At 36.8% G+C, this 144,179-nt stretch overlaps 1 protein-coding gene across 2 annotated transcripts; it reads right to left on the reverse strand.

Moving 5' to 3' along the window:
• Nucleotides 1-34,637: 34,637 nt before the first annotated feature.
• On the reverse strand, nt 34,638-100,436 carry CLVS2 (clavesin 2). Of its 2 annotated transcripts, none has more exons than XM_058566831.1 (6): nt 100,090-100,436; nt 98,705-99,551; nt 87,309-87,483; nt 49,888-49,998; nt 43,059-43,279; nt 34,638-35,952 (listed from the first exon to the last, which is right to left on the reverse strand). In XM_058566831.1, the coding sequence occupies exons 2-6, from the start codon at nt 99,091-99,093 to the stop codon at nt 35,865-35,867; spliced, it is 984 nt and encodes a 327-aa protein (XP_058422814.1). In that variant the 5' UTR covers nt 99,094-99,551; nt 100,090-100,436; the 3' UTR covers nt 34,638-35,864. The 2 variants fall into 2 exon arrangements, with proteins under 2 accessions (XP_058422814.1, XP_058422815.1); XM_058566832.1 differs by having other exon boundaries at nt 100,038-100,436.
• Between the last annotated feature and the right edge of the window lie 43,743 nt (nt 100,437-144,179).

Here is a 144,179-nt window from a genome sequence, read left to right on the forward strand (position 1 = left end):
CATCTCAGAAGTTAGTGCTGCTGGTTCATTAGAGCATGATGAAGCAATGAGATGGTCTGCATTGAGATTTGATTGGAAGTTGGAATCAAACATTCAAAATTATCAAAGGATGAACTCAACAATAATTTTAAGGAGAAATCATACAACAGGATATATGTGTAACAGGAAAAAATAAATTGAAATTCCAGGGAGTGAAAGTACAAGCCCTGGGAATCGTGGGCATGGCATGGGCAGAACCTTAGGTGGAAAAGCTGGTGGTACACAACATTATCTGAGTGCTTGGTACCTCAGAAACTTCCATGTACCCAAATTTGGCAGGCAAGCTACCTAAAGTTTGTTGCCTTCAAAGAGCCATGTGAAGTGGGTAAATAAGACTGCCAGTGTGAAGGAACCAATCAGAGAGAAGACAAATTGAGCCTTCCCCAAATGCTTGGAACAACAACTAAACACACGAAAATTTGTCAAGAACTTAGGCTCTGTCCCATATCCTCTCCTCTTTGGTTTGTTCCTCTTCAGCTAAGACACCAAGGTGTAAACCTACTCTTTTACCTTAGCCCAAAATAGAAGTATTCTTGCACAGCAGCTCCTGTCTTAACTGGAGAGAGCGATATGATCCTTTCCCCTCCTCTTTTTCACCTACATTCCCTCTCTAGGAGATTTCATCTAAGATCAATAACTTTAAAAATTCTATATCCCACCATTGCCAAATTTTTATTTTCATGCCTTGGTTTCTCCTGTGAGCTCACTTCTATCTATCTGCCTATTTCTGCTTAGATGTCTAACAGCCATTATAAACCCAACATGTCAAAAGAGAACTATTGATTCCACATCACTTCCAAAGTGATTTTCTTCCATTCTTTCCCATCTTGATTGATGGCGCTACCACCTGCTCAGTGGTATTTCTCCCCATCTCTACGGCTACTTGCTGTGTTATCTATGAGTATCTCTCACCTAGACCTCTTTAGCAGCCTCTAAGAGGTCTCTTTAATTCTATTCTAATGCCCTACAGTCCAATCTCCTTATATTATTAACATAATCTTAAAATCCTTCAATGGCATCCAGTTGCAACCAGCCTGAAATCTAAATCCTGACATTCCCTGATTTTATCATCTACTATTCTCTACCCCTCCCACTAATTCCTGTCCAGAAATACTGGACTTCTTTCTGATCTCTAAATAGGCCAGAATCTTGTCCTGCATCAAGACCTTGGCACCTGCTATTCCACATGCCTAGAATACCACCCCCCCACACTGGTCTCTTTCCCCAGATTTTCACGTTTCCCCTTCTATATTTATCTCAGTTGTCACCTTCTCAGATAGCCTTTCCCTAACCATCCTGACTGAAGTGGCTCTTCCTACCACCAAGTCACTTTCTTTGCCATTGTCTCCCTGTTTTATTTTCTCCACAGAACTTATCCCTCTCTGAAGTTACCCCACTGACTTGTTTACACGATTATAGACAGCCTTCTCATATTAAAAATGGGAGCTTCTTGAGCGCAGGGACTTTGTCTTTATTCCCTGAACCTAATACATTGCATAGCCCCACATAATTCTTTGTTGAATGGCACAGACAGAGCCTGGCCTCAAAATATCATTGATCAAAGCTTCAAGTGATTTGACACATGTATCCTGAGAAACACTTTGAGGAGCTTTGGTGCTTATGGGTTATGATGAGATGTTACTTAGTCCCCTGGATTATTTAATCAAATAATAACAGGTACCTCAAACTTCATAGACCTTCATAACAATGTTAAATGTCAATATGAATTAATAAGGAAAAGCAATTCAAATAATTCCCTGAAGAAGTTACTATCTCTTCGAGTTTCAAGAAAACTAGATCTTACTGTACGTCAAAGACAACAAAACTTAAAATTAGTATATTATATTTACTTATAAATTAGTTCACAATGAATGAATTAGTATTTACCCTATAATCTGGGATAAAGAGTAATAAAATTTTTCATATGAGAACATCTGATGAAGCTTAGTAAATATATATTCAAATGTTTATTTTCCTGAAGGGACATTATTAAGTTATACAGTCCCCAAAATGACTAAGCTTACATTTATTTCGTAAAATGTTGCTAATTGCTTTTGAATTGAAATTCAAGTTCCCAATACCCCTAAACTGCTTAATAGAAGAGAAAGAAATTCAACTTTTTAACACACATTATCTAGATAAACTCAAAGTAATGTATTAGAAAGAAAGATATATATTGATCTGAATTCTCATATAACTGAGAACCAGGAAGCAGTATTTGAACTCTCCTTACACTCTCCTTTTCCAACCAGTTATTTGGTATATGCTATATCCTGGACACGGCACTAGGTAATGGGAAGAATAAATAAAGCATGGTCTCGAGCTTACAGTGTGGTGGATTTATGGCCCAAAGTTTCCAGGCTCTGATTAGTTCATCATAGCTGGACTAATATTAGTTGATTCATATGACTTACTATCTCAGGGGAAGCTATCTATCCTTCTTGTTTCTAAATTTGGAGGAGAAAAATAGATTCTATTCTAAAAGGGATATATTAATTTTGGAATTATTGGGATGTGTATACCTATACTTGCATTTTATGTATGTGCACTTCGGTATGTTTGAATAGGAAACTGCCTAGGAAATCTGTTTTCTTTACACTCCACCCATATGTACTGGCTTAGAACCATCTAGCCTTGGCTATGGGGGAGTCCTTTATCTTACTTTTCTTTGCCTAAGAATCAAGTTCAATTAGTCTATTCATTTATTCCATTCCATCCTGTTTCATTAGATTTAACAGACATTTGGAGATCTTCTAAGCATATGACATCAAGAATAGAGGTAGGACACAGTGCCTACCTACCAAAAGCTTGCTGTTTCATGTGGGAAAGTTAGGGAACTGCAATGTAGTGGAAAAAGTGGTAATATCAAGATATACTTAGGATTGCATTGGGACATAAAAGGAGAGACCTAACCCAGACTCAAAATATACAGGGAAGGTTTCCTGGAGCAGATTATGTCTGAGCTTGATACAGGCTCAACACAAGGCTGACATAAGGGAAGCCATATTGTAGAAAAGAAACCTAATTGTAGCTTTGAATGACCTCTGACTAACTAACCCAGCTGGATATGCACCTTCCAGGAAATCTATGACCCCTGCTTGTGCATGTACCCCCCAGCTGTGACAAGATGATAACTCTGTTCCTTTGAGTTCCTTAGGAATGTGGTGACCTTCAGACAGAGAGTCCACCTGGTGTGGGAACTTCCAGTCTGTAACACCAGAGGGTCAACATTCCTAAGCCCCTCCCCTGTAACCCACTAGCTTAATATAAGTGCTTCAAGATTCTGTGCCCCCCTTGAGACGGTTCTTTCAGACGTTAGTCATCCATCTTCCCCCTTGCTAGCAAGCTGTAATAAAATGCCCTTTCTCTACCACCATCTTGCCTCTTGATGATTGGCTTTTGTCTTGCAGCGAGCAGATCGTGCCCTTTGTGCAGTAACAAGCTGATTCTTGAGGAATAAATAGGAATTATCCAGTTAAAAAAAGCATCAGAGGAAAGATGACTTCAAGTGGCAATCAGAATATGAAGAGGCATAGAAGGAAGAAAGTATAGTGAATTCCAGGTCCTGCAGTTCATTATGAAGTTCTGAAGTGAAGGGTCCACATATGGGAGTGCCAAAGGATGAGACTTGTCTGACAAGCAGCACCCAAATTATGAGAAGCATTGTGTGCTGTGAAAGAATCTTGATATTAGTATAATTAAGTTAAAAAAAGGACCAACTCTGACTGTTTGTGCCTAGATTTGCCAGCCCCAAGAGGCAAAAGACAGAACAATGACCTTTCAATGTTTACTTTAATTCCTGGTTATGTAAATTACTCTCCTGATTTTCCATTCTCCCATGTTTAGTTTTCTACTTTGAAAGTACTGCCAGATAAATGCTCTTCTGATTAAAAAAGACCCTTATGAAAAGCAGGTTTTCTCTAATTGGAAAAAGCAAAAGAATTTAATGAAAGGCAGAATAAACGGATTGAGATGGTTTATCTGCATCTGAACTCAGATCCTATTGGCTTCTGGTTTAAAAGCCTCTGCTTGCTTTCCACCTTCCACACCATGAAGGGCAACACCACTACTCCCCACCTCCTCACCCTGACCGATGACCTGCTCCACTTATCCCAAAACCTGATCACAGTTTGCCTTTCCAGTCTTTCCTCCACACTGTCCCCACAAGATCTCACCCCATAGCCATTCCTGGGGGGCCACTATTGCTAAAATATATCACACACAGGCCCTCTGTTCATGACTTTGACCACGCTTTTCCCTAGGCCTAGAATGTCTTTCTCCACCAGTCTACCTGGAAAACAATTTCCTCAGGTTTCAAGAACTAGCACAAACATTACCTCAGACCTGCAGCTTTCTATAATTCTGTTTTACTCCCAGATCTCTAATCTCATTCAGAAAAAACCACTTCTTCGTCAGTCCTCCCATTTTACTTTATAACTCTACCACTTTTCGTGCTGCATGACAATCTCTTGTGCTGTGTGTCTGTCTCTCTTAGTAGGTTGTAAGAGGATATCCTCGGGGATAAAAACTGCTTCTTATTCATATTCCTATCCTAGCAACTAGATGGGGCTCACCAAATGCTGGATGCCCAGTATGTTTTTGCTGAGTTGAATTGAAATGAAAGCTTGTCACAGAGGAAACAATGAGTTGGATTCTGCATGCCCGTTGGTTTTATTTATTTAGATAATCTACAGAGCAATCAATCACGCAACAATTTGTAAGAATCATAAAGGAAGCCAAAGGAGTTCAGACCTACAGCAATCTTGTTGTTTTACAGAAGCAAGAGCAAGAGTAGACGTGCAAGTTATCTAGATTGATTTGGTTGTACATATTTAGCATTGTGATTTCCCCATAATGTGGATAAAATACTTTTGTTAAAAGGGTACTTACAATTAAAGAAAAAACTTAAAAATAATAATGCAATTATTATTAAAAGCTATTTTTTCATTTATTAAATATTTATTGAGTACAGTCTTAAAATAGCTGTGGCACTGGTTTTGATCCCTTTGTTTTCTCATGAACCAAATCATTTCAATCATGGCAATAAATTATTTTAAGTCACTTGATAGATATCAACAAAGAATCAATTTTATTACAATGTCATATATAAAATTTTTTTAGAATATGATATAAAATCAAAATGGCTTTCAGTCAAAACTTAGAGTGACATCCTAGACTCCAGAAAAAATTAATACTTTCTTAGATTTGGAGGAGGAAACAAAAATTTCCTGTTTCAAGGTCAAGGATCATGAACTCTAAAGATTCAAATAGAAAAGGATAAATCAACATGTCCCTCTATGGCATTCCTGACAAATATCTCTTTGAACAACATAAATGAAAATTGTGCCATGATTAAATAATGCCCTGGGCAGATCTTAACAAATTTGTATCAAACTCTGGAGAGAAACTCTTTCAAAGCCTTTCAATATCTCTAGGGATGATAAAGATATATGTTGACTTCATACCTCAGACTGCTATGGAGAAACAATTATTTACCTAAGTCTAAATCTTAACTTTGGATTCAATTTTCTAGGTATTTTTCCTTGGATGTGATAGGGTTTGCGGCAGAGAGAAGACTTAGATTTTTAAAAAATATGTCTAAATTCCTTATTTTAATATGTAACAAATGCAACATAACTCAATAAAATATGAATTTTGAAAATGGAATATCCTCTTACTTTTCTTCTTTTCTCAGTCTAATAACACCGTTGTCTGATAGACCCAATATTTAATTACTGCCTCACTCATCATATAAAGGTAAATTTTTATAAATGGAAATAAGAATATTTTTAAGAGAGACCTCAGGGAAGTACGTGTTACCATCTCCTCAAAATATTGACCTCTCCAAAGAAGATATCAGGGAGCAATTACTTTTAGCTATTACTTGTTTAAGGCAATTCTAATTTGTTAGTTATAGTATTTCTTCACTTATAAGGACTAGTTTAGAAATCTGTTTAAATACTACTATGACATACATTTGAAATAATGACCCTAATTTTCAATAGAGGAAACTGCCTGTTGCATTTTATGGCATTCTAAGTTAGTGGGTGAAAATGAGAAGCCAGATCATTGTGACTGAAGTCACAAGACCACGTGGCCATGACAGAGTAGACTGCTGCCTGTCGCCCTTGGTATTTCAAGGTACTCACGTCAGAACCAACGCTCCTGATGGTGTGCTTCAGCACCACAAACTGGCCAATACACATTCTCATTGGTCAGGCAGCCTCTCTCCCTCTGCCTCACTAATTGTTAAATAATTTGAATATCCCCACCAAGTAACATCCTATTAAAATAGGACTTATATTTGTCCCATATTTATTAGAAACTATGCAAGGCTATATATGTATATTTATGCGTATCTATATGTCTATACACACACATAAATAGATATACTTCTTAGACCATTGCTGCAGCTTAATTTTTTTTTGTCCTTTTAAGGTAGGGAGCCTGAACCTGAAAAAAGACAGTAACTTTCTCCATGTCATTCTCTAAGTCAGTATTGCAGCTAGATTTTAAACTCAAACAAAATATATGTTCTAGGGATTAAATAAAAATATCTCTCCAATTTATATTCAGTATATAACAAAAAATCACGTTTTGCACTATACAAAATTAACAGGATATTTTGTCATAGTGCTAAGCCTGTGTTTGTTGAAACCTCCCTCACATGCTGCTGGAGATGCTAGGAGATAATCACCACAGCCAGAGGTGGGACCCCACAGGTTGCCTCAAGGAACATTTGGTCCCAGCCATTTGGAAGCCATGGAGAATTCTGACCAGTCCTTGGGGATGTCCACACAATGCAGAAATTTCACTGGACCCACTTAGACCTGCTGCCAACATATGACCCCAAGCCTTCCCCTAGTGAAGAATCACTGGACTCCAGCATCATTGACCCCTGCCACTGGCATTGACATCCCCACGGCAGCTGCCAACAGCCAGCCACTAGAGCCCTGGTCCTACACAGCAATTGCTAGGCCTGGCTTCCAGACTACAGCCAATTCCATCAGTTCATAAGACCACCTGCCTCTAGGACAGGATCAGGACCAAGCATATGATATCTCTCTTCCCTGTTTATCTTAGTCACTCCCCAGAGTCTAAGCCGCTCACATCATTCAATCATTTCTTCAACTCTTATCCTTGCAATGTTCTAAACATATTTTCTCCTGACCCAATTTCTCACTCTAACCTTCTCTCCCAAACCTTCCACAATGACCACTGATATTCCCCTAAATAATCCGTTATTCAAAAATTACCTTAACTGAAACCTAGCTGTTCCCAGAAAACATTATTTCTCTTTTATCCTACTCAGACAAGGTATTTTTTTGTTTGTTTTCCCTCTCACTCCTCTAGTGCGTAAGCATTGGACTAAGAAGTGGGATTAGTATCCTCCTGATTTCCAATAGCTCCATCCAAATCCCTCTTTTCTGGAAGTTTTAGCCTCATATCATCTAGCTGCACCACTTTCCCCTGATTCAACCTCCAAGTCCTCTTTGAAGACGTTAGCACCTGTGCACAATCTCCATCTTCGCTTTAGCTGGTGTAATCATCCCGGTGAATACAATAGCCACGTGGATGAACCATCCAACAATCTTGACTCTGTGTTCATTGAACTTCCTAGTGATCTCCTCCACTTCACCTGAGCCACCTGGTCCATCAGTCACAACTTGAATTCTGCCATCTCAAGAAACTCAGCCACTCCCAAAGTACCCATTTCTGATACCCCACTCTGACCACAATGTCCCATTCTTGCCAAGCACCTCCCTCTACCCCCTGAAGTGGTTATTCATATAACTCATTGAGATGACCCATTCACTAACCCTACCCTTTTTACTTTGCCTAACAGCCTTTCTGTCTTAACGTCTTTCCCTACACAGCCTCAGTTCCATAGATACTCATTTCTGTCACCGTTACAGATGCAACTAATTCCCCTGTCTTATCCTTTATCATCACACCCAAATGAGAAAATCATAGCTCTCGATGACTCTAACTACGCAACTTCTCTTAGAAGAGATTTCTACAAATTTTTTCTTTAATTCTTCACTTTCACCTTTCTCTTTAGTTTACTCCAGTCTAGCTTCTGGCCCTACCATTCTAAGAAATCACTCTTGTAAATGAAACCACTGCCACCGAAATGGCTAAAGCAAAGGAAAACTTGTCTGACTCTTCAGCCAGATTCAGCAAGCCGACCAACAAATCCCTGTTCTTGAAACACCCCGTTTTCTTTTCCTCTTTAAACGACATTCTCCTATTTTTCCTCTTACTTCTCAGGCAGCCCCTTCTAGTGACACTTACCAACCCCTTCTCCACCACTAGATATTTAAATATTGGAATTTTGTAGAACTCAGATCTAGGCCATCTACGTATTAATATTTATCCTTTTTTCTTAAGTTTTTATATCTCTTCCTATTCCTTTTAAATTATGAATATAAACCAGATTTATATTTCTATCTCAACCTCTCTTCTAAGCCTTTGACCTATAGCCAAATGCCTAAATGATAAACCATTTGGCTATTTCACAATTAAATTTTGTATTTAATTAACTTAATGATTCACCTTCAGTCTGCCTGACACTGTTGGGTAATGAAAAGCAATTAGCTCATGCGTAATCAATAGAATTTCATGTCACAAATTCTAAAAGTTAAAAACTTCCTGAACAAAAACTTCTTAATATTTGTTTTATTTCCCTGAACCACCATCGGGCCCCCTGCAGTGTTCTTCGATGTATATTATACTTTCTTCTTCTGAAAAATACGCTGCTTTTCATTATTTTCCAATGTAATTGAACTCCTTTCAAATGCACATTACCAGTTTCCCCTTTCAAATAGACATTGGAAGTTTGATTACTCGTGAGCATGAGGTTCTTTCCCCCCTGTGAATTATAAAGCAATTTGTGAAAGCCAGGGGGTGGCAGTGGTGGTGACCTTGGGTTATACTAACATGTAAAAGAGAACCTGTAAAGAAACTTGATAGGTTAATACCTGAAGTGTGGTGGTTTCCCCACATCTACCTGGTGGTTCTAGACCTAATTTCTTTCTACATGTAGATCCTGAGTAAATAACGCCAGCCAGATTTTCAAATTCTGAGTCTGGTCCTTTTTATTTCCTCTGAGGATTGGAAATGCATTGGTGACCATGTCAATGAGTCAGTGAGCGTTTCCTGCATCCCTATTATCAGTGGGAGCCCTGAATATGACACTGGAGCTGTGCCACTATATGAACTGTAAGAAAAGCAAAGCTAATGACCCACCTCAAACTATTCTGTGATAAACTGCTAGAGTTCCCTCTTGCTCACATTTCATTGAAAGAAAAAACTGTGCCTCTAGTACCAATCCATTCCCAGCATTATGGAGGCGTGGGCTAAGTGGCTTCTCTCTATAAACCTTTCAGTAACAAGGCCCCTCTAGCTGGGAACTGCATCCTGTCTGCCTTTCACTTTGGAAAACATGTTTATCAACTCAGAGATGAATCATTGCAGCATTTATGCTAAATCGACAATCCCGGGCTATGTAGTTATTTTCCACTGCCACAGCAGACTTTCTTTTCTATTTACATCTGAATCTCAGCCCACTCCTGCTGAATAGAAAGCCTGGCCTCCTTCCAGACTTCCCAAATCTGATTACGGAGTCCTCCAAGGATAGGTCTGATTGGTGTATACTACCTTAAGGGCTGACTTCAGCTCCACTAGAGGCCTGCTGCTCTACTCTAATTGTGTGTCATGGAGATGTCAGCCGCTCCGAGTCATCAGCAAACATGAGTCGGAGTACAAAGTGTCCTGAAATGATGCAGGGGGAAAAACAGAGTCAGTCTTTAGGTCTGTTCTCTTCCAACTGCTGACAATGCACAACAGATTTAGAATATCAAGCTTCACGTTCACTTTTATAATTCCTTAAAAGTAACGTCTGTCCTTCGAAAAGTGGTGTGTTGTGATGGTTAAAGACCTAGGTTTCTGAAGCAGACAAAACTGGACCCGGATCCTGACACCTACTAGCTATGTGTCCTTGGGCAGATTAATTGATGTCACTAAATCACAGTTTCCTCATTTGAGAATTTTGGCTAATCTTAGTATTTACCCCATAGGGTAGTTTTAAGGATTAAATGGAATACAGTATACAAAAAGCAGAACATAGAACCAGATGCAGGACGAAGCTCACAAACTGATAGATATTATTAGGGGTACTATACTCATTGTCTATTTCCATAATAATCCAATGTTCTTTTAGCTGTCACTACCTTTACTCATTTCTTTTTATTTACTCATTCCTTTGGCTTAACTCTCCTCAGCATGAGCATTGATATCTTGTCTTCCCTTTCAGCTCAAAACAATCCAGTCAACCAAAAGGAATAAACACAAAGCGTTACTCGTGTCTGAGAAGAGGTAGTAATGGATAACACTAATATTACTTTAAAAACTCAAACACTAACTTAATTGAAATTAATTGAACTCAAGGCCTACCTAAAACCTGGTTTGTTTTTGTTTGTCCTTTGCTATTGTTTATAATTTCTAAAAATATGAATGAGGGGGGCTGGCCCCGGGGCCTAGTGGTTAAGTTCAGCATACTCTGCTTTGGCAGCCTGGGTTCAGTTCCTAGGTGCAGACCTACACCACTCATCAGCAGCCATGCTATGGCAGCGACCCACATACAAAATAGAGGAAGATTGGCACAGATGTTAGTTCAGGGTGAATCTTCTTCACCAAAATAAAAAAAAAAGTTTAAAAATATGAATGGACTTAAAATTCGGTAGTTGGGCACTAAACCATAGAGTATGCCAGAATTCATTGGGTGTTGTATTACAAATAATACAAAAACAGAGTAAAACTCAAAGCAATGAAAGCCCCCATTCATACAACAGCTGAACCAAAATCTATTTCTACCTGCAGATAGGGTTCACACTTGGGTTTTCAACCATGTTGGCAATCACCTGATGTTTGAATAAGTCCATGGGCCACTTTGATGGCTCTGAGTAATTTCTATCTTAACTGATTCAATATTGCTAACTACTTTGCTGGAGTGGACTTTTGCTGTTCTTTGGCCCTTTCAGTTTCGTAGATTAACTAACTTTTCTACTTCAGGTCTTCCCTCTATTTCTGGGCTGCCAATCTCATATTGTCCCATGCTACAAAGCTGTATTAGTTTGCTAAGGCTGCCATAACAAAGTACCTTAAACAACAGATATTTATCTTCTCAGAGTTCTGGAGGCTGGAAGTCCAAGATCAAGGTGTTGGCAGGTTTGGTTTCTCCTAAGGCCTCTCTCCTTGGCTTGCAAACAGCCTCCCTCTCACTGTGTCCTCACATGGCCTTTTCTCTGGCACCCTTTCCTCTTCTTATGAGAACACCAGTCCTACTGAATCAGGGCCCCATGCTTACAACTTCATGTGTTAATATTAATTACCTTTTTAAAGATCCTATCTCCAAATACGGTTATATTGATCATTATGACTTCAACATATGAAATTTGGGGGAACACAATTCTGTCCATAACAACAGCTTTGCAGACTAATCATTTGATGAGGATTGACCTCCCTAACCCTGCTTAGTGGACACGGGAATAGCTGACACTATTAACACTCTACAGGCAGCTTCCAAGGAGCATGATGTTCCCTATGGGTGGGGCCTGGCACTAATGTAATCAAATCATATAGGGCCTGGAAAACACAGAGACGCATAGGCCCTTGGTGCAGGTTAATAAAACGGCACTTTTTTTTAACCAAAATTATTTAGTTATCAGACCAATATTTATTTAGTGAGTGGGAGGAAAAAACCTGTTTTTCCCTTTCTTATGGTGAAATATTTCAAACATTTAGGAAAATTTACAGAATAACCAAGTGAATACTCAGGTATTAATCCAATTTAATCAAAACAGGTTATTTTAAGATAATTCTTTTAAATAAAATATAGTTCTTTTAAAAATAAATATAATATTACAGATATATTTGAAGCCCCTGTGAATCCCTACTTGATCAAACTTTCTTCATTCCTTCCCCACAGGTAATCATTATTTTGAATTTGGTGTTTTTCACCCCCAGGTATGATGTTTTTATATTTTTGCTTCATACAAATAGACTATTGTTTCTCTTATTATTAAATTTCACATAAGTGGTGTCATAATATAGGTATCAATCCCAAATTTCCTTTTATACAAGTAGCTCTGGCTATTTTATTTTAATTGTATAGCATTCTAGGGTAGAATATATCACAATGGAACTATTCATGCTTCTCTTGATGGACATTTAGATTGTTTTCAATTTGTTGGTCATTACAAACAACACCGAAGGAGGATTTTTGTACCTAATCTCCTTGTGTTCATGCTCAAAAGTTTCTGTAGAAACTGGAAGGGAGGAAAAAATTTTCCTTGACACTCTTAGTGTCCCTGGCTAGATCTGAAAGTTAAACTGACAAAGACAGATTAATAAGAGAAAAGCACACCGATTTTTTTTTTAATTTTTTGTTTATTGCAGTAACATTGGTTTATAACATTGTAAAAATTTCAGGTGTACATCATTGTACTTCTATTTCTGCATAGATTACATCATGTTCACCACCAAAATACTAATTACAACCCATCACCACACACATGTACCGAATTATCCCTTTCACTCTCCTCCCTCCCCCCTTCCCCTCTGGTAACCACCAATCCAATCTCTGTCCCTATGTGTTTGTTTATTGTTGTTATTATCTACTACTTAATGAAGGAAATCATGCAGTATTTGACCTTCTCCCTCTGACTTATTTCACTTTGCATTATACCCTCAATGTCCATCCATGATGTCACAAATGGCTGGATTTCATCGTTTCTTATGGCTGAGTAGTATTCCATTGTGTATATATACCACATCTTCTTTATCCATTCGTCCCTTGATGGGCACTTAGGTTGCTTCCAAGTCTTGGCTATTGTGAATAACGCTGCAATGAACACATGGGTGCATGTACCTTTACAAATTGGTGTTTTCAAGTTCTTTGGATAAATACCCAGCAGTGGGATGGCTGGATCATATGGTAGTTCTATCCTTAATTTTTTGAGGAATCTCCATACTGTTTTCCATAGTGGCTGCACCACTTTGCACTCCCACCCGCAGTGTATCAGAGTTCCCTTCTCTCCACATCCTCTCCAACACATGTTGTTTCCTGTCTTGTTAGTTATAGCCATTCTGATGGGCGTCAGGTGATATCTCATTGTAGTTTTGATTTGCATTTCCCTGATAGTTAATGATTTTAAACATCTTTTCATGTGTCTGTTGGCCATCTGTATATCTTCTTTGGAGAAATGTCTGTTCAGGTCCTTTGCCCATTTTTTAATTGGGTTGGTAGTTTTTTTGTTGGTAAGATGCATGAGTTCTTTATATATTTTGGAGATTAAGCCCTTATCAGAAGTATGGTTTGCAAATATCTTCTCCCAATTGTTAGGTTGTCTTTTCGTTTTGTTGATGGTTTCCTTTGCTGTGCAGATGCTTTTTAGTTTGATGTAGTCCCATTTGTTTATTTTTTCTATTGTTTCTCTTGCCCGGTCAGACGTGGTGTTTGAGAAGATGTTGCTAAGACTGATGTCGAAGAGCGTACTGCCTATGTTTTCTTCTAGAAGTTTCACAGTTTCAGGTCTTACATTCAAGTCTTTAATCCATTTGGAGTTAATTTTTGTGTATGGTGTAAGGTAAGGGTCTACTTTCATTTTTTTGCATATGGCTATCCAGTTTTCCTAACACCATTTGTTGAAGAGACTTTCTTTTCCCCGTTGTATGTTCTTGGCTCCTTTGTCAAAGATTAGTTGTCCATAGATGTGTGGGTTTATTTCTGGGCTTTCGATTCTATTCCATTGATCTGTGTGTCTGTTTTTGTGCCAGTACCATGCTGTTTTGGTTACTACAGCTTTGTAGTATATTTTGAAATCAGGGAGTGTGATACCTCCAGCTTTGTTCTTTTTTCTCAGGATTCCTTTAGCTATTCGGGGTCTTTTGTTGTTCCATATAAATTTTAGGATTCTTTGTTCTATTTCTGTGAAAAATGTTGTTGATCTGAAAGTTAAACTGACAAAGACAGATTAATAAGAGAAAAGCACACCGATTTATTTAATATAAGTTGTACACGACACAGGAGCCTACAAAGTGAAGACCTGAAGAAATGGTTAAACCTGAGTATTTTTATGCTAGGTTTAATAAAGATTGGACAGTTGTGGAGAAATATGGCAGGTCAAGGAGTATGAGATAAGTGTAGTAAACTGGGGGAAACTTAGCAAGGCCTGTTAGGATTCTTGTCGGTGTCCCTTTGTCTTAGAGATAAAGATACTCCCTGTCTCTGGGTATGGGGACAGCACCTCTCACATGAAAGTTGTCTGACCTGTTTCAGAGGTAAAAGGTGAAGGGAAGGTCAGAGGGACCTTCTTGCTTCCGCTGTTTTCTCAAACTCCTTCAACTTAAAACAGTCAATATGCCAAGGGGCCATATTTTGGAGTAGCCTGTCCTGAACCTCATCAAGAATATGCCCCTAAAAGTGAACAGATTTCACATCTCCAACCTTAGGAGATATTGCCAAATTGCCCTCCAAAATGGTACCACTTCTTATACTCTCCTCAGCAACCCCATCAAAACTTGATATTATAAAATATTTGCAGTTTTATCAATCTTTGGGTGTGAGATGTTAGCATAATGTTATTTTAACTCACATTTCCTGCTCTCCAGTAAGCATATTTTATGTGTTTATTTGCAATTCAGATTTCTTCTTTTTCTCTTAAATTCTTTTCTCATTTTTTCTATGGCATTATCTGTCTTTTCTTATTGATTTTCAGGAGTTATTTATATACTCTAGATTCAAATACTTTGTTGAATATATTCATTGAAAGTAGATTTCGCTTGTCTCTAGCTCATCATAAATAAATGGTTTTTGGTTTATGGTTAAATAAGTTTATCTTTTTGCTGTACAGAGATTTTTCATTTTAATCTAATCAAATGTATCTCTCTCTTTTCCTTTACAATTTTTGGGGGAGAAGGCTAAGAAATCCTTCCCTATCCTGGCATCAAGATATTCATCTATATTTTCTTTTGAAATTTTAAAGTTTTATTTTCACATTCAAATTCTTAACCAATTGAATGCAAAAGAAAGGTGTGTGAATCTACTAAGAATACTGAATAAATACATTGGTAGGCATGCTTACTAACTTTATAATCCCTATCTGATAGTTCTAATATCTGAAATTTTAGGGGAATTGATATCCTTTCTACTGTTTGTTATATCTGATGATTCTTGCTCACAGTAAATATGTTCCTCATGGATTTTAAATTTTTTATTATGGACTTATCTTCAAGATTCTTTTGTATGTGGAAATCCTGGGAAATGTGGGTCTGGCACATCTCTCCAGAATGGTTGAGTTTCTGCTTCTGCCAGGCACTCCAAGGACACCGCTATCTAAGACTACTTTTTAAATGTTATCTTTGATTATGGTTTTCTGAGCCGTTCATGTAGTGTAAACTGGAACCTCAGATCCACATGGTTATGAATTCCCAGGGGAGACACACTTTTTTCCACCAGGGCCCAGACTAATACCTATAAGATTCCTTCTGAGAGTGGGTTTTCCTGATGGAGTAGCTACACTACTCTTTTAATGATAATATAGGCCCCCTTGGGGGGCCTAGCTTAGTGCAGGATCTTATTTCCAATGCGCTAACCCGTTCCTGGACCCAAATCCTCATTAAACTTTTAAAACCCAAGCAAAATAGAATAGCAACTTCCTCCACACTTCCCACCCCTCCCATTACACAAACCCACCACCCAGTATAATTCAAGTGCTTTAACACTTGTACGTTTTTCAGTATTTCTCTTATTTTCTTGCTTGCTCAGCTATGCATTTAAAAGGATTAAAAAATCCCTTGAAGGTGTCCTGTAGGAGACAGAAATTCTTTGCTGTCTGCATCCCTTGGAGTAAGAAGGTAGTGGCATGGGTGGGGTGTGTGTTCTTTCTCCAGATCTATTATACTGTTCATTAAACTCGTCTGTAGCAAAGATGGTGGCGGTTCTTTTGTTACTGAAGTGACCCTTCACCGTGGTGATTTGAAAAGGAGATGCACTTGAACGTTTCTGTAAATCTTGAGATAAACTGTTTGGAGATTTAACCACCTCTCTGATGGGGGACCAACTCTATGGAAATTGTAAATAAGTTTTATTTATAAACCTGGCACTGTGTTCAATAAACATTTCTGCAGCCTTTCAAAAAAAATGATCAAAAAATATTGTGATCATTCTAGTTATTTTGTTGCTTATAAGTGTCACTATAAGTGATGACCTGCTTTTCTATTTATAAATATTGTACATCAAAGAGATTTGCTTACTGATTCACTTTAATTGGGCAAAGCAAGATTTATATTCTAGAAAAAAAATGAATAAATAACTCTCTGTTTTATAGTTTCTATTTTCTTTCCAGCATTTTAATGAATTTTTTTCGATTCAGAAATCACTTGGGAGGCATAGCAAAGGGTTTAAAAATCACATTAACTTCCCACAAACAGCACTGCATCATGAATTATTTATTTTCAGAATTTCAACTGACTGTGACTGGCTGCCAAATTTCTGCTGTCATGCGAACGGCAAAAAAAAAAAAAATAAAATACTCAACTGAGATATTGTGCTAACGAGAAATTTTCTCCATCTCCCCCACTTGGGAGTAGGAGCAGGGACAATTTAAATTTTCCCAATTTATGTCAATAATATGTTGGTGTCCCAAATAGAACAACTCGCTAGGCATTTTCCCAGCTGATCTACTCCTAATATCGCTTATCTAGCTATAGACAGAATCAAATGATTCAGTGTATGTAATTTCTCACTTCTCATTCCAGAGAGACCATCAAGGAAAAAATTTTTAAATCAAGCAATATTTATTTTACATATCTTATCTGTTTTTGCTTCTTGTTCTTTTCAAAACTTCTGTTCCCATTTGTTCTTGGGAAACCAGTAGATGCCATATGGTTGATATAATCAGCAGAGTAAAGGTTTTCAATTGTTAGTGTCCCCAGAAATCTATTCTTATCTTTTTTTTTAACCATGTCATCTCAAGGAATGAGTAATGTAGGATCAGACAAATTGAGCCAATACAAGAGATTTTCTAAAATTAAAGGATATAAAGATAAGAGTAAGCATTTAAGTGCTTCTCATGTTATGTTTTTCTTTTCATTTAACAAACCTGTCCTGTGAAAGAAGAGAGCAAGGGACCCTTCCAGTGTCCCCATTCTTCACTCAATGGAGATCATATGTATCTTAAGCAAACTCACTTGTTCATGAATAGTAAGTCATCAGAGAATAGGTTTCTCACATTTTTCTTCTTTCATAAAAAGATTTGCTTAAAAATAAATCTTTACAAAGCTATAATATATGTAACACATGCTACATTTTTCTCAGTTAACAGGAATATTAGAAGCCATTTCTTGATAATCATTTCCAAGTAACTTGAGATAATATACATACTTCCAATATGAATCTCCTTTTTGAGAATGTCCATCCTTATTTTAAACTCATATTTTTCACTTAGCTTTGTCTTTGACAGAGAAATAGCGACACTCACCCACCAGAACTTTCACATCATCAGTCACTACACTGCACAAAAATATGTCAACATATGTAGATAGTATTGTTTTATGACATCTTCTCTGTGTCTTAGATCTTCCTATTATTGACATATTTTGCAAATGTCAATGGTGAAAACCACATTATACTAAATAAACAAAACAGAGAGAAATGTTTTTATTACTATAAAATGACAAAATCAATTTCAATAGCAGTTAAAAAATTAATCTAATTGTTTGGAGTATACAGTACATGTTATATATGACATGCCTGATATGCTGCACATTATAATACGTATTATGTTACAAAACTTCTATGAATTAATACTCTTTAAAAAGCAGAATATCCTGATTAAATTAATTTCTGGTAATGTCAAGATACTTTTAAGTAGCAGAAAGTTGTAGTAGAAATAACTGGAGCATTAGATAACCATGTTTTAAAATTCTGCTTTTTCCACTATATTACTCAACTCATCTTCACAAAATCTTTACTTTCATCACAGTGAAGTATGAATTAAAAATATCTTCTTTTCCTTCAAAAAGTATTTGGCACATAATATGTTCTCTTTTCCCATGTTTATTAAGAACATTTGAAAAGTAGAATAAGCTGTGTATTAAATAATAAGCTAAAGTAATATAATTCAACATCTTTAGTGACTTTAGTGATTGATCAATAATCATTTCATTGTCTGTACTGCTGACAATATTGATAGCGAATAGAATGACCAATATTATTTCAACATTCATCAGTATTTTGAGAATTTTCTTTGTCATAATTTTCAACGTTGCTTAATAACACTCATCTCAAAATAAAAGGCCTTGATCTCCTCTGGCTTCTAGTTCGGTTTTATGCCACTGTTGCTATTTTCCGACTCCTCATTTCCCCTTGGTAAGCTGCATTCTCCATTGATGGGATATGAGTTACTTAGTGGTAAAAGCACATAAGGATGGATGGTCTATAAGGCAGAGACGTTGGTCAATAGCACTGTAGCAGTTTCCCCTCTCTTCAAATGGGGTTCCCAGGTCCGAGAAAGAACTATTACACATATAAATATAAAAGATGAAGAAATTTGGAGCAAAAGAGGCACCAAGCTATGACTTCCTGTTATAGATGTTCTCCTTTACACTAAGATCACTTTTAATATAAAAGGGTCAATCCATCAAGAAGACATACCAATTATAAACTTTCATGTACGTAATAATAGAGCCCCAAAGTGCATCAAGTAAAAACTGACAGAATTGAAGGAAGAAGCAAATAAAGCAACAATAACAGTTGGAGTCTTCATATCTCATCTTCAATAATGGATAGAACTAGACAGAAGATCAACAAGGAAATAGATTACATGACCATTATAAACCCACTATACTTATTTGATATCTTCAGAACACTTTATATTTTATGGCTTCATAATTTTTCACCTAAATGTAAAGATGCAAAGTTTCCATTCTATAATAATTAACACTAATAGTTAACATTTGCTATTTACCAAGCATTATCCTAAGTGCTTTGCATGTTTCTTATCCTTTAATAATCACAACAATCGTAGTAAGTAAAAGAAGATTAAAAAAAAAATCCTGGTGTCTCATAGCTGGTGAATGACAAACAAGGATGTTATGATCTGAATTGTGTCCTCCCCAAAATCCATATATTGAAGCCCTAATCCTCAGTACGTAAGAATGTGACTACATGTGGAGACAGGGCATTTAAAGAAGTAATTAAGGTAAAATGAGGCTGTTAGGGTGGGTTCAAATCCAGTCTGATTGCTACCCTTATTGGAAGAGGAAATTTGGACATGGAGAAATACCAGAGGTGTGGGTGCGCAGAGGAAAGACTACGTGAGGACACAGTGAGAAGTGACCATCTGCAGGTCAAGGAGGGACACCTCAGGAGAAACCAAACAAGCAGACACCTTGATCTTGGACTTGTAGCCTCCAGAATGGTGAGAAAATAAATTTCTGTTGTTTAAGCCACCCAGTCTGTGGTATTTTGGTAAGGCAGCTTTAGCAAACTTATGTAAAGGACTTAAATGGAAGAGTCTGACCTGAGAGTCACAATGCTAACTACTATTCTAGGGTTTCGTGGCTCACATGGCTGTTTGCATTTGTCTCTGATTTTTTAATCTGTATCAGTTGTTCTAATCTATATTATTAATAGCCATCGTGAGCCTTTTTATCCAGGCAATTGCAGAGAGCTATTTAGGAATCTAAAAGTCACTTTAGGTTCTGAGTAACTTGTGATAGGTTTTATATTGGTTCACAAATAATGAATCCTCTGAGAGACCACCCCTGATTCTAGACCACCCATTCTAAGAGGTACAAATGATTTTGCTAAGAAACTATTTTAGAGACAGCCTGAAGGTTCTAAACACCAGAAAAATAAGAAATAGAAAGAATCCCACTTTACTGTTTTGATTACCATAACATTGCCTCCTATAATCTCAAAATGATTTCATCTTTGCCAGGTGATTATTTAAAGAGAAAAAAATGCATGGGAAGTGACAGACTCCTTGTTGACCAGTTTCCATGTATCCCTGACCTCAAAAAATCCTGTCTAACATTATAAAAGAGTGCACAGGCCGCAAGTGAAGTCTCAGAGCTTTTTGCTTAGACATATAAATTATTCGTAAGAGAAAAATAAATGACTAAGCAATTGTGATTCCAAGAAAATTTACCGTCAATTCCAACCAATATGAAATAATTAATGTGCATCTGCAATATCTAGAACATTTATTCTTAAATCAGTGAGTATTTAGCTTCCTACACCCCTAATATTTCTTTTCTTTCTTTCATGGGACACTATTGGAACAAATCGCATTGAGGCACATGCCAAAAGTGTTAGGGATAAAAAACACATCACAAAGAGAGTAACAAAGTTCTTAGAATATACATGTTTTAAAAACTAAATTAGGCTTATTACTTGAATGTTTTTATTCTGTTGGAGTTCAAAGTTCTTATAATGACAATCAATTTCAAAGACTTCTTGTACTATTGATATGTAAATACTGTGAAAATTCCTCCCTCTACAAAACAAATGCTATATTAAAAAAAAAATGAACTACTTAAATAATGCTAAACCGGCAAGAAAATAAGGGAAATCCTGGGAAGATAAATACAAGACAGGTGTGAGAATCCAAGGAAGAATATCAAAGATTGACAACAGCCATTGACTTGATCTTTTGCTAATCTTGTTTCCTCTAAAGTTTTGGTTTGAATAGTTACTGAAGGTACAGGAGATAAAGCAGGGACCCTGTACAAGCCTGGAGCATGGTACAGGGAACACAGAGCAATGAATGAAGTCAGGAATAGCTGAGGCTAAGGTCAGACGCTCGATGGTGGGAGGGAAATATTTGATCTCTACCATTCACTACATACAAACATCAGTTCCACAGAGGTCAAGGATTAAATGTGAGAGGTAAAAATGTAAAATATTTTGGGAAAAGAAGAGGAAAAAAATCACTTCCTAAAGGAAATAGCCATAGCTTTCAAAAATTTTAATATTAGAAAATAGGAAAGACTTAAAATTAATAGCTCAGAACCCAAACTAGGAATTTATATTAAAAAAAGAAGATCCACAAAATTTGACACAAAGAAAGGGGTAAATAGAAAAGAATATAGTGAAATTAGTGAAATAGGAAGCAAAGGTACAATACAGTTTCAACTAAGCTATATAAAGAGGGCCTATGGCAATACTGATAAAAAAGACATATATTAATAATATGAGAAGTGGAAAGGGGAGATGAATACAAATGCAGCAGATGTATTTTAAAAAGTAGAGATTATTACAAAATTTATGAAAGTACATTGAAAATGATCAAATTCCTAGAAAAAGAGATGCAATAACTGAAACTGACTCCACTACAAACTGAAAATTACAATAGTCCTAAAACCATTGAGGACGTGAGATTAAGAGTATAAATATTTCCATAAGGAAGATACCAGTCGCAGATAACTTTAACCGAGTTCTGCCAAACATCCAAAGAAGAAATAATCAAATCTTACATGAACTCTTTCCAAAGCTATATTTTTTTAGAGATATATACGTAAGTGGTAAAACTATAGAGAAAATAAAATTAATAATCAACATAATTTGGAATAGTCACCTTTAAGCAGGAATCAGAGGGCATCATGTAGAGACATGAAGGAGGATTTAAAACCATTGGTAATGGTCTATATCTTAGGGTGAGTGGTGGATATATGGGTACTCCTGTTATCCTATATACATACAACAATTTTTTTAACTATTAGCAACGTCAAAATGGTCTAAGACAATAAAAATTCTTAAGCTTCTTTTATTTGATCTTTCAATAAATAATACATTCACAAATTTCAACAATAAAAAAAATGTAGAAAGGTGAAAAGTGAAAAATTTCTTCCCACCCTTGTCTCCATCCACCCAATTTCCAACTCCCCCAACAAACAACCAATGTTATTAATCCCTTTATATTCATCTGCATTTCCATAATATACAAGCAAAAATGAATGTTTATTTTTATTCCCCTCCCCACTTTTTTTATATTAAACATAACATATTCTGTACAATATTCTGTACCTTTTTTTCTGAACAATATATCTTAGAGATCTTTCTATTTCAATACATAAAGTGTTTCCTAATTTTTTTAGATTTGTATAGTATTCTGGTTTATTTCAGCAGACTATATCAGATCTGTATAATATCTTTTCCATGAATATTTCGTATATTTTTAACATTTTTTTCTAATTTTTTGTTCTCGCAAACAATTATCCTTTGAATATCCTTGGAAATACATTTGAATATATCCTATGAAATATTTCTCATGTGTGCAGGGATGTTTGAAGGATAAATTCCCAAAAGTGGAGTGGCTGGGTCAAAGTACACTTCCTTTTGCAGTTTTGATAGATATTGCCAAATTATCATCCATCCTAAAAGCAACGTAAAGGAGAGCTTATTTCTCTGCAGCCTCCTTCAGAAGGAGTGTGCTATCAAACCACTGCATAGTTTGAAGTTCTATTTCTCTCATTTTGAGTATGGTATAGTATCTTTTCATATTTTTAGAGACACTATATTTTCTTTTCTGTGAACCATATGTTCATATCAGCTGCCCATTTTTCTATTGGGTTTTTCCTTTTCTTATCAATTTCTAGAAATATTTTAGAGAACTTGACTCTATGTCTCTGATATGAGTTGAAAAATTTTCTCAGTTTGTCATTTGACTTTGCTTAAGATTTTTTTCCCATACAGAAATTTTTGAATTTTATTTAGTCATATGTATCCTTTTTTTTTGCTTTTTTTACATTTTGGAATTGAAACATAGGTATAAAAGCCTTTACTCCAAGATTATAAAGACATTCTTTCATGCTTTCTACTGATACTTCTATGGTTTTCTTGTTTTTATTTGAAAAATTTTAATACATTTGAAATTTATCATAATAAATGGTATGATGTATGGAGCTATGCTGTTTTTAATCATAATTTCTTTTTCCAAAAAGAAATCATATTTAAAGTAGATCACTCTCAACTTAGAATACAATAGTATCATAAACACCATGATTTCTTTAAATGCATTATTTTTAGAGAATATGACTCTGTGTAACATTTATAGTCTCAGTATGGGTCTAATACAGTGTTTTCACACATTATTTTAAAAGCCATCAAAAGGCAGTTAAAACGCCAGGTAAAAGCATAGTGGCCAAGTAACTCCAAAGCCACTCTTTTTGAAACTCAACAACAGCAATGCTGAGATAATCTCAGGTAAAATCTGATGCATAGCCTTTATACTCCCTTTTAGTGAACTGAATCAAATATTTTTGTATGCTTAGATTAACCAATTTAAGACCCACACTTCTCTCCAATTTTTTTTTTAAGGTTTGCGAAAAGTCAATCTGTTAAAGATCTCAGTCCATAAAATTCCTAAAGCAAATCCTATGAGAAGTTAATATAGTAGGAGAAATGCCGGAATCCACCTGTGGGAAGCTTGCCTTGGAACAGTGCCACAGCTCTCCTGCAGACTGCAGAGTTGTTTGGCAGCCATCATGAGAGCAAAAGTCTCCAGCATCCTGGCCTTCTACTCACCTTAAATCATTGACAAGTGCAGAGAAGATAATCAAGAGCTAAGATGAGTAGCTGTGCTGCTCCTCATCCCATTTTCTTCTTGAAATCAAGGCACACATGCTTCTGAACACAAGATAGTTGACTTCATCGAGTGACTATTGTTTTATGCAGACACAGGCGTGATAAAGTTTCATCTTCCCCAGGACTGGGCTCATCCCACCTCTATTGATTACTAAGATCCTGAAAGGCTGGGAATAGTGGATATGTGCAATCTGTTTCTAATTTGAATATCCCTGAGTGTTGTCCTCTTTGCATTAGCAGATGCTTACCTAATGTAATACTGGCGGAGAATTCCAAGCACAGTAAATGGTACGGAGAAATGAAATGGGGTCATATGCAGGCAGAACAGACTTTAATACAAAATGGGTTAGGAGAGCAAAGAAGTTATTAAAAACTACAACAATATCACCAAGCTGGTTGAGCCTTGGTTCCAGTATTAATTACTTGTGTGACTTCCTGCAAGACAGACCTTACAGGTCTCCATTTATATACTAATAAAATAAGCAATTTGGATTTCTTAATCTCTAAAGAATCTTCCAGCAGTGGCTTCTATTATTCTAAAGGAAAGCAAGAAGACAGGTAGTTTTTGGCTGGGGTAAGAGGGCCATGCTTGAGGGATAATGAGAAAACTTATTTTGCTTTATCTGCTCATCAGTCTCCACTAATCAAATATATTAAATAATTGCCAAATATCCTCATAATTATTCCAAGCTAATAATATGTATGCTTAAATATTTCTAGTTTTTTCAAGTCTTGAATTATATGTATAGTTTGTTTTACTATTCTTGAGAAAATTTTGTTAAAACATTTTTATAATTAATGACATTAAATGACAAAAGAACAACTCTGGCAAAATAAGAGTTAAAAATCTTTGCTCTGGAAAAATGCTTTAATATACCTTTTAGTAAGTGAGTCGTGTAAAAATCACTATTTTTTTTTCTAGAGACTGGATAAAATCTTCAGTATATAATCAATGGGGGAAATAAATTTATAAAGACTTCATAAATACATCAGTTCACGAAAATAGGCAATCTGACGGGTGTCTATACCTTCCTGCTTCCAAAACAGGATGCTTTACTATGACCCTAATAGATTATCTGTTTTTTCCTTCATAAATGTAATGAATCAATTGTTGATGGTCTGAAATATTCCTTTTTGAAAGTCAATTTGTGAAAGAAGGCTCAATTTTTCTCTTCGTTAATTAACGTGGCATCCAGCCCGCCCTAACGCAGACACTCTCCATTAGTGATTTTCTATATAAATAGAAATAGAGAAGCTCCGTGTTTCCTTAAGATGGATGTCATTTGCTGCTTTTTTCTTCATTTCATAGGAGAAACTTTTATTTACTCATGGCTCCTCCCAGATGAGTTACAATCAATATTCATGGTGTCCTCTACTCTGCCCATACTTGGAGACTTTCCCAAGATGAGTTTCTCAAGGTATTTTATAATATGACCACTTAATAAAAAGCAAAACTTCTATTAAATTTCACATACCAGCAGGAAATAACCCTTTTAATACTAACTAAATTAGCACTTCTGGGACCACAATGATCAGAGCTTCCTTTAACTGTTTAACCGTGGTACATAGAATGTACCCAAACCTACCCAGGAAAACTGTGGGTTTGTGAATCTGCTTGTCGATAACGGAAAATGATAGATTAAATGGAAAGATTAAATTGTGCAATCTATGAGAATTTATCTTTGTTTCTTCTTTATCTTTTCTGACAAAGATCAATGTATATTTTTCAGTATAATTAATTAAAGCAGTAAGGAATTTACCTTAAAGGAGACAAAATTAGGCAGGAGCCGGCACTTCTGGATGACCTTGAAAGGTAGACTGTGAGATGCATTTCCCTTGAGCATCCACAGCCCTGGCAACCACTGCCAGCACTGAGCAGAAGGGAAGGAACCAAAGAAACTTAATAACTATCCCCAAAACAGCATGGAAATGAGGAGATTATATTCCATTTTTCCATCAAAAGGAAGGGACCAGATTATCAAAATCATATTGTTGATACAATTATTGTCTCATTTCATAGATGAGAAAACAGTGTGCCAGGGGTCACACAAATTAAACTAGTAAGTCTTCATCACACTTAAAACACCACCTGACAGTATATAACTTTGCTGATCTGCTTTTTGTGTGTCCTCTCCACTACGATGTGACTTTCAGAAGGGCAAGGTCTTTGTTTTGTTTACTGCTCTATCCATGGAACCTAGAACAGTGCCCGGGGCAGAGAGTAAGTGCTCAATAAATATTTGCTAATGTTAAAAATGAAATTAACTGAAATCCATCCTCCAATCTACTCCACTGCTTCAAGGGAAGACTTTATAGCTGACTCTGGCTTGTATCTTCATTTTATCATTCTAGAGGTCAAGAAGTGACATTCTAGTGATTTTGAGTTTTTACTAATTTTATCAAATATGTTTGATTGAATCAACAATAAATTCAAAATAATAGTACAATATGCCCACACGTTTAAAGTCCATTTAAAAGCATTTTATACTTCCAAATACTAACACCAATTTCATATGTCTCCATATTTTAATGACAAATTTATTCATAGCTATTTGATATGATGTGTTTTCTAAATTTACAGGAATTTAGTTTATGATAAAAAGATTGAAAGGGCATATATGCACATCCACATTTCTGATTTGGAAAATTTCATTTAGTGACATTCCATTTCGCAGAACTCCATTCATCCTCAGAAATCAACAAAGACATGAAATAATATAGACATGAAATAAAAAATTAATATTATGGTTTTAAGAATGTAATAAAGAGTGACATGTAAAATTTCTAAATCCATTGAAAAGAGGAGAGAATTAATAAAATTTACCAAGGAACATATTCCTAGGATTCATTCATAAAAATAATGCATTAAAAGAAACAAAATTCAGTAGAAAATACGAACTACAGTATCTTCCATGTACTGTGTATACTTGAGCTTGAACCCTTTATTTTGCAAATGATGCTAAATACATTCATGAAGATGGCAAAAACGGATGTCACAGAGGCAAATGGCTTCTACTGCACAGACTGTCAAGGATCAAATAGTAATAAACACAAGAAAATTCTGCCTTTAAGAATCATTTAGTCTCTTCTCCATAGAAGGTTTTCCAAATTATCCATTAACCCCGAATGCCGTATATTTATGTAATTGACAAGAAACATGATCTATATTGATTTCCAATATGCTACATCACATATTGGGAATCACAGTAGCCAGTACCCTAGTACCCATCACAAAGCCACTAAAAGACTGGCGTCTTCTGAAAACATTCTCAAACATCTATCCTTATTCTTCAGGTTATAGTTCCCTCTTCAATACCACCTACCAATCCTTTATTTTCAGTGTCTTCTTAGTAGAAGCCCTGGCAGAAAATGATAAAACTGGGTGCTTGAATTACAACGTAGTTGTAATTTCTCTACAAAGTAGAGAAAGGCACAACAGTGTAGTGGAGGAAAGGGAATAACATAAGTTTGGTAAAAATGAAAAGATAAACTTCGAGGGATAAAAATCAGAAACCCACCATACCAAGAACCAATATCTGAGATGTCTGGTTACAAAAATGACAGAGAAGTCAGTCCAAATAGTAGGAAATAAATGTATAGGGATAGTTAAAGACAATGAATGTGATTATAAGATTCAGAAATGATAGCTGCGAATAAAATGCAGAGAAGAGGGAGCAAGTTGGAAAGCCAGTTAGAATGTACGAGCATGAGTAATTCCTGTCATGTTACATCATTTTCAATTTTCAAAGTAAAAAATATGTAAAGATATCAAATATAAAACTCAATTGATATAAGATTTCTGTTAAGAGTGTTCACAGACCAAATGGTTATAATATATAGGTTTCTAGATCATGGGAAGATCTTAAAAACACCAAAAACTTCCTCATCATCTTATAATTGTTTCAGAGAAAGAGTGATCATAATTTCTTTCCCTCCTCCTCTTCTTTTCCTTCTCCTTTCCAGTAAAAGTAACTCTAGGGGCATTTCTCTTAATCTGGCTTCCAATATTGGAGGAATAATGGACTTTTAAATTTCTGCAATTTGTAAAAATTGGAATGAACTAGGATAAACAATGAAGAACAATTCACTACGGTTTTGAGATGAAAATGACTTTGCATCTGAGGTATCTTGTAGTTTCTCCAAGAGTAAGTGTCAGCCATGCATATCATATAGGGTCCAGTGATCTTAGAGAAACTTCCAAAGATAAAGCTCAAACACTGACATAAAACTCAGGCCCTGGGGTAGAGACTAGATTTGAGGGAAAGGGAGATATAATTCTTGTTTCATGATTCCATCATCATCAGAGAGGGGAAAATTCTCCCTTTGAAGATAAATAACAAAAAGATGTTTCTTATTAGGAAAAAAAAACTCTCCTTAAATGCATACTCCTGGCTACTACATAACTTGCTGAAACAAACTAAGATCATGCAATCTTTTTGGATTCGCTACTAAATTGCAGGCACTACTCAAGACACCCATAATGCAATAGTAAACAAGACAGACAAAAATCCCTGCCTGAGTGGAGTTCATCTTCTATTAGGGGAAAATGTAAAATAAAATAAATAAGCTATATGGCATATTAAAAGGTGATAAAAGCTATGGAGAAGAAATAGAGCAGAAAAGGAAAATATGAAAAACCATAGGGCCATGTAATTTTTTTTTTTTTTTTTTTTTTTTTTTTTGTGAGGAGATCAGCCCTGAGCTAACATCCGCCAATCCTCCTCTTTTCTTGCTGAGGAAGACGGCCCTGGGCTAACATCGGTGCCTATCTTCCTCCACTTTATATGGGACGCCGCCACAGCATGGCTTACCAAGCAGTGCGTCTGTGCGCGCCCGGGATCCGGGCCAGCGAACCCCGGGCCGCCGCAGCGGAGCGCGCGCACTTAACCGCTTGCGCCACCGGGCCGGCCCCAGGGCCATGTAATTTTAAATAGGGAAATCTAGAGAGTTCTCTCTAAGAAGGTGACATTTGAGCAAAGATCTGAATGAGATGAGGAAATAAACCATGTGGATATCAGGGAAAGAGGCAGAAGGAACAGAAGGGCAAAAGTTCTGAGGTGGAGGGATGCTTGGCAAGTTCCTGCGACAGCAAGGATGACAGTTTGGCAAGAGAATAGAGTCCAGGAAACATTCTTAAGTGATGATCTAAGAAAAGTCAAGGTCAGGCGTCAGAGGTGAAAGGGTATATTGTGTAGGACTTTAGAAGCAAGAAATTAAAGTATTTAACAATTACTTTTGCATTGTACAGGCAAAAATGCCAACCCAATCAGAAAATATGCTATTCTGCCATACTGGGACTAACTAACTCAGTAATCCTCCTCATACTCACTTATAAGGACTTTGGTTTTTACTTTTGAAGAGGGTTTTGAGAAGAGTGAAATAATCTGAGCTCACTCTTGCTAATGTGTTGTAAATTGACTCTAGAGGCCAAAGGCAGAAGAAAGGAGACTAATTTTTAGATTATTAAAATATTCCAGGTCAAAAATGTTGAAGTCTTGGACCAAGGTAGTGATGGTTCAAGACGTGATCAGAGTGTGCACACGTGTATGTTGAAGGAGAGCCAACAGTATGAGCTAGGTGATTGGACGCGATTTTGAGAGAAAGATTGGAGAGAAAGAGAAGTTGGCTCCAGAGTTTAAGCCCTAGGAACTGGAAGGTTAGTGGGATGAGAAAGCTAAGGGGGAAGCAGGTTCAGGGAGAAGGAAGAGAAGTTTGGTTTTGTAAATGTTAAATGGGAGATGTCTACGAGGCATCCAAGTAAAATGTTTAGATACATGAATTCAAAGGAAAGGGTATTACCAGTCTCCTCCACGAATCCCAGATACAAAGAACATTTAATAACTTTCTACCACTAAAATTTCATCATTATATATTTTTAAACTTTTAGGTAGGAATTTATAAATCAGCATGCAATATTTCAATACTATGCAACAAAGTGAATTGTGTTTACATGAATATAATGTAGCATTTTTTCCTTAAAAGGCAACAAAGTATTTACGGTGTCTGATACTTTTATGATTCCAGTTACAAAAAAAGGGAAAAAGATAGCATATTTATTTTTATTTTTAGAGAGAAGTGATACTCAGAGATAAGGATTTTAGTGATGTTGTTTTTGCCGTGTGAAGACAGATTACCCATCAGAGCCCTGACCATCACGACCCACGGCCTCTTTTCATTGGCCAAGTATTTAACCATTGGCATTTTGAAATAGTTTTCTGTATTTATAATTAATAATACACTTTAATGCACTTTTTAGTGACAAGAAGTGGAGACCATCTCTCTTGTTTTTCATGCATTCTCTGGTTCCCCTGGCTTTATTCCCACTCAGGATGCTTCTGCCATTGCTGCTAGAAATTTGGGCTACCCTGACATGGCTTTAGGAAGGGGCGCCAACAACGATTCTTAATAACCTTACAAGCTGTGTACAGGAAAATCACCTGCATTTGAGCCAAAGAAGGTCATAAAGTCTATTGTAGAAGATTCTAGGTAAATGTCTCTTTTCCCTCATCAGATGAGTTTTCATTCACAGGTGGGATAAATGATGGAAACTCACAGAAGATATAATGTGTATTTATTGAATAAGCATTTTTTTTCAAGTCGGGCCAAATATTTTTATCTTACTTAACATTTTGAACTGAGGTTACTTTTAATAGGATTGTATTTAAATCAATGCTTTTTTATAATTAATATTTCTGAATTGAGTCTCTTGTGCAATCCAATAACTTTATATAAAAACGTGAAAATGTTAGTTATTTTATTTACCAATCATTCCTGTTGGTGTATGCAATTTAAAAGTTAATTTACTTCTTCATTACAACTGTCATTTGAAAGCTTGTCTAAGTGTAGAACACTGAAAATGTCATCTTGATGAAATGAATTATGTATTTTACGTTTAAGCCTCAAACAATCAAATATCAGAAAATTTCAGATATCCTAACTTAAATAGCTCACTACGATTTCTCTCAAAATAAAATTATTGTTGTCCATTTTTAGATGCCATTTTAGAAATCTCCATTTCACAGATGCAACAGATCCAACACTACCAAACTCAACATTCACCATACGCAAAATAAATGCTTTTTTAAAGCAGAAATGTATATTTATTCAAAAATTATCTTATACCATTTAACTCCCTAAAAAGATCAAAGGTATTTGAGCCAAACAGTAGTGTACTTAGTATTCTCATCAAGGACTTGTATAATTACTTCTTAGATATCTTGGTTTTTCTGGACAATTTCGAAAACAAAAACTACTTAGTTTTCAAAGTTTTATTTATCTTCTAAACAAATATGAAAACTTAAAAACTAGATTCGAAACAAGACAATGCTTTGAACCTCTTTTAAATATAAACCAATTATGGCCCATGACAATTTTTCAAAATAGCTGAGGACTGGTTCACTCTTAAAACTTTTGTTAAAATTTGTTTCATGTTTCATTTAGGTCCCTCTCATTCACCACAAAAAATAATTTAGACAGAATAAATGCATTGATATCATTAAGGACAAAAATATTTGCATTGAAATTTAAAACTAAGTCAAATACTGATCAGATACCTTCTGAATTGTAATAATGTCCAATATTTACTATAAAAGTGCATTTATTGTATTTGTCCTATACTTATTTAGTTCCTAAATATATATTTTTTCAATTTCCACAGTATCATTTGCACTCTTCTTGCTTTGAAAAATAGTACAATTTGGGTGTTTCAATCTACAGAATTGCTATTTTATATTTTTTCTTACAGTTCAGGGGAATAAATTCCCACACTCAGCACAGAATAGACTTCATAACATTATCTTCACATGTGGGATTAACCTATGGATGTTTACAAAATAAAAACCTGAATTCATGAAAAAAATTATATTCCGTAAGCCATTAAGATCGTGACATAATAATGTTTCAAAGCCAAGGCCCCTTTTGTATTTTTACTTATTTGCCCCCTTTCAAATAGTAAGTAGTGCTAAATAGTTCCAATAGCGTATTGGAAAGCAGTTTTTTCAACTAAAACAAACCAAAAAACAAATCTTTTTCACTGCTGAAGATAATTACCCACTCTGGATATTTAGCCAATCTTCTACTTTTGTTCCAATATATTTTATATAATCTGCTGATTCTTACATGATCTAATGGCTTCATACATTTAAAACGCACCACTATTTTTTAGGCTATATATCTATATAGCACACATAAAGTGGAATATATCCCTATTAGCTTCTTGATGTAGAAAATGTAAATACCACATCTGAAAGTTCAAATACCATGCCAGAACTCTGTTCATTTTATTTTGTGTGTTGAAAAGCATTCTGAAATGCCCTCACGGCTGATGGCAACTTTTCAAGCAATCATTAGCAAATACACACAAAATAAGAAGCAAAGGAGATGTTATTAACTAACCAGCCCAGTCTGACATTTAGATAAAACAAGAGGAGTGCACAGCCTCTCAGCAGGTTTTCTTGCTATAATTTCTCTAAAGGACCATAGATATCTCTATAAACCTTTAGGTTGTTTATAGAAGGAAAGGAAGTGTGTTCCTGAAGACACACTGCCATGGCTCTAAGTGTTTCTTTATGTGAAGAGTGACAAATATGCTTCCCAATGTCTAAAACAACTCTCTATTTTCTTGATGCATTGGAGGGACCTCTGTTCCCTCAAGAATATTACAGAAATTTCTGATGTTTAATTTAACAATGTGTCCTAGTCAACAATATTAAAGAAAACCTAGCTGTTTGGCTTTCCTGCTTATGAATGTATGAATTTTCAGTACTGTGAAGTAAACAAGCATTTCATATGCAAAGACTTAAGGAATGTCTCTGCCTACACTTATGCAAACTATTATAGAAATAAAATAAATCATGCATGCCCACTTCAAAAACTTGCTTGCAAAACTCTATTTAATACCTGTATGTTGTTTTAGCATAGCGCCAGGGTTGTCAATAACACGTGTTCAAGTTACTGTGCTGAACTTACACCATAAAGACTTAATACTGTATGGGGAATGCTCAAAGCAAGGCCTCAAATATCCTTCTTCAAATGATATCCACATTTTACCCTTAAAACATAGATGCACATATTCACTTTTTGGAAGAGAGTACAAATAGAATCCATTTTCTAATATCACTGCTATTCCATTTTAAAAGAGGCACTTCTTCATATTTCTTAGAGTAAATTTTCATGATAATCTCTTCCTTTTTAAATATCACTCAAAAATGTGTGCAAATATCACTGACAACATAAGAGAAGTTATTTATTTTTAAACCGGCTTTGGAAGCAGCTGCCCCTGAAACAATGGAGGAAAGAAAAGATATAAGAAACAGAAGGTAGGGCAGGTAAGGTGAAAGAAGTAAATGGACTACTGGCCTATTCCGAGGCAAATGTGATCATTCTTTGATGTCTACACATTTTCAGTAACAAACCAACTGAAAAACCAAAGCATAGCTCTCAAATTAGAGGCAAATTCATTAGGGTGAACGTCTAGTTTGTGTGGGAGTGGGAAGATGCTATTGCAATTAAATTGAAAGAATGTAGGGGTGCTTTACTAAGTTATGTCACAACAGACATAGTACATGACACAGAAAATCACATGAGAGAAAAAACTCCCAGTTAGTTAGTTAGTTAGTTAGTTAGTTAGTTAGTTAGTTAGCTGGTGCCGGGGGGGAAATTCATCAAGTTGACCAAATATCCCTTGACTAAGCAGCTTCAAAAACATTACTGGAAAGTGAGTTTACTCGCAGACTGAACTAGATATAGCAATTTCAAAAGGCATCATTGTTGTAATTTGTTCATTCATTTAAAAATATTTTACACAATCCAGCCAACTCTCAGTTGCTCATTTGGAGAAGAGCAGACGAGCGGCAATGCCGACGCAAAGTTCCAAAGTGTTTGGTAGGGAGATAGTGTGAATGATTCTTATAATTAGATAGATATACACATAAAATATGCCTCTCTAGTTATTTTTATATATGACACTAGACTTATGATAGGGGAAAGAAGCTGGCGATGCTGGTTGATATCTCAATCTGGTAGAATTCTGAAAATTGGCAATAAATGATGCATATCAAGAGAAACTTAAGGGAATGGAAAGTTGACTGGCCTTCTGTACTTAGCTTGTTTCTATTTTATTCCAATGCATCATATCGCCTAACACTGGCTTATACAGTATATAAAGCCTAAGGCTATAAAATGTAGGTCAGGTAGGCAAAAATGTAAGAACACCAATGGTTAGGGTTCCTATACAGTTAACTTTTTTTTTTACAGTCGCATTTTTTTTCTACTTTTTTACAGTTGCTTTTTATCCCCAGTGAATTCCAATCTCGATCATTTTTATGGGTAGAGCAGAGTACCTGACAGTATTACTCTTCTGCACTTGATTGGAGTTGGTATTTTTAAGGTATCTTTCATTCATGTTATTTATGTATATTTATGTATTTTCACAAATACTAGCCAGTGCATTGGTGATACTGCAGATTGGTATACTGATCTAGATTTTAAGATTTTTGACTGTAAAATTATAACTGGAATTTTTGAAGCCTTTGGCTAAAAATTATGTAAAGGCTGCTACATGCCTTTATTTCTGTTGGTTTCCAAGAGTTCCTTGAGATATTTTTCTTTCAAAAGAATAGTTTAATGGTAAATTCTCAACCTCAAAAATTACTACTCCGAAAAGGTGGTAAAAATCTTGCTTTCTCATTGGAATTTAAAGTGGGATTTTCTAAGTGTGCTATAATTGCAGAATTTTTATGAAATAAAAACTTTAAATAACATAAGGATTTCAAATCTAGATTTAAACTGTAACATGTTATCTCAGATGTCCTCAGATGCTTTCATTATGTCTCCTGGATGCAATATGTTCTTTTAATCTTTGCCGAAAAGAAAATGTGTATTTATAGGATCATTAGGATAATTAACTTGAATTCAAGAAAAATTATATTACTCTTAGTCACCTGTTACTGCCTATGCTATGTTGAGACCTGTTGTTTTTTGAAGGAAAAATATATTTTACTAAAATGGCACAGATTCAAGATTGGACTACAAATTAAATTCTCTTAAATAGGTTCACTGAAAGTCTGTTTCACTATACCTCATTTTCATTAACTTTAGTGGAAGTGGTTTTCCAGAGTTAGCATCTCATGTAATAACCTATAACATCTCTAAGACCATTGAATATGTATGATTTATGTTATAACCCTGTGACATCAAGGATTTATTAGAGCTCAGTAAAAATATATATGTGCGTGTGTGAATATATATATTTTTTCAACCAGTGCACAAGAATTAGAAATTAGCCCCTTATCCATACGTGGCAACTTTTATGTTCAAAATTAGCTGTCAAAACACCATTCACGCATGAGTTCTCTTTCTCTTGGTCAAAGAGTTTTGCGGGGAGAATGTTCTTTAAGTACATTGGACAGGGATACAATGGGATCTTCAACAAAGGACACATTGTGAAGACAGCAGTTTAAAAAAAAAATCCACTCTCTTTCAGAATTCCACATCTTAATTTAAGGAACATATCTTTTCACAAGACTCCAGGAATTAAACAACAGAGAAGAGTTCAAGTGTTCAGTTTACCAGCTCATCTGCCATTTCTTGTCTCCAAAATGCAAGGCCAGTGATAGTCACTAGGACACATTTTCTGTGAAATGAAAATCACTAGACAGGAAATACATTTATCTTAATAATTTCCTAGAATCATCTAGTTCCCTGTGCCCACTAAAAATACGTTTGAATATGACACAATTTCAGAGAAAAACAATGAAACAATCACTGTGATAGCTGAAATATGGCTTCATAGGAAACAGGGCTACATTTAATTAGCTTTGATTGTTTACGTGTCTTTTCTGTTTTTTGTTATAGATCATATCACTGGCATGGGCTCAAGAGCCAATCTTTTCCAATTTAAGTTACTACCAAAATTTACAAACTTGACATGAAGATTACATTGTATTTACAAAGAACTTGGCACTTACAGAATAAATTATTGACTTTTTTTTTTTTAATCCAGACCAGGGCACCCATGGTTCAGGCAAATGGGAAAGCCTGGTGCCTTATTATATATTATGCTACGTTAACATGAATAAATAAGTTTCCAGCTGGTAATTCCTCCACAGTGCTGTCCCTGTTGCTGGAAACAAGTACCTTCCATTTCTAATCCATGGGGAGTGTAGAGAAGTTATCAGTCCAGAGAGAGCAAAGGTTGCATGTTTTCTTCCTCATTTTTATCCATGCGTTTCAGTACTGTAGGATCCACTACTGATTGGGATCTGGAAATGATAAAGCCAATGTCAGTGAGTTATTACCAAATAATCACTCTTTTCTCCATTATTACTTCTCTCATGAATGCGGATTATCTTCCCCTACATCAAGGAATTTATGAACTGAGAAGCCTGCACATTTAGAGAGGGACACATTCAATGGTGGTGTTTTGCATCCGAGTGAGGAAATAATCCCCTCTGGCCTCTAAAGAGAATAATGAACAGCAAAATGTTCTAAATACACAATAATAGGCTTAAGTTCTCTTCACAACTGAGCAAGAGTCTTTTCTTCGAGAGTGAGAATTTCTAGCACAGGACAGACGTATTCCAACTGAACATCTCCAAATGGGAAATTATTACAGTGAAATTATTATTATAAGAAATGAAATGGAAATGATAGGAGCCTTGATTCCTGTCTTAAAGAGCTCTATGAAACAAATTCAACATGAACGTGCATTTTTTAACCATTTTTTAATTTTTAATGACATTAGGAAAAAAAAATCAGAATTTGAATGTGTTTTGTTAAATTTCCCACTAGAACATCTGAGTAAAATCAGTCTTACTCTTGAAAATTTTGTGAAATGTTTTAAGACTTGAAAAAAGTAAAAAGTCCTCTTGTTTAGGCAGCAGCAATTTATGATTAGGAAAGCAAATAATTTGAAAACCCCTTCAACACGCTTTGGATAGCAGGTGGGAATTATAACTCAATGGATCATTAGGAAACAACATTTAACTGGGAAAGAGGAAAGTCAATGAAACATGCAACTGTTGTGGCAGGAAGCTGCCATCTTAATGGCTATGGCATTAAAGGAGCAGCTGCCCTTTTAGAATTCTCCTCAGTAATGAATTTTCCCCTGCTGCTGCATTCCAGCCAATTGGCTATTGCTGTGGCAATATGCCTCTTAGCAGACTTCATTAACTTTCAAAAAGAAACACTATAAGCTGAAATACAACTGCACCAGCTAATGAAAAAGAACAGCAATGGAACTAATTATCAAAGCAAAAATAATTACAGGACTCACTGATAAACTGACTCCTTCTTTTAAGTCAACTTAAATTTGTTTCTAAAGAGGAAATGAAAAGGAAGATGAGAACATTAACACAGGGAGGTTTTATTTCTAAGTCATTTTCACTATTTGATCTCAATAATAGGTATTAGATGCCTATATCAGAAAGGAGACTGAGTAAAATTGAACGTGTGTGTGTGTGTATGCATGAGAGAGAGAGAGAGAGAGAAGGAGCAATGATAATTTATCTTAGGAAAAAAGCACATGAATAAAATACTTTTTAACACAGTGGACAATTGCACAAAACACTTAGTAATTAGACCTTTAACACTGTTTTTTTTTAAACTCAAATAAAAATGTTGGTTTCCCAAGATGAATCAATGTTAAAACATACAGAGGTTCATTTATGTATTTATTTATTTATTGTGAGGAAGATTTATTGTGAGGAAGACCCTGAGCTAACATCCATGCTAATCCTCCTCTTTTTGCTGAGGAAGACTGGCTCTGAGCTAACATCTATTGCCAATCCTCCTCCTTCTTTTCCCCCACAGCCCCAGTAGATAGTTGTTTGTCATAGTTGCACATCCTTCTAGTTGCTGTATGTGGGACGCAGCCTCAGCATGGCCGGAGAAGCGGTGCGTCGGTGCGCGCCCGGGGTCCGAACCCGGGCCACCAGTAGCGGAGCGCGCGCACTTAACCGCTAAGCCACGGGGCCGGCCCCCAGAGGTTCATTTAATGCGCTGCACTAAGGCATTAATTTGACAACTGGTACCCTCTAGACTATAAGTTCCATGAGCAAGGACTTCGTCAGTTTCTCTCCTTACTGTGAATGCAACCTGCACCACAGAGTCTGTTACAGAGAAGGATCTCGATGTCTTAACTTCTATCCAATATATAGTTTCCATACTGAAAGAAGTTCAGTATTAAGCATTCAAAATGAAGAGTAATAATCCCATGAAGAAAGAAACTCTTAACAGAAAATGTATTTTAAAATTCTCATGAAGTTAAATCTATTATATAAATGTTGAGGTATATCCTAATAATATTCAATAAGTACACAGCATAGCTCTTCAGACAGCACAAAGTACACAAAGTATAAGCATTTGCCATAATGTTCTATTAAAACACACAGCATACACACCACACACACACACACACACACAATCTTTTAAATCCTTATGTTCCTTGATTTAAAAAAAAGTTATTAGCGGGTACGGGGATTTTAATGAAACAGTTTAAGTAACAGTGCACTATTCAACCTGGTTTTAAGTTCCTAGTTTGCTTTTATCATGCACTACAGACTTCACAATTGATGGATGATGAATGCCGGCTCCATAAGGAGAACAATTCCTCAATAAAACAAGTCAGGCAGAAATAATTTCTGATTAAGATTTTTTTTTGGTATTTAATTGCCCCAAGTGTACTGTTATTTTAGTCCAGATTTTTTTCTCTCTTATATAAAACAACAGGGTTATTTATGCAGAATCGTAACTGTTAATGAATTGATGTTTCAACTGCAATAGAGGGAGATGTCTGTCATTAACTCATCATACATCTCAGCAGTCTGCACACAGCCTACACTGTCTTCGCAATAAATAACTTTTTTTTTCATAAAACCCAGTAATTTAAATTTAATTTTCCACGTATCATTTATTCATTTATTATGCACTTACAATATGGTGCTATATCTTCGTGTTTAAGAGGCTAGATTTTGGACAGAAGTGGATTCCAATTCCAGTTCTGCTATTTACCAGCTCTGTGACCACGGGGAGGCTATTAAACTTCCTAAGATTTTGATCCCTTATCTGTAAAATGGGGAAAATAACATCTATATAATACAGATGTATTGAGGATCAAATGCAATAATATAGGCATAAACTCCTGTTGTTGTTGTTGCTGTTTTTTTGTGAGGGAGATCAGCCCTGAGCTAACATCCGTGCTAATCCTCCTCTTTTTGCTGAGGAAGACCGGCTCTGAGCTAACATCTACTGCCAATCCTCCTCCTTTTTTTTTCCTCCCCCATAGCTCCAGTAGATAGTTGTATGTCATAGTTGCACATCCTTCTAGTTTCTGTATGGGATGCGGCCTCAGCATGGCCAGAGAAGCGGTGCGTCAGTGTGCGCCCAGGATCCGAACCCGGGCCGCCAGTAGCGGAGCGCACGCACTTAACCGCTAAGCCACCAGGCCGGCCCTAAACCCCTGTTGATAGCAAATGGTAGCGGTTAAGGAAATGACTTATGGAATACTATTGCCTGTGTTCCAATATTAGCATTGCTACTTTGTAGCTATGTGACATGTGGAAGTTACTTACCTTCTCTGTATCTGGGTCTCTTCGTCAATAAGATGGGGATGGTACTACCTTATTAGTTGTTTAGAGAAGCAAAGGAGTCAATATTTACAAAGCATTAGATAGGGTTTGGCATGTAGTAATAATAGATGTCGAATATTATTCCATAAAATTGAAGCTAATATTACTATAACAATATTAGTATTGCTGTTCGTGCAACAGTCGTGTGCCAGGCGCTATCCTAGGTACTAGAGATACAAGGTAAAAGATACTCGCTCAGTTTAAGGCATCCACAATCTAGTGAACTTTGTATCTTTTCACATGACTATGCTATCCCTCCACAAATCTACACAAGGGAGACAAAGTCTTTTTCCTACACATCTAGCTAAATTCACTAAAGGAAGAATTATCTACAATGCTTTGGTGAAGGAAGGATTTTTTTTTCCTCTCAATCTAAGGATAATATAAAACCATAAAAAGAAAACACAAGAGAGGAGAGCAGGGTGGAACCTAGGAACAATTTTCTCCCATCCTTGATGGGGAATTGCCATTCCTTGACATACAGAAGATGAAAATCAAGTGAAACAACTTTCTTGATCTCATTTTTGGGAAGTTTTCAAATAGAACCATAAAAGTTTCAGATGATACATAACCTACACCAAACAAAGAATGTCTGAAATTCTAATCAGCCCACGGCAGAAGCAAGAAACTCAGGGCTGGAGAGTTAGATGCGCTGTGAGCCAAGTCTGCAGGGGACAAAATGGCCTAATTAATTGAATAAGAAACTCAGCATCCAAAAAGACTTCAAAAGGTGGATAGACTGAGCCAAATCTAACAAGATGGTTTAATCAATTAAAATAATGTGCTTGGAGGAAAAAGCTAAATACAGAAATAGAGAATTATGAAGATACAGATCTATAATTAAAGAGACTTACTAGTTTTAGGGAGCTCAGTATGAGTCAGCAATGTGCTTTGGCTGCCTGAGGGAGAGAAACTGACAACAATGGCAGCAATCAAAGGAATCCAATGAGGTCTACACTGCAAAGCCAGAATTCTGGAACCTAAATGCAAGTAGTGATAGCATCAGATGTCAACTATTCATTTTTGAACACTGTTCTTAAAAGAGGCCACTGACAGATAGCAGAGCACCACTTCATTCATTTAACTGGTACCTAGTGAGCACCCTCTGAATGCCAGGCCTTACTCCAGGCACTGGAGATTCAGAGGAGAACAGGATAGACAAAGCCACTAAAGTCTCCATGAAGCTTACATCTGGAGGGGCAGAGATATAAAATTAAATAAAATTGGTCATTTGACACACTGATAAGTGCTATGAAGAAAACAAAGGATTTGATAGGGAGTGAGTGGAATGAAGAGGGAGGAGAGCTGAATAAGACACGCTGATTCATAATGACCAAAAGACCCTCTTGAGGACGTGACATTTGATTGGAGCCAGCCATTGGAGGATGCAGGAAGACAGCATTCCAGGCAGAGAGGAAACAAATGTAAAGATCCTTAGATAGAACAAGGTGGAGAGGCTGAAGGAGAATAAAGAAGGATGTTGTGTCTGAAAGTTAGGGAAGGAGAGAAAAGGTAAATAAACTCAGAAGAGAGAAGTGGGCAGGATCAGACCGCATAGCACCTTCCAAGCCCTGATACAGAATTGATTGTATCCATTGTATAATCAGCTGTCATTAAAAAATTTAAAGCAGATCAGTGAAATGTCTGATTTACATTTTAGAATGGTCTTTTGGATTCCCATGTGGAGTGGGCCAAAGGATGGAGGCAAAGACAGCAGGCAGGAAATCTGGAGCGGAATGCAGGTGAGCAGAGTGCAGGTGATGGGAGTAGAGCTAAGGTTGTAGAGGATATGCAGAGAAATGTGCTCAGAGGAGGGGACCACATTAGTGAACATGTCACAGAGGGAGGGGCTGAAGGAAATGAGCATTGTTAACTGACAAAGGAAAAGACTAGGGGACACCTATGACAGGTGTCTCCGAATCCTTATAGAGCTCAGTTCCAGAGTGATGGCGTTCTGTGTCATGGCGTCAAGGAAGGGTAGACAAGGTTTATGTCAAAAACATGAAAGACTCTACACTTCATGGATTGGAACCTTGTTCCATCACATAGAGAATATGTGACTTTAGGGATACAATATGTTTTTAACAGGTTGCCTTGAGGATGAAATTAACTAATGTCACCAAAAAAAGGGACCTAGTAAGTGCCTAACAGAAGATAAGTACAAAGTAAATGGTAGATTGTAACAACTATTATTATTAGGATTATTATTTTTATTAGAAGAAAGTTATTTTTAGGCAGCTGGCTTTGAACTGCCTAAGACATTAGGTAGAAAATATTTTTGGGAATTTGATGAAATATATGCCTTCTCTCCAGAAAAACGCACAAAATACATATACATATCCACACCATTGACTGTAATTTTTAGCACTCAACAGACCCCTTTTAGATTCCATCCATGAAACCCTTTGGTTAGGAGAGCACAGAACTCAAATTAAAAAGCCCTGTTTTAAAAGAAGGGAGTTGAGAAGCCCAAACTTGGTTTAAACTTAAGCTTGTTGATTAGTGGAGAAATTAAAGCTGGGGATATCTCTGGCCTTTCAATTCTCTCCAAGGCATTGTGGAGAAGCCCGGGGAGGGGAAGACATCATACACACCAACTACAAAAATAGCAACAGCAGCAGCAGCGAAAAAAGAGAGCAGCCTCAAAGAACAAGGGTGTTACTACATAAGCCAGAGCTATGACGAAAAGACCACGAGCCTATCATCAGAGAAGGATGTGTGACAGTGTTTGGGATGACATGTGAGATGCCCTTGGAACCTCCCTGGGTTAGGTGAGGAGAGACTTGCAGGGGCTGTGGTTCCTATATTTCTGTGATGGAAATGAATCAAGAAATAATCTTTGTTGCCATTATCTAAATGAACCCTGGGCTGGTGCAGCCTGGGGAAGCCTGAGAATTAGATGTCTTCTGGTTTGCTACACAATGCAAATTCAGAGGCAGTTATGCATTTGCCCACATCTGCCAACTCCTCCACCCTCCATCACCAATAGACTGGGGCTGGACATACGTTTTATCCACATCGGATAGTGGATGTGCCTATGACAGTGCCTATGGGAAAGTGCCTATGACAGAGCATGTTTTCCATAAATATTGAAAGATTGATTGAAATTGATTGAAAGAAAACAGGCATAAAAATATCATGAGAGTCAAAGTAGGGAGTCAGACTCTGACTCAACAATGAACTTTATAAAGATTAAAGCTGTAGGGAAATAGAATGTTTTGCCCCAGGAATGGCTAGACCTTTAAACAGAAACTTGGCAGAGATACTGAAAAGAGAAAATAAGCTTTGAATGTAGTTTTTGAAGTGTGTGTGTGTGTGTGTGTGTGAGAGAGAGATGGAGTGTTTGCTATGGATCCCTTTCTTCAAATGAAATCTTACACAATAGTCTAATAAATTGCTTAGATAGGAGAGTCATTCTTATCATAGGGGAGATGATTAGTGTTGCCACCCCACCTGCTTGGCCTGAAGCATTCTACCAGAACTCCTAAGGTACACTTTGAAAAACCACTGGATTTGGTGACTTCCAAGGACTTCAATAGATTGTGAATGTGGGACATTGAGTTGAGGTTACCTCCAATGACTTTATCTTTGACTCAAAATTTCTATACATCCAATCATGGGGGCATGAAAGCCTTGAAAATCCCACCAAATGTCTACTTCAGAAAAATATAAAACCTAGAGTTATATTTGGGGTGTCCCCACTCTGGCTCCAGCCCACTTCCCAGCTACCTCCAGCATACCTCTTCATGGACTTGGGGGAGAGTTCCTTTTCTACTTCCTTCACAGGCATGCTGTAGGAGTCCACATTGTATTCACTGTCATCATCATACTCATGGTCCAGCAGTGTTCTCGCCCATGTCCCCATGTCATAAGGGGGCAGCATTCCTCCAAACTCAGAGGGCAGGATCTCGGGATGAATTAGTTGGTGTAGACTGTTCAGGTTGTTACCATGCAGAAATATCTACAAATGCAAGAAGAGGGGTAGGGGGAAACACACAGAGGAGAATAAATATCATCCAAGTGCTGGGAGGAGGGAGTAAGGATAGGAAGAGCAAAAACAAGAGTTTTCTATGTCTGTTAAAATATTTAAGCCCCTCATCTGCTCTACGAAACAGGCAAGGCTGGTACTGTTATCCTAATATTTCATACAAAAATCCTGAGGCTCAGAGATTTTAAGTAGTTTCTAGAAGGTCAGATAGTTATTGGGTTAAAGAGTTGGAACCAGAAATTTGGTTTCCTACTCCATAGTCGGAGACATGAGCAGAATCCGACTGCATGTTGATCTGTACATCATCCTTGTATTAGTTGTGCAAAGGATGTCTTTGCACAACTAATGCATAATGAATGAATGAATGATGATTTGCATAATGAATGCTGTTAAAACAGACCCTTCTCGGGGCCGCCCCGGTGGTGCAAGCGGTTAAGTGCATGCGCTCCGCTGCAGCGGCCTGGGGTTCGCCGGTTCGGATGCGGGGTGCGCACCGACGCACCGTTTGGCAAGCCATGCTGTGGCGGCGTCCCATATAAAGTGGAGGAAGATGGGCACGGATGTTAGCCCAGGGCCAGTCTTCCTCAGCAAAAAAAGAGGAGGATTGGCAGATGTTAGCACAGGGCTATCTTCCTCACACACACACACACAAAAAAAACAAAATAAAAACAGACCCTTCTCATAAGGGACTCATCAACTCTAGCCCATCAAATAATCCAAGTTATTAAGCCCAAGAGCTGTCACCAGTATGGCCTTCTCTTCATCATCAATAAAATTAAGAATACTGTAACCACTAAATTACTGCTTTATAATGCAAAGTGTGTGAGGTAAATAAAAGTAGATTAGCAACATTATAATGTCAAGTTGAGTGAAGGGTCACGTCCCAAAGGACTTATGTTCTATAATGTTGCCAACATCTCTACTACAAAATTCCATGCTTATTGTTCAAATAAAGAATGGAATAATGGATTGAAAATGTAAAGCTGTATGTATTTATTAATTATTGGTATTGTTATCTACATAGAGCTTTTTTAAAAAAACTGGAGAATTATTCAAGCTACATACTCAGGATTTGTTTCTCCATCTATTGCTACCTCGTTCCTCTTCTTTCATTTCAATCTCAAAACTGCAGATCAGTCTTCTCTGATAAAGCATTGTTGTCATCTCATATAAATTTATATATTATTTATTTAAGGATTACAGTATATAAGTGACTTAAAAATAATTTAATACTTCAGGTTCAAGATGAAAACACACTCATCTTTGTTTTCTGTACTTTTAGAATCCACTGAAGTAAATATACACGAAAACAAAGAAAGACTAGTCTATAACATCAAATAAAATGAGAGGGTGGCAGTCACTAATCAATAAGTAATTTCAATGAATTATGGAAGAGTAAAGTAGATGAGAACAGGCCACTGGCCAAAATTGGCAGAGCAAACATTATGCCTAAAGTACATAATGTGGGGCCTACAGAGATGGAAGATGTGCCACCTGCCCCAAAGTACATCAGGTTAATTGCAAACTTTACACTTTCCCACTCCTATTTGCAGAGTGCAACAGCCCAGGAAAACACACACACACACACACACACACACACACACATACCTTCCTAGGTTCTTAAAAGAAATGAATTCTCCTGGGAAAGTTAAGTTCTAGTATCTGAAACCCTTATTCTATCAGGTATATAGCCTTTATTTTATTAGCTGTTACTTCATGTAAGAAATCTTCTCTTTCAAGTCATGCAAGACTTATGGTAATAAATCCTTACAGAAGTAAATGTAATCCTAGCACACTACTTTCTCTCTCTTCGCTAACACTCTGTTCCCTCCTCCCTCAACATCACTTTCAGTTTTGGGCTTGCTTCCCTTCACTGAAAAGTTAGGGCAACCAGATGAGACCCACCCACCAGCATCTGTGTCCATATGCTTTGCCTTCGCTCCTAGTACAATGGATGATAAACTCTACAAAGGCCAACCTCTCCACCTGTGCACTAGAATTCATGTTGTCTCCTCTACTCAACTATATTTCCAAAGCAATTCTCTCTTGTCTCTCTCACATCATCAAATTTCCTCTCTCTGCTGGATCTTTTCCACCAGAGAACCAACATGCCAACTCTACTCTTTCCCTCCCCCCCATACAGACATATAAAACCTTTCTGGGCCCTACTGCCACCTCCAGTTATTATTCTATTTCTCTCCTTCCCTTTATTGCAAAACTCACCAAAATAATTGTCTATACTCATCGTCCAAATACTCTTGCCCCATTTTTCCCGAATCCAATCCAAACAGGCTTTGCCTCCCACCATAGCATGAAAATAGCTCTTGTCAATATCCCTCTCATTGCTAAACTCATTGTCCAATTCTCAGTCCTCTTTTCTCTTGAACTCGCATCAGCATTGGATAGAGTAGATGACTCTCCGTGTTGAAACATTTTCTCCTAGGATCTCTTGGTTTTCTCCTACCTTCATAGATGCTTTTTTCAGTCTCCTATGCTGATTATTCCTCATTACCTCAGTATCTTAATATCAGAGAGCTCCAGGATTTAGTTCTCGGATTTATTCTCTTCTCTAACTATACTCACTCTTTGGTGATCTCATTGACTGAAGGAGACTTAGTGCCTTTAAATATTGTCCATACACTGGAAATTTATATCTTGAATCCAGGCCTTTCCTTTGAACTCCATATTGGCTTTTCTACTCTCTACATCACATCTCCACTTACATGGTCAATAGGCACCTCAAACTTAACATGTACAAAATTGAAATCACAATTTTCTCTCCCAAATCAGCTCCTCCCTATTTTAAACATCAGTTAATAGTATGACTATGCTGCTAGTTTCTTGGACCAAAACCTTCGACTCATCCTTAATTCTTCTCCTAATCTAAATTATCATGACATCCTTTTGGTGCTATCTTCAAAATGTATCCTGAATCCAAATATCTGAGCAGCTCCACCCCTACAACTCTAACTCAGGCTACCGTCATCGTTCCAACTGTATGACTGCATTAGCCTTTGAACTGCTCTCCCTACTTCCACTCCTGCCACCTACACTCTATTCTCAACACAGCAGCCAGAATGACCCTGTCCAAAAATCAGTCAGATTATGTTACTCTGCTCACAATTTCCCATCGGTTTCTCCCTTCTCTTAGAGTAAATCCTATCAGGCCCTCCATGAACGCCTTCTTTGAACACATCTCCCACTACTCACTCCCTGCTGAAACATGCCATTCACACATTTGTCTCAGGACGCTTGCAATGGATGTATCTTCTGCCTGGAGATTTCTGTCTCCCCCCATGATTTGTTCTCCTACATCCTGCAAGTCTTAGCTTGCGAGTCTCCATTCATGAAGGCCTTTCCTGGTGAGCATTTGTAACATTGCAACCCTGCCCAACCTGGAAAACCCTGTCTGCTTTCCCTACATCATGTTTCTTTACAGCATCTTTTACCTTCTAACATATATATTTTACTTAGTTACATTATGCATACACTGCTTTGATGATTCATAAAATATAAAATAATCATTTCTCCAAATCCAAGATTTGTTGAAAAATATATATTACATGAGATTCTTTTTTAAAACTCTTAAATGTGCTTGCACCTCTAGACTGGGCAATAAGGATGCATTACAATTGCCCAACTAGTAAATTTTTGATGTTAGATTTTTCTTTACCTCTGTGTAGTAACATCATTTATTGACGTTTTACTATATTCTTCTTACATACTTTTTCTTCCTCCATTTCATGCAACAAGTCTTGTCCTTGTGGGCTCCTCTGCCTCAGAGGACCTTAAATTCTAAGAATTAGCCTGAATAATCCTTTCATTTTTTATTTTATTTTCCTAAATTGTGCCATTAAAGAGATTACGGTAGGTGGCCTTAGCGGAAAGGGGGAGGGTGGAATATTTTTGAGAATTAGCAAGGAGTAGAAGTGAGAATCCACCATATTGAGGAAGAAGTAGAAATTTGTGCCAACTAGCAGAGAAGCCTGCTTCCTGTCAGGTCTTGGGGAAAGGCAAGACCACATCCGTAGACCAGCTGTGGAGTGTACTGGGATAGCGGGTTGAAGCCTAGCCATTGGGTTCTAGCGTCAGCAAAGATGTTCTTTTTTGCAGATGACTTGGGAGCAGAAGGAGACCTTAATTCAAGGAACTAATGCTAGCTTGGACAATGAGGATGTCAGAAGTGGCCACGACAGATGGGAAGTTCAGCTCTACAGGAAAGATTCCAGATACTGATGAGATTTTGAGAAGGGACCTGTATAACACCTAAGGCTGATGTTCCCATCAGCCCAGCATGTTGGATACTCAAAGTCAGACTTAATTTAAGAAAATGAAGAACTAAAAACGTTTCTTGTTTGTGAAAGAAGATTCACAACTACTCCTTAGGTTTGCTTTTACTCATTTTCAGAACATAGATCTAAAGCATCTGTAGTATACGGTAATTGAGTAATATTATGACGCTGAATCACTTGAAATACCAGTAAGGGGATATAATAGTTTTGCATTGTGCATTGATTATATAAGTAGAAATTAAAGATTTTTTAACCTATAATTATTTTCTCATCTGAAAATTTCCAAGTCATAGTTTTAATTAAAATGGTAAAGTTCAGATACCTCACTTTCTGCAGGAAAATGTTGGCCATGCCTTCTTCTAGGCATTTGTCAAAATTGTTAAATTCCATCAAATAACCCCCAAATCTGGAGCTTTCCTTGTTTTTTAGACTTGATTCTCTTCAATACTTTTCAACAAAGCAGAATCATGTTAAAATCATGTCAGAACAAGTCACCTCTGAACTCAGTCTTGCAAACGCTTCTCATTTCACTCTGACTGAAACCCTAGATCCTTGCAATGGTGTACCAGCCCGTATGTGATCTGGTCCATATTCCCACCTATCCAGTCCCCTACGACTCTACCCAATAGCTCATTCTGCTCCTACTTTTCTAGCTTCCTTGCTGTTTGTCAAATGCACCAGGTGTGTTTCTACCTCAGAACCTTTGCCTGTGCTGTTCCCTGTGCCTGGAACAGTCTTCCACGTAAATCCACAAATTCAGCTCTACCATCTCCTAGTTGTGATTTAGAGAAAATTGCTTAACCTTCTGTACCTTATTTTCCCATCTATAAAAGGAGAAAAATAACAATGCTTACCTTAAAGCCTTGTTGTAAGGATTAAATGAGTTAACATATGTGTAGTACTTAGAATAGCACGTAGAAGAGAGTGAATACTACAAAAGCATTCACTATATAATTTGTGCTAAAAGCCCCAGCAGGTGTCTGGATCACCTGATCATCCCTTCACAAAACAAGGTTTGAAACTGTTATTTGTGAGGCACGTCAATACATTTTTCTGAATTTTAAAATGCAAGTTAATTTGATTCTTGGTGGTAGAAACAATTCCTAATATAAATTATAATTATTTAAGGAATGCTTCCTCTAAAACTACTGGAACATTTTCTGCAAATTCATAAACAGAAAACTCTCTGTTCATTAATGTTTGATACAAATACATACTTAACGATTATTTCACTTTTAACCCACAATGAGTTTTCTATGGCACTGAAATACCTAAGGTGCCTTCTCATTCATTGAGAAACATGGAAAATTATCTTCCATATAGATTTAGAAGTAAGTATATTTTACTGTGGAACTAATCGTTTGAAAATTGGCCACAGCGTGGGTTGGTAAAAATAGCTCTAAACGTGGAGCTATTTGGATACAAATATTAGCTCTGCAGCTTCGCAGCTGTGGCAATGAGTAACAAGTTACTTATCCATCTTAAGACTTTCCTCCGCTCTGAAATAGGAGATAATGCTTAGTTTCTTTACTAAGCTTACTTTGCAGAGCTGGTTTGCAGGAGATCATGAAATAATGTGCATTAAAATGCATTTTAATCTATATGATTAACAACAATGATAAATGTATTCAGCATTTACCATGTGTCATGCACTATGCCAAATGCTTTATACAAATTATCACCTTATTCTCAGAAAGATGATTATTTTGTTGTATGTACTTTGAATATTCTCATTGTTAGATGAAACTGAATCTTAGAATTCAAGTAATTTGTAATTTAAAGAAATATTAAAATTTCTACACACTAGCTTTGGTTTTGAAATGTGTGATCGATCATGACAATCACTACAAAATTATATTTGATGTCACAAAATTCACTATATTCAATGCAATACATATTGTAATATAACTAACACCCATTTATCAACAAATAAAATTATAACTTTTGTCCAGAACTTGCTTGAAATTAAGTGTACCTATAACAATATAATAACGTGGCATAAGTTTTTTTTTTTACTTTTAAACTGGGGCTTTAATATATAATGAATATGCTAAAATCTTCTCCCCATTTGTGGGAAAGTAGAAGAGCTAGCTTTTAAATATGTCTTTCAAAGATAAACTGTTCAGAATTAATCACAAGGTCTTTACGAATTTTAAAATGTCTTGTATGTTGAATATTTAAATACAGTATAGAAGCACATTTTACCATGGCCAATATTATACGCACAGCATGCATCATAATACATTGAATGGCAGGAGAAAGGATAAAAACAAAGCAACAAACAAATACCCTTTTCCGAGTCTTCTCCTTTAGGAAAGGCCGGATCACAGTATACAGGGCGTGGATGTACCATGGTTGATTGACAAAATGAATTCCTCCAAATCGTGCTGGGAAACTATCCTAGAGTAACATTGAGGGAAAAAAGAAACAAAACAAGCTTTAATATAATGAGAAGGTTTAAGGAAGGTCATATGGTATACAAATTTGTTATTCCACACACTTAAATGAGATTACGTATATAGTTAAGGAGAAGAAAAGAGGAAGAAACTTACCACATTAAACATCGTAACTTTCACACAGAAACTGAAGCAATACATAATAAAGCAAATCCTTCTCAAGAATAGGTTGTCGATAAGAATTTCAGCATTTTTAGGACTGCCATATTTTAAGCCTGCAAACTGCTAACAGTCATTACAGGCCAGGAAACAGAAATAAAAGACATTAGAGTTTTGTCAAATAATGAATCTATGTTAGATAAGCATTTTATTTAAATTATTTATATTTATATTAAAATGTATTTAAATTAAAATGTTTTATTGAATTTCAGTGTTGTCATCTACAATGTGAGCACTGTCAGATATCAAAACTTGCTTTACTCTCTTTATCTTATTATTTTATCAACTTTATTATAAACATTCTTCTTTCCTTAGTTCAACCATAAACAAAAAGGAAATATGCTTAAGCAAAATAAAAACCTAGAGTTGTAGCGTAAGAAATTTGGAGATGCATTTTGCTAGGTTAAATAAAAGTCAAAATCATCTGAGCTTGCCCCACAGGAGGAAAAAGGGGCTATTACAAAGCCAGCCTCCTTGTCAGCAAGAACGCACCAGGGTAGGGTTTGACTCTGGAGTGATGTAGAGAGCTGTTTCCTTGCTATCCACGACTAAGCAGGAGCATCCCAAGTCCACTCCATAATGTAAATGGGATCGTTAACCCAAATGAATTGTAACGTTTGACAGCGCACATGAGTATGCTATGGATTCCACATAAATGACCTGATTCTTGCTACTAGTTCAAAATTACACACTGAACTGACTACAGAAGTCTTCTTTCAAAAAACTATACTACTAGGAGCGTCTCTCAAGTGGCATCATAATAATTGACATTCTTTTGGAGTCCACTTAGAGTATGAATAGGAATGAAAGAAAAGTAAAGGAATCAAAATAATTGTAGATGTATTTTTTTTAATTTAAATTTTCTCTTGAACAAGATTCTCTGGTCAAAAACATGCATAGCGTAACCCCATTAAAATATTTTGGCTTTTGGGGAAGCACTTAAGAGCTTTAGTAATTAATTAGTGGTTTTGTATATTGATTTTCAGAGCTGATGAGCATTTCTTTGAAAAGTAATTTCTGTCTCTGAGAATAACACACCATAAAAAAGCAACAGTACTTAAAAATATAAATAAATTAGACTAGCTAAAAGTAAAAACGTCTCGGGGCCGGCCCAGTGGCCTAGTGGTTAAGTTCACACACTTCACTTTGGCGGCCCAGGGTTCACAGGTTTGGATCCCAGGCGTGGACCTACGCACTGCTTATCAAGCCATGCTGTAGCAGCGTCCCACATACAAAACAGAGGAAGATGGGCATGGATGTTAGCCCAGGTCCAATCTTCCTCTGCAAAAAGAGGAGGACTGGCAACAGATGTTAGCTCAGGGCTAATCTGCCTTACAAAAAAAGTCTCTTTTTATGTCAGTGTCTTACTTCTTTTATAAATATGTAATTTCCATTCTTCAAGAGGTTATTATAATAGAAATGAATCAGATAGAAATGCAAACAGTGTTTTTGTTACAACATTTTTCTACATAAAAAGAAGATAAATAATGTATATACAATAATGAGAGTGCCAAAATAATCACCCATGTGCCCTCCACTCGGCTTAAGAAATAGAACATGTGTGGTAACCTTGAAGTTCACTGTATTCATATTCTTTCATTCTCCCTCACATTTTTAAATTTCACAATATAATTCCCTTGCTTATATTTTATTTGATAAATATTATAAATATATACTTATTATATTTTATTTATTTTATATTTTATATAGTTTATTTATATATTTTACATTTTTGCTATGTATATATGTATCCCTAAAATACACTGAGTTTTTTAAGTACTTAAACTTTATAAAAATATCATTGTAGCGAGTGTACTGTTCTGTTGTTACATAACATTGTTTTTGAGGTTCACTGTATTTGAGGTTTATACTTGCTGTGTGTAGCTGTAGTTCACCATCACTGCTGTATAGTATACCACTGTATAGTACTCCACAATTAATTTATTTTCTCCTGCCCATGCACGTTGTTTTCCAGATTGTTATTTGTTTTGCCATTACCAGCATTGCTGCTCTGCAGACTTGATTCTTAGGCACATCTCTTGTACATGTTCAAGTGCACGTGGAGGGTATTTATCTGAAAGTGCTAACGTTGAGTCATAGAGTGCACACATTTCAACTTCACAAAATTGGTAACAGCAATTGTACCAATTTACACCCCTTCTTCCCCCAGTAATGAAGAAAAGTTCCTGCTGTTCCACATATCACAGTTGTATTTGTCAATCTTTCTAATTTTTTCCAATCTAGTGGGGGGGATAAAATAGATTTTCATGTGATTTTAATTTGCTAATTGCTTGGTGTTTGTTCATTTTGTTTAATTCCATCATTAATAACATTGTTTAATAACATAAGCATTTTATACACAGGTATTTTGTTTCTGAGTCCTTGAGAGCCTGAATTTGTTTGCTGTCTCTGCTGATCTTGTTCATGGTATCTTGTTTATGGTGAGCTCATATTTGGCTAATGTTAGTCATTGGGAATCTCAAAGGAGCCGGCTTGAGGATGTCCTTCTCCAGATGAGATCCACATCACCTCCTAGTAGGTGCTTTCAACCTGGTTTGGCTTTAATTTAATTTGCTGTCTTGAGGTTTCTCTGACTGTACAGCATATATTCATATCTCAGACCCATATGAGACAATTATGGCCTCAGATTATCAGGGAAGACTATTATCATCATCGTCATCAATACTAATATTATTATTACCATTATTATTTTTCCACCTGGATATGGGAGAGGCAGAGAATTTTCCTTAGAGGTTTCCTGGCCAGCAGGGATTTTCCTAGCACAACCGTTTCTAAGGCTGTAGCCCCTGCAGGAACGCAGGGTCTCATATCCCGTCTCCCCCTCGTCCTGAATGTGCGCAAGCCTGTTCTGCTCCTGCCCGCCCCACGCCCCAGGCAATCATTACTCTCTAAAGCTCTAGGCTCCTGCAATCAACACTTGCCTCCAGAACCACCCAGGCTTCACTCATTCTCCTGCTTTCTTTCCAGTAGACTTTATGTGCGTGGCTCTGGGGGGATGTGTCTCATGGTTCCCCAGAGTTCCGCAAAGCATCTGGAAATATTTTTGCGGTAATATATCCAACACCTTGATGTTTCATGGCAGGAAGATCTCTAAGAATTTTTAACCTACTGTAAGACCTGAAGCAACACTACCTAGTATGTTTTTAAAATATACTCCCTAGTAAGCATTTGATCTCTAGAACAAAACTGAATGAACATCAACTATCACGTTATTAAGCCAAACATCTTGGCTCAGTGATTTTTAAACTTTGAGAATCATATGCAGACCATGTTTCTTCTATCCTGAAAAATGAATATGAACACACATATGCATAGTTTACACACGGTGGCATGGGATGTCTTGGACACATCTTTAGTTACAGATCTTGATCAGTTATCAAATCACAGTTGAGACAGGGTGAAAGAGAAGGGAAAGCACTGACTTTGCAATCCAGTAGATCTAGGTTAAAATTCTGACTTAATGCCACCTCTGTCCTCTCAGGCATCAAAGTCCAAAACAAGGACATAATCCTTGATTTCTTCCTTTTCCTCACTGTGATACCCCTCATTTGCTTTCTCTCTTTCTTCTCCTTGTGGTACCACCATTATGTGTATGTTACACCTTCTGTAGTTGTCCCACAGTCCTTGGAGACTCTGCTCTGTTTTGTTTCGTTTTTTCAGTCTCCGTTGTCTCTGCTTTTCAGTTTGGGAGATTTCTATTGATATACACTCAAGCTCAGAGATTCTTTCCTCAGCCATGTCCCGTCTACTAATCAGTCCCCAAAGGCACTCCTCATTTCTGTTAAAGTGTTTTTGATCTCTAGTACTTCTTTTTGGTCCTTTCATAGGATTTTCATCTTTGCTTACATTGCCCATGAGTTCTTCCATGCTGTCTACTTTATCCATTAGAGCCTTTAACATACTAATCATAATTGTTTAAAGTTCCCGGTCTGATAATTCCAACATCTCTACCATGTCCGTTTCTGATGCTTGCTCTGTCTTTTCAAATTGTGTTTTTTTGCCTTTTTTTAGTATGTCTTAATTTTTTTTTCTTACTAGCCGGACATGATGTACTGTTGTAAACAGACCTTAAGTGATTTAGTGGTGAGGTGTGGGGGAGGGGAAGCGTCCCATGGTCCTATGATTCCGTCTCAGTCTTTAGTGAGCCTGTACCTCTGAACTGTGAACTCACAGTGTTTCTCAGGTTTTTTCTCTCCCCTTCTGTGAGACAGGAAGCCTGGAGTTGGGTATTTCCTTCTCCCACATGGGAGGCGAGAGTTGGGTATTTCCCCACCTCCAGATCAGTTAGGCTCTAATAATACCCCAGCAGGTTAGGCTCTGGTTAACTAGTTTCTCCTGAGGGCAGGCCTTGTTAAGAACAGAGTGCTCTGACATATTTCAAAATGGTTCCTTTTCTCCTCCCCCTGACAGAAACACAAGGGTGTTTTTCTCCAATATTTACTGTAAGAACCTGGTTGGGCTCCTGGAGGTAAATCTCACTGGTTCCTGGGGTGATCTCCCCTCATAAATCTCTGCTCCAATAAGCTGAGACTCCCTATCTTTGCCTACCTCTCCATTCCTGGTGGTAGTGGCTTTCTCTGTGTCCTCACCTCTCTTATGGATCTAAGAAGAGTTGTTTTTTCAGTCTGTTCAGTTTTTTACTTGTTAGGACAGAGGGGCAACTCCCAAGCTTCTTACACGTGGAACTAGAAACTGAAAGTCTAATCCCCTTATTTCTCATCATGCCCCAAGTGCTGCAATATTTATGCCCCCACTTCTGTGTAGCTTCATATTTTCACATTCACCCTCCCCACAATGCCAATGTGATCACAGTAAAATCCAAAACCCACTCCCTCCACTCCCTTGCTTAGCACCATGTCATGTCTATTCATGTTCATGTGCTATTCTATAAGCTTGTTGACTTTGTTCTTTCCCAAGCTTGGCACAGCCTCCACAGCCCCCACCACCACCCACCCCCCGCCTTTTGTGTGATCTGCTCTTACTAATCCCTTAAGGCCCAGCTCAGGCAACATCATCTCCAGGAAGGTGTTTTTGATCCCTTCTCTCACTACTCACCCCACTGCTCTCTCATAAAAGCCTATTTTCTCTGCCATCAGCAGCACGGTGTCTAAGTCCATCACTGCACTTGCCATTTGACCCCAAAATTGTCTCTTTGTCTGCCTCCACTACTAAACTGTGAGCTCTTTGAGCGCAGAGGTTGTGTTCTGCACAGTCTATTGGTGCTGAGTCTGGCATCCATTTCCACCCACTTCACGCCCCACACGATAGGGCAGGAGATAGAAGACTAGAACATATGAGTCTTACAGCTGGGATTCTAAATAGGAGAGTTCTGTCAATGAAATGCACTTGAGCAAGATTTAAAGAACTAAAGGGAGGCAGCAGTCACCTTCCTGCTGCAATGACAGCTGCTAAGCAAGCTCTAGAAGGGCGATTGTCTGCATCAGTGTCTAGACCCCACCTTCCACTTTCTAGGTGCCACTTTGGAGGGTGAGAGGCTGCTGGGAGAGCAGCAGTGAGAGAGTGGAGACAGCAGATTCTTGACCTCTGGATCACATGTGCACCATTGTGACTTCAAAACCAAGAGAGCAGTCGCAGTCCTCCCCGAACTTTCATTCACCCCACTCTTCCAGTGAAGTTTTAAGCACTCACTGCCTATGTTAAATCTATTTTTCCTTAAAAAAACCAGAGGGATTTCTGTTTTGTGTACTGAACTCTGAGCCAGACTGTGCCTGATTCATCTTTATATCCCTAGCATTTCAAAAACGTGTGTGTATGTGTGTGTGTCCCAGAGCAGAACTAGATAAATGAATGGAATAGATTCTGATATTTACACTTTAAGTAAACTATTTATCTTCTCTGAGCCACAATTTCCTTATCTGCAAAATGAGAGCCACATTTAATAGGATCACTAATGGCTAACCATAGCTGTTGCTCATTGAGCACACCTTTTAGGTACTGGGCTACCATATTAACTATCAACCCACTTTACACACAAGGAAATGACCATGGAGGTAATTTTATAAAGTGGTTTAATGGGTTATTTAGTTTGGCCCTAAATAACACTACATTGTACAAAATAATAATCAACAACATACAGTATGCTGATCATTGACCCTGCTGGCCACACTGCTCTTTACCGCAGACAGTGAAATGAGGGCCTTGCAATTAGTGAGAGTGCAGCCAAGACGAGTTGAAGAGTTAATAGAACTTCTGCCTTCCAAAAGCTTTTGCCAATTCACCTGCTTCTATTCAGCTTTCCTTGAGTGGAACACTTTGTGCTTGATGCACAGATTGTCTTGCCTGAACGCTTCAGTTAATGGAATCTTGGCCCACCAAGAGTCTGGTGGAATTCAGCATCCCTCCAACCCTCTGTTGACCATACATTCAAATAAATATCCTTTTTTGGGAGAAGATGGATTTGGAAGTACCTCCAGCATGCAAATGTGAGTTTCCTCAGAGTTGACTGCTATTGCAAACAACTGCAAAATGAGGTCAGTCAAAGCAAAGCCCCAGCCTTCTCCTCACTGGCGTATGAACACTAAAAACACTATAGACATGGGCACTATCGGCACTATACAGAGGGGTAAAGCCATTTATATGTATCATATATACATAACTGAAGTATTCATATATTTCTAGCAAAAATATGTTTGCCTCAAATGTCTAGCTATTCAAGAAGAAAAACTAGAGAATCTGAACTATTAACATATTATTCAAATTCTTTGATTGATTTTGACAAAACATAAAAATTGTGTGTTAAAATAATACTGCTACATTGTCTAATTTGAGAACAACATAAGTCAATATAATTTCTGGTGCAATCAGGGTACAGTTTTCAGTCAAATGTGAGGAAAATAAACTTTTCTATGAGAATTAAATCCACAACTTTATTCTTTTTTTCACAAGACTGTCTAGGGTTTCTAAACCTATCAACTGTGTTAAGAAGTGTTCTCAGTGTGAATATAGGCAAAAACTGTATGTGCAACTCATCCATTCAGAATTAAATCTATTAGGCTTTTAAAATGTTCTTCTTTTCTCCCTTTCTTGCACTTTTTTGGAGCACCTAGTTTCAACAACTACATGCACTATGGCGAAGTGCATATAGTAATAAATTGTAGCACTCAGCACCTTTACCTTAACTCTATCTGTAAAGTTATACTAGGATCAAAAATATTGCATTATTCTTTTATGATGCTTTTAGTATAAATATAAAATATGCCTATTGTAGAAATTTGGAACCAAAATAAAGTATAATAAAAAAAAAGTCACTCGTAACCTTACCAACCAGAGATAAAAGCAATGCTCTGAGCATTTTGGGGTATGCTTCCAATTTTTTCCAGTTAAGTTTTATATAGATGATGTGAACCTCTATGTAACAGTTCGGACTTATGATAATAGTTTTTTATAACGGCATATAGGATGTATAACATATATAATATCACTCTCTCTAAAAGTGTGCCTAGGTATAGAGAGCAGAAGGTGATCATTGTAGAAGTTGGTACTATTGGTTCCTTAGATGGCATCAATATTAATTTCCTTCAGATATGTTTAAACTTATTAAGATGGGTCTGCTTTGACATGCTAACCACACTATGTTTTCCTAAACATGTCTTTTGGGGGTATCCTTTCTAGATGATATAATAGAATTTGTATACCTAATATCTATCTTTTAGAATGTTGTATTAGCTATTTGTATATACATCCTACTCATCTTCTAGAAGGTTACGATTCCTGAAGGCAGTCATGTTTATCCTAGTTCCAAAACCCTGCTCCCATTCCCTACCACTAGCATCCTGTGCAGTGTCTGGAACTGAAAAGAATGGAACTATAGTTGTCATCCCACATATTTAGTTGCATCAATAGCGGACAGACAGATCCAGCCAAGTCATTCAATAACTTTCACAAGGGAAACAAACATTTTTATGAACACATTCTAACTAGTGTCTTCTGCCAAATTGAGAGAAGACAGCCAGGAAACTAGTTAATTACCAGCTAATTGAGATGTCTTTGTCTGTGCCTGTCTCATAACTGGTAATAAGCCATACGTAAATGAACGCACATAACAGATTGAAAACAAAGGAGCTTGACCTTGGTACAGAGATAAGAGTTCAAATCAGGATTGTACACATGCAGGAGGATATTTCACCTCCATCCTTTTAGCTTCTAACTGCCCAGAAAACCTCATGCCATCCAGGTAGGCATACAATAAAGGAACTTGGTTAGATGCAAAGAATTGGGTAGAACCAAAATTTCACCAAAAAAAAAGGTAACTACCTGATCTGTAGGGAAACAACAATGATTAACATTTTCTACAACCAGTTTATTTAACACTTAGGAATTTGTCATCATAGAAAAGAGAAAAAAAAATTAGTCAAATGGTTAAAAAAATGAATAGTCAATTCCTGTTATAGGAAGCAAGTCAGCCTTCAAAGATATATCACATTTTATTTCAAAATAAGCACTTAGCAAAGCTTTCTATTTGATGAGCAATCTCTGAAAAAAATTACAGATTTAAATTTTCATGATTCCTCAGAAAACAGCGTCTTAATTTTAATAAGTGTTTTAAGAAACATGGATTAACCATGATAGATCGTTTGAAAGAGTGATTAATAGAATACATTAATTTCCCATTAATATGCAGCATTGTAGATAAAATTCTTTTTAGATTTAAAATTTTTGAGATATAAATATATTTTGAAATGATTTTCCCTCCCAAATGTTAAAATCTTAAACCCAACTATGCACTAAAATATAGATAACTTTTTGGGTTAAATTTTGAAATTTGAAAATTGATGTTCTTAGATTTGAATTTGCATACTTTACAGTATCCGTTTGTTTTAAGACCTTTGGCGGGCCAGCCCCGTGGCTTAGCGGTTAAGTGCGCGCGCTCCGCTACTGGCGGCCTGGGGTTCGGATCCTGGGCGCGCACCAACTCACCGCTTCTCCGGCCATGCTGAGGCTGCATCCCACATACAGCAACTAGAAGGATGTGCAGCTATGACATACAACTATCTACTGGGGCTTTGGGGAAAAAAAAGGAGGAGGACTTGCAATAGATGTTAGCTCAGAGCCAGTTTTCCTCAGCAAAAAGAGGAGAATTAGCATGGATGTTAGCTCAGGGCTGATCTTCCTTACAAAAAAATAAAAATAAAAATAAAAATAAGACCTTTGGCAAAATGTCAGCTATTGTTTAAATCGTCAATCATGAATACAAATGTGTCAACATGAATTTCTCTTAAGGGTGGTCAACAGAATATGATCTACCCAAAGGCAAATACGTATCGTTTCTGACATTTCTATTAAAAAATGTATGCACCAATATTTGGCTAAAGAAGATTTCATGACACTATGGCTCCTAATGAATCTCTCTTTGCCTTGTCACTCTCCTTTTAAGAAATTCAGTTCCCTTTATAGTGATGTGCTAACTTTGCTCTTTTTCAGTTTTTTCTCTAAGGTTGTCCTCTGGTTTTATTTTTTTAAGTTAATTAGAAATGATGCCCAAGTGCAATGATGTTGCCTGATATTCTTTCTCCCTTATAGGGTACTTAAAAGAAAGCTTAGAGGGGCTCACTGGAGGTCTCTATCTTCTCAACACAAATAAATAATCATGTCCTTTAAATTGTGAGTAGACATGAGGTGTAGGGAGAGGAGGTCTCACACGAACATTTTGAAGGCAGGGGGATTTGACCCCACTGCTTTCGTGATTCAACAGTCAGTATTTATTGTTTGGTCTGAGAGAGTCTTTCAACTTCCACTCAAGAGGACTAGGAGGAATCTTCTCGGGTCACTCAGCACACAGTGGTGGTCAGGGTTGTTCCAGTTTATGAAGCTATAGGCCCAGAGAAAGGCAAGGAGTTACCCTTTCCTCATCCAAGACGGCACATGATTATCATCTGCTCACTTGAAAAAGAGAGTTTTGTGATGTTCTTACCATTGTTGTAATTTTAATGTAGACCATCATTTGCAAATTTTTTATTTTGTTTTTAAAATCTTAAATAATAGTATAGTTGGCTTATTTAAATCTACAAAGAATAACCGAATTTCCTCTTTCACCAGTAAATTATCACTTGTAAATAACTGTTATATACTAACTCCGCAGAAAAAACACAATATTATTCCTTTTTTTTTTCCTGCTATGTTTTGAACACATGTATTGAAGTAATCCATACCACTTTTGTCTTCTAGGTTCCAGTGATAAATCCACTCACCTGTTAGATAGATGAATGTGTCTCTGTCAACAAAAGCATCTCTGTCCCTCCCTCCCAGCCACATACACAGAATTACTAAATGGACCAGAGGGACTATTATGGAAAGAAAGCCTGAGTATGTTATGACTATATGATGAGAGCCTCTGAAATTTGTGGGTGAGAACTGGCTAATCTATCTCAAAATCTCAGGTATACTTTAATTCCAGACAAATCATTATTTTGTTATTTTGTTATCCACAACTGACCACATAGTGCTGACTAACTATGCTTCAAATACAACCCTCCTCACCCTGTGAGGGATCGTGGAACACAAAGTTGGTGTCATAGGATGGATAAATCCCTATACTTGGATAAAACTCTCAAATTACATTGGTGACTCCGTGGCATCAACTTTGCATATGGAGGGGAATGTCTGAGTCTTGAGAACAAGAAAATAGAGACAACTTAAAGTGGGATATTATATAAAATACTCCTCTTTGAAAGAGCTCTACCTAGCTGAAAATATTTCCTAAACTAAAACCAACACTGAAAACTAATTTGTAACATGTTTTAGTCATCATATGACTGAACGGGCAAGAAAATCTCTTTTTCGTGAGCCAAATAAGTATGGTATTCTCCCCAGCTACTTTTTCTGTCATAGAAGGTTGATAACAGATTGAACCAAATCACAGCCACAGAGCCTTAACATGAAGACACAAGGCTTATTTAAGTTAGTCGTGCTGGCATGTGCCTGGTACACACGGGGTGGGTGGGGAGGGCGAGACAGCCTGGGGAAGATGACACAAAGCCGTTTTCACACCTCTTCACAACCCATGAAGCACCAATTTCAATCAAGTATAACAGCAAGAGAGAACAAAAGTAAAAACTACCACCTTATAAAAATGTTACATCCTCATGTTCCTCAGTCAGGCCCTTTTATAAAAACTGAATGCATAGCAAGGGTAACAAATAACTGTGCCATTTCTAATCAAAATAGAATATGCACTAATTTTCTATGGCCTGTATCTTGAGGCTTGTAACTCCAATCTATATGTCAGCTCCAGCAGGAAGACCTTACTATTACCCTGCCAGCACAGCAAGAACGGATCAGGTCTCCAACTTGACTTTTAAACTGCTTTAGCAACCCACATTCAGAAGCGCTGATGTTCTCATATTCAGAATTGCCAACGGGGAGTTAAGCAGCAGAACTTCAGCTGGAGGAACTGAGAAGAGCACATTATAAAAAGAATTATGCAGAAGTCCTTAAGTGGATATTTCAGGACACTCCTCTCTACATCAGGCGTGTGAAACTAGTCAAGATTCTTTTTAATGATGACATTCAATGCAGCAAGTGTTTGACAAGACAGAACCCATCATATTCTGTTGAGAGAATATAAATTGGTAAAACATTCCTGAAAGAAACCTCAAAACATATTCTTTACGTCCCGTAATACTGGTTCTAGAAGTCAATTATAAGGAAATTAGTATTAATTGGGGCAAAATTTTATGTATAAGAATGGTTTGCACATATTTTGTAGCAAGGAAAACATTGGAACCAATTTAAATTTACTTCAACAAGAGAGTGAATAAATGAATATTGTATTTGTAAAATATAATACTACAGAGTCGTTAAAATGGCATTTTTAAAGAATTCTTAATGACAGAAAATGATCAAAATATAATATTAGGTTAATAAATCAGGAAAAAATTTTTATTTATTTTAAAAAGGAATATGAAAGAAAGGCTTGGAAAAATTCACCAAAATATTAGCCTGGTTAACTCTGTGTAATAGAATAATAGATGAGCTTGATTTTATTCTTTATATATTTTATATTTTTTATTAATGTTCTGAAATGACCATGTCCCACACATACACACGTGCATACACACACATACATGTTAATAACTATTACTTAAAAAAATCATTACAAAGACAACAATATGGCCCTCTAAGCATCAATTAAATTGAACAAGTATTTACTGAAAACTACTCAAGCCTGGGAAATGTAAGAGGAATATGAATTAAGCAGAGTCCTTATCTTGAAGGAATTTATATACAGGTAATGACAATAAGTAACATAAAACAAGAAAAGATAATTTCCACAAGGTGTTATGAGGTTCAAAGGAGAGAAAGAATGACAGATGGAGGAGAAAAGTTGGAATGATGAGGAAAGAATTTGGAGTAGATCTTGGGGCGTCAACGAGAATCTCATCATTGTGGATGAGACAATGGAGCGAGTAGAAGAGGGTGTCCCAGGGAGAAGGAGCAGTAGGACCTGAGATGGGAAGACCAGGCCACTTTCAAGAAACAGTTGCCAGGACAGTTTGTCTGGAGTTGAAGGTAACTGTAAGGAAGTATGGCAGCGCGGCTGAGAAGATGGTTTTGGAGTCTGCCTGGACCATCCAAGCTGTCTCGCAGAAGAGTTTGGGTGTATCTCAGCACTGGGCATTCTTGAGAAGAGAGTGGCATTTTGCAGTTGTGCTGTATGAACATTAGCAGGGGTACGTAGTCTGTTATGAAATTTGACATTTTAATATTTATGTTTTTGTGCTACCACTTTAACGTAGAGACATCCTATTTCAGGTTAAAAATTAAAAAAAGAAAAAACACACAATTAGAGTTTTAGTTTAGTCATTTTTTTTTAAGTGATCGAGTAATGTGTGACACAGACATTCCTCCACCAGGTCCTCCCATCAGGACCACTGACCAGTGGGCAGCAGTGATGAGGCGGTGAGGGTTAGGGATGGGACAGGGCTGGAATAAGACTTGGGGACTAATGGAGAGAAGGGTAGAGTAAGCGTCATGCATGTCTCTGGTGCACATGTCTTGGAATAAAAAACAGTGATTTTATGTTTTGGCCTGCCCAGTTCATTTGATGAAGGCTTTCAAAACATCCTACTTGACTCGATTTCAAGTAGGGAGAAAGCGAAGGTGGAGACATGAGGTCAGAGCTATTAGCACTCTGCGGGTAACTAGAGCCTGAATTTGAGTCATATCAAACTGTTAACTATAAAAGGAAAACAAGGTACACATGCTAGCAATATGAGGAAGATAGAGGCTATACAACTTAACAGCTACTGTAAACGACTGGATGCAGAAGGGCCATAGGGGAGAATGGCTGAAAGCAGTTTGCTACATTTTAATCTTGGTTAATTGAGAGACCATTGATTGTACTAGAAACTGAAATAGGAAAAAGATCATGTGTGAGGTGAAGTGTGATACGTTGAATTTCAAGTGTCAGTAGTCCATGTGGAGATGTCCCCAAGTTTGGATATCTCAGACTAGAGCAGATATGGAGAAAAACAGAAACAGAGCAAAAAATTAAGATTCATAAATATGTTGAAAGGCATTTAAAAATGCTACAGTAATCTGTATATTTTAAAATAATAATAATATGTACTTTTCTCCCTAATTTAATTTCTTGATCAGTATCACGAGCTGGCTTGAGTAAGAAGTTGGAAAGAAGAGGTCACTGAAACCAGAGTGATGTTTTCCAATCATTTGCCAGAACACTTTTAGCTCTACCAGCTCCTTCCAAGACCGTGTGGTGTCCATATGGATTGTGAGGCAGTGGATTATAAAGATAGCTTGAGAGGGTCTAAAGATGTTCAGGCACGTGTCCTCCAAAGAAGCACACATGAACAACAGCACGCCTGAGGCTTAGGGTGTAGGCAGCCCCCTCCACCTGACACTCCTTATGAGGAATTCCCATTTAACCTCTGAATGTCTCCTGCAAGGCTGGGGGTAAGGGAGATGATGCTTCAGTTTAGCTAACCTGGGAATATTTACTTTCTTTTACCTCTTAGTTCTACAACAGGAAGAAAGCAAGGATTCATCTTGGGATCATCACCCCCTCTCCAAAATCCAAAAACACTTAAATGAATATAGCTCTAAATACAAAAAAGAACTTCTAATTCGATGCTTCAAAGATTTTACTGTGCTCTGCGTGTGGTTATTACAAAATCTCACAGATACTTATCAATTTTGGTTAATTTGAGAAGATTCTAATTAAACCATCAGGAAATTCATGTAGCCTGTGTAGGATTCTTCTTCCTTTTACTTGACCTCCTATGAATTTATTGGTAAGTAATAATCATCCAAAGATATTCCCTAGAAGTTTCTCTTCACATTGCTGCAGAGTCCTCCTAACAAATAAAACTTCTTAGGAAGTAATATTCAACAAATGCACTTCACTGGAGTGGAGATATCAATGATTAGTACTTACTCTCTCCCCATAGCATTACTATTCACTCCAGGTCTTCATTCACTCTTGAATCTTGCAAAGGAATTGAAGAGTTTATATTAGTTTTTGGTCTGCCAATTTGCGTGAATGAGATATGCAAGCATCTCTATGTGTCCAAGCAGTCACATCAGGGCAACCACACACATCCGCAGTCTTTCTTTCCATAATCTCAGTCATGGCATACAAATAATAACAATAAAAAAATTCCAACCCAGCCACATAAAATTGCATAAGATCCTCATGGAAGCACAGATTTTCTGAATAAAGAAATATTTCCAACTAATGCTTTGTGTATAGATGTATGCTTGTGTGGTTAAAAGATCTCCCTAGCTTCAACCTCTTCCTTGCAATTCATGAGTGGAAGTTAGAGGAGACTACATTCCTCGCCTTTCACTTGCCCTTTAAACCTAAGTGAACACAACAGTTCTGAACTAGTGACAAAGCTGGTAGATATGTTTTACATAACATGTGAATCTGACTGGGGCAATACATGTCATTTTAAACAATGAAGTATGTGACATATTTAGGCTATTATTTTGATCTATATAATTTTTTAAAACTCACTCTCTACTCTTTAGAATAGATTGTGGCTCAACTGTGAGTTACAATTTAGGTGGATTCTAGAGATTTTGGAGACAAAATGCAGAGAGCTACCCCTCTTCTCCGACATCTGTATCTTCAACGCTGTCCCCACCTCATCCGTGTAGTTTGTCATTAGATCAGCACTTGATGATATTCCTTTTTTTCAACCATCCACCTCCCATTCCTTCAAAATGGGTCTTATCTGTGTTCATGTTCATGAATGTATACATGTGTGTTTCCAATGGAAAGTTCCATTTGAAGGTTTATGTATTAACTCTGAAAAAATAATCCCCTCATTTAGGTAAAGTCATCAAAAAATTCCTTTACAGGTAAATATTAACAAAGAATTGGATTTTACTTTGAAGAGTTTTGCTTTTATCTCTCTAATATTCTGTCATATAAACACGTTCAAAACAAAACAGCAAAAAATATCCTATTTCTTTTAATAATGCAAAATAAAAATGTTTTTCTGAATATTATCTATGATGTCCTTCAAAAGAAATAATAAAAGTGTTTTTTCTCATTCAATAAGTGTTTATTGTTTTTACTATATATTGGCATGATGCTGGTGGTGGGATCCAGATTCTGATATTTTCACCATTCAGAAAGTATTCGTCTCTATCTATTGACTCACTGATTTTTAAATTTTGAAATAACTATAGACTCACAGGAAGCTGCAAAGTTGAACAGGGAGATCCCACACACCCCTCCCCCAGCCTCCTCCAACAGGATACTTTACTAGAATAAACCATCAAAACCAGGAAGATGATATTGATACAATCCACAGAGCCTATTCAGATGACACCAGTTTTACAAGTACTCATTTGTGACTGTGTATGTAAGTATGTAGCGTGCATGCAATTTTATCACCTGTGTAGCTTTGTGTAACCATCACCACATTCAAGATATGGAGATGTTCTGTCACCACAGGACTCCCTCATGCTACCCCTTCAGAGTCACACCCAACCCATCTGACCCCAATCCCTAACCTCTAGTAACTATTAATGTGTTCACAACTCTACAATTTTGTTATTTTGAGAATTTTATATAAGTAGAATCATACAGTATATAACCTTTTCAGACTGTCTTTTCTCATTTAGCATAATGCCCTTGATATACATCAAAATTGTTGAATCAATAGCTGTTTTTCCCCCCTTTTTATTGCTAAGTAGTATGCTATGGTATGAACGCACCCCAGTTTTAACCATTCACTCATTTTAGGACATTTGGGTTGTTTCCAGTTTTTGGCTATTATGCTAAGAATACTTGAACATAGGTTTTTGTGTGAAGTTTTAAGTTTTCCTTTCTCTGTGATAAATGTTCCAGCAGGCAATTGCTGGATCATATGGTTGCATGCTTAGTTTTATATAAAACTGTCAACTGTTTTCCAGAGTGGCTGTACCATTTTACATTCCCATCAGCAACGCAAGAGAGATCCAGTTTCTCTGCATCTTTGCCATCATGTAGTATTTTCACTATTTTTTTGTTTTTTCCATTCTGATAGGTATATAGTGATATCTCATTGTGGTTTTAATTTTATTTCCCTAATGGCAAAGATGTTGAACATCTTTTCATGTGTTTGTGTATTTTGTTCATTTTATTATTGGATAATTTTTTTTACTGTTGAGTTTTTAAGAGTTTTTATGTTTCCTAGATAACAGTTCCTCCTCAGATATGTGGTTTGCAAGTATTTTCTCCTATTTTGTAGCTTCTCTTTACATCCTTCAGAGTGTTTCACAGAGCGAAAGTTTCTTAATTTTGATGAGGTTCAATTTATTTATTCACTTTTTTCTTTTATAGATTGTGCTTTTGGCATCAAGTCTAAGAAATCTTTGCCTAGCCCTAGATCTTAAAGATTTTCTTCTATTTTTTTCTATAAGTTTTATAGTTTTGTGTTTTACATTTATTTTCATAATCCACTTTGAGTTCATTTTTAAGTAAGGTTTGAGGTTTAAGTCAGGGTTCACTTTTTTGCCTATAGATGTCCAACTACTTTCAGCATCATTTGTTGAAAAAGCTATACTTCCTCCACTGAATGGATTTTGCCCTTTTGTCAAAAATCAGTTGGGCATATTTGTATAAGTCTATTTCTGGGTCCTCTATTCTGTTCCATTGATCTGTCTACTCTTTTATCAGTATAACATTCTAATATTTATCTCTCTAATATTATTGCTGCTATATAGATTTGACAAAAAAAGAAAAAAGTCTACTTCTTTTAAGGGTGTAAATTAAAAATTTTCTGAATATAACCTTATGTTGTTCTCCCAAAGATAAATAAAAGTTGATTTTTAAGGTAACAGTTCCTTCCCCAGAAGAAGCTGAAAAATTAGCTTGTCATTTAAAATCTTTCAATTTCATGAGGCAAATAATATTAGTTTGAAATATTTCCTTTAAAACAAAAAAAAGATTAATATGCCAACATGAAAAAGATAAACCACAATCCTGAGTCAAAGATACATATCCAAAGATTGAGAAAAATTAGCAGTAAAAATATAAGGAATAATTTTTTAAACTCTGACATATATAAAGAAACAACAGACAACAAAAAACGTTGTGTTTATGATTTACAGAATGCCCGTAGCCTTGTGGACAAGACTGCCGTTGCATGATCTTAATTTTATAACTGAGAAAACTGAGGCACAGAAAGTTTAGAGAGAAGCATGGACTTAACCATAGTTTCAAATCTACTTCTTGGTCCACTCTGCTATAATTTTTTTATTCATTAGTGAGAAAGAGATAAAAATGTGAATATTAAACTAGAGCTAAATATCCTACTAAGAAAATACTGCACACACTCCTATCGCAGTGACACTGCTTCAACCACTCTACCACCAACATTCACCTTTCTCATTTTCTTAGTTTAAGCAAATAAGAAAATCACATTTTACTGATGACATATTCATTTAAGAACCATTTGTTAAGCCTCAGTTTTTGCCATTCCCTTACTGATGGTGAGTAAGATGCCACTGCTGCCATCCGTGGATTTTGCCATTTAGTTAAAATAAAATTTTTATACTCTTTTTATATGAGTGAGCATTTTGGTGGCTTACAGTGATACATAAAATTGTTTAAAAGTAGATGAGTATTTTCTGATTTAAAATGACAGACTGAGCACATGTATTTGTCTCCCTTACTCCTGAGACTTCATTAAAAGTGATAGGAAAGGAATATTTTCTTAAAATGAAACCATAAATAATGAGAGAAATGGAGAGAAAAAAAAACTATCATCACATAAATTATTTCAAAGCACTTTTAGAATAGGAGAAGTAGATAAAAGTCTAATGGATAAAAGAGAGGCAATATAGGTATGAAAACCAGAAGGGAAATGTAGGGATATTAAATAAGAAATGGCAGATTTAAACCAGGAGTTCAGTGAAAAACAATCCAGGATGGTAGCCATATAGCACAATTAGAAGGCAATTAGACAAATTAGAAGAGAAAGTGACTGGGCTAAAAGAAGAATGATTTTGGAAAGAATAGACAGAATTTCATGAGAAAACATTATGAAAAAATAACCATAAGATATTGACAGTAACTGGTGGGAAAAGGTCTTTTAATTATAAGCTCTTATATTTTATTTTTTATGACGAGGCAAATATATTACTTGATATAATATTTTTTAAATGGAGTTAAGTATAAAAGAAGGAAAAATAAGACCAAGAGGCTCAATAATGAGATTAATGTAATTAAAAATGTACTATTAGCAGACTGCAAATATATCCCTGGGTATTTTAGCAGCAGAATTTGAAGCTGTATTTCCTGACAATCTTCTCAAAATAGTGACTGAAAAGTTCATCAGATTCTTTAGCAGGTTTGTGAGCTGGAGTAAGAACCGGGATTTGCTTGTGAAAATAGAGGAGGCCTGATAGAGATACCTAACACAGCAGAAATTCATCCTTCCTCTGCTCTGTGGTGAATTGAATGATAACCTTTCAGGCAGGATTAAGAGTCTCCTTAGAAAATTATTTCAACCCTGTCCTAACGCATAGCAAATAAAGTAGCATTTAAGGCCCTAGGATTTACCTCATGTAGTTTGGCGGAGCAAGTTTTAGTTTCAGATATTAATATGAAGAACAAAGTACGTGCTGTCATTTGAATCTGCACAGCTTGGTTCCACTCCAAGATTACCTGGACAGCAAGTCCAGTATGGAGCTATGGAAAGAGACAAAGAGAAGCAGATCTGGAGAAAACGTTACTGAAGATAGGACTGACCTTTATGCCTAGCCAGCAGGAAGGGAGCAATTCTCCAAGCATTCATATCTGAGTCTGAACAACATATAGTTTTAGGTGGCATAAAGCTTGACTTCAAAATGACTCATTCCTGCTTCTCACTGGTATAGCATTGAGAACATTAAAACAGCATATGAGATAAGGTTCTTGGATAACTGGAACTCCACTGAAGACTGAACATTACAAAATGAATTCAAGAATCCAGTCTCTTATCTGTCTCTTATAATAGCTCCATGGGACCAAGATGAGATCAAAGATCAGGCACAGATAGAATTGAACAAGAAAAGAACTAAATTTACACACTTTTATTAACAGCCTATGTAAAAGCTTATTTCAAAGCACTAAGAAAAAATGATATAAAAGGAGACATTGGGATATTAAAAGGCAATATTGTGATAGTGATAAACTGTAACTTCCTGCCTTTTTTGACAGTTGGTATTTGTAGAGCTGTGACAGAGCTCTGACTCTGCTCTTTCCGTGTGGCTTGCTAAACATCCAGTGTGCAGAGGTTATGTGCATTCACTAAGTGAGGGTTATGCATGTTCAGGTCAAACAGCATTCTCCACGTAAGATGATTCATGAGAACTCTTCTCACAGTGCTTTTGACAAAAACTGCCTCATCAATCTGTGTTTTAATACACAGGTTCCTTGCTACCTGTGAATTCCATCATCACGCAGATTTGTTAGAAATATGGTTGATGACACGTTTAAAGTGAACCAACAGCATGTTGCAACTGTTACAACGTTTCCCTCTGTAAAATCCATTCTTTATCACGGGACCACTAGATTCATCTATTAAAATACACTTATCCTATCCAGTCAAAAACTTTACTGATCACCTATAGAAAACATTCAAACTTTAGAATGGCATTCATGACCTTCTACCGTTAGGTATCAATTAACTTTTGCAACCTTATTTCCTACTTTACTTCTTCATGAATGCTAAGACACAATTAAATTAACCTACTTGTTAATATCCAAATGCATCATGTACATATTCATCTCTGTTTTTCCCCCAGCTGTTCCTCAGCTTATAATGCTTTTAGCAATACATTTCCTTCTTTCAAAATCCTTCTAAGACCATCTATGAATATCTTTTTTTTTAATCTTTTCCTTAAGTAAAATATAATTGCCCTTTCCTTTCTTCCCTTTTGGTGTGTCATTTGCATTTTCCCAGAGCATTTGAAATTTTAAGTTATCATCACCTTTGGCTATTTAATAATATATTTTTCTAACAGTGGGAAATATTTGCTACACAGGCCACAACACTTGTGGAGAAATTATTTTTCTACTAGGAGATAAACTGGCAAAATGTTCTGAATTTAGAAGAAGGCAATCAAAATGACATACTATTTGGAAACTATGTCATGAGAGAAAGGGATGGAGGAATAGGCAATATGTGTTTGGAGAAGAAAATTATAAAATGAAAAAATATCAGATAAAGCTTCAAATGTTCAAAGGAACAGCCATTGCATGTTTTTGAAATATTGCTACGTACAAAACAGTATATTAGGCAGAGTGGCATTAATCCTATGTTCAACAGTTAGTATAAGGACAAATGCGTGCAAGATTCAGAGACAGATTTTAGCTGAGTTTAAGAAAAAGCTTTGTTGCCAAACTGGTAGAGATGAAAAGGGCTGCCTTGTGAAGCCGCAAGCTAGCAGGATCAGAATGTGCATAAACTAAAGCTGTATAATCATCTCTTAAGATTAGCATAGAAGTAATTCTTACATAGGGTGGCCTGTGTGACTTCTAAGTTTCCTTCAAATTCTAAGCTTCTTAGATTCTAAACATGTTTTCGCTAAGCTTTTTATTACAGCATCTGACATAGTACATGCTCCTGTGTTGAGTATCTGCTAAAAATGACTTAGATCTGCATAGCATGGCCAACAGCCCAAGACAGAACCACATAAAATGCCAAGAACAGCATCCCTGTTTGATGAGAAAGATCACATTCAGATGCTCTCTGATATTTTAGTACTCAATTTTCCATCCACTTGCACTTAGTTATTAGTTTAGAAAGTCTACAGGAAAAAGAAGCATTCAATTGTGAATCTGTAACCCCTAAAAACATAACGTATACAAACATTTTTTCATAATTTACCAACATTTGATCAGATTTTAGAAGAAAATTAATTTTATTAAAAAGTCGTATAAAACTATGTACTTCTCTACAAATGCACAGTACACTAATATAATAAATACCATTTATCACTAGATCTTGAACAAATGCAAATATAAATCTTTTCAAGAAAATCTTTTCCACAAGAGATTTTACCCTGCATAACACCTTATTTACTTTTTTTCGAGAAGGTCTTTAAATGGCATTCTAATTTAGGTCCCAAACTGTTGCCTTGCCAAAACCTCTGGTTTGTTTCATTTAACATAATCCTGATGAGCTCCAGGCCTCCACGGCATGACAGAATGCTTACTTCTTGTCTATGCAAAGGCAACGATGTGAGCAAAGACACGGGGTCAGGGAGAGTGTCTGGTGATAAGATTATGTTTTAGAAAGACAACTGTGGACTGGACAGGGCCAGGTTGGAGGCGGGGCCACTGATTTGTCTTTTGAGACAACCAAGGTGAGAGGTAACAAGGATTTAAATGGGGACAGAAAAAAATGTGGATAGGAAAGGACATAGACAAAAGGTACCCTCCCCTTCTTTTCATTATTACTTGGCCCACGCTAATGTGGACTGCCAGCATCTCTGGGCTGGATTGCTATAAAAGTCCCCTAACTTCCCACTTTTCCAATTTCTTTCTGTAAAATGATCCCACGCAACACCTTTGTATCATGAAATCATGAACAAATGAATTATGTCACATTAAATTTTCTACTGGTTATTTTTCGTGATTTGTTCTCTTACTCAAAATACTCACCAATCCTCCAGTCTTCATAAAATATAATTTAAATTTAGAGTACATCCCATTTTGACTTCAACCTATCAGATTTCTCCAGTTTATTTTTCTTGCCTACTTGATACCAACCCTTCACATCAGACTGCCTAGACTGATTATATATCCAAAACGCAACATATAAATTTTCACCTCCATACTTTATCTCTGCTGTTTCCCTCCCTATGTCTCTCTACCTACCAAAGTATGTCATCCTTGAAGATCTAGCTCAATTTTCAACTCTTCCATAAAACTTTTCTAGCATTTTAGACCATACACCATAACCCCCTCCTCTGAACTATTAAACAATTTCTGTCTGTAAAATTTATTTTGCCATTTATCTAATTGATTTTAATAATATAAGGATATAACTTACAGGCAGAAATAATAGATATTGTTTAAAAGCATGATTGTCTTTATAAGGTAAAATTTATGTCCATTTTTTTTGTCTTTTACTTAATTCATCCATGCCTATCTTATTCAGATTTGCATAAAAATATTTTTTGAATAGGGCTTACCAATGGTTCTTTGACTGAATTCAACTTCCTTCCTCCTACCAAAAACTGGTTAGTACATGCCAGGCATATCAGCATAATATTTTGGATTATATACCAACCTAGTAGCTTCATAAAACATGCTTTTTTAAGCATATCTGATCTTTTACTCCAAAGCATATTTACATTTCCACTGACCCTGCTTCCCCGGGTCTTGCTGTAAATTTCCTTTGTAGTCTCCAAATGTGACCAGTCACAGCTATATGTGTTAGCACTGCATAATTTTCTTAAGATGAGCAGCTGCAGCTGCCTGATTCTATTGATTTACTCATCAAATTATGTTAATATAATTTTAAAATAGAAGCTAACCTTTTTAACATGGCACATTGTATATTCCTTTGTTAAATGATTTTCTTTATTTTCTACTATATATCATGACTGTTCGAAATAAAGTTTTTAGGATAAAAACACTATGTTCCTAATGGTAAAATGTGTAAAAGGCAAAAAGTAGAAAAAAGAAAATTTCACTATAGTCCTACTGCTCTCATATAATCATTGCTTACATTCCAATGCATATTCTTCTCCTCTTTTTTTAACATATTAACATAAATTTGATCATATTTTATATTCATTTCTATCACACATATTTCACTTAACATCATACATAACCATTGCCCATATTATTACAAACTCTTTGCAAACATTACTCCTAACAATTGAAAGATCTTCCATCATAGAAACAACTTGGTGGTGCAGGATCCTTTTTCATGGAGAACTCTATTCTCCTTCAGTTCATGGATTCTGAGTCTGAGAACTGGCTCAGATGAAGAAACTAGGCATGATATTCTAAATTTTTATTGGAATAGCTGCCTGCATTCCTTTTCATTTCTTTTGGTTGAATATTTTAAGCAATACTTATTGTCTTCCCATTTATCTTTCCCATAGGAACACATTTTTTAATAACCAAATCCATAGCTTCCTGAGGGCCAGGCCCTTATGGTTGCCACTCCAACCTTGTCATTCATTATAATAATTGCACCCAACATACTTCTGATATTTAAATGCCACTACTTTGCTAGTATTATTTCTGAATTCTATCATGCCCATTACTTAGTAAGTCCTTTCACTGGCTTTCTCTAATATATCAGCTCTCTTCCCCATAGTCCTTTCAATTACTACTTCCCCTGAATCTCTCAAATACCTGAAATATTAAACCCTCTGGTGTTAGCTTTCCCAAAAGTATCCCATCCTATTTCACCACAGGTGAAAGTCTTAAGAATTGTAGTTCTACAATATGTCTTTAGTCCCCCCAGAACCAGTGACATGATCCACCTTGCCAGCCACCTGGTGAGTTGCTTAGCTGAAGTGAATGTTGTTCTTGCCACTGAGGAGCTCATCATCTAGTTGAGAACAGTGAGGAGGGATATGTATACTAATCGTGTCAATACAAGTCTCTTAATGTGGTTTCAACAGAAAATATTTGTGATATTCCCAAGAGTTAAAATCCCAAGAGTCTTACATCCTAGGAATAAATCAATGAGTCCCAGTTGTTATAAAGCACCAATACTTGTTATAATCATATTTAATTATTATCTTACAACCTGGAAGAACAAAGGCCGGGACTATAAACTTCTAAGAAAAAATTACCTACAGCTTTTAAAAAGGTGCACCATTTGCAGAAAAGGAAGAGGATGATTTCTTCCTACATAACTTCAGCTGGTGAGTTTTGTACGACCTGCCAAGTTAGACTGATTAATTACATTATATAACAATAAAATTTCAGTCTGAAAGAGTAATCTTCATGTTACATAAATTGACTTAGATTCTCTTCTTGATTACCAGGCAAGGAAAAGTGCATGGGCAGGATTGACTTTAACCAAATGTCTTCTCTGACAAGGTATCATGCCAATCTCTTTTATACATGTTATCTCGTTCAATCCTCCAAACAACACCAGGTGGAAGGCATTAATCCCATTTTTTTTATGTGCAATAACAGAAACCAGGATCAGTTACGTAGTCCATCTAAAATTGAAATCTGGATGTGGCAGAGACCAGATTTAAGCCCAGAAATGCTTGATTCTAAAGTTTGACCTATTCTAGCAGTTGTTAAGAGGAGAGACAATTTTGCTTTTAACTATATCTCATATAATTCTTCTCCAAACAAATCTTTATGAAGAAAGCAGATAATCAAACCATGATTTCCCAGCAGTTTTCTGGAATGAAGTAAACAATCTCTTTCTTCCTTACATGGTCCCATGACGAAACACAAATCAGTGTCCCTTCTCTCACCCTATATCCAACTTAAGCATGTTCTGTGTTTGTAAAATTATGTTACAAATACATTATGGGAAGCCTCCAAGAGTAAAGGAAAGAGGACGTATAATTTTAATTCCAATGTCCATACATGAGCTTCCAGTAAACAATTCCCAAAACAGAAGCTAAATAATGGAGGAAAAGAAGTCTTAAAAGGAGAACTTTAGGCCATGTAAAAAATGTAGCATTGACTCAAACATATAAACTATGAGACTCAGGGGTAATGTAAGAAACCTCTACTTCTGCAGGGATGGTAACCTATTCTAAGAGGTAGAAGGGCTCACTTTAGAGGCCGTGATGACTAGAGAAAACCAGAACTGCAAGGTAGAAAAGACAAACCATAGAAGGGATGCTCTGGGAGCTCTCCATGGTGCTGCTCATTTCAGCCTAGACCTCCTTTGATGGTTTCTATCAAGCCACTGTAGTGTTTCTTCGAGTTAAGGCTTTCTCAAGGTCTAAATACTTATGAAACTAGGAAAACAGCCTTGTATGATTTACAGCAGAGCGCTTTTACTCTCATTTCACTGACTAAACTACGTCTCTAAGTTTAGTATATAGCAGTAACCCACTATGAGGCTGATCATCTACCCCATGTTGAAACAGCAAGCCTCAGTTACCACTAAATGTAGTTTGTTTACTAGCTCAGTAGCAACACACAATTGTCCTACGTGGGGTAGAATGTGCTTTCCTTAGCCATCTTATGACAATAATTGGCTGACCAGAGGCATGTCTCTGAAATCTTCTTTTGAAATCAGGTGGTAAAGTTGCCTATGTGCCTGAATCACTACCCAGTTGCAAATAAAGCTGGTTTAATAAGCTTTAGAGTCTTAGCTCAGGTCTGTCTATATGATTTGCCAAGAATTATGAGTATACACCTTGGAATTTTGATTTTTTGAAAATAAATGTATTTCATATTTCACATCAGAAAAAAATATCTCTGGGAATATAGGTTAAAGAATATAATAATGACAAAAAAACTATTACCACATAGGAGAATAATAATTTCTCTCCTAGGCCTTTACGTTAAGGTAAAAATGATGGCTCATGACCTTAATTTCTATCATCCTGTGATCATAAACTAGATAATGATTGCCTTTAAGGTGTTAAAGAACTTCTAAGTCAATAAGGCAGCCAGAATAAGCATAATTTCCTCACTTCCCTCCACAAATTTAATGACAATAAGCAGTACAAACTATAATAAATTTACAACAGCATTGAAAACTAAATGAGGTAGAGTAACAGTATTAAGTCAGATATTCGATAAAACTTTGGAAGACAAAAAATACATGTGGCCCTGACTTCCACTTCCAGGAAGATGGAATAGTCATACTTTTCCTATTCTTCCCATTAAGAATAACTAAAAAACCTGGGCATTATGTCAAAAACAAACATAAGAAGACTCTGAAAGTTGAAGAGAAGGCAGACCAGCTAGGGACCTTGTGACACAAAGAATGACATGGTAGTGAGTTCCCTAGGTTTGATTTTGCCTCATATATCCCAGATTTAGAGCTCAAGAAACTGGCAATTGGGAATTCCAATGGGCACAGACCAAAGAGCCATAACAAAAGCTTGCTCTCACTCTCACTAGAGAAAGGACCAGAAAAGGTGCATTCTACTAACATACAAAACTTTTAGATAATAATTACTCCACTATAGCCAAAAACTATAGGAAAACAAAGAAAAACATGCGACTTCATTCCCACCCACACCAACAAAGGATGAGAGGGGAGCCTAGAGGTGTACTTTTTCCAGGCTGTAATGAGGCACCCCCTCTCCCCCACCAGTATGGTATCAGAGAAGGATGAATGGGCAGCCAGGACCATCATCCCTGTTATATCAATGTTAATATCCTGGTTGTGAGATTGTACAATAGTTTTACAAGATGTTACCATGGAGGGAAACATATGTGAGATCTCTCTGTATTATTTCCTACAACTGCACATGAATCTACAATGATCTCCAAACAAAAATGTAAAGTAAATATCTATTCCCAGATGCATGATTGTAAATGTCAAAGATGTAGAAAGATCCTAAAATCTTTTACAGAGAAAGTGCAGGTACCTACAAAGAAACAAGAATTTTTCTGAAGCAAGGCTTCTTTATCAAAAACAATGGTTGCTTGGGCCAGCCTCAGTGGCCTAGTGGTTAAGTTCAGCGTGCTCTACTTTGGCAGCCCAGGTTGGGTTCCTGGGCACAAACCTTCACCACTCGTCTGTCAGTGGTTATGCTGTGGCGGAGGCTCACATACAGAAAGAGCAAAAAGAGGAAGATTGGCAGCAGATGTTAGCTCAGGGCTAATCTTCCTCAGGAAAAAAAACAAACAAACGAAAGAATGGATGCCTAACAACTGTGAAATAATTATTGCAAAGTACACAGAGAAAATTACTCTGAACTCATATCTCTATATCTAGCAAAACTATCAACCAAATATGAAAACTGAATAAACTCATTTTAGAGAACACAAATACTCAGCAATTTTACCTCCTTTGTACTCTCTCAGGTGAAAAAAAAATTAAGATTGAGTCTATCAGAACAAAACAAAAAAGAAAAGAGGAAAGAATTCAAAGACTTGAGAAAATGAATCCCAAGAAACAGCTAATATAATACAAGGGTAAAATTTTTAAATTTCTAGGATAGTAGTTCTAATACAGACTTAATAAACAGGAGGTAAAAACAATAACATGAAGTAAAGAGAGGAGTTCCCAGAATATCTTCAAGAGCAAAGTGAATTCCTTATACTACACAATATGACCGAAAAACAGGCACTGATGATGTAACTTTTATTTATTAATTCCTGTACTGACTAAAATTATATTGACTTTTGCATGTTTTCACTCTATGACTAAACAACAAGTAAAACTCCAACTGATTTTAAAGCACTTGATAAATATCAACAATATGGAGATGTCTGTAGACTCTACATCCTAAAGCTTGACAGTGATTCTATTCTCTAAGTCCATGCAACAAGACTTCATAGTGAAATCCTTTCAGTATTTTAGCAGCTAATATTTTTTTCTGGGAGTTTCTCAAGTTAGGCTATCTCATACAAAAAATGTCTTATTGTCATTTTATGAAAATTAAATCCCAAATTCAGAAGATTTCTAACTTCAAGACAAAGCAACTACAACATCACTATAGTTGTCCTGGACACAGTCTTAAGACCAGAGAAAAATGATTTATCTTTTTCTCCTTTTAAATTCAGGATGTTTGGAAATGCTCATCTTGGGAGAGTCAGAGTAATTTGTGGGAGCTGAATTGATTGAATCACAGCTGTGTTATCTTTGTTACAGGGACAGAGCTATAGTGACCCAGGTACACAGAAATTGCCAGCCCCCCTACCTAGGCAAAACCAGTCAGATACAGAGATTGCAGTCAGTATATAGAATGAATTGTAGGAAAGATGTATTTATTCCTTTGTGCCTGACTGTAGCAATTAAACTTCCTTGAAACACTGTCTAATTATCACCTCTTCCTTTCAGAGACATCAGCAAAGCACCCTATAAAGAGGTGATTGAAGAATCATCGAAGATATTTTAGGGAATCAGTTTTGTAAAAGAGAGTACAAAATATCCACCATTTCTCTTCTTCCTAGGTTCACGGACTACATTTCTTTGTCTCCTTTGTAGTTATGAGTGTCCACTTGACTGAGTTCTGGACAATAGAATACAAAAGGAAGCAATGTGCACTGCTTTCAGGTCTGGCTCAAAACAGTATGGCATATATGATCCTCCATGCTTTTTTACTGTATAGAGAAATGGAAAGGAATTGAGCAAAATAACCTTGGAAACCACATGGAGAAAACAGCAGGGCAACAAGGTGGAAGGAACGCGGGTCACTGACTCAATAGGAGAAGCACCATCTTCTGATCAAAAGCATCCTATTAGATTTCATGGCGAGATGGTTGAGCCAAGGTACACATTTTGGTTTGTTTGTTACAGCAGCTATCATTACCTGTGTAACCACCTCACACTCACCCACGTCTTAAAATTCCAACTGATTAGAGCCTTTCAAAATGCAATTGACTTTAAGCCATAGAAACACACTGTTATTAATTATGCACCAAATAGTAGCCCAGGATAAATCCAAGGAGGCATTCCCTTTATGAATTTGTTGTGACTTCCCCAACTGCAGATGTGAAGAAAACTAAGCCCATTAAAACAGATGCTCAGAATAGTTACAATGAAAGATAAAGAGCATTTTAATATCCAGATCAATTTTAAGAGAATATAACAAGCATGTTACCCATGGATGAGACAGAAGAATCACTCATTTCCAAGATTCTGACAATATGGTACCAGAATTTTAAATTTTAGGAAAACAAAAAAATGATACTTTAATTTGAGATTTCAAAAGATTTGGATTTAGATGTCCATGAGGTTACATTTATGAAGGTGAAATGACTATACATTTGAAAGATAAGCATGTCAATTTTATCAACATCTATAGGAAAATCTGATGGCATCAGGGTCCTAAATTAATTTTTTTCCAGCTTTATTAAGATATGGTTGACAAGTAAAAATTGTATATATTTAACGTGCACAGTATAATGTTTTGGTATACATGTACATTGTAAATGACTACAACTATCAAGCTAATTAACATATCTATCACCTCACACTGTTACCTGTGTGTGTGTGAGTGTGTGTGTGTGTGTGTTATAAGAACACTTGAAATCTACTCTCTTAGAAAATTTCAAATATACAATATGTTATTAACTATAGTCACCATGCTGTACATTAGGTCTCTACAACTTATTCATCTTATAACTGAAAATGTATATATACCCTTTGACCAGTACCTTCCCACTTCCCTCACCTCCTAGCCCCTGGTAAGCACCATTCTACTCCCTGTCACTATGAGTTCAGCTTTTTTAGATTCCATATATAAGTGAGATCATGCTGTATTTGTCTTTTTGTGCTTGGCTTACTTCTCTTAGCCTAATGTTTTCCAGGTTTCACCCATATTGCAGTAATTGGTAGAATTTCCTTCTTTTTTAAGGTTGAATAGTATTCCACTGTATCAAAACTAATTTTTAAAAAGGATAAACAGATGTTCACATTTTGCAGTTTTGATCTAAAAAGAGTGAAAAAATGAAGTTCCGCTGGGAGAGAAGGATATATCAAGATGCATTTACAAGGGCCAGTCCTGGGTCATAGCAGTTAAGTGCGCAAGCTCTGCTGCTGGCGGCCCAGGTTCAGATCCTGAGCACGGACCGACGCACCGCTTGTCAGGCCATGCTGTGGCAGCGTCCCACATAAAGTAGAGGAAGATCGGCCGGATGTTAGCTCAGGTCCAGTCTTCCTCAACAAAAAACGAGGAGGATTGGCACGGAAGTTAGCTCAGGGCTGATCTTCCTCACAAAAAAAAAAAAAAAAAAAGATGCATTTACATTGCAACCAAAAAGAATAGAGAGAACTTGCACGTGCTCATCTTTTTTGTTCTCTAGTCAAGGACATGTCTAAAATAGCCAATAAAGTGACATGTAGAATAGCTCATATGGTTTATTCAGTTTTTCATTATAGATAATTTTCTATTCATTTATCATTATCTCAATGACTCAGACCAAAAGATTATTTTCTTCTTTCCCTTTTGTTGCTTCAATTATTTGGCTATTTGAAGCAAAATGATAACTAGCCTCTTTTTCAGTGCTTGAAAGTCTAGAAGTATTAAATTTTATAAATCATTACTGATATGCTCTAATTCAGTAAGTATGTGTAAAGTAACTCTAGGGCACTCATCTCTTCATTTTTTGTCAAAGTTGACACCTACTCCCTACAATTAAATATTTTAAACAGATTTAGCTGCTAATCAAAGGAAATAAACAGCAATTTCAATGCAAGAAAAAAATAGTGATATATATACATATATCTGTATATATGTACATATATGTGTTGTGCATGTGTATATATATATACACACATACATATATATGTATATATGTGTGTACATACATACACACACACACACACGCAGAATTAACCCAGCCCACTGTCAAAAGGTTATATAATCCTTAACCTGCTTGCTGAACTGAATATTATATATAGCCTATTGTCAGCTTTTAAAAGACTTCCAACGTTCTACTTCTGGAGACTAAACCTCTCAGGCAAACCACCACATTCTCTCACCATGAAATAAAGCAACTTTAGGGTTTTCACTCCTTTTGTTTTGGGTTAAGTAACAACTAAAAGAAAGCACACTTAGCTCCGACAGCTATGCATGTGATGAACAAAATGTCACTTTTTTTACACACTGCCCTTGTCACTGTTTCTCAATATGGTTCTCCCTGTGCATACAAAATGTGGAAATAAGCGCTCCCACCTCCAAGCTGTCTGAATGAATACAGTTTATGAGTCTGCTTTTTCATTTTCAAAAAGACAGGCATTGTTTCAGCCCCCTCCCGTCAATGCACCATGATGCTGCCTTAAGTTCTCAAGGTAGCTTGTATGCAAGAGGTTTCTGCTATTGTTTGAAGCATTATAAGCCTGAAAACTATTGGCAGGTTAAGAACCATCACAAAGAATACCGTGGCAAAGCAAAGTCCTTTTGTCTTATTACAAATCCCTAATTTACTCAACATCCCATTCAGATCCTTTTTAACCATCATACACACACACACACACGTGCAAGTTCAAAGCCACCAGAAATCGCGGTAGGATTTGGAGGACTGAGTAAGCTAATGTTAGAATGAAGTTACTGGAGCTCCTCACTCACTAGCCTTGGACAGTGATGTTCCAACTCATTAGCATGTCCTCTGGTTTTGGCAAGAATCCCTAGGTAGGACCAGGCTTCCAAACCGTCAGAGCCAGCATTTGTAGTGACAGCACTTTCTGCCCTCCACATGAATGACCTGAGCCCTCAGAGCAAGCAGATCTGTGGCTGCTTGTAACACTGGACCCTTGAGCCAAAAGAAAGGGCCAGCATTGAGTACTGTGAATGGATGACATATTCTTCACAAGTCCTATTTTTTAAGGGCTCTTACAATATCTCGCACTGATTTAGGCACTTTGCGATGTCCCTACGTCTGAGTCTTAACGTAGCAATTCAAAGAGCTATTCACTTCCTTGTTACAGCCAAACCCCTTGCCAACAAGCCACATCTTGACTACATTATGTACTTTTCAGCAGATGGAGTTTGGGGATTCCTGTGAAATTGTGAAAGCAAAAGCACAGAGGCACAGCAGGACAGTGCTAAAGGGGACCAACAGATAAATACATTCAAAGTGCAATGAACAACACAGGTAGGGTTAGGATCAGTTGAAAAAAATTCACAAATTGATTCTGGATTCATAACAGAGTTTGAGTTTTTCATTCCTAAAGAGTTTTAAGAATGGTAATATTTTATAAGAAAAAAATAAAAATAGAGCAACAGCAACCAAAAAAAAAAAAACATGTTAAAAGCACAAAACTTCCTTGTAAATTCAAACATTCTAAGCTGTTCCAGGTATTTCCAAACATTTCATGCTTTAATTGGCTTCCCAGGCAGATATCTTAGAGTCTGCAAGTCACATCCACTTAATCTTGTATTGATCTTCTAAGATGTTTCCTGTTACCATGACTACCCTAATCGATTAACTTCTTGTAAGTAGCAAGACAATTTTCTCTTTCTCTTTTCTTTCCAATGAAGTCTGAATACTATGTTTCCACAAAAATATCTGATATTGGCTCTTATCTATCAAGGAACTACACTGTGTTGGTAAAAATATTTGATGCCTTTCTTTAAAAAAAAATGTTTGGGTATTGAACATGATGTAGTCCAGACAAAAATCAAAATATAATGATGTACACCTGAAATTTACATAATGTTATAAACCCATGTTACCTAGAAAATAAAGAAAAATATGCTTGAAGATTCTGCACAGGGAAAGTATATAGAATTGCCTTGGACCAATATCATGAGTGGCTTACCAATTTGTGGTTGTGTGGATAAAAGTTCTCTTTGGCTATCAGAAAAGTGTCTTTCCCTTGGCCTCCATCACAGGGAACTGGGAGGCTGGCAGACATTCAAGGATGTTACCCACTGGGAAGAAGAAAATGGTTCTGCCACTTGGTGTCAAAAAAAGTGCAAGGCCACAGGTCAGCCATTTGTGATTTCTTTAGTTAGAATTGTACTGTCTATCCCAATAAACAAATTTCACCTGTATTAAAATGTGAAGATTGTGGGGTAGGAGAAGGAAGTTACCCTAATCTGAGCCTACCCACTTTTTCTTAGGCACAGCCTTGAGACAATAGAAACAACAAGATTCAAGAAAGACATTGGTCTTTGGAATCAGACAACCTAGAGTCAAGCCTTGATGTCAGTTGAGAAAATTTGGATAAGTGTCTTAAACTCCCTGAAGTTTCATTTCTGTCCTACTAAATGGGATCAATAGAATTACCTCCAGGGTAGTTTGGGGATTCTCTAGATATGACTCCTCCCTTCTTTGATCTAAGTCCATTCTTCTACCCAGGAGATCTTTCCAAACCAGAGGAGTGACCAGGTCACTTTCTTGTCCCAAACCTCCCCATGTCTGCAGAACACAGGCCAAACCACACAGCATGCCATCCTTCATCCCATAAAGCCAGGTCTCAGCCTGCCTTTCCTGGCTCATCTCTGGTCATTCATCTCAATTCACTTGTCACTCTAGCCATATCATAACAGATTTATCACCTACTTTCCACACCATATAGTAATTTGTTTGCTCAAAGCACCTCCCCAAAGTTTCCCCGCCCAAAATGCTCTTTCTGTTCTTGTCATTTAGCAAACTCTTGCTCATCCCTCAAGGTCAAAAATGTCTTCACAATCACCACCTTTTCAATTGTGCCTGGAGCTTCTCCCAAAAAAACAAAGAGCAATTTCCACCAGGTGAAACAACCTCATTTTTTGTTTGGCTTCCAACATGAAAAAAGATTTTATTTGGCATCTAACATGAATATATCTAGATGCTATTTAACGACTAAGCAAAGTGATGTAAAAAAAACGCAATCTGTGTATCTACAATCTTAGCACTAAAAGCAAAATATAATATTATTCAGATTCCCAAAGTCAATCAATAGTCTGGGTAGTCACTGAATTGTGAGAAAACCAGTACACGTGCAGGAAAAATATGGCACTTGAAAAATGAGCTTATCCACATCAATTACTTTGATTATTGATATCACCTGCTAGGTGCAAGATGTATCATTTCTAACATAATCTTTTAAAATTAGTATGAATGAATAGACTGAGATTCAAACAAGTAAAGTAATTTGCCCAAGTATTTGATATGTAGCAGGGTTGTCATCCAAATCCAGGTCTGTCTCCCTCTAAAACCCATTCTATTTCCACTCTTCCACCATTGTCTCTCTCTCGACCTTGTACTGTGATCATGAGTGCATCTTATAGCAATGATCTATGTGTCTTTATCCAAGGAATCAGGTGCTATCTCTAGCCAGGTCACTCAAAATACTCTCTTGCTTGAGGAAAAAGGAGTTTGGTGTGTACAGTTAGACAGGTTATACAGTCACCTCAAGAGGAAGAGAGATGGGGCCTCCTCAAAACACAGTTACATCCCATTAACAATATACATCATTAAAGTATATTTCTTCTCTGGCACTAGACCCATTGGTAGCCTTTCTTATTTTTGATCCAACTCCCTAGAAATTTTTTTATGTTGCCCAAATAAAAGTAACATATTATAGCAGAATTGGCATGATATAAATTATCACTGAGTTATTAAAAATATTCTCACCTCTTAATTTCCCTGACTTGGTTAATTGGAGGGGGTTTATTATTGTGGTGGTGCTGGTGGTCTTGGTGATGGTGGTGGTTGTGTTTAGTGACCTAGAATTGTGTACATATCTTTACATCAAACATCTTATGGTCTTATGTTAACCTCAAAAAAAGTTTATTCATGCTCTTCATGAAACACATATTAATGCACAATAATATTTCTCACATAGTAAATGCAAAGTAAAACAGAGACTTGATTAGAGAAGTCAGAAAATGTTACTTCAATATAAGACTAAATATGAAATCATGCATATCACAATGGAAGATTTTTAGCACATCTTATATTCCTTTTCAGAATTAACATTGTTTTTAGATATAGACATAGACAGACACAGACACAGACACAGATAAAGAGCATTTAAAAAATCAATTTGAACTGAAGAAAAAAATTGAGTTTCAAGGTTAGTAACATGTCAATTTTTTTCTCAGGAAGAGTTCCCTTCTGTTAAGTGGCTTCCCAATTGGCAACCAGAAGGAGTTGACCCTGCTTACTCAGTCTGGGTCCTGGGAGAAAGGAAAGGGGACTGAGACATTTATGGGGACTACAGATAAGAAGTTCCCTCATGCAGCCAGCACAGGAGCCTGCAGGGCGGGGGATCATTTCCCTCTCTGACACAAGCACAGAGGTTTAATCTGACTGTTGCTCCTGTTGTGCTGACACTTAGCACTTAAAGAAGTTCTGAGAGTGGCCATGGCTAATAGGGAAGCTCCCAAATGTGTCCAAGTTGTCATTTTTTTTCCTGCAATGACTTATCACATTACTACTCAATGTCTCCATAAAATGTGTAAGATGGCAAATAGCAAGATACTGAGTTAATCCTTGAGGTAGTTTTTTTTTAATTTCTTAAGAATAATATGAGTTCTCCAGTCCTTCATGCAGCTAAAGTCCTAGCCTACCCCTACTGCAAAGAGAAAACACAGTTAAATAGAGATACTAAGTATAAAAGGCTAAGGTGCTATTCTGTGTTAACTAACATGGTTGGTGGTAACCAATTTTCTTTACAAAGTGAAGAACACTTTATACACTGCTGGCAATAGGGCAGAAGTAGGACTGATTCTACATGATATACACATTTCCAAAATGTGTTATCTTGTGCCCTCTCCCAACCCTTATTAACCATCTCTATGGAGTTAAAAAAGGTGTTGTTCAAGATAAGACAGGAGCAAGGCTGACTCACCAAGAACAAGTCAGGAAAGCTGCATCAGGAAAAACCTGTGCAGGGAAAAAGGATCAGCGTGTCTTATTCATTCCAGAGGCAAAACCCAAAGTGTGAATTCAATTTGGTTAAGATGTCCTGCTGTCTGGAGAAGTGGCCCATTTTTAGGGGGTCATCAGCCATCAATTTAGGTGCCTCTAGACAAGTCAGAAATTCCTATGGAGTAGAGATCTGGATAATTTGGCTATTCAACTTAAAAAAAAAGTCTAACAGCCCGGCCTAAGGAATGACAAAGATAGAATTAGTTATTTTTTAAAAAGTGATATTTTCAGTGGTAAAAGTTATAAAAATTAACCACTGACATGCAGAGTTCTAAAACGCATGTTGAATATACAGAGAATAAACATTGAATAACATCATTCAAGAGTTAATTCGCAAATGTTTTTAAAATTTTTAAATTTATTACATAAACATTGTATACAAAGAAGCATGAAGCAAAGTAGAGAGAGAGCAGAAGAAGGACACTCTAAAAGTTAAAAAAAAATTGTCAATAGTAGGTTCACGACATGCCCCTAAGTGGTAGATTTTCCCAGCCCGTTAAATGTCCTTCACTGGAAGATGCACCATTCCTATATAAATTCCATGTGACAGCCGTTCCACCAAAAAAAAAAAAAAAAAAGTAAAAGAACACCAAAAACCCCAATTAAGTCTAGAGAAGTAATTCAAAACAGTGATTCTGTACGTTAGAGACCAAAAAACATTCTGATTGACTTTCCAACAGTTTTTTAGGCAACACAAAGATATTGCCCATCATATCCCAAATTCACCAGGTTAAATAGAATAATGAAGCAAACATTTAACTAATTATCTAACATACACAGAAAAAGACAGAAAGACAAAAACAAGCCTAAATAGCTAATAATTAAAATCCAAAAGTTGTTGCTTGTTCTGATTATTAAGATAAAAACCTCAGATCATCACCCATATTTATGTTTAGACATAGTGAGGGCTTATGTCACTAACTCCCGTCTGTTGAAAGACCCACATCCTTCGTCCTTTCTTCCATAATCATAATTGTTTAGTTAGTGTTTTAGTGTATGTGTTTTAAAGTTATTAAAAATTTTTGTTTTTATTATTCTTTAAGTAAGATATTTGTTATCCTAACACATTACATAAGAGAAGTCAAACATGGGAGATAAAAACTGGGTCATTTGTAAATCTTTACCTGGAGGCCTTCAATAGCCAATCGCAGCATGCTTGGGGTAAGTTTAGAGGCTTGCTTGAAGGTGAAGTTACTCCAGTCTATGATCAAAACAAATCCATTCACTTGAAGCTCAGGATCTTCAATCATGGCTTCTAAAGAAAGTAAGATGGCGCGCAAAATATCCACCAGTGTGTACCTGTCAGCAACAGAAAAGTACTGCATTAAATCTGACAACCACTTTTGTAGAAACTGTAGACAGTTTTTAGCACTAAAAATTCCCTTTAAAAAACCTCAGGAGTCTTAAGGAGATGATTTTTCTTAAAAACCTTTTTTTAAGAGGAGGTTTATTTTACACACACACAGAAGACATATTAGAATTTAACATGTACCTACTCTACCAAAACAAACTACGCTTTTGAAAATAATACAGTTTGTTTCATATTTTACAACCATTTCCTTTACCTCTAGGCGTCCCCATGATTTTCTAAAAGCTCATTTCAATTACCCTAAAAACTAGGAGTGGTACTTTTAAATAGCTCAGGAATGCTCTCAGCAATGCTGACATTTCAAACCTTCATTTTTTAAAAGTTTGAGAACAAGATTTGAAGGAGTCTCATCAATAAGCAAAAACACTATACGTGAACAGCTCTGGTTAAAAGTGTCAACAGATTTTAATTACTTATATTGAGTTTGTATTATAAAAATAAAAGAAAGAAGAAAATGTGAGACATACGGAAAGAAAGTGAGATAAATGAAAACAAAAGGGAAAATTTACCTATTACAACACAGGCCATCCAAATTCAGAGGGTGAGTCTTTATCTTTTTCTACTTGCTCCTTTGCACAGTGCCTGGCACAATATAGAAACCCAATAAATGCTCTTTACATTCCTATAAAATGGACTAGACGAGTGCAAAGACACTAATTGTAGGTTAAGACACTGCCTCGGTGAAGGCAGTGGAAAAACGAACGAAGATGAGAAGCCAAATCTGAAAAGTATTTCAGAGCTAAACTTCTTAAAATTTGATACTTAATTCGATGTGGGGACTAAGATTGAGGAAGGAGTAAAGGATGACAGATTCTAGCTTCAGAGCCTGAGTCAATGGTAAAATCCTTAATCAAAATCAATAACGCAAAAGGAGGATACAGTTGAGGATGGCTGGAAATGTAGAGTTTGGAATTAATTTTAAAAACCTGTAGTACACCCAGAAAGAGATGTCAAGTAAACATTTAAAAAAGTCGATCCTAAACTCAGGAGAAAGGTCAAGGTCGAAAATTTTGCAGTCAAAAGCACAGAGATCCTAAGTTCAAGGAAGTGAAGGAGATAAAGCAGTCAGAGCTGAGAGGAAAATGAGATAATTATTCTAAGTAGGGAATCCAGCATTTTAAGAAGAATCAGCAAATTTGTAGAAGATCTTAACAATTTCAACTTTTGAGCAGCCTGCGTTTTCAGTTTTTGTCTCCTCAGACATTCAGATGGAGATGTCCAGGAAAAGCTAGAGAAAGAAATCTCGACCTCAGTGGAGTAGGATGGGGAGGGTGGTGGATGCAGAGTAGAAAGCACTGGCATTTAGCAGAAGTGACGGGCCCACCAGAGAGACAGAGACAGTGAGTACATATGAGGGAGTAGTTCTATTTTTACTTCTAAAAACATTTGGAGGCGAACGGAGAAAACATAGTAGTTTAGAAAGGAAGGAATAATTAACAGTGAAACTTCAGGCAATTTCTCACTTTCTCTGGGCCCCATTTCCTCATCTGTAAAATCAGCAGTTTGAAGAGAATCTCTTTACGATCCCAGAATTACTCAAGCCTAGGGCACAGTGTGAGAAGACTTCAAGATGGACTCTCTGCCCTGTCCCTCATTAGCTGTGCAGCCCTGGACATGTCATTGATTTATAATTCCGAGGCTCAACTTCCTTATATGAAAAAATGGAAGTACCTATGATTATCTCACTATATCTCACCGGTAGTGGTGGGGGTGGGGGTGGGGGTGGGGGTGGGGGGGCAGGAAGGGAAATCGAAGACAGGATTTAGGTGAAAACATTTGCATAATGCTAGGCATACGGCAGGTGTTCAGTTAATGATGGTTGGAATACACACATACCATACTTCTCGTTGTAATGGTAACCATAGATATAGTGTACTAGGCAGGATATAATCAGAACTGAAGCATATGTGTACATTTTACTTAAAAACTTAATGATTTAATTTAATGATTTAAATAAAAACTTATTAAAAACTTAATAAGCTTAGAGAGCTTATTACTATTGTAAAAGGCAAGGATGAAGAGATTATTTTTTACGTTTCTGGCACATATACAGGCTATTTATAGATCTAAGAATATGGCATCCCAAAATAATTCCTGAATACATAAGATCTTTTAAGAAGATAATAAAACTTTTTGTAGAGCTCTAATACTTTTTTGTCTTTAAATCTGTGCTATATGTATGACTGAATATCTTTATCTGTCACTTCATGGTTGGCCCATCTTCTTTTTTTTTTTTTTTTTGTGAGGAAGATCAGCCCTGAGCTAACATCCATGCTAATCCTCCTCTTTTTGCTGAGGAAGACTGGCTCTGAGCTAACATCTATTGCCAACCCTCCCTCTTTTTTTCCCCAAAGCCCCAGTAAATAGTTGTATGTCATAGTGCACAACCTTCTAGTTGCTGTATGTGGGACACAGCCTCAGCATGGCCAGAGAAGCAGTGCGTTGGTGCGCGCCTGGGATCCGAACCTGGGCCGCCAGTAGCAGAGCGCCCACACTTAACCGCTAAGCCACGGGGCTGGCCCCTCCTTTTTAAATATAATGGCCTAATACAGTGTTATGACCAAAAGCCTATAAACCTACATAGACTGGCAAGTTGGAGCAGGAAGGCTGTATCTCTGGTTAAAATTTAGACTCCCCCTCAAAAAATATTCATTTTAATTTTTGAAATTCATAATAATATCATGGTAAAGAAAATTAAAAATTAGAAAAGTCCAACTTAGAACATTCCTCTCATTATGCTCATCCTTACGTTACCTATAAGAATACCAAACAGCATTAATACTAAAATAGCATTAAGTAAAACTTGAATCTGAAATCAGCTTTGAAGATGCATTATACATACTAAGAATAAATCATGGTACCAGTAAGGGGCTGAAAATAAGAGGCAACTTGTTATAAGTAACACACTTTAAGTATGGCTTTCCAAAACTGTGTCGAAATCGAGAAAAATTTATATACATATCATTATTCCAAAAAGAATAAAATACAGCAAATCCCAGGATCAACAATGAAGAAAAAAAGGTTTGCCAAGTTTTCAAGAGTAAATCTCACCAAGTTTTTTATTTAATATCTTGCTCTAAGAAGAGAATTAAATGATCTTTATATAAATCATATTAACGTATAAGTTTATGAAAAGAAACATAAAAACATCCTAGCTAACGGCATTCGAAGGGGAGGTCATAACCACTCTTGACACTGTAGTCCTCTGTTGTCAAACATGTCACATTACTACCATTAGCAGCTCAGTGGGCTATTCCTAAGCTGAACATTATTACACGAGATCTTGCCAAAGTCTGTAAAATATCTTCCAAAGAGATGGACCATTTTGTGACCTTTATAACTTCAGGAATCCTATCTTCATTCTTCTCTTTGAAATTATTTATAACTGTTATAATCTACAAATTAGAGGTCACTACAAAGTATCCCACATGTCTGTGTTTGGGGTTTACGTCCCAATTGCAGGAGCACCACCATTGCTATTCTTCCCTTGTATGTTGGAAGAAAGCCATAAATAACAAACTAGCACATTAATGCAGCTCTCGACTCCTGCTTGTGCTTCCCAAAATAGCATTAAGTAAAGCCTGAATCTGAAATCAACTTGGAGAGGATGATGCATACCATGTAGTAAGAATAAATAACAACACTAGTAAGGAATTTCACAACTGGGACACCAGACTATCTAGACCATTGCTCTTGAAAGAAATCAGAGCTGCTATAATTTGTAAAAACCATATGGAGAAGACTTTGAAACCCATATCTCTTATTTACTACCTGTGCAATCAAGAGCAGGAAGCTTCTTCTCCTGCCTCTGGCCAGGCAAGGATTTGGGGGGTCACCTGGCCTGTGCTTCTCTCCTGGGGTTCACAGCATCTCATCCTCTCCCACAACTTACATTCAGTACGAAGAGCAACTGAAATCACAAACAGGTCATTTCCTTCCTACCGTCCAACCCTTTCTTTCAGCCTGACAGGGAAAAATTGGCATCTTGGCATCACGTTGAGCAGCACAACAGCAGGCAATCTCCCTCTGTCACTAAATCAATCAGCCATTATTAAATTCTTCATTAAGATGGCCCCTGCGCCTCAGTTTTCATTAAACCACGTTTTCTAATGTCTGAAACACTTTCTGTTAGAAAGGTGCTAGGGGGAGAGACGAAGAAGAAGACAACTACCTTTACTAATGCCTCAGGGTATCGTTAGTGCTAAAGTTGATGAACATATGTAGGTGTTTTATATTACTGAGTGGTCATAATAATGATACCTCTATCTGTGTAATCATTTAGATCTCCAAAGCAATTTCAAATGCATTATCTTAATCCCAAAACAAGCCCAAAGTCTCTGTGCTGGCTTCTTTCCTATTATTTTGGAGATGAGGACACAGAGGAGGGATGAGAATTTTAGAGTCGAAGATACAGGGTCTCAGAGAATTTAAACAGTTAGCCCAGAATCACCAGGGGAGTAAAGCAGGGAGCCTAGATGAGAAGCTGGGTCTCTCGGACACCACAGTTCTCTCCACTCCCTGTGGTGCCTTATACCTAGAACAGACTTTGATGAATAGCTGTTCTGCTTTTTCATGTCTCAGTGGCCTAATGTGTGTCACAAGATAGAACAGGAAATCAATACCAACATGGCTCCATGCCAGGTATGAGGGCATGCTCCAGCCTGGCCCCAACAGGGGCTTTAGTGCAGGAAAAGCAACAAGACATGCATAAGAGTTGAGATTGGAAGAGGCAAGGTCTACAAACCCTGGAGAAAATATGAACTCCGAAACAGTCATCTGTCTGGCTTGTATCCCTGAGCCCAGATGATTAGTTGTCTGAGCCTTGCTGTAATTTTAGTGCTGTGGGAATGTGAGTGAGTGAGAACAAGAGAATCATTGGAAATGAAACATGTAGAGGAAAAATGTCTTTCTTTGTAAAAAAAAAAAAAGGTGCACCTACTGCCACCAAAATAAAATAAACAAAACAAAACAGAATTGTGCTGGAAAATATAACCATATCAGAAAGGCAATTCTTCTTTTCAGGGCAGAAAACTCTAAGCAAGTGTCTGCTTAACAGTCTTTGCCTTCAGAAGATTTATTCTATCAACTTAACTTTCTGTTTTTAATTATCTATATTCTGATGTTTAATCAAGATTTTCTAAATCGTAGATGGAATTCTTTTAATTATCAGAGCTTGCTTTTTTGATATAATTATGTTTAATTATTTTTCCCTATATTTATGTTAGTAACTGTCTATACACACAAAAAAAAAGTTTGACCAACTCACTTACTAGTTGTGTGGTCATGGGTGAAATACTTAACCACTCGCTCTGTGCTTCCGTTTCATCACCTGCAAAATGTGGATAACCGGACCTGCCCTGGATGATTGTGATAAAGATTTAATAAGTTAATGTGTGTGAAGTGCTTAAAAGAATGTCTGGCATATAATACATGCTATAAAAGTGTTTTGAATGACTGAAGTAATTAATTAATTATTTAAAATGGAACGACAGACGGCTGAATTCCGTTAATGAAGTAGGCAATGCTCTCTCTATACAACACCGAATAGCCCACAGCTGCACCTCTGCCCTGAACTTCCAGCACTGGCAAACAGTACCCTCAATCAGAACTTACAATGTCTCTAGTAGTTATTTAATAGCTTTTCATGTTTTTGCTTCCCAGGGAGGTTGTATATTTCTTGATGGTATAAAGAACATACTACGTGTCTTTATTTGCCCCTAGCAGCTACTAAATATCAACGTATGTACTTTAAAGTGTACTTTAAAAAAAGTGATTTGAACTGAGTACTATTCACCCAGTTTGTTATTTAATGTTATAAGGGACATCTTTTCCCTCACGTCAATAGTGCTACTTATTATGTTAACGAAATATATGTACCTGCCCTCTGTGATGTAAAAGAGCTCAATCTTTTCCCTAGAATGGAGGAAATGTATTAATTCACTAAGGATAACTTATTAATTTACTAACTGTTGGCTCATGATTTAAAATATCTTTAAACATTTCTTTTGAGGCATCCTTTCAGTGCACTGTAGTGACCTCAAATCCTTTGCTTCTCTTTAACTTTGTTTAAAGTTGAATATTTGAAATATGAACAGAGCCTGGTTCAGGCCAGACTCCATCAACATCCTACTGAAGGTTGGCACTCTTGGTCTTCACTGTTATTTCAGGATTATTTCACTAACTACTGCATAATTGCCCCAGTTTTTAGAGACTGTCCTACTTTTTCAGATTTGTTCCAATATGCCACTAACATTTCTCAGAACAATTTTTTTCTCTCCCATTTTCCACGGTATGAACCAAAGGCCTAGTTTGGAATAAGCTGCAGTTTCCAGAATATTTATTAAAATAGCCCCCCTAGAAGGAAGTAATACTGAAGCTCTGCTGGGACAGAAACCCCACGGAATCCACACCTACCATATCTAGTTTTGACTTAAACTCAAAATCCACCCATAACAGGGCACAATAATTCCTCCAGGACTTTGAAGGTAAGGATTCCTGACTCTGCCATGATATATAACACTGTGAAGAAAAAAGTTGAGAAATATTTTAATAAACTGAGACAAGAAGACTTGAAAAATCAGGCCAAAAAAATTAAGCCTCCTTTTTTTGGTTTGTTTTTGTTTTTAAGATTACTGAGTATGAGTTTTTCTCCCTAATTATCTAGTTAATTGTCCTTGACTGTTTTAATCTGTTCCTAGTCATTTTTATTTTATTTTGTTTTATCTTACTTTATTTTAGTATACTTCCAGAGAAGAGTAAATCTTTGTGGCTGGGATTAAAGCAGATCTGTATAGTCTATGGCTATTTTTAAAATTTTACTCAATCATCATAACCTTCTTCCAATCTGGAGATTGGTCACATTATTTTAATAAATGGGAGCATAATCATGATTCAATCTGAAACTGCAAATAGCTGATCATTTGCTTAATATTTTCTTTTTAATGAAAAAGCCACACAATAGAAGCAAACTGACAACAATATGTCTTTTAGGAAAATGCCAGGCTAAGTTAGAGGATCACAGCAATGTCTGACCGGTCAGTCTTCTACAGAACCTTTCCAGAGGTTCAGTGCTGTAAATGATTATCAACGTCCATTACAACAAGCCAAACGTAGTGCAAGATGGTCTGTACTTTCTGAATTGTCAGTATATTAAGAACCACTTGAGTTTAGCTGTATTTAACTGTTTTCTAATGGTTATTACTCAGATTCCAGATAAACGGTTGCTTGCTGTACTAAAGTATAGAGCACTACTTTATAAGCTTCATAAGGTAAAATACTACTTGCAAGCCGACTGACAAATTACAGGCAGCTATCAGAATGCATGTCATCATTCTGTTTCAGGTGACACAATTTACGAATGAATATTCCCAATGATTATGTGCCAGTGGATGTCAACTTCTCAGATATTGCTCTCATGCCCTAAGGTCTAGACCATGATCTACTTTCATTCCAAACTTCCTTTTCTTAAGGTAGTGTTATTTCTTCTAGCTTGATGGTACATTATCCTCACACTGTTGCTGAAATCAGATGGATAATTTGAAGGTATCTGCTGAGTCCTAAGCAGGGGACTATCACTCACGAAAGAAATGCAGCAGGTAATGCACAGAAGGCTACTGCATCCTAGTGATGTGGCGTAACAATCCAGTTGTTTTTAATTTTGTGGAATTTACTTTTGTTTTCAGAAATTATGCTAGACAATCTGAAAGAAAGGAGATAAAATTGTTTGAATCTTTTCCAAGGTACAGCCTGTTCAATAAATGTAATAAGTCATCTGAGCTTGTTCTATTCTTTTTTTAAAAAAAAACCACAGACCATACTGAAAGTCATTTTAGCATTTCAGTATTTCAATTATTGTTTTTTAGATTTATTAGAAGGTAGGTACGCTGTAAATATTATTATTTTAGCTTTGTCTTCCTGAAGATTCTGTGTCTCTTGTACAGGCTTTGGAAATGGTCCATTGCTTTGCAATAACCTGAAACTGACCTGCACTACACTGCAGTAGAAAGAGACTATTTTATTTATAGTCACCATCTCACACACATTTACTGTTTCCAGTCTCCTGAGGAGCACAGAAAACTGTCCTACAAATTTAATACAAGAGAAAGTATATATCAGATAACTTCCTAATTGGAATTCATTCTTTTAAAAAATAAATATCTCAATTCAACTCCAATATTTATTGAGTGTTAACTCTAGTTCACGTGCTATTATAGATATAATAATGTAAGGCTTAATCATGTTTTTGTTATACAGATCAATTATTTCAGAGGTTTTTAGAAAGTTTTTCAAACTTCATTTAAAAAATGTTGCTTTTCCCATTGGGAAGTTAGAAATAACTTGCTTTCTTCTACCACATTTCTAGAATTTCCTTATGTAATCCTGGACATTCCCACCCATTGTGTCTTTAAAAGAATATTATTTTATTTCTTTAAAACAATGTTACTTTTTGAAAAGTTGTTGAAAGACAGGTAATTCACTGACCAACTCAAGGAAGGTGGTCAGAATTATGTTCAGATGTGGTATTCTCCAGAGACCCAGGCTGTTTGGACTGGAGGATCAGAGCAGGAAGGTGAGAACACCTGATTCACAAAACAGGGGAGGCTTGAGGAGCAAGAGCATTTGGCATGTGGCATATCTACCTAACAGAGCAACAGTAAGTTAAACATCTAGGGAATGTGGTAGAGACTTTTGTAGGAGTCAAATCCGATAAGACTTGATTCTGCAGAGCGGAAGAAGAAAGGGGATTCAGGCCAAAGGTAGGAGAAGGGCTGGTGACACCCTGGTACTGCCAGAAAGGCAGCTGTCTTGCAGGTTTCAGGGCAGTTCTTATGCCCACGTCCCAATGATAAAGGTTTACAGAGGATGCTAAGAGGACAGACCTGTTAACCCACTAGTCCTTATTGTTGAGTCTATGTACATCTGGGATGGGGGGACAGAGGAGAGAAGGAAAGAATGACTTTTTTTAAGAAATAAAGGAGGAGAAAACTCAACTGAATTTTTAACAAGCTCTAAATAACTGTATACCTTTTGACCTTGATATACTCTAACTTCTTGATTATACCTGTTCATTTCCAACCATCGAAATAGAATTCACAATTATTAGTCTATAGGTCCTGATAGGGTATTTTTATAGGAAATAGCTTCTCATTTTTAATTTCACATGTACAAAATTTTAATATTTAATATTTTGTGTAGATTTAATAAAAATAATTCTATATACCAATTAATAAACCCCCTCCCATTGTAGATTTCCAGAGGGATAGATTTTGATTGCTAGTAACTCATCCTTTATATGAAAGCATGAGATAGACAACTACAACATAGTTTCTTTAGTAAATCTGGAATAACCCACTTCCCATATACATGAGAACTATAAGTGACTTCCACCTTAATTAGGTTTATAAATCAGTGTGAATATTAGTTCACTTATAGAAATAAATGAAAATAGGTCTGACATATATGTAAGTCTCTCTGAATGCAATCTGCTTCCCTAATGGTATCTTTAACAGACTTGGAGACATGTTTAAGCATAAAATTTCCACAGCTCTCATTTCACTGTAGCTCAACAAACAAAATTCCAAGCTAATTGACATATGGAATATTAGGTACTTTCTTGAATTAATTTTTCAATTATGGTATACATAATAATTGGTTTGTATGATCCTACAATGTACTTCTCCAATAAAAAAAAACTTTTTAAAGAGAAATTGTGGTCACAGGACGGTATTTCATGGTCCTTTATACTTTGCTACTTGATAAAAAGTACAGTAAGATTTCTACAACTAACCAAGGTAGGTAACGGAACTCCATCCCCCTCAATGGCTGACTCTCTCTGTGAGTGTCTTAGCTTTATGATTCTTCAGGTAGTAGCTTGTCTTTATATTTACCTAAAAAATAATCAGAGTAGTTCTCAACCTAGAAGTACAGGGAAAAGGCGACCAATTAAAGGGTAAAAACCTGGTGAAAATATTAATTTACATTTTAAGATCCCAAGACTCTGAGAAGCCTATCTAGACATATAGATCTACAAGATCTATAAGATTTCTCACTAACTGTAAAAGTCTTTTACAATTCTTGCAGAGATGGTTTAACCTAACCAGATGCATCAAAAGTCACCATTCACAGAACTAAAAATACACCAATATTTTAACAACCGGCTTCTTATGATTCATAGTTCTTGTAACATTTTTAAGCTCCATGAAATATATTTAACTTTGAACTTAATTGAAACTACCCTACACAGGAGCCTTTTATAATTTCTTATATCTTTCAGTCTGAGAAAATAATTCCGATTGAGGAAGTAGAGAGTCACCCTCTGCATTCTCCTATTATAATGTAGATGAAATAAGAATATTTCTCTCCCATTAAAAAGCAAGAGAGCTCAAAAAGCCCACTAGCTGACATATCTGAACATTTTCCACTTCCTTCCAAAAGATGAAAAATCACATCAGACAGGAAACATATTCTTTAGATTAGTGACAGGTGTAGAACAAGCACACCACTCAGCCTGTATTTTCAGTGTCGGTAGGCATTCTCAGCGACAGAGGGTACAACTCTTCCTTTTCCTTGAAGTGACACTCATCATATTATTCCTTCTTGCTACACATCACCAAGCAGAAAAGTACCCAAGCTATAAAAATATTTGATCTTGGTTGAATGCCAGGCATTCTTAAAAAATAAAACCTCAGTACTGAGAGAGATGATGATGGTAATAATGATGATGATAGTGATGATGATGATGAAGAATCTAGTTTAAGAATTTCTTAAAGAGGAAGGAGGAAAAGTTGTCTCCATTCTCATCCTCATTTCTCCATAGAACAGTAAACTTATTCAGAAGGTGAGAAATTTAGCGGCTTTATTTAGAAGTTGAATGATTGAGATTGTGGCACAATAAAATGGTTCAGGAATCACTTAACGCTGCAGTAGAAACTGGGTACTGGTGAAGGAAGAGTTTCAAAGATAAAAATAAAAGCCTTCCTCCCATCCCCCAGGGCACCCACCAAAAACCCATTTTTCAGTTCCAGCTTCTCTTTTTCCCCAGCCAAATAAATAAAAACATCAAAGCTGTAAAACTATGACACTACTCAGGATAAATTCTGGAAAATGGGAGAGTAAAAAAATCCCTTGTACAAGTTTGGATTGAGGATTTACCTGCTCTGATCCCAGTTGGCAGCAAAGAGCACTAGAATCTTCCTGCCATAGTGGTCCAGATTGGCCAGGCCCCCAGGGAAGCCATCCTTCAGCGCCTGCTTGATGCCAGGGTCAGTGGCCTTGAAGCTTTTGAACATGTCCAGGTTCTGCTGCCGGTACTCAAAGTATTGGGCCAGGAGGCGGAAGGCCTCAAAGTGATGAAACTTCCTGGCCCGCAAGAATCGTAAGATGAAGGCGTCATCTGTGCGCAGAAAGCCAATGTCCGGCCTGGTGATGACCATATCCCTCACCTCCTGAATGTCCTGGTGCAGTGTGTCCGGGTTCTCGTTGAGCTCCAGGCGAGCTTTCTCCAGGGTCTCAGGAGAGAGACCAGCTTGTAAATGAGTCATTGTTCTGTTTGTTCCCAAGCCTTCCCTTCCTCTGGCTGACAGTCCCACAGCAAACCTGGCCCTTGCCACCACCACCCTCTAGCCTCCAGACCTCGCAGCTGCCTGCTTCCTCTTCTTTACAGGAAATTATTTGTCTTGGTGTTCAATCAACTACCCTGTTGCTCCTGCTTTCCCACAGCTTTTCTGTGGGGGATATAAACTTCTTTCTCCACCCCCTACAAACAATGCCCCACTTCTGTTCCCTCTTCCTTTTCCTTTAAAGAGATGTAGACCTTCGGCGGGCCCGGCACTCCTCTTCTGGTCCTTTCTCCTAACAAAACACCCCTAATCGCACCCAGCACGGTTGGTGCTGATCTTGGTACCGTCCTCTTCTCTTCCAAGATGTAACAAAAACAACCCCCACGCACATCTCAGCCCCAGCTCTGTGATGCTTCTGCGGTCCCCACTGAAGGATGCGCCTGCCAGGGATAACGATGGGAATTCTGATTAATAATAAGGTGGCTCTTCAGCGCTGAGCTCCAGGGCGGGGAGAGGGTGTCTTTGCCAGAGGGGGAAAAAAAAAGAGAGGGAGAGAGAGAGAAAGGGGGGGTGGGGTGGGGAAGGAGCTCATTTCTCCTTCTGCTTATTCAAAGATGCTATTTTTAAAAGACATTTGTGGGGTCTTATTTAAAATGATTATGATCCAGTTAGGTGGAGACTCTGCAGATAGCGCACCTTCCCTCCTCCCCTCCTAGATACACCGTGATCTCATAAGGTACCAGAAGGGTTTTTGGTGGCGTTGGCACCAGCGTGGGCTCCCCCCACCCCCACCCCAACTTCTGCCTTCCTCTAGCCCTTTATTTCAACGGACTTGCTGCTGGGGGAAGGAGGGGTCTCCCCGGGAATGTACATTTCAAATGGGGGGTGGAGAAGAGGAGTGGAGAATAAAATTAAGATGTCTCTACCTTTTCTATAAAACCCCAAAGCGAGAGAGAAGAAAGAGCAGCCGGCTCCTACCAGCACACCCGGAGGCGGGGACGCTAAGCAATGCGGCACTCCCCGGCATCCATCAGCCGCGGCTTCCGCGGCGTCGGCGGCGACAGCAGCATCAACTCCTCCCGGTGGGATGGAGCGAGCAGAGAAGAGGGGCGGCAGCGGGGAACCGGGCGGAAGACGCACTGGGGAGCAGCCCTGGCCACATCGTCCGCGAGCAGCCCGCTGCTTCTCCCAGCAGGAGGGGTGGGGGTGCAGAGCTAGGGCCACCGCTGTCCCAGGTCCTCGCCCGGCCCTGCCATGCTCGCCTTCGGGAGAGGAGAAGGGAGGGAGCGGGATTCGAACGCCTGGACGCGAAGGCCACGCGGGCGGCCGCCGCCTTTGTGCGCCCGGAGCCGCCGGGGCCGTGGGCGCGACGGCGCGGCTGCCGCGGGGCGCGGGCCTGTCCCCCTGCGCGCCCGGGCGGCGGGAGTCAGGCGCGCCCCTCCGGGCTGCTGCGGCTGCGGCTGCGGCTCCGGCTGCCGCTGCTAAAAGAGGACTCGGCGCAGCCCAACTCCTCTCTAATTATCCCAGCACAGAGCTCGCTGCGACGTAAGCGCTCACTCAGCTCGCGCACGCACTCCGCTCCTCTCTCCCTCACTCCTCGGGGTGGGACGGCAGTTTCCGTGGCGTTCAAATATCCCGAGCCCCAAGTTTAGCCTGCGCCTTGTCCCCACTCCCCGGCAGGCTACTCGGGCGGGCATCGCCTGGCTAGGTGGAGCAGCGACGCCTCGAAGCCTCCCCACGCCCCTCTCCCACCCTTTGTGTGCAAGACCCCTGAGCGGCCCCGCGAGTAGCTGCTGTAGATGGTAATTCACATTGACGCACATTTTCTAGTTCCTGTAGGAGGTAATTTTGATGTGGAAGGAGTACCGAAACATTTTGTACTTCCCGCATTTGTTGTTGACAGAAATGTTTGATGTAGAAAAGATCAGAGTGGTTCCAAAGCATTGTGTTGATGATTAAGCCTCCGGAGGATCTTATATGAATAGTATTTCAACCACAAACTCTGGCTGCTAAATTCTTATTGAAGAGGATGAAAATGAGCACCAGAAAAAAAAAACAAAAAACAAAAAACAGTTCTCAGAGGAAGGAAAAATAGGCTCTCCTTGACTCCCTTCTCATCTCACAATAAAGCAAATATTTCTGGAGACGCATATGATCGTTCCCTCAGTTTTATCCATTCTATTCTAGAATCATCATAAATGAACAGGAGTCTTTGAGCTTAAGATAAGTGTCTATGGGTTTGAGGAAAAGGAATGTTTTCTATTTTCAAAGCACAGCATATATTACTGAGCGTGTCACTAAGAGCGACTTGTGGCTTACAAACTGTGGATCTGGGTCCTGAGTTCAAGTCAACTCAACGCAACAAACATTTACTGAGCTCCACTATGTGGGGCATTGTCCTAGATTCTATGGATAGATGAACTTGAAGATAAGAAAACATTGTTGTCTTTGATGACTACTAGAACCCTCAGATTACAGGCACATGCTTTTTGTTGTTATTCTCATAGTGGTGGTGTTGACAAAAAGAAAGAAAGAAAAGGATGGCAGACCTATACCACTTTGTTAATTAAATTAGTACAAAGTAATGTAGGAACGAGAATAAGAGAATAAATTACACACACACATATCCGCACACACACGTACACACACACCTATAGTCGTTATTCTCAAGGAATTTGCATTTTAAATGGGAGAGGCAGAAAATAAGCCATATAGTTTTGTGTATGTGTATTATATATATGCACTATATATATTTAAGATCCTTCTAGGACTTTATGTGATTATGACACTCAAAAGCATTCTGAGGGCCAGCCTGAGGGCCTAATAGTTCAAGTTCCCAGGATCTGCTTTGGCAGCAGGGCGTCGTTCCGCGGGTGCAGAACCACACCACTCATCTGTCAGATGCCGTGCTGTGGCAGTGGCTCACATAGAAGACCTATAAGGACTTACAACTAGAATATACGACTATGCACTGGGGCTTTGGGGAGGAAAAAAAAAAAGAGGAAGATTGGCAACAGATGTTAGCTCAGAGCGAATCTTTCCCAGCAAAAACATTCTGAATGCAATATGAACTGTTAAATAATTTGGCTCCCATTTCAAAAAGTTTTGAAAAATTCAATTTTGGCCAGAAATTAAAGAAAATGTGTCTGATATCAACTATATAAAGAGGTTTTAGCCATTAGCAATATGGAGAGAGTGTTCTCCATGGATCTCTTGTGCTCATGCCATGTTTTACAAACAAGGCACTAACTGCCCTTTTTTCCAGACTGCCTTTTCAAGGTCTTGTGTATAGTGAACAGACTTGGAAGAGCCTTGGAGGCTAGAGATAGTACGTCCATCTGAACAAAGGGTAGGTTTGCTTAGAGCTTTGGAAGGTAGAGATAGTGTCTCTCTCCTGAGCAAAGGGCAGGCAGGCTTACACTGGTTACTGTAACACCACCCACTGTGTGTGTAAACACTATCTCTCTTCTCTTAGGCTTGTGGGAATTGGGGCTCAGGAAACCGGCACAAAATATTCTGATTCCCAGACCACTTGCTGTGTCTGCATCTTACATCTTTAACACAGGAGTTTTGCATCTTTTACCTGCATCCATGAAACTGTGGCCAGCTAACTTGTTAGCTTGCAAGTAGAGTTAAATCTTGGATCCTTCAAGGTGCTTAAAAGCCAATTGCTTAATTTTGTTCTCTGAGATGGAAATATTAGACTATATTTTTAGAATGGAATTTTTAAAATAAAATAAAATTTGTTGGTCTGTGATGTGGTATGACCTATATTTAGTGATGATATTTTTATTATTTATCAATAAAAGAGTTACCTCAACTAAAGTTCATTTTAATATATCAATATATGATATAAATAGCTTCTATCATGCAGTGGGGTTATTGGAGTAGGTCAGTAGGTAGATATAAGAATATTTTTAATTATTTACAAACTATTAAGTCCTTCTTCCAATAGTGGTACTATTATTCTCTCTACTTGTATGTTTGAAATCAGTTCTGAAACCAACATAAGAACACAAAGACATCTAAGAATTAAACGAGGTGTTTATCCAAATGACTTCAGAGCATTTGATTCTTATTTAATATTAATTTGCTTTGTCAAATTAATGCAAAGTAATGTAGGAACTAGGATATGAGAATAAATTAACTAAACCAGAGGATTAATTAAAGCATTATTGGAAAAATAATTAAATCAAGGGCTTCAGGTATTTTCAAGCAATGTGAAAGGACAGTTTGGTTTACTGCTCTATTTGAAATGGATAGAGTAAGCAATTTATGTTCTAAAACATTTCATCCCATTTATTGTTAAATAAAAGGTACATGAAGAGGCACAAAACAAGACGTACAGCTCAAGGATGTATTACGAGGAGAACACATGTGTAAATACCCACCCAGGCTAAGGAATAGAACATTGCCAATACCCAGAAAGCCCCCTCTCCCCCTGACTACTGGCCTCTGCTCCCCAACAAAGGAAGCCACCCTATCTTCATTTTGAATGTAATCGCTTCCTTGTTTTTCTTTAAAATTTTACAAACGAAGTAACTATAAACTACAATTTAGTTTTTCCTTTTTTTTTTAACTTAAATGAATGTCATCATTCTTATGTAATTTTGTGATTGGCTGCTTTGATTCAATATTATGTTTGTGAGATTCACCCATGTTGTTGCATTTAGTTAGTTCATCCATATTGAATGATGTTGTATGGAATTCCATTTTATAAGCAATATACTTATCCATTCTACTGCTGATGGAAATTTCGGTTGTTTTCTCTTTGGAGCTATTATGAATTATGATGTGTGAACATTCTGGTACATGTCTCTTAGTGCCCATGAACATACCTAGGAATGAAATTGCTGTGTCATATGGGATATGCATCTTCAAACTCAGTAAACAATGCTAAACTATTTTCCAAATAGTTGTGTTCACCCTCCCCTTAGTAGTTCTCACATGTTCTTATTATTGTCCATCATTTTAACTTTATCTGTTCTGATTTTGAACAGGGGTATTGCATGATGGCTTTTATATGCAGTTCCATGGTTACTAACGAGGTTAAGCAAGTTTTCATATTTTTTCGCCAATTTTTGGCCATAGCATTTTGTGTGAAGTGTCACGTTAAGAATTTTGCCCATTTTTATAGTGGGTTTGTTATTATTGACTTGTAGGAACTCTTTATAAATTCTGAATATGAACCCCTTGTCAGTTACATGTGTTGCAAATATCTTCCTCCAGTCTGTGGCTTGCCTTTTCACTCTCTTGATAATGTCTTTTGATTAACATAATTTAAACTTTTCATGTAGTTCAATTTTTCCCCTATGAATAGTGCTTTTTGTGTCCTGTTCAAGAATGTCTTAAACAGATCACTCAGATATTCTCTGATATTATCTTCTAGAAGTTTTATTTTTACCTTTCACATTTAAACCTGCAATCCACCTGAGACTGAGTTTAGTGCATGGTGTGAGGAAGGGATCGAGTATTGTTTTTTCATATATGAGTATCTAATTGACTCAGAACCATTTATCAAAAAGACTATCTTTTTTTCCTACTGAACAGAAGAGCTACCACTGTCACAATATAGTTGTCCATATACTCATGGATTTTAATACAATATAAATTTAAACCCCACAAGACATCATTGTTTTATACAACCAATATTCCTCGGTGGTTCTCAAAGTGTAGGCCCCAGACTAGCAGCATTAGTATTACCTGGGAACTTGTTAGAAACATAAATTCCCACCCTGACATACTGAATCAGAAATCCTGATGTGGGATTTCACAATGTTTTCTGACCAACCTTTCAGGTGATTCTGATTTACGTTAAAGTTTGAGAATCATTGCTCTCGATTTATGTCCATATTTACCCTTTTCATTATCCTTTATTCCTTCCTGTGTCTCTGAGTTTCCGTGAAGAATTGTTTTTCTTTTACCTGAAGAAAACCCTTTAATAAGTCCATTAGTACAAATCTGAGGATTATAAATTACTTGTCTTGTTTGACTGAAAGTCTCGTTATCTTACTTTCATTCTTAAAGAATAATTTTGCCAGGTATAAGATTATAGATTAGCACCTATTTTCTTTCAGCACTTAAAATATTTTAATCCATTTTTTGTGGTTTGTATTATTTCTATTGCAAAATTAGGTATCAATCTTTTCATGATTCCTTTGAAAGTAATCTCTGTTTTTCTCTAGCTGATTTTATTTTTTCTTCCCTTCCTTCAATTTCAGCAGTTTTACTCTATTCTTTTTATCACTTTGCTCTTTTACCACTCTTTTACTCTTGTATTACTTTATACATTTTTTAAAGTCCTGCTTGGCATTTATAGGGCTTCTTGACCCTATCTTGATGGCTGTCATCTGTTTTGGAATGATCTAAGTTATAGTATCTTCAAATATTGCCTCTGCTCCATTTTCCGTCTCCTCTGCTTTTGGATTCCAGTTACGCAGATGATATATCTCCTCACTGTTTCCCCTATATCTCTTAATGTATCTTCCTCATTTTCCATTAATTTTCTCTTTGTCTTTCCTTTTGGATATTTTCTGTCTAACCTGCTTTCAATTCGTTAAATCACTCTTCAACTCTTGTTAATCTGCTGTTCTGTCTCTTGACTGTCTCTTCATTGAATTCTGGATTTTGTATTTTCTAGTACTAAGATTTCTACTTAATACACACAGTCACATATACACACATACGTCAATTATGTTGTAATTATCTATCTCAGTTTTTGTCTCCTTGAACATAATAAACAGTGATTTTTAAAGTCTTTGATAACTCCACTGGGTTCCCAGTAGATCTGCTCTATTATCTATTACTGGATCTATTATTTCTGCTGGTTTTCATTTATATTGTTTTATCTCCTTGAGTTTCTGCCTATTTTTCTAAATTATATCGAGGTCATTGAAAGTGCAAAATTATTTATAGGAATAAATTAAGGTATAGGGTAATATTTTCTTACTCCAAAGAGTTGTTACTGTGGCTTCTATCAGGCGCCTGGGAGTATTATGGACAGTTGGGCACTAGAACTACAGATTAACTTAATCCTATTTCAGAGAATGAAATTATTGCAACTAGGCTGCAGTCTCTATGAAGGCAAGTATATTTCTAGTATACTTCCCTTCAGTGGGCCCCGGACTCTGATACCTATCTCCTAGACTTTCGAAGCTGTCAAAAGTATTGATCAGCCTCTCAAACTCTATGCTCCTCTCTCTTCCATCATAAAATGCCCCTAAGGAAAAGGTAGCCCCAAATATTGGACTTATCTCCTCTTACTTCCCTCTGATTCTTATGTTATTGACTCTCTGATATCTTTAGACAGGGTTTACTTTTGTTGATCGTCACTTCTAGATGTCCCCAGCAGGCGTATCAATCTCCAAAATATCCAGACTGAGTCTTTTTTTCTTAAGAGACTGCAGAATAATTTCAGTTTCCAAATTTTCTTATTACTGATAGACAATTTTTTTAATGTTGGAGATCATAATTTTATATCTATAACTGTAATGTATAATTAAGAGATATTCGAAACTACTTTACCAGCAGGAATTATGTCTGCATTATTAAATCACTCCTAGGAGCTCACATGTTGATGAAAAAAACAAAAATTTACTTAAACATTAGGACACATTTCTAAATTTTCCCTTCAGTATTTATTTCTCAAGTGCTTATTTATTTCATTATCTGTAAGTTTCATTCACAGACAAGTGACAGGTGATCCCAAAAGTATAGGAAAATGTTTATAGGTTTACATTTAATTAAATTAAAATTTAAAATTGGGAATTTTTATTTAATTTTTGAGATAATTTTAGATTAATATAGTTTTGTGAAATAATGCAAAGAGATCTCACGCACCCTTGGCCCAGTTTCCCCCAATGGTAACATTTCACAACCAGAATATTGACATTGATACAGTCAAGAGATAGGACATTTCAATTAGACAAGGGTCCCTCATGTTGCCCTTTTATACACCCACTTCTATAAGCTCTACTTAACCCTCAGAGCCCAAAGACCAGTGACCCTAATATATCTAAATGCACCAATACTTTAGAACTTTCTTCCTTCCACAATTACAGGATTCGTAATCCTCTAATTATGAATTATAGCAAGATTGGTAGTCTCCTCAACACAAGGGAGCATTGAGAGAACACTGAAATAATATCTTGACATTCTCCATTGTCACGATAATAGTTCAGAATCTCCATTGTGGTAGTTATTAGGCAAAATTCTTTCCTCCAGTGGTTTATTTCACTTTTTCCCTTTTTTTCATATCTAGGTAGTACTACAGCTAAGTTAAAAATTAAAACTAGGGTATTGCCTTTCAAAGCATGCACAGACTGGGTGTTGTAGGTGTAGTCGACAAATTCTCATTTCATCTCAGTGTTGTGTTACCAATGATATCACACCTTCACAGAAACCAGTAAGAGGAAATTGATCCAGCTATTCCCCTGATGATACAAATGCTTCCCAGAGCCCCTATGAGATGCAGTGGAGGTGACTATGTTGCTCTTCTTTCTTTCAGGAAAGTAAGTGTAATCAAGGAAGTGATTATATTAAATCTTTTTAGTCTGGCAGCTTTTATGTAAATTTATAACACGTACTGTGTATACCTACTTTAATATTATTTCATATCATAGATATATATTAAATTAATTTTTAGTTATTATATTTTATTTTGCAAAGTTGCTCTCTACCTATAATAAAAGCTTTCCTAAAAGGATATAATTTGCCTGGGTCGTTGAATTCTATGTATCAATAGTTCCAGTATAGTTGTATAGGTGAAGCTAGATTAAAATAATCATTAAGGGCCATCTCAAGGAAAGACACCCCATAAAAGGTTTGAGAGGTGTGTATGTGTGTGTGTGTGTGTGAGTAAAAAAAGTGATAAAGGTCTGGATAGGTGGAAATGAGCCTCAGCTATCTTTTAACACAGTCAACAGCCACATGCTCATTCCCTGGGCAGCAGTTTGGCATAAGCAACACTAACCCGTCTAAAATGAGTCCCCTGATTTATGATACTAAAGAGTAGATAAACATGTGGAAAACTACCATTTTGCTGAATTTCCCAGAGGTGTCATTTCTTAAATGAATGCAATTGTATCCAGGCTTGTTGATGGAGCGAACATGCCTGTGACTAGATGTCACCCTGTTGGTGATGTCTCGTCAGTAGATAAGAACAAATTCAGTTCTGCCTCATTGCTCTTGTTTTGAGGCATACAATTTCAGTTGTAACATATTTTCATATCAACTGCCCAAACTTGAATTTCTTTCCTTTTCTCAGGGTTGAATTGTTCTCAAAAATGTTGACAATCTTGTTTGCATTATATCTGTTAATGATCATCTAATAGGACTTGGGTTTTTTTAATAGAACATAACAAGCTAAACTTCGCAAGAGTCATAAGTAAATTTACTATAACAAGCACATGGAAACCCTATGTATGTTTGCCCTGCCTTACAGCTCCCATGCTCAACACACATTAAACGCTCAAAAAGGCCACCAGTGAAAACAAGAGGAAGAAAAGTAAAACTTGTGAAGTTAAAAAAATCCAAGTGTGTTCCATCTATAGGCCAATTTTTTTAAGTGGAAATAGTCCACATAATATACAAGTAAAGCATTTTAGATTCTTGAAAGTGGTTGTCTTCCACATTTGACTCGATGTGTTATAAATTGATTTCTTTTGCAGTTCAGATAAATCATCCTTTGAAAGTGTTTCCCTTAGATTTCCACTTCCTCTCAGCTACAATTATAGACATTCTTGTGCCTTCCCAAACTGTTTATCTTCTGACTCACTAAGGAGGATTATATAGTAGAAGAAAGCCTTGAAATTGTCCGGCTGGATATGTGTTGATGGATTATTAAGATGCCATTCTTAGTGATACAAAGAGTGCTTTAAAAAATTATTCTAGTGAGTCACGAATTTATCCTCAAGTGAAATTTGAAGAAAATATTGCTTAAAGATGCAAGTGGAGATTCAGTCCTTTACTAACTCATTTGTTCTTTCACCAAATATTTATTGAAAACCAGTTATGATGTAAGGCCTGTGCTAGGCAACTCTCTTTCATTTTCAGCTCACCACTGTAGAATATACTGGGGATAAATTATCTGAACTATTAGGGGCTTATTTTGCAGAAGTCTCATTTTTAGGGTTATATTGCTAAGGTCATGTTTTCTATTTTAAGATGGGCACAGATCTATAAATTCAAACAGAATTCTTCAGGATAATGACCGCTGCTGGTGATACTGTGGCTATTCTAATTGACGCTGTAACAAAAAGGCATCCTTTTAACATCCCTTTAGGAGCAGCTCATCTTTCCTCAACAACTCCAAACAGGTTACTGCAACTTTTTTTGGATATCATGCCATAAACTCATAGATAAGATAGGCCTTTGGGTTTTGTGCAATCCCTGGAAAACTTGCTTATCCAATAATCTTCCACCCAAAAAAGCAGATCAGAAAGGAAGAGTGGGTTAGAAAAATACAGCCTGGAATCCTACTCTCAGGTATATGTGTGAAGGTAAATAATTTCCAAACATCAGAACTTTAAGTCTTTGTGGTAACAGTGCAATGTGATATACCTCAGACCCGATCATTACAAAGTGTGTCTGTTGCCTCCCTGCAATTAAGAGCTCCTGGCCTTGGCTTCCTCAATTGAAGTGAAGCGTAGCTAGTTTCTGTGTCTGAATAATTAGACATTTTTGATAGTGGCACTTTTGATGACAGTTTTCTCTTTAGCAATGTCAGCAGCTACCTTACTTCCTCTGCCTCTGATTGACCCAGCTCCTCACAGCTGAATCCAAAGTTGGCTGCTTCTGAAGATTCTGGCCCTTCTTAGCTGCCTGGATTGATCAAAACAAAAGTAAGGTGTCAACCAGAGGTTCCCAGTTCAAATGTCGTTAGAGACCCAGCAGTACGGTATCTTAAAATGTAAGCAGCCTGTGTGAGACTATAGTAGTGTTGACGCCTGTGACAGTCTTGAGAGCATACTCAGCTTCCAGACATCCTGACTTCTTTTCACACTGTGCAGGCACCACAGCAGCCGCTGGGCTGCCAGTCTGCAGCACTTGACGTTAATTAATATTAGCTGCCTAAACTATTCCCCTATCATGCTTCAAACCTGAGATTTTGTGGACCACTGCAGCTTCTGGAGGCTCAAGTCGTGCTGTCCCACTGACTGCCCCCCCAACCTCAGTCGCTTCAGCTGCCAAGCTCCCTGGGACATGGTGTGCCAGAAGCTGGCCTTAGCCAGCACTGTACACTCCCTGAGCCACAGCACCTCAGAAGTGCCTTACATCTGACCCACAGGTGGAGCCAGTCTGCGGGATTGAGCCATCAAGCACGTCCCAAGACCCTTACATACTGACAAGCGTCTGCTATTCTGCTTTGCTCGTTCTGGTTGTTCTCCTTATGGCTAGAACATCGCCTTGTATCTGAAACCAGGCACCAGTCCTCAATAGACAATTTTTCCAGAAGTTAACCATGAACTTTCTGATTTCTGAATGCTCTTTCACTAAACTAAGAAGTGGAGGCTGTGCCTTGACTACTTGAACATGCAGCCAGGCTCCACAACCTACTGCTTCCAGAATCATGGTCCAGAGCATGTCTCTCTTTGACATGTGTGGGAAAGACTTTGGCTCCTCCAGAAAAGCACCCAGGGCCTAGCAGCCTCTCAGAGAGTAGATTTTCTGGCTCTATCTTTCTTCCTTGATCCAACCAACATTGTTCCTGAGTCTACCAAAGTTACAATTCAAGGGAGAATATACCTTGAATGGGCCTTCAGTTTTCCACTCACTGGATTATGCAAGTTTCTCCTCCCTTTTCAAGAAATTGACAGAGAACTTGGTGTTGGCCTCCAGATGGAAAGCATCCGTATTATACAGGCCGGGATACTCTACCCTGTAAAAAAGTGGCGGTAGGCTCAGTCAAACTCTTAGCTGTCCATTTTCACACTACTTGGTTGCAAAGGTTAAGAGACATGTTTACTATAAATACTTGCCTACACCTCAGTGACTTTGCAGCATATGCCTGTCAACTTACTATGTAAAAAGATTTGAACTCTTACAAGAAGGCAAAACATAATAAGAAAATAACATCATTATAAGAAAAAACTGTTAGTAGCAATTTTCTCCAATTAGTGTTTTCAAATTGTCTATTGTTAGAATACTAATCCTGAAAATAATATCCTCTTTCTATCTTCTGATCCTGTAATCCTCTAGAAGCCACAAAACAGGACTCTAAAGGTAGTTGCAAGTTTTCTGGAATCTAAGTTACAAGGGAATAGCAAAACAGTTTGATATATATTCATTGTGGAGGAGAAGAAATAAAATATTGGTGTCATGATTTCAAAATTACTCAAAGAATAAGTGACTTCATAAGGCTGTAAGAATTCCTAAAATGTAAAACAACTGAGGAAAAAAACAATTTCCAGCCCAATTTTTCAAAATACTTCCTGCTTCATGCAAGTGGATTTACCCCCTATCCCCTATAACCATGATATACTTTCTCGCAGGGCCACCCATTACTCCCTGCTCGCAGCCTCGGAGTGGAGCTCGAGTCAGAGATGTGGGGGGGTTTCTCAGCAGAGGGAGCTGCAAATTTGGTAGAGCTTGACTAACCACCAGGGGCCAAAAGTACAATGGTCACTTGGGGTCTGGGCTGTCTAATGCCAGTTGAAAGCAGGGTTGCTTGACTTAGGAAAAAAACAAAAGATGCTCAGAGATATTTGAATTTCAGAAAAACAACAAATAAAAAAATTTTTAGCATAAATATGTCCCATAAAATACTTGAGATATACTTATAAAATTTTAATTAAATTCAAATCTAACTGGACATCCTATATTTAATCTGACAGGCCTAATTGAAAAGTCTGTTGCCTACAGAGGGGAAGAAAGAACCTTTAACAATAAAAAGTTGGGCCTATGGGGCTGGCCCAGTGGCGTAATGGTTAAGTTTGTGTGCTCCACTTCAGCGACCCGGGGTTCACGGGTTCGGATCCCAGGCGCGGACCTAGGACCGAGGACCTGATGAGCACACTGCTCATCAAGCCATACTGTGGCGGTGTCCCACACACAAAAAATAGAGGAAGATTGGCACAGACGTTAGCTCAGAGACAGTCTTCCTCAAGTACAAAAAGGAAGATTGGCAACAGATGTTAGCTTAGGGCCAATCTTCCTCCCCCATAAAAGATGGGCCTATTTTATCAATACCAGAAATGGAAACAAGGAAGAAATAGGGGAGGGCTGGTGAGGAAGACCAGCCTCATGGTGATGGCACTGCCCCTGTCAGGTGGGGTGGTCAAATGTACGCAGGGGAGTGGGCTGCAGGACTGTGGGGTGGTGGTGATGGGGAATCTGAGCAGTGGATTCAGGAGGGATTTTCCATAGGAACTCACCAAGGGTGTGTGCAGCCTGGGAAGCCCAGTCATTGGATTTATCTAGTCTATCTTCAGAGATTGCCTTGACTCTTGGAGGCAGGGCAGAGACTCCAGGACATTCCTCTGCTTCGTGCAAACGGGACTGAGAGGTTGGAGAGTTGGAAGTTCAGAGAAACTCAGTGGATGTTTGAGTTAAATGTGTCTTTGTGTAGAAGCCCAGACTTTGAAATGTGCTGTGGTTTAAAGCACCTGGAAACACATCCACGACTGTGTCTGCTTGCGTCCACAAGGACATCCTTGGGCTCCTTGAAGACGAGAACTAAAGCTCATTTATACTGACTTCCCAACACCTGATGCAAGCCTGTCTCCAAGGAGCTGCTCTGGAGGTTTTTGTGGACTTGATGTTTCATGGTTATGAGAATAAAAATTATTTTTCTCCAAAGAAAGGAAATGGGCCTTTCAGAGCATAAAGAACTATATATGTGTTTCAACAATAATCAATAAATCAAAATGTAATTGAGATTTTTAGAAAGGGGGAAAAAAGTAATCTAGTAAAAATGATTGCATCTCTTTATTAATATAAAGTAGAATATTTCACTTTGTTTGAACACTGAAAACTATCGAAGCTATCTCTGTGAAAGACCAAGCACTCCGTAGGAAATGGTTAGCTATACACTGGTGATGGAGTGAATTTAATGTGACCAGGATTTAAATTATTGGGTGGCTGAAGAGTACCGTGAGGAGGAGCAAGGAGCTTGAAGACTATCTGGTGACATGCCCCCACCATAACGTCCCATCTTACCCTCTTCTCGTCTCACACAACTAGCCCGATGCCTTGGCTTGGACTGCCGCGAGACTCACTTTTATAAACAGCACATCCTTTGCACCAAATAAACTGCATAATTCACTGGTGCTTCAGCCTAAGAAGCTTAACTTGGAAAAAAAAATCATTTTGAGCATAAAATATTATATTAGACACCACGAGGATAAGGAATGGCAGGAAATTAGGAGCATCAGTCGAAGCAAAAGCTTTAGCTTATCTCCTAAGCTTTATCTTTTCCTATAATGCCCAGACTGTAGGGTTTACATGAAAATTAACTTAGCTAATGTGACTTAAATCGTCTTCTAAAGTTCATTTTACTACTTGCATAAAAATATATTTTAAATTTTTTCAAAATTGAGCATTTCTTGCAGAATCAAATAATAAATCAACATTATACTAATCCCTATTAGTTGTCATCTTACTTCCATCAAAATGACCAAACGAGAATGTATTCTTAGGAAAAATTTTACCTCCTGCAGAGGAGTCACCAAATTTATAATATTGGTAACTGTTCAGGTGAAGGCAGAAAGATAAGATCAAAGAGGGATACCATGGGGCTTTAAATAACTTGGCACTATTTTATTTTTAGTATGTATAGTGGGTATAAGGGTTTCCTCATAATATTTTTTCTATCTATTTCTATGTCTTAAATGTTCCACATTAAGCTTTTAAAAAAGAAGAAGAATTCACAGTTGCTTCAATCATGTATATACTGTGGTGACCTTTATATACAGGTCAAGGTGTGTGATGCACATTTATTTAGTATGATTTTTGCCTTTATAGGCAAAAAGAGAATATAGAACATCATCCTCTCTGATGTTTCTATATTCACACAGTTACAAATCAAAGAAAAATATTTTCATGAGCTATCGAAATGGCTTTGGATTTAAAAAAATGGTATCACTTATAGGGTCCTTCAACTTCGTAAACCTCTCTAACTACCACCCTCTTTCCTCTCCTCTCCTTTAAATTTTTTGTAAAAGCTGTTTAAAGTCACCATCTCCTCTTAGTCATCCTCCATTTACCCTCAAATGTGCCCTCCAACTTGCTCCTTTAAAATTGTATTCATCAAGCTTTAGTGGTTGTCACGAATGAAATCTTGCTAAATATTACTTAATCTCTGTAATATTTTTACTGTTAATATTCCCATCTTTCTTGTCATATTATCTAGTCATCTTCAGGCTTCCATGACCTGATATTTATTTGGATTCTCTCTTTTGAGTCCTGTTTCCCCCACTTATTAGCCATTTTCCATTGACAATTTTACTCTAAGCCTATTCTTACTTGAAGGCCTAATTTTCTTCACTATAAAGATTACTCATTGCAGCGTTACTTGGACTGTTTACTGTGTCCGTACAGTGGAATACCAGGCAGCTATTTTAAAATATAAAATAAATTAATCGTGATCATCTGGAAAAATTAAGTTGCACAAAAATAACACATTCGTTCAAAAAAAAAGAATGATCAGGGGCTGGCCAGGTGGCGCAAACAGTTAGGTGCGTGCGCCCCGCTGCCACAGCCCGGGGTTCACAGGTTCGGATCCCGGCATGGATCGACGCACTACTTGCCTAGCCATGCTGTGGCGGCTTCTCATATAAAGTGGAGGAAGACGGGCATGGATGTTAGCCCAGGGCCAGTCTTCCTCCGCAAAAAGAGGAGGATTGGCAGATGTTAGCTCAGGGCTGATCCTTCTCACCAAAAAAAAAAAAAAAAACAAAAAAAGGAATGATCAATAGTAATATAAATACACAGAGAGTAGGAAAAAATAGGAGAATATGCACTAAACTTTACCAAAAGTTGTTTTGTAGAATGGATTATATAGTACAGTTACCTCCTGAATTACGTATTTATATCATTGTGGATTTTGTAAAAGCATATAATACTTTGATAGCTATGAAATATGAAAGATAAAGTGAGAAATAGGGATATAGTAGACTTCATTGTATTGTTAGATTGATGAAATAACACGACACTGTCTATGGTATATGATAAGCCCACAACAAATGTTAACTATTATTATCACATCACTGTACCTTTGTAGTTTCATTATTCTTCTCCCAATCCTAAACTGCATAATTCACAAGGAAGACTGGTGCTTCAGCCTAAGAGGCTTAACTTGAAAAAAAATCATTTTGAGCATAAAATATTATATTAGACATTATTATATATTGCATTGTGTTCCTCACAGCTGCATTTTCAGCTCTTTCCTATTACTCTATACATTTCCCTTGCCACTCCCATGCCAATGACTCACACCTCTTTAGCCAAATTACCCCGAGGAGCTCCAGACCACCCTACCACAGTCTCCAGCGTATTTCTACTTGTAGATCCTTCAGGCCTAAAAATGCAACATGCATAAAAGCGAGGTCTTCATCTTGACCTTCCCTAAGTGCTCTGCCTCTGAGCTCCCTATTTGAGTGACTGGTACCACCATCAAGCCGTTGCGCAAGCCAGAAACCTGAAGGGCAACCACTGTTCTGCCATTATCCTTCACAACTGATCTCTGATCCAGCCAATTCTTCCCCTTTATCTCCTTCATAGCCCTAGAGCCCATCCACTTCCGGCCAACTTCGTTGCCATTTTCTCAGTCAGGCCCTCCATCACACCTGTAACCACCTCATATTGTCTCACTGCCCCAGCTTTATACCATTCCAGTTCACCTTTTCAACAAGCGTTTACTGAGGAGAGTTTATAGCGAGTGGGGAGAAAAATAAGTAAATTTGCAATCACAATTTCTATTTCCATCAGTGTCGGCTTTATTATTTTTATTTCGTATAATATCATACATACATTATTCATATTCAAATTTTTAAGAACAAGCATCTTAATGCAGTCATATTAGAGGATGACAATGATATGATAGTGACAGTACAGGTCTTTACAGTGATAGTAAAGACACAGAGTAGATGAAAACCAGCTTAGAGTGGGACTGGGTGATTTCAGGGAGAGCTTCCTGGAGGAAGTGACACTTGGGCTGAAACCTAACGTATGAGTAGGTGGACAAAGAGGAAGAGGAGAAATGTCCCAGGCAAGAAGCACCGTTTTCAGTATCCTAGAGGCCAGTCTTCTCAGCATGAAACTTTCTGTTCTAGTGTGGCTGAAATTTGCCATCAGGGTGGAAGAAACAGGGGCACATCCTGGTAAACTTTGTAAGGAGATTAGACCCTGTCCAGAGGAGAATGGGAGCCATTGCATGATTTAAAGCAGGAGAGTCACATAGTAAGACAATCACCCTGGCCACAGTGGTGCCAGTGCCTGCCTGCCCTTCAATCAGAGTGAACTTTGTATCTCCTCCTTCAGATCCTTCAACAGATCTCTATTTCTCTCAGTTTGAAGTCCAAGTAATATCTGACACTTGCTTACTTCTCTACTCACTTCTCTTGTCATTCCCCCAGCTTCAGCAAAATCAATCTCTTACAACATCCTTGAAAGGAAAAGGGCGGCACAGTCCTGCTTCTGAGCCTTGGCATACTCTGTCCCACACTGTTCCCTAACCCTGAAGCATACTTCATCCTTCTTCACTGTGGTGGTAACAACTACTAATCATTCAGGACTCAACTTGAAGTCAACCTCATTATACGATCCCCCCTCCCTGTCCAAGGTTGATCCCTGCTCTGTGCTCGTAAGACGGTATGATAACCTTATGTGTCACACATCATGCCCCAGGGTAATTGCCTGTTTTCTTCTTTTTGATCTTGCTCCCTAGCATGTATAAGTTCTGTAAAGTTAGGGTTTTGTCTTGTAGAGATGTGATAAATATATGTTGAATTAATAAATAAAACCATTTGGTTTTCTGGTTTAGAGAATATAATAGGTTCTTCAGAGAATTCTAAAGCTCAAATAAATATATAAAATAAATTAAAAGAGAAGTAATTTAAAACAGGTAAGAAAAGCTTTATAAATTATATGGTAGAAATTGCATTAATAGGAGTCAAGAGACCAGATTTGCTTTGTCATTCTTGCTTGCTGTGCTATTAGGTTAGGTTATTTAAGATCTTTTAACCACATTTTCTTCACTTGTAAAGTAAAGATGTTCAGTTAGATGATTTCTAACATTTCTTTCAAATATAAAAGCCTCTACTCAGATAATAACATTAAATGTCAGTAGAATCTATGTAAAGTATAAATGTTTCCCAGACTATGTAACTAGCAACATGGTTTGCTTACTTCTATTCAGTTGTGTAAAATGACACTAAAGGAAAAAATATATCTTTATAAGCCATCAGAGATGGACTAAATATCTTTCACACTTGCCTGAAAAATTGCTTTGTTTTTGTGATTTTGCTACCAAATGGACAACTTAATTCTGAAAAAAATTAAACTGGGAAACAGTTTGTCTCAACCATAAATGGCGTCTTGAAACCCACTCTTAAATCTACTCACAGCAATTCAGTTCTAATCACAATGATTCAACTTTATGTAGAAATTCACTTACCAATTGAATAGTCTTTTTCTCTAACTCAGTGTGTTTTATTAATACCTTTTCATGCATTACCTTCTTTGATTAGAGCAATACAGAAGCTGGCATGGAGAATTCAAAACGTTAGCATTGTACTTCAAATGAGTGTGATTTAATGTCAGTACATTGCCATCTGGCTATAGATCTAGAATTCCCAGTTTTTATGAACAAGGTAATATCACCTTTGAGAATCTATCCACAAACTGTCAGAGAAAAATTAAAAGCAATTCATCAAAAGAACATACTGACTGTCTTAGTAGAATGGACATTGATTATGTACCAATTAAAGCAAGCATGACTCACACTGAATGGAAATCAATTGACTCTATCTGTGTGATAAGCATGATCCTCCCCTCACTGTCTGGGAGAATGGAGCAGCTATGGAGATGGCTGGGGAGAGAGACATGCTCTGTATGTCACACAGTGCTGTATTGCAGTTCAGGAAAGCTGAGAATGGTCCCAAAGAATACGTGGCCAAAAAACACCAGACACAGGCCTGCATGCATGCCCCACTCCACTTAGCTGCCAGCTGGGCTGGAGAGAGAATTCTGTGCAGTGCTGAGCACAGAAAGATGCAGGGCTTCTCCGTGGAGAGAGAAGATTGCACTAAAGGGAACATCTCTGTGAGGGGCAGAAGAGGCCCCTTCTCCCACTATAGCCAGGTGGTATGCATTCCTCAGGGCAAAAGCATAAATTACGTTCCTGTAAAGGAGGAAAAAATACTCCTCTACCTTCTAGGTTCTTCTGGCTGGTCTAAGAATTAAAGTGACATGAGACAGAATAGCAGGAGAAAATCAAACATGTACACAGGGTAGAAACCCAGGAAAACTGAGTAACTCACCAAAATGGCCAAAGCTGCCAGCTTAAATACCACCTTCAGCTAAAGACAAAGGAGGATGTTGGGGGTAGTGGTTTGGGACTTCAGAGAGGAGGACAGCAATTTACATGGAGACAGAAAAGCAAATGTTTGGTAAACAAATGTTTGCTGGGCCATCTATAGACAATGGGGCCAGAGAGAGAACTTTGATAAAACGAGCCTCCTGAGTGTCTTCCTGTCTACCACACTTAAAGTTATTTGTGGTGATAGCTCCTTCCTGGGACAAACTTTCTGTCTTACATTTTTTTTAGGCAGTTGGGGGGAAAGTCCAAGTTTCTTTCTGAGTCTTTTGTTCTTAAAAATAATCAAGCCAAACAGACACATTTTGGAATGGCAAATTCTTTTTTTTTTTTCCTGAGGAAGATTGGCCCTGAGCTAACATCTATGCCCATCCTCCTCTATTTTGTATGTGGGATGCCACCACAGCATGGCTTGATGAGCAGTGTGTAGGGCCACACACGGGATCCAAACCTGCAAACGCCAGGGCCACCGAAGCAGAGCACGTGAACTTAACCACTACGCCACTGGACTGGCCCCTGGAGTGGCAAATTCTGATCTCTCACATATCTTTAAAGTGTTGAGTGTCCACGTATCCCTCACCATCTCTTCACAGCAACAGGAATTCCACAATGCATCCACCCAATGCTGCTGTGATACACTCAAAGATGCCCCAACAGTATTTTTTTTATGGTTCATCAAATATTTTTTTTAATTTTTATTGAGGTATAATTGACATAACATTATATTAGTTTCAGGTGTGCAATGTAATTATTTGATATTTGTATATAGTACAAAATGATCACCACAGCAAGTCCAGTTAACATCTGTCACCACATATAGTTACAAAATTTTTTACTCATGATGAGAAATTTCAAGATCCACTCTCCAACAGCATTTTTAAAACAGAAAAAATAAATTCTCAGGTTCTACACAGTTGTTATGTAGCACTAGAATGGCGAGATCAAAGGCCTTAAATCTTATCAGCTCCATTTATTAGATGCTGTAAACCTTTTATGGCTCATACAGACAATTGAGTATTGCAGTGTGATGAAACGAGAGCAATCTTCATGGTGCCTGTAAAATCTCTTTGGGTAGTGTGAATTCAGAAAACCTTACACAAGTCGTGAGAGCAGATGCTTTTGACTAAAAAGCCTACTATAATTCTATGTCTTTTTTTTTCCACAGAAACTATTTAATTCTACAATATTATATAGTACATTTAGAAAAACTGCTGATTATAATTCTGTTTCTCTTATTTTTATTTTTAAAATTTTTTTCTATTATCAATTACAAACACTCTATGTATTTTCAACCTTCCTTTGAGCCTGTGGATAAAAAGAAAAAAGGAAAAACCTGTGTTGATTTCTTTAGACTTCACACTTGTTCTGTCAGGGCAAGAAAAGTTGTTACCTTATATTTGATTTTTTCAGGCTCTGGATACAGATTGCAACCCACTACTCCAACATTTTGCTTCTTTCCCGCTCTTCTTTTCCTCCAGCTTTATGTGCTCCTTGCTCTCTCCTCACTTATTTGCATCTCTATTAATACATGTTTTATTCTGTCTAGCAGCAGACCATTTTTTGCATGTTTTTCTCTATGACAGGACTGCAAGCTTTTAAAGGGCAGTGGCCTTGGCCTTTTCCATCTTTGCATCCCTCACAACCACAAAAAATGGTACTCTCCAAAGAGACAAAACTCAATATTTTTGTGTCTAATTGAGCTGTGTTTAATTTAACCCGTCCAAAATAATCTTACTTTAAAAAAAAATCATTTAGGGAAAAACGTAATTTATTGCAAACAACCAGTTGCTGTAGTGAACCAATGATCAACAAGATTCCACATGAAAAGATCCATTTAGTCACCATGTTAGGGAGAAATATGCCCTAAACACATGGGTCATAAACTAGATGCAAAGATCTGACGTTTAACATAAGCAGTAGTGTGCAAAACATAGCATTTTTCTTGCTATTACTACTTAATAATAAAGCACCTAAATGAAAATGTCTGTCAATTATATGGCATTTTATTGATAAGACTAAAATGTCATATGGTCTAAAGATATACTTTATATACACTATATATTCAATTACTATTTCTAAATAGCTATCTGCTCAACTTCAGTTGAGCAAAATATTTGGTGCAGTGGCTCAACTTCATACTTTTCAGACAACCTTGTAGAGATAACGTCTTTAATTCATTTTTTGCAAACTTTTTCTTTCATTTAATACATATTTATTTGGTGCTTACATGCTCAAGTCTCTATAAAATGTGCCTTTGTATTTGAGGTTTACAAAGTCAATTTGCATTGTTTATATGTTGCATCCTTATAATAACCCAGTATTTGTCTCTGAAGTAACAGACATTTTTTAATTCTCTCTTTAGAAATGAGAACTGAGGACACGGAGTTTAAGATGCATGACCGAAATCCCACTGTTAGTACGTGCCTGAGTCAGGACTTGTAACTCAAGGGACCTAGAAGCTTGTCAAGGCTCCTTTCCACTCTCTACTACATGAGAACATCTAGAGGGGTAACTCTGGTTGTCACATTCATTTGACAATTTTTCTTGCACAATTATTACCCTTTAACAAGAGCTCCATGCAAACAAAGTTATTTACTGGTAAAATGACATGATGTCTGGGATTTACTTTAAAACATTCTGGGAAAAAAAAATTGAAAGTAGTGGAAAGTTTAAAAACAATGGGAAAAATGCTGGCAATTGTTGAAGCTGGGTTATGGATATGAGGGACTTTGCCATGCTATTCTTTCTAATTTTGTGTATGTTTGAAAATCTCCATAATGAAAAGTTAAAGAAAGCAAGGAGGATTCTGAAACACTCACTTGGGAGCATAGATGGTAAATTATTCAAGTAAATTTTTCCTTCAGATGCTGACAAGAGAGTAATTCTGGAGGAAGTCTAAGATTAAAACTCTTCGAGCTTTAGACCTGGAAATTCTACTTAAACTCATCCCTTTACAACAAACAAAACTTTCACTTTCCAAAAACATTTACTGAATATTCAAATTATTCCATGGACTAATCCAACAAGGAAACAGTCTGAGGGGGAGGAAGACTATCCTCGACCCACTCTGGGTCCTTTCTGGCTGGGCTACAAATTGAATTGACATGAGACTGAATAGCAGGAGAAAATCAAACAAAGCTTTATAAAATGTATATGGGAGAGACCCACTGGGTAATTTGACAAAGTGGCGGAGGTTCTCTTCTTAAATAGATTCAGGTAAAGACAAGGGAGGAGATTGGGGGTGGGAGGAGTCAACAAGAGTAAGGTTATTATGCGGATTTGAGACCTTGCCTTCCACATTGACAATTTTCTAGAGACGTGGTCACCCCCCCCCCTTTTCCAGTACAGGGCGAGGATACCTTTACAAATAGAGATTTCTCTTACAAATATAAATGTCTCTTACAAAGGAGACATTTCTTCTACTTTTACTTGGAGTGGGCTTAGCAAGGAACCTTCCAGTCTATACATACCCAGAGTTAAATTCTTTTGGGCAGTTATTGGTGGGGCAGGGTGGGGGGTGAGGTCAAAATTTCTTGCAGAGAAAATAATCAAGGTAAAGAGACATATTTTGAGTTAGCCAATTCTGATCCCCCACATGCCCAAGGAAAATTTATGCATAAAAACCAAAAATTAAAATTCCATCTCAGAAAAATGGGTGAGAAGAACTGTGTGGAAAGGAGAAATGATAAGAAAATACTATGTGAATATATTATTTTAAAATTCTATGTAAGATGGCTTGGCACACTTTAAATTTAAGATTTTTTTTTAATAAAATTTAGAGAGTACTGTTTTAAATAATATGAGAATAAAACCAAGAATATGTACAAATTTATTATAGTATTGAGAAGAAAAATGAAGAGTTTGAGCTTAAAAATTGTGATGTTGGATGACTACTCTGAGACCCTTATATGGCAATACAGGGGAAGGATGATACAGGAAATTGACTACAGATTCTTTATGATTGCACCACAGTGTAGGTGTGACAGTCCTCAGCATGCCACCTGTGAAAGGAAAGGAATGTAAAGTCAAAACAGAGAGGTAGAGCATCAGGCTTGCTCCCACCCATAGTGACAGAAAAATAACGCTTAGCACAGGGGATTAAATGTCTCCTGGAGAAAATGCTAGTACTGGTCAATCAAGGCAATTTTCCCAATTTCCTCTAACGAGACCTGAACTTTCTGTGGAGAGTAGCTAACTACCTTAAATGATTTATGACCACCCCTTTAAGCATTTAATTGTATTCCATGTCTATCAAAGTAGGCAGAAGTTAAAAGAGAAGAGTGGAAACGTTGAGTCTCTAATTGTTTCCACATTAACAAAGGGCAATAGAATTAACATTTTTATGTCAGGAAATTAAGAGTACACCACACTTGAACAGTGAAGGAGAAAAGAATATAAAAGCCACATCAGGAGAGACAAAATATAATTATTGTTAATAATCCTAGTTCTTCACTTTACCTTCAAGGGATCACACAAGATGCTGTGAATCATTGTTAATGTTTTTGTTGTTTTTGAGCTGCTATAGTGATTTTGTCAATTGCTTAAGGCAGGCTAACTCTAATGTAGATTTTTTTCATAAAAGAGCTCTCTTTGGCTTTTCTCTTACATGTTCTAAGGGAGTGGATTCTGCAATTATGCTGCTTAGGTTTGAATTCTTCTTCCAGTTTTAAGCAACTTAAACTCTTAAACTTAAACTCTGAGTCTTGATTTTCATATCAGTAAAATGGACAAAATTATACCTACTTTAATAGGATTATTGTGAGGGTTAAATTAGGTAACATATAAAAAGCTTAGTACTTGGCACAATGTAGCTAGTTAATGAGGTAATAATATTATGCTCAATATAACATACATTCGTTTTTCCTAAAGTAATTTTTTTCTATTTTAAATGAAAATTCGTTGGTCATGTTACAGCACAAAGATGAGGTTCTCCTACCCAATGCATAAAAAGCCAATTGTTATGGCATCAGCTTTTGAGAAAAGAAAAGGCTTTATTGCGAGATCAATCTGCAAGGAGACAGGAGGCATAAGATCTCAGATCTGTCTCCTCGAGTCAGGATTTGGGATGAAATTTAAGAGGTTAGGGAGAACAGGCTGGGACGTGGAAATGTTGGTGGGGCAGGTTGTGATTGGAGGCCTGTAAGCATTTATGGTACGGTTTTAAACATTTATGGCAAGGTGTGGAAGGGGTTTTAACACTGGGTCTTCTTAGACAAGGGACTCCTTGCCTCTGATGAGAGTCCGACTTTCAAGTTCTGGTCACGTGCTGGTCCTTTGGTTCTGTGTGGGGGAGAATCTTTGGTTCCAGTGTCATTTCAGTCATGATTTCCTCTTCTGCACATGCTCTGGCTACATGACTTTGCAAATTTTCTGAAAAACAACTCTTAATCACTCTGTTGATAAGAGATGGAGTCAATTCAAACTGGTCCTAGTGGGCCTGTGGTTATAGTCATAGGCCAACATATGCCAGCCTCTGATGCTGAAATACAGTCTTAACTCCTCAGGAATCAAAGACCTTATTTTAACAGAATACAGCCTACATTGCTGTTTACTTACACAGAATCCATCCTAACACCCTTCTTCCTAACAGAACTCAATTTTTTAAATTTGTTTTTATTGTGGTAAAAAACATATAACATGAATTCTGGCCTCTTAAATTTTTAAGTGTACAGTACAGTATTTTTAAATATATGCACATTGTTGTGTAGCAAATCTCTAGAACTTTTTCACCTTGCATGACTAAAACTATACCTATTGAACAGAAACCCCCATTTCCCCTCCCCCCAGCCCTAGGCAATCACCATTCTACTTCCTGCTTCTGTGCGTTTGACTGCTTTAGATATCTCATGTAAGTGGGATAACATAGTATTTATTCTTCTGTAACTGGCTTATTTCATTTAATATAATGTCCTCAAGGTTCATCCACGTTGTAGCATATAACAGGAATCCTTTTTTCAAGGATTAATAATATTCTACTGTGTGTATACACCACATTTTCTTTATCCATTCATAAATTGGTGGACATTTGGGTTGTTTCCACATCTTGGCCATTGTGAATAATATCTCTTTTGGATAAATACCCAGAATTGGAATTGCTGGATCATATGGATGCATCCCATAAGTTTTGATATGTCATGTTTTCAATTTCATTTATCTCCAGATATTTTCTAATTTTTCTTTTGATTTCTTCTTTGATCCATTTGTTGTTCAAGAGTAAATTGTCTAATTTCCACACATTTGTGTATCTTCCAGTTTTCCTTCTGCTATTGATTTCTAGTTTCATTCCATTGTAGTCAGAAAAGATACATGGTATGTTTTCCATCTTAAATTTTTTAAGACTTGTTTTGTGACCTAATATGTGATCTATCCTGGAGAATATGCATGTGTGCTTGAGAAGAATGTATATTCTGCTGCTATTGGGTGGAACAATCTGTCTGTTAGATTCATTTGGTCTATAATGTTGTTCAGTTTCCTTCTGTCTAGATATTCTATCCATTGTTGAAAGTGAGGCGTTGAAATCTTCTTCTATTATTGTATTTCTGTCTATTTCCTCCTTCAATTCTGTCAATGTTTGCATCTTATATTTGGGTGCTCTAATGTTGGAGCATGTATTTTTATAATTGTTATATCTTCCTGGTGAATTGATCCTTTTATCATGTAATGTTTTTCTTTGTCTCTTGTGACGGTTTTTGACTTAATGTCTATTTTTTCTGATATGAATATGGCCATCCCTGCTGTCTTTTGGTTACTATTTGCATGGAATATGTTTTTCCATCCCTTCACTTTCAGCCTATGTGTGTTCTTAAATCTAAAGTGAGTATCTTATAGACAGCATAAAGTTAGACCTGTTTTTTTTTTTAATCCATTCAGCCATTCTATGTCTTTTAATTGGAGAGTTTAATCCATTTTCATTTAAAATAATTACTGCTAGGTAACGACTTACTATTGCCATTTTGTTAACTATTTTCTGTCCATCTTGTAGTTTTCCTGTCCCTCTTTTCCTCTATTTCTCTCTTCCTTTATCTTTTGTGATATTTTTTAAAGACATGTTTTGAATTTGTCAGTTCCTTTTGTGTATCTTTTATAGGCATTTTCTTTGCGTTGTCATGAGACTTACATAAAACATATTATAGGTATAACAATCCATTTTTAGCTGATAACTTCAATTACATACAAAAACTCTACTTTTTGACTTCTCACTCCCCCAGACACATATTTTATGTTATTGGCATCACAAATTTCATTTTTTATATTTTGTATCCATTAACATTCTTAGAGTTGTAGTTATTTTTTACACTTTTGTCTTTTAAATTCCATACCAGAGTAATGGTATGTACCACAATTATGGTATTATAGTATTCTGTATTTACCTACATATTTACTTTTATCAGCAAGGTTTATACTTTCATGATTTTATATTGCTGTCTAACATACTTTTGTTTTGACTTGAAGGACTATCTTTATCATTTCTTGTAAGACTAGTCCAGTTGTAATGAACTCTCTTTGTTTTGTTTATCTGGGAAAGCCTTTATTTCTCCTTCATTTTTGAAGGACAGTTTTGTGAATAAATATTCTTGGTTGGTATCTTTTTATTTGCTAGCGATGTGATTAGCTGGGTTTAGGCCAATGAAATTCAAAGAAAGGGTTGGTATTGTTGGAGTGTTCTAGAAAATTCAGCCTTGCTCTTCTGGGAGAGTCTTCAGAAGCAATGTATGTTCTCTCTCACTCTTTCTGCATGTGAATGAGGAAGTATGAAGCTCAATCACTACTGGCAGGCATCCTAGAGCCATGAAGGAATTTGCTTTATGTTGAAGCCCAAACTGTGTATGGCTGCACAGAGAGATCAAAAGAGCCAAAGTCCTTCATAACATATTCTGTTCATTGAATCAATCAATGCTAAAGCCCACCGTTAGCTTTGGATTTCATGCAACATGAATCTTTATGTATAAGTTCGAATCACATATTCTGGTAGTAGCAGACCAAAGCATATGGAATGAACTGGAGAATGTTATTAATATCTATAAAGCTCAGTTCCCTGATCTGTAGGGATCTTGTCATGATTAGATGCCATAATATTTATAAAGCTTCTATCATAGCATCACACACATTCAGTTCTCAATAAGAAAAGTCTAAAAAACTTTTCTAAAAAAAGACTCAGTATTTCCTTTTCCACATACCCTTAGACTTATCAAGGAAAATGGCCTTTTATAAATTACCTTTTATAAGGTAAAAACAAATCTAATCTCACATCATTCCCCAGACGAAAGAGGACAATTCCTCCAGCAGAATAATGTTCTTTTATTTTGTGCCCAGTAACAAGACTAGTCCGAATCTCTTGTTAATTCTCAACCCTCTACCTTAGCCCCAACTTTTCTACAAAGTTTTAAATTTACATGCCTGAGAGAAATGTTGTTTATTATGTTATAAAAATTGGGGTATAGAAACATAGGATCCAGAGCAGACAGTTCATGTTCCAAGTCTTAGACCAGAAAGAGTGTTCTCCCAGCAAACCCTACACGAAAGCAAAGGAGAAAATGTACTAACATGGTAGGCACTGGACTAGACCACTGTGTTTAAGTCAGCCAAAAATATATAATACATATGCAAAAATAGTGGGGGATTTGAGGTCTTGCAGATTACCATTTGTAGTTCAAGGAATCAATTGATTCAGTAACTACTACCCTACAAATTGTGATTTAAACTTCCACCTTTTTTCAGAGAGACTTTGGAATATCAATCAGTTGGACACTATGCCAGGCAATAAGCTAGAACAGATTTAAGCTGATACAATAAAGGTTTAGTATTTCATGTCCCCTTGTGAAAGATTTGTGCATTTATGAACTATATCATTTATATGGTTTGTGGAGTCATTGAATAAGTGACACCAATACAGATGGTGTCCATTGTGTAACATAGAGAAGATTTTTACCTTTGTGTGTTGTCAGGCAGTGTTTATGATACTTTAAAACTTCCATATAGCTAGTGACAAATTGTAATTGAAGAGACAGCTAGCTCTAATATAACTCTACTATAGATTTTTGCTCTCAGAACACATTATCAAAGACATTTTTTTCCAACTTAACACACATCACTGCCCTTCACTTGTGGATTTGGCTTCTTCCAAGTTTTCACTTCTACCTACATTTTCTTTTTAAACAATGGTTACACTACTGTAAGCAGCTCCAGTGAAGTATGCAGTTTGAGATACATGGTCTCAAGCAGTATTGGCCTTGTTACTTTTTAATCCATCAATGTCCATAGCTTTTAAAATGGACCAAAACCCCTATGGAAAAGAAGCCTACAAATCTAACACAGAAAGTTTTAATTCAATAGTACATTGAGCTGGCTACTTCCTATGTATAATTGCTTGTTGCTAATAAGGAACTTTTAAGAAGTTCATTAACTCTGTGAGACCACTTAATCACAACTCACAAAGACCGTGTACTTATCCGGAACACAAGTAGCTATTCCTGCAATAAATTACTGATTTATATCTGTATCACTTATTTTACTCCATATCATACTTGTCTTCTAGATCTCTTATATAAGCCTCCAATTTAGGAGAAAAATGTTATAATAGGTCTGTAGGTTATGAATTCACATAGTTTAACACAATTTTATGTCAACTCAAGTATTTATTAAATATTTTAGCACCAGGCTAAATTGGGAAAAGAGTAATAAAGAAATTATAAGGCATAATTTCTGTTGCAGAATCTAGTTGGGAAAAGAGACTAAAAGTTGTGGAGATATATATATATGTATATATAATTTTTATACATATATACATATGTATATAGACCACTGTGTTTAAGTCAGCCAAAAATATACAAATACATGTGCAAAAATAGTGGAGGATTTGAGGTCTTGCAGATTACCATTTGTAGTTCAAGGAATCAATTGATTCAGTAACTACTACCCTACAAATTGTGATTTAAACTTCCATCTTTTTTCAGAGAGACTTTGGAATATCAATCAGTTGGACACTATGCCAGGCAATAAGCTAGAACAGATTTAAGCTGATACAATATGTATATGTATATACATATGTATATATGTATATATAATTATATATGTGTATATATATATATATATATATATATATATATATAATTTTTGGTGAGGAAGATTGGGCCTGAGCTATCATCTGTTGCCAATCCTCCTCTTTTTGCTTGAGGAAGGTTGTCCCTGAGCTAACATCTGTGTCAGTCTTCCTCTATTTTGTATGTGGGAAGTTGCCACAGCATGGCTTGATGTGGGGTGTGTAGGTCCGTGCCTAGGGTCTGATCCCGCAAACCCCAGGCTGCCGAAGTGAAGCACGTGAACTTAACCACTACACCACTGGGCCAGCCCCAGAGATATATATTTTTTATATACATATATAATGCACTATATATAAAGTTATATAGAGCTATAGTTATATATTGTTATATAGTTATATATAATTATTATTTATACATTATATAAAATACCTTTAATATGCATCTAATATATGTGTAATATAATGTATAATATGTGTACATAATAATGTAATATTGTATTTACATATATACATTTATACATGTATACATATACACTACATATATACATTTAATACACATACAATATATATTATATAATATAGCTTATGTTGTCTATAGTAATATAACTATACGATAAAGTACCAAAACTGAGTTGTTTTATTCATTCACTCAACAAATATTTTTGGAGTAGAACAGAGGTTGGCAAACCTTTTCTGTAAAAAGTGAGATAGAACATATTTCAGGCTTTGCAGGCTGTACAGTCTGTTGGAACCATTCTACTCTGCAGTTCTACAGTACACAAATGAATGAGTGTGGCTGTGTTCCAATAAAACAGAAGTCTTTCCTGTAACCTACAAGTCTACCTGACCTAGCCTCTTGTTTTCTTGCTGTCATCACTGAACCCTTGCTTGCTCACAGGCACAAGGAATTCTTGTTTGTGACCACCACCAGAAGGCTTAGTATTTGTTTCTACCTGGAATTCTCTTTCCCCAGGTAGCTGTATGACTGTTTCCTCGCCCCCCGCAAGTCTTTGCTCACATATCACCTTCAGAATGAGGCCTTTCTCACCATCACTACCATGGTATGTAATACTGGGACCTCCCCACAGCCTTGTCCAACACTCTATATTTTGCTGCATGGCCCTAATTTAGCCCAGTGGTTGGGAAGAGCATAAACTCTGGAACAAGAATGTCTGGGTTGAATTCTGGCTCTTTTACTTACTGGCTGTATGACTTTAAGCTAATTATTTAATCTCTGTGACTCATTTTCTTTTATCCATAAAATGAGCATACTGACAGTATATAACTCAGGGAGCTGTTTGAAATAATTAGTTAATATACAGTTAGTTTAATATACATAAAATGCCAAATTAATATTGAACTGAATGAAATTTCTAAAATAATGGAGGAATAAAAAGAAATAATCAAACAGAAGGCAGGGGAACAGAAAAATAAGAAAAGGAAAAATATGAAAAGCAGAAAACACAAAATAAGTTGCAAAAATAATTCCATATCATTAACTATTAATTATAATCATTAGATCCAATATATATAAATGGGTTAAATCTACCTATTAAAAAACAGATTTGGGGGTAGATTTTTTAAAGAAACCCAGCTGTATGCTACTGACAAGAGAAACATCCAGAATACTCACATACATACACACACATATATACACTTACATACATGCACCACATTGAACATAAAATGATGAGAGAAGACATATCTTACAAAAACTAACCAAAAGAAAGCCGAGGTAGCATGGCAATTTTAGATAAAATATAAGTCAACGCAAACTTCATTAAAAGTCATAAAGAGGTACATATAAATAAAAGTACAACTTCATCAAAAAGATATAACAATGATGAACTTGTATGTACCTGTCTTAGTCCATTCAGGTTACTATAACAAAATACCACAGACTGGGTGGCTTATAAACAACCAAGATTTATTTCTTGCAGTTCTGGAGGCTGCAAGTCTGAGATCAGTGTTCCAGCATGGTTGGATGAGCGCCCTCTCCAGGTTGCAGACTTCTTGTTGTATCTTCACATGGCAGATGGGGCTAGGGAGCTCTGTAGGTTCTCTTGTATAAGGGCACTAATTCCATTCATGAGGGCTCCACCCTCATGACCTAAGCACCTCCCAAGGGCCTCACCGCCTAATACCGTTGGGTGTTAAAATTTCAACATATGAATTTGGGAGGAGACACAAATATTCAGACCATAGCTGTACCTCAGATATATGTGCAAGGATTTTTATTGTAGCACTATTTGTAATAGCAAAAAATATAGCACATTAACTTATTGAAAAATCATGAGATAACCAAAAAATTCAAATTAAAAATATATTTTAAATATCATGTTTATATACATGTAAATTATGTATATAAGATTATATTTGCATAGAAAAAGAAGCCAGAAAGACATTCATCAAACATTTAGCAGTAGTTGTTATTTCTGGATGGTAGAATTCCAAGTGATGTTAATTTTTAAATTTTTTTCTTCAAAATTTTTTTCCCTAGTTTAATATAATGGACATTATTTCATATATTTTTTTAAACCAGGAAAATAAATACTTTTTAATTCAAAGGTTTACCAGTAAATCACAGAAGTTTAAATATATACACATCATGATATCAACATTAATTTTTACTTTCTGAAAGGAATGGCTCATTAGAGTACGTGTAAAACAGCTATTGACAGTTGAAGTTGGTTACCTTCACAGGTTTCTGTTCCTCTTTGCCTCTAACTTTAGTTCAGTGCAGCATTTTTAGCCACACACCCATAGAAGAAACTCTTCAGATATTTATTGAGAACATAAATATTCATTAGCACATCTTACTTCCCTCCAGGGTAAACTCAATCTATATCACCGCCACCAACTCCAAGATCTCAATTTCCACACTTCAATTTTGCTGGAATGGAGTATATTATTTATGTTTTCACACATACCTTCTAAACATTCGAGATGATATGTAAACCCCCTGCTCTCATTATTGCTCATTTAAACCATTTTGCACAATGCCACAGGAGAAATGGTTTGAGAAGGAGTACAATGGATTTCAGGTGTTACATTTTAAAGCTGTAACCAGAAATGTCTGGCCAATTTTTTTTAATACCATGTTGTAAAGGCCGCTCTACTGTCATACTAATGGGAGAGTTTCTGCCCCCATAGGTGGTGCTTTCTTAAATAGTCACCTCACCTCAGGTGCTTGCCTAGGCTCTCTCTCTCTGTCTCTCAATCTCTCTCTCTCTTTCTCATCTCTGTTCTTAAGCAGTGAGTTAGGCTTGAGCTAAGGAAAAGAGAAGAGAAGCATTATATTGCAGGTAAAAATGGAATTTTGATTTACACTAGATTTTATTTTTTAGCATCTGAAAATAACTGAAAAGCTATGGAATCTTTACAAAATACTGAGAAGGGGTAATAAAGATTGATCCTGGAGAATGTGTTTGAGTGGTAATATTGGGGGGAAAAAAAAAACCTGCTTCCTGGTTGTACCCTACTGAGCTCAATCCATGTAAAGAACCTATTAAAACTGATTTCTAAGGTCTGAATTCTCATCATCAGTCCAGTGCAGCTTGTGCTCCATGCAGGTCTTTGCTTCAGGGGTGCTTCCAACTTGACACGAGCTCTGAAGGTCTATCCTGCAGTCTTAAGATATCTAATCTCCACTTTGTCTCCACCAAAGGAGCTGCACTGCAATCTTCAAAACGCCATAGTTCCATAGTAATTTGATGTTACGTAGAGAAGAATTCACCCTTACTTAACTTTTCTTACTAAGTCAATCCTTTTGTGCATTATTCTTTCTTCTTAGGATGAATTACCATCTGCAAAAATGGACTTCCATATGATTATCCCACCAGTTCTCCAGGAATCTCCATATAGGTCTGATTCTCAGATGTGAATATAGTTTGAGCTTAAGCTAGAATTCCCACTATATCAGTCAAAATCAATACTTTATTAAATTTCTGAAATGGGACTTTTTAAACAAAAGGAATTACCAGAAAATAGTTTAATTCACACAAGATGGCTAAAATTATAATTGAAAACAACTAAGCGTTTAAATATATGCACACATATAAAGTAATAAATAACTTACACCACTAGGCTATATACCATATGTAATTATGATTTTTAGATTTACAGTCATGAGCCACGTAATGATGTTTTGGTCAATAATGGACCACATATACAACTATACAACAGTGGTCCTATAAGATTAGTACCATATTGCCTCAGTATGTAGTACGCTGTACCATCTAGGTTTGTGCAAGTACACTCTATGCTGTTCACACAATGACGAAATCGCCTGACGACACATTTCTCAGAATGTATCCCCACCGTTAAGCAACGCATGACTATATATCATTCTGGAAGTGATGTCAAGACAACCCTTTCGAAACCATCAATGACAACAATACTCTTTCAATAACACCACCAACAAATACTCTTTCCATATTTTTCTGACATTTCCTGATTCTTGTGATGAAATCAACAGATTTCTTCATTTCAAAACCTCCCACGCTATAGTTGTATGACAGGCACTCTAAAGGTCATTGTAGGCAATGGGCTGTCCCAGGTAATATAGAGATGGACAGAGACGTGAGATTAGCATATAAACTACAAATGAGTTATGCATGGAAATGGATAGAGTGCATGGTTAAAAATAATTCCAAAATGAAAACCTAGATCTATCTTTTCAAACTACATGCCTGGTGACATCTATATTGTAATAGGAAAGCCGATTCTTTATTTAATATTCAGCTTTTGACACTGAATATTAAATAAAAAAAGCTGAATCAGCTTTTGATTTCACTGCTCACCATTGATTCTTACATTTTAAAGAAAACTTTCTTTTTCCATCTTCCTACCTATTTACTTATCATTATTTATACTCACCTAATCCCCCTCAATAAATCTAAGTGCATATATTTATGTCAGAATGTGCATAATTGGGTACATTTACGTATACACGCATGTGCAATAGTGTAAGAGCTGTGCCAGAAAAGACTAGTTTCCAAGTATGACCTGTGAGAAATAAAGAGAAGGAGAAAATTAAGTATTTTAAGAATCTGCTATCTGACAAGACTAAAGACCCATCAATAAATTATCTCATTTAATTGCCATAGTATATTAAGATTACTAACATGTCCCTATCTTGCTAATGAGGAAACTGAAATTCAGAGAGATAAATAACTTTCTGAAATATACACACTAGTTAATTACAAAAATGGGATTCAAGCCTAGGTCCAACTCCAAAGTCCTTATTTCCTAAATTAAATTCCTTAATTCCTTAAATACAATAATTCCTTTCTTTTGTGCTTGTATTCAAAAAGAGTGTGGGATGTGTGTGTTTGCCTGAATACATTTTTCTTGTAAAGACGCTGTGAATAGTAGATGTTTGCACATACACAGACTGCATGAGCACAAAGGCTGAAAGCATCGAATAGACTGTCCCCAACTACAAGTCTTTAGCACCAGGATTTACTGATGATTAGCACAAGATATCACAAGTGAAGCAGCGTGTCCAGAATCAACAGAGCAGAGGCCTTGAACTGTCAAGACTCAGATTCCCAAGTCCATTTCCGGCCCTGGGATATGTTGTGGTTCTGTGATAATAAGTTAATTGAGGGTAAATTCAATTAAAGGAAACCCTTTAGTTCTGGGGTCTGTGCACTTATGTATCACGCTAGTCACCTAGCTTTGTTCTGGCTATATAACTAACTTTCCTTCTTTAGTGCAGCTATGGTCCACATATGCCAAGTTTGTTTATAATAAACAGACTGAACCACCAGGTACATGTTTCTAAATGCATTCCTAGGTCAGTAATCAGAACATAATAATTGGAACACCCTCATTTATTTTCTAGCTAATAAATTCCTTTAGTCAATATTAAGAAAGACTTCAAGTAGTAGTCAAAATGACATTAGATGCCTTTGAGAAGGAAAGAAGATATAATGACTCCTGTTAACTCTTTCTCTCTGCAGACTTTATTGTGTAGAGATTGGCGATAATTTATGCCTTGAACTCGAAAAACGTGGAAAGACAGATATACTCTTCTGCCTAAGAACAGAGGATGGTTATGATTATCTATATAATGTATATGTAGATTTATAGCAACTGAATACATTTACAAATCACTTTTGGTATAATAAAACTCTCTCAGAATTAAGACATTAAGTTGTTGATTACTGTTTTAATGTGTCTGGGTTAGAGCTTCTGAGAGTCTGCCTAGAGGAAGCAAGAGGCCCTAGAAAGGCTCTCAAAAATATTCTTCCCTCTGAGTTACGCTAATTAAAAATTATTGTTTTCAAGACCTCTCTTTGACCATCAATCATTTACATATAAACATGAATTACTCAGTTGATTTTGATATGTTTCTTGCAGATTTAATAGAAGAAGAAAAGTATAAGTAAACTCCATGTACTTTTGGGAAAGAAAGGCCTGAGTAGGATCTCAGAGTAGGCAACGTGACAGCAGTAACCAATTTGGGGATAGAGAAAATTGGGAAAATGCCAATACAGAATAGAAAAGAGAAAAAGAACTAGGAGGACACTTGACACAAATCCAGTGTCCTAGCAATTTTGACAGTGGCAAAACTCGATGGTGCCCCAAGACCACAGAAATCAACATCCTGCCCATCATGTGTTATTGGTCCTTGCATACATCGTTCTCCACTCTGCCTGAATTTGTCTTGTCAGCCAAGGAATAATAGCTTTATAAAGTCAATATCTCGGTATAGAAATAGAGCCATTAAAGTTTCTCTTCGGTCCTTTTGTCAATTCGGAAATACAGGAAATACATTCTCTGTCTATTAGTAATAAATAGTAACAGAAGTTGACTTTAGTATAAACGCAGTTTAGATTGAAGGAGATATTGCGTCTATAACTAAAACAGAATGCTCTGTGATAAGAAAGGAACAATGAGAGTAAATCTTAAAAATCATGAAAATTAAAAATATGATTAGTGAAATAAAAAATCAACTGAGAATTAGATATAAAATGGAGATCATCTCCCAGAAATCAGAACAATTAAAAAGAGGTCAAAATGTGAGAGAAAAGATAAAAAGTAAAATCCTTAGAAGACCATTCTTGCCATCACACGTGTAATTAATAGAAATTCTAGAAAGAGAGAATGAAGAAAAGGAGGGGAGGAAATTATTAGTTAAATGACAAAACCAAATATCCCAGAGGGGAAGTAGGTCAGACTACTCTAGACAAAGGTAGACAGCATTGAATGAAAAAACAAAACATAACACCACATTATAAAACTACAGCACACCAAGAATAAAGAGTATATCTTTAAAACTTCCAAAAGACTAAACTGATCACTTACAAACTTTTGTGTGAAAATTTCATTACTGGAACCTGGTAGACATAGAGCTATCCCTTCAGTGTTCTGAGGAAACACTGTTTCAGTCTAAGAGTCCAAAACTAGACAATTATCAATCTTTTCGAAGATAAAATTGAGACATTTTCACACATGCAGGGGCCCAGAAAATTTACCTTTACATGTTTTTCCATAGGACGCTGTTTAAGGCAAGTTGCTCTAGACTGAAAAAGGTCTCAGTCAAGAAAAAGTGCAGCAGACACTTTTTAATAGCCAATCCTTCCAGTCTTCCTGATCCGTTTGTTTGTTTACAGGTGTCTACCCCTCTCCCAGATGGTCTTGGAAAGGTGATCCTAGCTCCTACCTTATGGGTAAATTTTCCTTATTTAAACCAATAATACTAATCCCATTACTCTTGCCAATAATTGGTTTAGGAGTGAGACAAGAGCAGAAGTCTGCAGAATGGCTTCTAGGGAAGAGTTTGTTAATCCTGAAACCAAGAAATAAAAAAGAGACTCTAGATATTTCCATGCCTATGGGTGATGCTTAGAATTGTGTCAGCTGTGTCGCCACACTGACAATAGCAAGAGAGTTGGACAAAGACAATATGATGAGAATGGCAGAGCAGAAAGACAGCAAGGAATTACATCCTTGTTTTCAGTCCGTTACCAAATTAAACAACCCTGGAATCACTACACCGCAGGCCTTCTTTCATATGAGGTGATTATTTTTGTAATTACTTAAGTCATCTGGGTGTGTTTTTCTCTTACGTCTAGTCCAAATTATTCCAAGTGATAAAAAGATAAAGGCATGGGGTTCAGGAAATTGTGGGATAAAATAAGGAAAATAGGGAAAGTCTCAATTATGTAATAGGTTAGGTAGAAAACAAGGACAAAAAACACTCAAAATGAAAGATGATTCTAGGGAAAAGGGAAAATGAATAAAATGCTTGATTGGTAGAGAGGTTAAAAAATGAAAATATGATGAATAAATAGTACAAGGAAAAGCAAAATGCAAGAGAAACTTGAGGAAAAACAAAAAGCTGTACACAAAAGAAAAAAAGCTCGTGACAAGTCTCTGGTTCTGGAAAGAGCAAGATTTTACCATTCACAATAATGTAAACACTGCTTTTCTTTTGAAATTTTAAAATTACTTCACGGAAAAAATGAATGACAATTTTGGTTACAGAGCATAATATAGATATTGTTAACATTAACAATTCAAAAGTTTAGATGACAAACTCTAAAATGGAAAGATGGAAAGAAAATTTGAAAACTGAAATCCTTATCTTATATATTGAAAAATGAAGATATGCTATTTAATATAAATGGAGCAAAAAAAATCGTTTAAGTCTATAAATGTGTTAAAATGTATGTAGTAGGTAACTACAGTCTTGATAGAAAATTCCCTTCTTAGAGCTTTTGCCTTTTCTGTTCCCATTGTCTAAAACATACTGCCCAGATTGCCATAAGGGAAATCCCTCTACTCAGATCCCATCTCAAGATGTATTCCCCAAAGAGCCTTTCCTGACACACTTATGTAAAGCTATACCGTAGTTCCAACCACTTTTTTTTCCCTTAACATCACCATACTTTATTGTCTTCATTTCACTCATTAACATTTGAATTTTCTCATTAATTTATTTATATGCTGATCTCTCTCCTCACTGGACCGTGTGCTCTTTGAGAGCAGGGACCTTATCTGTCTCATTAATTGCTGTATCCCCATGACCCTGCTCATACTATGCCCTCAGTGGATATTTCTCGAATGACTAAATAAGGAAGGGGGATGAGATGATATAAATAAGCAAGCATAGCAAAAAATCAAAATATGAAGCATTAAATTGATAAACTAAAACGTATCAGTTTGAGGATATTGTTTAGAGATATAAAGACAACCAGAGAAGAACAGCTAAAAGATTTAAAAGTGGTAAATTTGCCTCTTGGGAGGCATTATTGGTAGTCAAATACGGATTTTCTATATATAGTGTTTCAAGCTATATTTATAATATTCTATGTTTTCTTTGTGATGACATTTAATATCCTCAATCTATTGTTTTAACCATTGTACCACCACAATTGTCTTCCTAGTCCTCCCATGCTGAGATTGAAGATCGTAAGTTGAGGAAGATGGTGTAATAACTTCATTTCTTATACAATGAATATAATATTTGGACAAATCATTATCTTGTAGGCGATGCTCTCCCTGGTTATTTTATGCCTTTAAAGCTTTTTCCAAGGGCTTAAGAACAGAAGTCTGAAATAGACTCATCATGGAATATTGGCCTACTCTTTCACTGCCAACTAAGAGCTCAATCTTGACTTTAAACTTATTACAGAAAACAGGAAATTTAAAGAAAAGACATTTATTTATAAGCATACTAGTGTCCCTTACCTATCCACAGAGAAAGAGTTTGTTTTATAGATTTCATAATAAAAAGATAATGTTTTGATTTTAGCTTAATATTTCTGGGAGAAGTATCAAGGATTCGCTTAGTGTTCAAAGATAACGCCTGAAGGAAATATATACTTTTTAATAAAAAAAATAATTTTTAAAGGATACTGAAACTAAATTAAATTTCCCTGCGATTTTAATTTCATCCTAGACCTAAAAAAATACTACAGAACGAATTTTTTTTTAAGTCCATAATATAGTTAGACTTAAGACACTTCTCAGTATGCCATTGACTGTCTGTTTACTCTCAATGTTTTTTATGTTGCAATCCCTGCTGTTATGAGGTCAATAGAGTTTCCCATGAAACTGGATAATCTATGCCCTAACATTGAGGTGTTTGGCATGAATTCTCTGGTTCGACTCTGAATAGAATAAATGACTTGTGGGGCAAAAATCCTTGATGAACTATGTATACTCAGATTTGATATGCTTACTAATAACCTTTACTTTCACCAACAAGAGTGAGAAACAATTTTCCGGTATAAGACTAAAACAGCTTGGGTGGAGAGAGGTGTAGAATATGACAATAAACACAGGGGAAACAGAAATGAAATCATTGCAAGCTTTAAAAATGCCAGCAAAATCTTTATAGTGTAGTCAATTCCTTTTAGAACCTTGTTTTAGGGAATTTCATTTCCAGCAACACGATGGAATAGGTACCTATTTCACTCTTCTTATAAATAACATCTTCTCAAATGTATCTATGATTTGGCACATCAGGAATAATTTATACATTGGTTTCCGCCTTCCTCATGAAGACTGGAGAACAGGAGTGCATATCCAAGATTGGGAACCCATAAAACCGAAACCTTAAAAGACTTGTTCATTTGGTCTGCAGTGTTGTTCAAGTTGTCTGTGTCCTTATTGATCTTCTGTCTGGATGTTCTATCCATATTTAAATTGGGGTATTGCAATCTTCTGCTATTATTGTGTTGCTGTCTATTTCTCTCTTCGATTCTATCAATGTTTGCTTCATATATTTGGGTGTTCTGATGTTGGGTACATGTGTATTTATTATTGTTATATCTTCCTGGTGAATTGACCCTTTTATCATTACATAATGACCATCCTTGTGCCTTTGGACAGTTTTGAGTCATTTTTTCTGATCTCTATCTATACACACACACACACACACACACTCTTTTTCCTTTGTTCTTAACTGAACCTAGGCTTCTGAACTGTCAGTTCCATCAGTTCTCCATGTGAGGTGAGACAGAAACCGGCCCCTAGGGTAGTGCACTAGAAGACTGGGTTGTTGGAGCCATGCTCCACTCTCTTTCCCCTCAAGTGCTGAGCTGTGCCAGCTTGGGGAGAGGCTGATGCAGGTAGAGATTGCTCTTCACTCATTTCAGTGCAGTTGTTCTCAGTGTTGTGTTCATCTGGAGTATGACAAGTTTTAACTGGATTGTGATCTTCTCATAAAGTTATTTTGGTCCATATATTATTGTTAAATTGGTGTTTCTATGGGGGAATTAGGCCTGCAACTTTGCATTCTGCCTTGTTTGTGGGGCCCTTCATTTCAAGTACTCCTTCTATGAATGTGAATTTTATAATTTTTTTAAATCCCTAGCTAACTTCTCCAACTATAAAGACAAATAGAATTGTTTTAATATATTGTTAAAACCCTAGAAATTGTAGTCAAATGCCTTATGATTTGCAGGGTTCTTTCCTTTAGCTTCATTTAACTTAAATTTTGAGGCAAAACTTTTTAATATGAATATTGCTTAAATAACAGTTTTAATATTACAGTGAAAGCCACTTAAAATTTTGGGGACAATGCTAATTCTTTTGTTATTTAAATGCTTACCTTTATTTAAATTTATCTAATATAGTTACTATCATAATATTTACTTGTGTGGGTTATGACAATAAAATAGAAAGATTCACTGTTTTAAAGCTTAACGTACTGAACAGTATGTATCTAAATGAATGCCATCATCCGAACGACTCACCTTGAAAGTGGAAACACATGTACCAGTGATGCTGCAACTGTGTTTGGAAATCCTCTTTTGAAATGTCCTACCAAGTCAACTTAGGAAACTGTAGTTACCACTTTATAGTTTCATATTTTATTTGTAAGTCAAAATTCCACATCCTACCAAACGTACGATGAGAAGCAGAAAACTATTGCCACTGTCTTAAAGCGTAGAATTGACTGGCAGCACAGATGACATGGATAAATGTACATCTGACAGATGGAGAGCGATAGGTGGTCACTGTACCTGGAAGAATTCAAGGAACAGATGGCATTTGTCTGTGTTTTTGAAAAAGAATGAAGAGACACATTTATTTTCTTTTAAATGATCATCCAGAAAGATATGGGAGGACAAAAAAGACAGTGAGGATAAGTAAATTTTATGTGTTACAAAAGGAAAGAGTACATTTTCCTTCAATTAAAAACACTACTGTCTAAAGAACTTTGACTTCAAGTCCAAATCAAAATATAGGAAATACATATTTTGAGATGCTATAGGTCTTAATCTTTTTACTAACCCAGTCAGACACACACATATTTATGTCAAACTTATGGTAGAACCCACTATGTTTCAGAACGCCTTTTGCTTAGTATTTGAAAACTCTTTGTTCTTTCATTCTCCCTGGGTTGCCTAAGTAACAGAAATTAATATGATAAACTAATTGGCCTAAGGTGGTAACGATGGATAATAGAATAAGTTATTCCTCCTTAAAAGCCTTCCAGGACTAATGGTAAAATAATTAGATATCTTTTTTGATATCAAAAAACTGGTACATATAATTGAAAGTTTTCCTTCAGAGTATCCTTCACCTTGGAAGACTACACTGTACACTCATTGCATAGAGGCTGTCGATAGCCAAAATATTATGGGAACTTCTTTTACAATTGCCTTTATACAATTGCTGAGACCAAAACAAAACTGATAACTTTACATTCACATTGTGATTATCATAATGCCAATGTAATAAAATATCTTTCTTGTCACTTTGGGTCCAAATAACTTTTGGAAGTCTGCATTGAACCTAATGCTTCACCAAACAAAAGGGATGGAGATCTGCCACCCCTGAAGATTTCCGTAAGAATTTGATGCAGATTCTGAGGCAAGTACTTTGGGTTCAGACCTGAGTTTGAATCCTGGTTCTCTCTATATAACCATAGGACCTTGGGTAAATATTACTTGAACTCTCCAAGTCTAAATTTCTCATCTATGAAATGATAGTGATAATGTTGCTAATGTTTGAGTCAAAAATCATGACGCCAGAAGACAGAGGACAAGAAGTATGTTTTATGCATTCTGTTTATCCAGATCCTAACACAACACACAATACATGGTATGCATTCAGTAGATGTTTATTGATTATATAAATGATAGTTTCATCTTAAAAAGCTATGGTTACTGGGATAAGGGCTTGTACATTTTATTAAGATTGCAGGACGATTTAGGAAAAACAATTTGAGAAGTGCTTAAAAAAATAAAAGGAGAAAAATATGTGAAGGGCAAAGAAATGAGTGTTTTAGAGAAACAGAGAGCAGAAGGCATGAAGAAACTGGAAAAGAGATAAGATAGCTTGTTCAAGGTCACAGAAACACCTGAATGCATCCATCAGCCAGGATACAGTGTAAGAATTTTAGAGCAGGAAGAAAAAGAGAGGCCAAGTCAGAGAGATTTCTATGTCCAGAGGAAAATAGAAGTAAAACGTTGATTTCAGAGCTCAAGTGACTGGAAAACAATTCTTAACTAGGATTAATGAATGAGTTTGGGACTCAGGTAGAAAAAAAAACCACTTCATAAGTAACTAAGAAATCTCTGACAAACATTTCTAGTATTGTATCGAGGAGAATGTAAATCCAAATTCAGCTGTCCATGAGCACTGAGAGGCCAAAGACAGTCTACAGAGAGCAAGCGCAAAGCTAACCTGCTTGAGAAGCCATCAAGAGAGACCTTATGGATCTGAGAGATGGAGCGAGGAGCACCAGGTCATCATCCAGCTCCTGGCCCCAGGCCCTCCTGGGGACCACCTGCCCTTCCGGCTGGTCAGTCCTACAAAGCAACTGCGAATCCTTCCAATATTTTCCCCATTTTAGTTAAGCTAGTTTTAACTGTTTCTGTTTTAACTGGGTTTTCGTTCTTTGCAAGCAGACTGTCCAGACTACGACAGAAAGACTCATAGAGTGTAACGTTATCAGAATTTGTAACACTATTTTGGATTCAAACACACTGGAATTTTAATCATGAATCTACTAGATGTCATTTTCCCAAGAACAAACCCAGGATAATAATACTATTTCCCACGGCTCCAGGTAATGAGTGTGGGGAAGCCGGCAGAAGATATATCCTTAAGGATGTAGAGAAGTCAAGTAAGATAAGGTCAGAAAACCCTGCACTGACTTTACCAAAAAAAAAAAAAAAAAAAAGGAAAGAAGAGAGATAGAGAAAAGTACATAATGAGTGGCCTTATAAAGAGCTGTTTTGGTGAAAAGTTAAGGCAGAAATAAAAAAATTTTCCTTTGAAGGGTGAAAGTGATAGCATAGTAGCTGGCATAGAATGGGTGGGGTTATCCGTACATTTGTTTACTTGGTTTTTAATGTTTTAAATTAATATGGAGTAATATAAATGTGTTTAAACCCAGATGGAAGGAGACAGTGGAGACAAAATAGAACATAGAATGCAAAGAATTTTAAAAGTGGTGTCTCTGATGGAAGAAGAATGACTGAAGAATTTTCTCTTTCATTATATTAGGTGGAGAAGAAGAAAATTTTGGTGTTGATGTAATTAGGTTTATAGATTTGCAGGCAACATTTTGAAAATGTTCTATTTGATGGCTCTATTTTCTTTGTCACTTATCAGATAAGATAATTTTCCCGAAATACGAGGGGCTCAGTGGGAGGGTAGAATGAGAGGTGTGAGAACAGAAGAGAACATTTGAAATGGCACCTGTGGAGAAAGAGAGAACTGACAAGGGAGACATAGAAGAATTCTTGGACAATCTTGAGAACCTGGTTAGTATGGTCCCCAGGACCATTAATTAATGGTAGCAGTTATCTGTTTGATTGTGTGATTATTTCCAACAATAGTGTACAGCCCCTATGCAGACATAAAAAATGTACCGATTTGTATTTGTTCAGCATTGGATGTTTTCCTGTTTGACAAAATAATGGGGCAAGAGAGTGCAGTGTATATTTAAGGCATTGGTTGGAACCGTGCACTGTGCAATCTAAACTAGCCTGGAGATGACATGAAAATGGTAAATGGACAAATAAGGTAGAAGTAGAGGGATCTGTACTAGAATTTCCGACAAGGAAGAACCAATGGAAAAAAGAAAGAATTAATATAGTAGCTATTTGTAATATTTTCTGGCTTCCAGGAACTTTTTGAACATCTGTGTATTTGAGCTCTTTCTGCCTTATGAGTCCTTCTTACCCAATTTAGAAACCAAGAAACTTCCCTGGAAACTCTTTTACTAGAATACAGGCGTGTGAACAACAATCAGGTGCATCCTCTCGGAACATCGATTTTAAGGAGTGAGCAGTGTAAGGAAGTGGGCAAGAGGGATTCACTTTCTAGCAACCATATTAGCAAAGATGCCTAGATCTTCAGGAGAATTGGCCAGGAGTTCTGAGCATCAATGACACCAGTAGCATCACTGGTACCAGCAACACTGGTGGGACTGAATAGTGGTAGCAGATATCTTTTCACTAGAGCAGCGCCTAATGGCGTTGAATACCATTTTATTTTCTGGATTTCAGACATGGTTGT

Source organism: Diceros bicornis, chromosome 23 (genome assembly GCF_020826845.1).
Source record: "Diceros bicornis minor isolate mBicDic1 chromosome 23, mDicBic1.mat.cur, whole genome shotgun sequence".
Classification (NCBI taxonomy): domain Eukaryota; kingdom Metazoa; phylum Chordata; class Mammalia; order Perissodactyla; family Rhinocerotidae; genus Diceros; species Diceros bicornis.

Bases quoted from the DNA above. Each gene is read 5' to 3' on its own strand.
- CLVS2 (XM_058566831.1), bottom strand. From the start codon at position 99,093: ATGACTCATTTACAAGCTGGTCTCTCTCCTGAGACCCTGGAGAAAGCT. The intron at 43,280-49,887 runs GTATTTGTTTGT...TTGCATTTGTAG, and splicing joins AGGAGAAGACTCGGAAAAGG to ATATTTCTGCATGGTAACAA. The intron at 35,953-43,058 runs GTATGCTGGAGG...TATCATTTCCAG, and splicing joins TCCCCCAAGTCCATGAAGAG to ATCCCAATCAGTAGTGGATC.